We start from the raw sequence: 121,896 nt of genomic DNA, 5'->3' as shown, positions 1-121,896 counted from the left end.
TATAGTGAAATCTATGCACATGATCAGCACAATGTTTTTTTGATATATTAGCCCAATAAAATATCACACAATGAATCTACTGGATCAACTCTCCCACCGCATCTCCCCCCAGTTCCCTCTCTCCTCTCCTCCATTTACCTTCCGAGCTGAAGCGCCCTGACAATGAAAATTAATATGCGCCAAATCCCCCTCCCCCCTTACTGGCTGAGGTATGCCGGGTAGCTTTATCAGCGGTAACATTATCAAGAGCTTTGCCCAGAGCCCCTCTGTCATATTCACATCTGTGTCTGCCCAACACTTGTCACTGTCAATCACACGGCAATAATGCACAGATGATTCTCTCATTTGGTTTAATAAAATCCCGCGGCTTATTTGCACTGCAGTCATTATGGCACATAATTGTCGCATTGAGGTGTAAGGCAGGCTGTAGCCTGAGGGATAAGAGAAGACTATTGCTATATGAAGAATTTGTTTTTTTGTTGTTTTTTTTTCTTTGTTGTTATTTTGCTTTTTTTTCTTGCCCTCTTCTCTCCCCAGTCGCTCATACTCCTAAAATGAATATTGCATTTGAATCTGGCTCTGGCTCTCCTTTTGCAGTCTAACGTGGTTATTACTTATTATCGGGGTGCCGAGTCATTCGTTCTTACTTTTCTATGTCTTCGCTGTCAAGGCAAATTTCATTGGGAGCTGCCACATGCAATTTTTAACTGTCACTTAAACTGAATTCCAGACCTGAATTAGGAGACTCTGGTTTCCTAAGAAATGGACTGACATGAGGCATAAGAGAAGGGCATATTTCTCCCAGAGTTTGAATTTAAGAGCTAGCAGCATTATCATTTGTGTGTGTGTGTGTGTGTGTGTGTGTGTGTGTGTGTGTGTGTTTATGTTTATGTGTGTGTCCTTGTATGTGTATCTACCCATTGTTTTATGACTGAAAGTATGCTTAAATGCCCAGGTAAATGATGGATAAGATTACTGAGACCTGAGGTCTATGTTAGCTGCCACGTCTTGCTTCAGTCACAAACTAGGATAGAAGTTAAAAACATGATCTTTCCATCACTATATATTTATGTAAAGATGAATACATATTCATGTTAAGTACCAGAACTATTGCTTTCCATAAATGAAATTATCATCTGAAAACAAGAAAATGAAATGTGCTGAAAGACATGCTTGACTGTTTTCTGAGAATAAATACATTTCAAACAGAATGTGTTAAGGTGGATGTGTCAAGGGCGCAACAAGTAAATGGCCCATAGAATCTGAATGAATTCTGTGTGCAGCATATCCAACACTTTTACCGGGTACTACTTCTCACAGGCCCTTTAAATGACAATGTAACTGATACCCCTTTTCCACATACCATGCCATAACATGGTATGTGGAAAACATAACATCAAGTACCATAACACTTGAACACTTGAACAAATCTTCAATATTAATATGTCTGCTCTATCGAACGGACCTGTTCTGCATGTGCCGACAGTAACATTTCTGGCCCCGTTAAAGTTTGTGGACAAAGCTGATGAACCTTGACTGTAGGTATGACTTAATATCACTAACCTCACATACAGTACAATGACCAGATGCTCATTGTAGTTATTGTACATTTCTCCTGCTAATATAAAGAAAACAAGCCCTGCATTCAGTGTTATTCTGAATACCATAACTGCTTCTTCCACTTGGTGCCTACACTGTTTTTCTTGACTTTCCACACCACAGCAGCTGGCATGACAAATTTCAGCATACAGCTAAATCTTTTTCTCCGTTCTATGGTATTTCCCTACCTTGACATGTAGAAACAGCAACATTTTTTTCTCCACAAGTCTGACTTCAGGGAAATTCCTTCACATGTACTCTGCTCTCTATAGCATGTCTTCAGTTTTCGGATGCCACAAGGTAGGCAGGCATTTCTGTGTTCCCTAAGTAGTAACGCCTCCTAGATTTTCTCTCACAGATACTATGGTGGAAAGCATGCAGTGCTGAAGGGAGTGTTTTCCCACTCATCACTCAATTTTTAATGGCCTGGTTATGCCACGACAGGCCATTGTGAAAGCAGCATGAGTATATGTCTGGGCTTGGTGATCTCAGAATGAACACAGGCCTCAGTAAATACCTCAGGGCAGGTCAAAATTCATGCCATCCAATGCACACTTGTGCCTGTAGAAAGCAATTCTACCACACTTGTACTTGCAGGAAGCACTTCTCCATCTTGAAATTAAAGGGCTGACGACGCTTGCCAAAGCTTCTTAGTGTATCTACTTCATCATATGTGAAAATTGGAGTGCGTCTTAGGTCAAATGTTTACAATGGAAACAACTATGCTTAAAAAGCTAACCAGGGTGCCACAAGTACAGTGGGCAAAAGTATATGATTATGGTGAAATTAGATCTCTTGAAATCTGGAACTAAACTTGGCAGAAACATTCAGAATTAAACCTTGCGGGGTTATCATAGGACTAGAATGCAAACAATTGGATAGTTGACAATTTTTTGACCATACTGTGAGTTTTGCCAGCCTGAAAACTGAGCCAGAGATCCTAATCCATCACGTATTGGCTATACTCTGCAGACTCAAACTGCTCCGTCTCTCCTCACCACACTCCACTTCTGCTTCAGTAATTGTGTTGGGAATGGGGACCGGCACAGGAAAATTACCGATGAATTTAAAACTTTCATTAGAGAGAAGAATATCAAAAGTTCAGCGCTACTTTATTCTTCCTTTTAAATATGAGGCAGCTATTAAAAGATTAAGCTCTGTCTCCTAAGAATATTCTTTGTGTGCCTCATAAAAGACACAGCTGTTAATGGGTTTCTGTGTGGCAGAGGTCAAAATAGGAAGTACTAAACACTGAAAAGGTATAAAAAATATTTCAGTGTTTGAAGTTTATATTTTAGGTCAAATGTCCCAGCAAATGGTACTGAGTAGATGTTTTAACATAGATGAGCAATTATTTATGCCACTGAAAAACAACTTGATTAAAAAAAAAACATTTGAATACTTCTCAACATTGAGACAAAATTTTTTGTTTGTATGTCTCTTGCACATGACCTTGCACTGGATGAGGCCCTAATAAAGAAAGCGGATGCAAATTGCCCTTGTCAATGGAGCAAAATAAAATCAGATAATAGAGCAATAATGAAGTCAATAATTAGTTTTTACATTCAGAGCTGGACAATGTCATTTTCCCAATTAATTTTAGCAGTGAAGCATTAAATTAGATTTTTTACTGAATAATTGCTGAGCTTAGCTGTTTAGAAATCAATCATTCATCATATCACAGGACCATTACTCCAAAACTGGACCTATAGCTCTGAAAAAAGTATTATCATGTTACAAAAATCATATTTTAAACCTGACTGTCAATATTAACCTCTGAGGCATTAGTTACAAAGCCCCAATATCAGCATGATTAATTGTGTATAATCACAATATCTGTGATTATAAACAATTTTATAAATCCAATTCCCTGTTATCAAATTTTGGCACATGATATGGGTGACTAATTAGTTTACAAGTATCATCTACATAAAATTTGCATTTTTAAAATGAGCTTTTCCAATAGAGGTTGGATTTTAAGCTTGCATCAGACACATTTATTTTCAAATAAAAATGGCACAAAATGGGAAGAAAAAGCTTTGGACAAATTGTGTTCCAGTTAACTTTGTCTGAATCCCTTATATGACATTAAGACATCTGCTTGTACAGTATGCAACAGAGAGGCATGGGTAGCCACTGATCTGTGTGGTGACTGGATAATCACCAGACATTGAATTTGGCCAACATTCACTAACGAAAATGTTAGGGATGGACTAACTGATGTTCAGTTTACCAGGAGGTTTTTGCAGAGAGAGCATGAGATCTGTTTAGTACAATCATATGCATGCACGCCTTGCAAAACGTAAACCACTCTTAAATGTTCTTCCCAACTCCCAGCTAAATCATGCTGGAGGAAAACGCTAGAGAGTTATAGTCTCTGCTGCTCAGACACTGTTTAGTGTTTAGCTCACGTTTTTAGATTAAGACAATATTTACAAAAACTGCAAGGCCACCCAGGATTAATCAGGTTATGGATTACAACTCAACCATAGTGACAATGCATTGTCATGACTCGAATGCGCAGCAGCATGAAGTGAGTGCGGAGAGTTAGCGTCGTGCTTTTATAGTTAACTAGCAAACTATCCAAGTTATGTGGTTTCCTCACTGGTTTAACTTCCTTGCTTTAGCTAGTTAGTAATTGCTCTCAAGATGTAATTGAAGTTGAATCGATTGGAATTGAATTGTGTATATTTAAGCATCTAAATTAGAATACTTGTTGATATGTCCACTCTGTTTTTCCTGCATTCATGGATTCATTTAACAATTGATCCACTCATTCCATATATAGATCTATTAAAGTACTAGCACACCTTATTCAACATGTCAACTAATAAGCAAGGCCTTTAATGGGTTAAGTAGGTTTGCTGATGGTGGCGAAATACATCACATACACAGTTGGGAGTCCCTGACCCTAGAATCTGACAGGGTAGTGATGTTTGTCTTATCATGCATATATGATGGAATATTGTCTAAGTGCATTTTGGGTGTGTTGAATGAATGGTTGAGGTTTGTAATTATGTAACGAATAAAACAGAAACAAATAAAACAAGACTAGATATAAAAGATATAACTAAAATACCCAGAGTTTTTGTCAACTAAAACTAAGGGAGAAATGACTAAAATGTGATGAAGACTAGTATGTATGTAACTCTAACTAATACTAACTAAAAGTAAAAAAGCTGCCAAAATTAACACTGCCGATGGGCAGATAAGAATCAGCTGCAGCTGCTGCCCTGCCTGTTAGTAAGGTCCTGCCCTTCATGTTGCAGCACACCTGTGAATATGACTGGCTATGTCCAGCGTCCCATAGCACATTTGTGAGTACGTTCGGCCCTGCCAATCATTGCCCAGCACGCCTGTGTAAGTAGGACCGGCTCAGTCCATCGTCCTGCTGCACATCTGGATCAGCAGCCTCTGCCTCTGTGCCACCCCTACTGGCTTCACACCTGTGGGCTAAATGTTGTTAAAATGATGTTAATATGATTCTTTGATACATTACTAAAATGGAATCACCCCTTAGCTGTTCAGTAACTCAGTTGAGGGTGTGCATTAAAATTGGATACCCATTGGTCCTACACCCATTCAGATTTCAGTCAACCAGGAAATATTGAATACAGCTCGGCATATTCTCCTTATAGATGCTCCAGCAGTGTGTCTTTTGCATATTGTAAAAGGTCATAGGAGCATTGTTGTGGGATATTTGCAATTACAATACTATATTATCATATATATACAACAGTCAAATTCAAACTGAGAGGAAGTGATGGAAATCTAAGAATGCCAGAGACCTGACCAGTCTCTTCTCTATGTCCTGTCATATTCCTGCATTTTTTGCTGAAACATCTTTCTGCTACTAAGCCTCGCAAATGGTTCTCCGCATTCTTCTCCTGTCTCAAACCCCCCTCCTCCCCCTTCTGCCTCTCTCACCGCAGATGACTTTGTTGTGTTCTTCAAGAACAAAGTTGTTGACACCAAACCGCAGAGCCTAATCATTTCATCACACCTCCGTCCTCACCTGGTCCTCCACCCCTCTCCGCCTTCTCTCCGCTCATAAACTCCGATGTCTTACAACCTTATGGTGTATAACAAGCCAATCACTTGCCGTCTGGGTCCTATCCCCTCTTCCCTCTTACAAGCAACATCCTCTCAGGTGCTTTCTTTCATCTACTCCCTCATTAATACCTTGATTATCATTTGCTTTCCTGCTGCCTTCATACAATCATGCATCATCCCTTTTCTCAAAAAAAAAAAACATCTTTTTGTCTCTTCTCCCCAGACTCTCTCCCAAACAGTTCTCCTGCACCTCCTGGACACTCCACAGCTATTTTATCAAAGCCCTCCATTTCATAATGGCAGCATCCCTTTACTCTGTTGCAGTCCCTCTGGACCTTTCTGCAGCATTCAACTCAATAGGCCACCTTCTGCTCCTGGACCTTTCCATCAAAAACACAGAGATAGAATCACTCCAATACTAATGCTGTTTGAAGACTCAACTTGAAAGATTCAAGTGATTGGCTTTAATAGAATCAATTTGGGCTCACTTAAAACATATAAAACAATGGGACATAATGAAAAAGCAGTTAGAATTTGAATTCAGTGTAAATCAGAAGGTATGCTAATTAACAAAGCATCTAAGCTAAAATATTACATGAAAAGGTTATGCACTGCCTGGGTGTTAATTGGCATTGCATGAATAAGAAAGACAATTTCTACTGCTGAAAAATGCTATCTGTGGGTGTTGTGACAGTCACTGATGAAATAAATTTAGCTGAGAAATTGGCCATTGTACAGCCCAAGATTCTGTGAAGAACTATGAGGAGGGGTCACATCATGACAATGAATAAGATCATGGAAATGCTAGAAAAAATTAAAGTGGTTATAATTTGATTTCAAGTTATAGTCTAGTTTAATACATTGACTTAGCAAAGGTATTGTTGCCTGAACATGGCCAGCAATTTGCACCGTGATATAGAAGTAAGGTAGACCATTTTATTTTTAATAATGGGCTGTATAAAGATACTGTACACTTGAGATGTGCTTTATACGTTGTTTGACATTTTTCAGTTATTTAAGAGAAAAGATTGTTTAAACATTAACGTCACTTATACCCAATTATCTGCAAGTCCCCTTTAAAGATAAACCGCTACTAAGAATCGAAATACGTACCTGAACAGATACGACTTTTATAAAGATGCATTTAGCTCATTGTATGTCCCTTTCATCCTTAAAAATTCCACTCAACTTCAACAACCCCTCCCAGTGCCTTTTGATTGACATAGATCACACAAATGAAAAAGCCTCTTAAATGAGAACCCACCTCTGAAAAAAGAGTAGCCTATCAGATGGCTGTTTGAATGGTTTTACAGTGATTGATGGGGAAGTGAAACAATCCGTGTGCAACCCAATTACGAGCCAGCAATAGCATACTTATGTGACGCCGAGCAGTGTGTGACTTCAATGGGGCTGGTTCTGTTTGAGGTGAGCTGGAATGTGGCTAACACCTAAAAAATATCTGACACTCGACAGGAATTTAGCGAGCTAAATTCTTTGTAAGTACGTACACTTTCGAGCGAAAGGTAATCTATCCAGTCGTAGTTTAATGTTAACGTATGGGCGAAGGCTATTCTTTATCGGCGTGGAGTACCGCTTCCTAGCAAGCTAACCAGCTAGCTAAGAAGTGAGTTTCAAATTATTTTGCTTGCTAGCCGAGTCGACTGTCTGGAACAGCTTGAACCTAACGTTAGCTGTTTGCTAACACTAGCGTTTGGTGACATTTGGTGTTTGGCAGCATTTGTTTGCGTGAATTGAAATGGAAAACCGAATACCAGTAGATAGCTAGTTTAAAATCCCTTTAAAGCAAACAATTGTTGTTTTGGAGTGTTCATTATTGAGGAGGTTTCGGCAAATCATATGCGACGTTTTCATTAATTCGATGAGTATAAACCAATTGTCATGACACCCAGTAATACGACCCGCCTTCCATCAAGTATGGTTGAGGTTAGCTATCTAGATCGCAGCTGTTTTGACTGTGAGATTACCTAGCCAGTTGTTTGGCTAGCAATCCTCGGGTAACCCTGTCTTTTGGGTGATTTGACGGAAAATGGCTATAACAGGCTAACTAAACAGACAGGTTGTAAGTAGGTAAATGACCAGGCGTCGTGTTTACTTATCTTCGTAAGCAGAAGCAATGCGACTTTGTGTGGATCCACTTGATTGTTTTCAAGGGGAGCTAGCTATGCCCTCATCAGGTTTTAGCTAGCTAGACCAGCTAAGTAGCTAGTTGAACAACAATGTAACGTTGAAGCAGCTGTCTATGTGGATCGATAGTATATGGCTGCTAGCTTGACAAGTTGTAGTGACCTTATCTATAAATGTTAGCATGTTGATGGCGGTCTAGCGGAGGCGTGTCTGATATTCTAGTACAGGGCTGTCATTTGAAGTCACTCAGTTTGCTAGGTGGCTAAGGTTACCGTGTTGTAAATTTTTAATATTTAGCTACTAGCTGGGTTAGCTGGCTGCTTAGCAGTCAGTTTAGCTTTCCAGGTAATGATCACGAATGATCTATTGCTTGCTAACTTGCTAGCTCTGTCAGCAGATCCGATTGCCAACAGCTGTCATTCCGCATGGGGTGGTCCATTGTGTTATTACGTGAACTGTTGTGTGTGTGAGTGGTGTTTCATCTGCTGTTTGTCGTGTCCTCTCTATCCCCAGTGGCGTCGGCGGATGCCATAGGCAGCTGGGCTGGCAGCGACGCAGTTTACCTCTGTTGTCTCAATGAGTAATGAACCCTTTCTGGAGCATGTCTGCAAACGCCAGCCGCAAGGTATGCTGGAGTCCCACACCTCCCCCATACTGCGACAGTCCACACAGTGCCAAAAGAATCTACCTATTCTTTTATCCAGGCCAGACAGGCTTAAAAAAAGCCAAGGATTGGGGTATTTGGCCACTCATCCTCATCAAAAACTGCATGTTAATTACAACAAATCGTTAATTCGTTTATATTGTTGAGGTAACGGTTGATCTTATATATGTCGTACAATAGCCCATACTCAAGCACAGTTGCGTAACAGCTTGGGTTTCTTCGATTATATGAAAGTAACAGTTCCGAGGCGTTCTGTGTGTATGGTTTGGAGTCCAGAGTAATTTTTCTAGCGCAGCTGTTTTTAAAGGCTAATCGATATGCAGGAGACGTCATGAAAATGCCATGGTGTTGGTGTCTGTCCTTATGTTTGTACTGATGTGGAGGAATTCATTCTCTTAAGAGAAGTTATTATCTTTATGTCAGCTTTATGATGATACCTGTCCATACATGCCACTTTGACCCTTGTTGGAATCTAGGTGGACTGGAACTGTGAGTATTACTTTTCAGTTTAGAATGTGACCCTGAGGGGTGCCACACCTGTCAGATTAGCATTGTTCCTGTGTAGGTGCATCATTTACCATTTAGTTTAGTCTGACAGCTGCTGTGTGTAGTTGTCATTGAAAAAGAAGACACAAACAGTAGACATAACTTCACCAAATAGGTGTCTAAAACTAGAGGATTTAAAGTGTACTGTACCATAAAACTGAGCTGACGTATTATGATTACAATATTATCCATATCGGGCATGCTTTTGTCTGTTCCTTCGGGATAGTGTTCTATGATCCTGGAAGCAAAGATCTCTTGAGACAGGGACTCGGACTCTTGCACAAAGTGAATTGGCTGAGGGCATGGGGAAAACGTCTGTATAATGCTAACCTGTTCAGTTTTTAAAACTGTCTGAACTTTGGAAAATTGGAAGAAAAAAATCTCTTGCTGTTTTCCAGTTTAAGTTCTTTGGTGAATCCCAGGGCCAGTTGAGATCACTTGCTGTCTGCCTGAAATGGCGGTGGTCATCATTGATCCACACAAAATAGACAGATGGACAATATAAAATTGTGCTGTATTTTCCTACACTCATTAGTATTTGATGAAAAAGGGCCATACCACACCGTTTCCCAGTTGCTTTTTATTTTTCATTTTAGAGGAAACTAAAATGATATGTTTTATGAATTTTTGTTTCTGGAAGAAAAATTGAATTGGAAAAGTTTTTTCCAGTCTCAGTGCTGGAAGCAAATTTTGTACTTGGAAGTGGTATTCAGACTCTGCCACTGAGACAGGATTTAGAGACTGTAATAGTTGTTTCCACTATTGAAAGGAAGGGCGGTTTCCAACACATCAGCAGGACATCAGGAGGCATATTCCCACCCTGAGGATGGTGTGAATAGCACATGGCTACTGTGTTCCATCAGAATTCAATCATCCATAGCCAACACCCATCACCAAATCCCTGCCATAATGTCACTGCTTTCATTTCTTTGTTGAACTGGATTCCATGTACATTCCTCTCGTTTTTGCAGGAGCCAAGGGGAAGCACATTGATGAGATTTAGTGGTATTGCTTTCTCATGCATGGTTGGAGGGGAGGGGTTCAGACACTGAAGTATTTTAGGACGTCCCTTGGTTACCTCCATTTCCTGTGTATAGAGGAAACAGATGTTAGACTGAAAGTCTAACACCTAGTCAGAGTGCCTTGTTCACTCTTACTTTTATCTGCAAATGCCTTACAATGGGAATTCGTTGACCTGCAAGTTTTTTGGAGATGTAAATAAAAATGTTTTTCCTCTCGGGGGGAAAAAAAAAGATGAGTTAAGTGAATACTACTTATAAATGCCATGTGCCTCTTTTAAATTCACTAAATCCTGAGCCATGCAACTATTTTTATTCAGTTAAAAAAAAGACTGTAAATACACAAACTCAAACAAACTGGTGAAACCTGCAGTCATTCCTGTCTGTAATTTGATTGACAGAGATCTGACAGTGAGGATAAAGGTGGACAGGGGGAGCAGAGAACAAGTCCCCCACGAGCTCCTTTTGGCAAGAAGCAGCTCCCCTCCATCCCCAAGAACGCCGTCCCGGTGACCAAGCATGTCTCGCCCGCTGCCTCGGTGCAGTCCACCAATGGGACGCACGCCTCCTATGGACCATTCTACCTGGAGTACTCTCTGCTCGCAGAGTTGTGAGTTAAGACCACATGTTAATTTTGAGGTCCTGTCAGGACACAGGCCTAAAATCGACCTCTGCTGTACTATTACAATAATCTGATGCCGTGTCCCAAAAACCTTAGCCAGAATGAATGCATTTGAAAAGAAATGCCGTAAATGAAGTCATTAATGTCTAATGTCCCAGTGGATTTGCCATAGTTCCTGTGTGCATTATTTAGGTGCATTGGTCAGTCATGTAAATGCCACAGAAAATGTGTACTGTTTTGATGATCCTATAAGATGATGTAATGTGTAAGCCCTGCAGCCCACCCCTAACCAAACGCATGGTTCATCACTGCTTGTTTCACCTGCAGCACTTTGGTGATAAAGCAGAAATTGCCTGGGATATATGTCCAGCCCTCCTACAGATCAGCACTGAGTAAGAGCTGTTTTTTTCTCTTTTTAATCTTTTCCTTAAAGTAAATATGAAAAGGAACTATGGTGTAATTCTAACTTCGATCTTTATTTCAGTGTGGTTTGGGGTCATTTTTATAAGACACGGTTTGTACCAGGATGGAGTTTTCAAGTTCACGGTCTACATCCCAGATAACTACCCTGATGGAGATTGCCCGGTAAGTGCCATGTGGCCTGCAGTTTTTAGCCATGTTTTTGTGTTAGCTGGAGTCAGTCATATTTATGTGGCTTTAGAAAAGTTCATACTAGGTGAGCAACGTGAATTTGACTGCAGCTTGCCTGCAGGAATTTGTTAGTTTTAAATGACTGCTACTGGCCACTACATTAGCAGGTCTTTGTTCCATTTTTCTACTGTAGAGTGACTTTACAGTTTGATACATTTTGCAGTGTTTTGTAGTACCCGCATCTTACCATTTTGAACAGTGAAAATTTGGTAATGCATTTTTATGGTACCTTTTTATGGTATAGTCATTTGGCTAGTAACTTTGTGTGGTGCATGTACAGTTTTATGCACTGTGGGTGCTGACTGATGGCTGTGTGAAACTGGCTTTTCAGATGTGCTGTACATTTATCTGCATATATATGAGCAATTGTATGATGTGGGGAGAACATATCCTTCAGCTGAGAATGATTACAGTTTTATTTGTGCATTTCATATAATTAATCAAGGATTAAAATGAATTTAGTTAAATTAAATTGGCAATAACTTCTAATCAATTTTGGAAAAAATGTCGGTGAATAAAATATCTTATCAGCTCACAGAAGGGTAGCTTATTTGCCTTCTCCTGCATTTTTTAGAAAACCCGTCTCATGGGTATTAGTTCTTGCTCCTTTATTAAGCATAGGACACCATTTGATGTTATTTTGAGTGGCTCAATCTGCAAGGAGTTCACTTTCAGCAGAGGTTCCAAACCTACTGTGTCATTTGCTGACAATGACTGGGAGTTCACATTGGTGAAACAAACTGCCTTCATACCGTTGAGGATAGGGGTGGGTAGTTTGGCCAGGGCATGTTTGTCTCACTACTCACAGGCACACTGCAACTCGCCAGGCAAATGAGTGCCCACTCTGTTTTAGTGAGCTGTGGGACTTGCAGTGTGAAAAATAACCATTGGCTACTAAATGCCGGTGTATTAAAGGTCTGTGTTAGTCTTAGGTCAGCGCTTTTGCATAAGCACAGAGGTTGTCGCATTGAGATATTCTTCGATTGGTAACTGATGGCATTGCATAAAGAAGAAGAAAACAATAAATCAAAAAACTAAATATTCAGATGGGAAAATTGCTTCAGTGAATTGTTCTGCTCCTGCCTATTCTTACTATAATATTTCCTATGTGTATGTTGTCTGTGCTGTAGAGAGTGGTGTTTGATATCCCAGTTTTCCATCCTTTGGTGGACCCGGTGTCAGGAGAACTTGATGTCAGGAGGGCCTTTGCCAAGTGGAGGTGAGTCCTGTCAGAAGCTGTACGCTTTTCTTTCCTGAGTCTGGCAGATTCTTATTCTTAAAAGAAATGTTTTCAATCACTGTTTGTCCAGAGGCTGTTAAGCTATTATGGGACATATGGTAGCCCTGTCATTTGTAAGTCCACTAAAGTATAATCAGTGTGACTAGTGGGCCCATAACAGATGTAGATTTACAGTTATTATATGGTTATTGCCTCATTGCCACATGCCTCTGACTGCTGTTTTCCAGTGTCTGTCCTTTACACCACAGGTAACTGTTGTGGGACTGTTTCAGTCCTAAAGGAAAAGATTTTGAAGTGATGTTGTGTGGACTTTGAAGAGAGATGTCATATGCTGCCACATGTGTAACAGAGTAGTGTTCTTTGTTCTGCAGTGGGTGTGATTTGTATGTTCCCAGGATTTTCACTAGCAGTGGCGGCCTTGTTTACTCAGCTGGAGGAGGTCGTTACAGTATCCGGTGCTCATGTCTCATTTAGCAGCATCAGAATTGGCAGGTTTTACAGGCTCCACACTTCATGAGAATAAGCAAAGCAAAGAAGCAAAGAATCACAGCTTAAATGGGCCACCCTATAAAGCTTACCCAGTGGACAGTCTACATAACCTGTAAATGGCCTGTGTCTGACCCGACAGCAGTACTTGCTGCTTTTCAGGTTATCGCAGTACCATTTGTTGCTTTACCAATGATCTCAGACCAGTATTTTGTAGATTGTGCCATGGGAAATGGGACATCAGTGTGAAGGTATGCGTCCTTTATTCTGTGCTCAGCTCTGACATTGTCAGGCCTGTTGTAACCTCCTCTTTTCCCCTTGCTGGCCCACAGGCGGAATCACAATCACATCTGGCAGGTTCTAATGTATGCCCGCACCATATTCTACAAGATCAGCACCGTGGAGCCGCTCAACCCTGAGGCTGCTGTGCTGTGAGTCTCCACCCCCACAAACTTTTCTTCCTTTCAAACAGACTTCCTGCTCCAGGCAGTAGATAAGCAGGATGCAGTAGTGGCATACCCTCCACACAGAGTCTCTGAACACCCGTCACGGCACAGCTTACCCCTGCGCTGACTTGGGGCTCCGGTACCTCCTTACTGAGGTATGGAGGTATGCCCAGGGCTGCTGTGGGTTGCGCATCCGGCCACAGTGGCCTGATGATGGTGTGACTGTCCGTCAGCAGTTGGCTCCCAGCCCTGCCTTCTCTGCTGTGTTTGAAGAGGGCTTAAGCAACTAGCGCCATGGTGACACGGTCAGACGCCCAATCAGCCGCACCCACCACTCTCGCCCATTACGGGCGTGCTTTGGGCAGCGCATGTTTAGAATATAAGCTATTCTATGCTGACAAACAGTGGGCTGGTTTTGCGGTCAGCAGAAACGCATCACATGGAGTGGGCATGTGTGTTTCACTCAATTTGATATTCAGGCATTCTGTGCATCCCAAGATCAAATATTCAAATGTATAACCCTTGCACACCAAAAAAAGTTTACAAAAGTACAAAAGTCCAGTTCTCTTCGTGTAAACAGTGCCTGAGTGCAAAAAATCTGCACCAAGAGATTAAGTATTTATTTTGTGAATGTTCTTGGTCTATGAATGAATATTGATGGGGAAAAATGGATTTTTGATAACATCTGTAAATTTACAGGGCTTTGGATACTGATAGTCTCATCCTTAGCATGGACTGTGTTCCTGTTGTGTTCTCAGGTACGACAAAGATGTTCAGCTTTTCAAAAGCAAGGTGGTGGACAGTGTGAAACTATGCAACAGCCACCTCTTTGACCAGCCGAAGATAGACGATCCTTATGCAATAAGGCAAGTGTTTCATTGTTCCACTGTTCCAAGCGCTGTGTGCTGCTATTTGTTACCAAACACAAACAAACCCAAAGAGAACTTGGTTCATGTTAGGCTTGACATTACTCTGCAATTTGATGTAAATGTGAAGTTGAAGATGGAGGTGTTCTGAGTCCACTGCCCTGAACAACTGATACATGGCCAGCTTACCTAACTCTAATCTAAGCTTCAGCCATTATGTGAAAAAGTAAAGGGGCAGCAGTGTAGTATAGTGATGAGGAGCAGGGCTCATAATTGAAAGGTTGCTGGCCTGATGACCCACTGGAGCACTGCTGCTGTACCCTTGGGCAAGGTACTCAACCCAGAATTGCCTCAGTAAATATCCAGTGGTATAAATGGGTAACATGTCAAAACTAACCTATGTAAGCTGCTCTGGATAACAGCATCTGAAAATTGACAATGTAATATAAAGTACAAGCTGATAGTGGTCAGATTGGGGCAGAATCTGTCTAATGGAGACATAAGTTCTAGAATTAATCAAATCAGTGAAGGTGCTACAGCAGTTTGAGTTGTATTGTTTGGCTGTCTGAGAGAATCTTCTATCATCTTCTAGTTTCTCTCCATGGAACCCAGCTATCCATGATGAGGCAAAGGAGAAGATGTTCACATATAAAGTGAGTACTACCAGTCCCCTTGCAGCTATAAATGTACCTTTCTAAAGTTCTTATGTTGTATTTGACCACTGTGCGTTATTTTGGTCACCATTAATGAAAACGGTTCATGAAACAAGAATAGAGTGAAACAAAGAGTAGAGTTAAGTGCTTGTCTAGGAGGCAAGTTCCCATGGAAAGACAGTCAGCAGTTTTTTGCTTAGTCAGCCATTTCCTTGCTGTGTGTCTTGGTTGTAACGTGCTGCTGTTGCCTAGAGACGGCCTGAGGATCACCACAAGGGGCTGCAGGTGTCAGGACTGTCCTGGGTGAAGCCTGGATCTACACAGCCCTTCAGCAAAGAGGACAGCACTCTCCAGACATGAGCCGGCAGCCCTGCCTGTTCACCACTAGAGGTCACTGCCAGCGCAGGAGACCTGCCACAGGCTTGCTCTCGCTGTCCAGAAATAACACGCAAAACAGAATCAGAATCGGTTGTTTGGACTTCATTGTAATTTGCACCTCTATTGCTCAGCTTTAACTGAACTGTAGGTTACTGCTCAAGAAAGTAGAATTAAAGGCTTTAGTGTTTTCTGTGTAACTCAAAAGCGACAAGTGGATGTCATAGCTAGGTCTAGAGTAATTCAAGCATTTTTTTCAGGTTGACTCAGGATTGAGGAATGTGTTTTTTTTCAGGTTGTGGTGGCTTTTGAGTTGCTCAGGTTGTGACATTCTACACAACCTTTTACATGGATTTTTGTTTGAGTTATGATGAGTCTGAACATCAAGTGAAACCACAAATCAGACAATAACACTACATGTTTTGTTTTTTTGGTAGATTTCTAAATAAAGGTTAGAAGTGTTCTTAATTCAGTCACATGGTGTATTACATGTCTTAAATAAGTTTAATATATGATGGAAAGGCAAGGCAAATACAACTTTAATATAAGTTATATATAATCTTCTGTTTCCATGTTTTAATATTTTAATTCAGCAGAAATGTGTCTGTGATTTAATCCTTAATGAATCAATGGTTCTGACGTCTAAATGTAACTAAATGGTTAAGTGTAAATGCTTGACTTACCAGCTCAATATGAAGGTGGTGGTTTTGCTGCAGCCTTTTTTTGGCTACATTTGTCTTTATAGACAGCTGAAAGTTAGAGGGACATTGACATTTCGTTCTCTCATTCATAGTGCACATAATGCCATTCAGTTCTGGACTGGTAAATGAACCGAGCAATTATTTTGTTTTTCCATTCTTATTTTTTTTTTTAATTGAATGACTTCCGACAACACTGTTAGAGATGCCATGCTGCATAGGTGATATCTTTTTGAAAATCAATAAATGATTTGTCAAGTTGACTTGATGGTGTGTTTTGATATTTGTAACCTGCCAGTGAGATATAATAAAATATCGTTATGGAGACAAGGCACTGCTGCTGCTGTGCATCATATATTGAAAAAATTACGATTACATATGAAATGATAGTACACTACACGCTGACATTGATACCTGGAGTTCTTTCCTCCAGAGTGAAAGGTTATCTGGTATGACCATCTCCAGCCACAACAATGGCAATCAATGTTCAAATGAGATTTGATGGTTACATATGTATTCTGATGTAGCTGTGGGTATCAACCAGCCTATAAGCCCATAAACATGCCTATTTGTTTTTTTCACAGGTACCTTTGATTTCACCAAGGATATTTTGTCAGTCATTAGTCACTGTTCATTTAAAATGGACTCCTTTATGTATTTGAATTTCTTTGAATGACTGGAGAACACTTTTTGTCCTTTGATGACCTCTACTCAAAGACCCCAATCATAAACAGCTCTTGAGGGAAATTAATGTACAACCCAGTTATTCAATACATGAATCTCTAAAAGACTGTCTGACCACTATGTCATTTCCATGGAAACATGTTCATCATTTGAAAGCTAATGCACTCTGGTTTTGCTATGGAAAGTACACAGGCAGGTGGTTTGCACACACATCAAAGGCTTGTACAGTGATAAATGGGCTATTAATCACCTACTGTCTACGAATTTCTAAATGGGCTAGTTGTAGCCCTCACAGGTATCTACAGCTTGTTCAGGAGTGCTTGAACCTAGAACTGCTGTATTGACAACTGTTGCTCATCTTGGTGCAGTTGTGATTCACAACTTGTGAAAATTACATTTCTGTCTCAGTTATTCTGAGTACGCTTGCTTACATACCCAACGGGATTTTGAAAAATTGAAAATTTGCAGAAAACGAATACCCCCGATGCTGCCAAAGTAGTTCATTTTTCTGCTTCCTATATATTGAAAATATACGGATGACTTCGTCGTGGTTGGCTGTTATCTTGCTTCTGAAACTTGCACTGTGCAAAATAAATTATGGTAAACGTTCACAAAAATGAAAGTGAACAGTGATAAAAGTTGCAAGACAGCTATACCAGTATTATTTTCAGTGCCTCTCCCAATCATGGTCCTTGTCTGTCACATAACAAACGCCTTAAAAATCTAGAGAACGTGAATATGCCAAGAAACATTTTCCAGATCTAGCACATCTTTCTTGACGATATGCATAATTTAATAGTTCGAATTTGCAGACTCGAATGATACTTTCACAAAGTAGAATGCAATTTATGATACTTAATGTACTCTGTTCTTTCATATGTGCTTTGTTTCGGCACATTTTCAAGCATGTGTTATTATTTTAAATGGTTTAACCCACTTTCCTTCTCTGACATTAACTGATGCAAGACAATTCCTTGGATAAATAACAAATGGTCACAGTAATGGACCGACCTGGCCAGGATGTTGTATGTCCATAATGGAACGTTGGATTAATTTTGTCTTGAGCATATAAAACGATGACACTTTCAGAGAGAACAGGGCGGTGAAACTACAGTAATGTAAGCCCTACACGACACACCTAGCTAGTTCAGGACCTCTTAAATGAGTCCGGTGACAAAATTCATCGAGCTTCGACCGCAGTTCAGATGGTGGGTATTCCTTGACGAGTTAATGTACACTCATTTTGCACAAGGATAGGGCTCGTTTGTCGCGACAGCTTGGTCACTTAAACGTCTACGCAGGGCTAACCTGGCCCAATGGAGATGAGTAAATTTAGCGCTGTTCCGGGAGCAACCACCTGAGGACGCCGCACGCTGACGGCTGGTTGCCAGTACTGCACTTTCTCTCGCTATCTCTTTCCCGACAGCTTAACATTAGTATCCGGGAGACTACAGTTTATGCGAAAACAAAGTAAAACCTCCGCCGATTGGCTTCAGCCCCGGCGCGGCCATCTTGTGTGCCCTCCTATTATAACCACTTGTCTCCTGGATCCCCCCTCTGACCCGAGTCTGGAGCAGGTGCTTTCGGGGCAGGAGTGGTATTGGAATCTACATCTATCTAAACGGAGTCCAAATCTCGGCTGCCGGTGGTCCAAACTGGACAAACTCCTGGCTGTCCAATCAGAGAGCAACTAACTGATATGCAAATGACATGTATCATCACGTTGGCGGCGGTGGAACCTCTGAGGACGCCAGCTGCGGAGCAACTAAAACTTCGCAAATACGCCAGCGATAATCATAATTATTCATAAATCGGCGCTTTGTTACAAGGGAAGATTGCTTCACCGTGGTAAGTGCACATCGCGATATCTATAGTCACACTAACGTTTGGTCTCTTCGTTGCGCTCAAGACGTTTTTGGCTGTCATTTCGTGCGGAGAGTGTCGCTCAGTTAGACTCAGGGAATCCCTTTCTGAGATGCAGAACTTATTTGACCATAACGCTACTCCTCCCATGGGTCCAATATGTCAGATGGGTCACCGCTGTCAGCCTCCTGCTTAATGGTGAGAGACATGCAGGCAGAGAGCGACTGTGTTGAGACCAGTCAGGGCTACAGCAGGTGCCCTTTTTCTTGGGGGTATTGGGGGAGGGGTGTTGTAGGCTTAGGAGATTCCCGTGTACACACGGCAGCGACTCAAATGGGGGCTAGCCTGGTGCGAATAGTGTGAATGACGATGGAACCCCTCCTTGCGTATCGCGTTCTGTTGGTAGCATGAGGACGCCACACAGAGAGACTGGCTGGGGTTGAGAAGTGGCGATGTGGAAACACGTGTGAGATGCTCCCCCCGATAAAAAATGAGCGGTGTAACGTTCGCCCAGCTGCATGAGTTTTTCGGAGGATAACTATATCCAGTCTCTTTGTGAATGTACATATTTTGTGTTTCGTAAGGAAACGTATCCCAACGTGTGCTGTATATGTATTCCGACCACTTGTGTGACCGGGCTGCTTCCTGGCTGACTAAGCTGCGAAGTTCGTTTGCTTCTAAGGAGCATAGCTAGCTCGCTAGCTAAGCCACAGAGGGCACGATATTCGCACAGGATGCGAAGGTAAGTGATGTTAAAAATAGCTGTCTGAAATATTAGTGCCCAGCCCCCCTCCCAACCGGCAATATAGTCACTGGTTCGTTGCGTCATGATGTTGCGTTTGCTGGTTTGCTAGCAAGCTAGCCATCTAAGGACCTTTGTGACACGCAAATGCCGAGGTGGTTATCGTCAGCCAGCTGGGCATGCATCAATGTATTTTTGGAGGGATGATTAAAAGCTTGAGGAGCAACGAGTTTCCAAAACCCAAGTCACACTCACTACTTCGCATCTAGACGGAATCGTGGTAGCGAGAGCTAGCTATCCAATGAGGTCGTGCCGTACCGAATCCCCGGGGGCAGTTTAGCCGATGTGACCCAGCTAGCTAACCTAGGGGACACGTTTGAACTTATCGTGACATTGCCACCACAGTACTCTGTTTGCTAGTGCAGGCTTCGCTGACGGGTAAATGTCTCAGTCTTTGAGGTAAAATACGAAGATAAGACTTCGTCGAGTTCAGTTTGTGAACGCATATTGGGATGCCTGTGGAGAGGGGCAGGAAAACAAGTAACGTTAACTATAGCATGGCGGTGTGCCACTTCAGGCAGCGCCAGACACATCAGAGGCATATGAACAAAGAAGCAACTTTGCTAAATTGAAGCAGGAAGTACGTCCATGCAAACATGAACGTATACGTTATATGTTTAACTTATTTATAATCAATCGCATCATACGCATCAAAAATATATACATAAATCACATTTCTGGGAGTAGTAGTTGTTGTTGGGTTGTGTCGTGCATTTGTTATCGATGCTTTACAAATGTGAGTATTCTGTTAGAGTGTTAGCAGTAACGACTGGAGTTAACACGGTTAACGAGTGCACTTGTCCATCAGCTGTTAGTCACAGCAACATTTCTCGCCCTGTCATCGGTATTACGCGTTTTAAACCTGATCAGACTTAGTTACACCATAGAAAAGTGTAACAGTAACCATTGGAGCGAATTACCTCATGCGTTGCATGGCTTTAGATAACGTCGTCAGTCCAATGGAAACACAAAAGTTGTTGTTGTTAATATTATTATTATTATTACTGCTACTACTACAACTAGAGGCAGGCTTTGTGTCAAGATTACACAGGCTGTAGATACATTATATTTGTAAAATGTGGCACAAACCAGTTGAAAGAGTTAATGCTGACGCAGTTTACAAAATCAGCTTGTGTAGAAGTTGTGCTTCTACAAACAACAGTAATATGCGTCATATTGAGCATGGTTGAGTGTGACCTGGGACCAAGAGTTATGACAGCCAGGATGTACAGCTCTAGAGATTATGCTTGTGCCACATGTGCCAAACGCTAGATGAATGAGTGAGTGATTTCAAAAGTGTTTAACATGTGTAAATCTAGTGAAAAGGCTACCATAATGCGCATATTGTGCAAAGAAGGAACCTCATGTACATCTAGACATCATGAATGATAAGTTTGTAAAATTTGAACTTATCACTTTTATGTGACAAGTTAGGCAAAATTCATACTTTGCAATCATCATGAGCCGTGACTAGCGGTTTGTGCCTTGTGAAACTCTAAGGTTATTGCCAGAAATGAGGTTAAATAATAAATGATGCTTTTAACAGGCAAAACCAAAGATCTTTGAGACAGAAGTGGCAGGATACCGAAGGAGTAAATATATGAATATTTCAACTTGAGAATTTGTGTGTTAGTGTCTGTGTTGTTTTAGATCCAGGCATGACCACTGACAGCCTCCAGCCTGCGATTGATGTAAAAGTGTTCCTTATAACATTTCAAATTGACATGCTGTTTTATATGATTTGTTTAGCGATGAACATGGAAGTTAATTGTAAGTGAAACACAGCAATCACAAAGTGAGACAGCAGTGATTTAATTGCAAAGCCATTTTCACAAGTGGTAATATCTTGGGAGCAACACTTGTCCATGCCACGTTTCACTGTCAATGAGATGACTGTCACCATGTAGAAGAAGCAGAAAATTAGTAACAGGGAAGTCATTTCCACAGTTTTTGAAGTGATTTATGTGGATGGTGCAGAGTGACAGTAGATTATCAATGGCTATAGCACAAGGTAATGTCCACACGTCCGTTTGAGGTGGTACAGTGGTGTCAGTTCTCTGCCAATAGCTGGACATTACTGTCAGGGGAATTTGCTTGACTCTGCAGTCTCCAGCTGTAAGCCCTTGTGCCCAAAGATTACAGCTGATTGTTGGAGTCACAGGTTCAATGACATGATTGCAGCTGTAGCACTAAACCAGAATGATATCGACCCTTGCTATCCAAATACAGCCACTTAATAGAAACATCCACAAAAGCACGTAATGGAAAAGTCCGGTCTGGTGGCTCCTGATACAACTTGTAGCTCTTATGTAAAATGCAGCATGAAAGTCTTGAATATGTAGGTGCAGTAACTATCACATGCTATGTGGCCGAGGGCACGGAAATGCAATGCCATGCACATCTAACTGAAGGCTCGTCTGTTAATGAAGGAATTCATGTCCCCTGCATCATGTGAACACGGAAATGTTATGCCTTTTTGTGTGCAGTTCTGGGTCTCCGCGCCGGACAGTCATCAATTTGAAGTGAAGGAGACGAGAATCAATGAATAATGAATCCAGTCTGAGTGGAGCTGTTGGCCAGACCGACCCTGTCAGATGCTTCACCGGCACTGCGTCGCGCAAAGCGAGTCGGCAGGCTGCGACTGACCTCAGTCTTTCGTCATATGAGGTCACTGCGTGGCCAAGACGAGCGGCAGCCAGACATGTGAAATCTTATCAGCTGTCTGTACCTCCCCCACACTCGGCAGCAGCCGATAGAGTGCTGCCATTTGATGCTGCAGGCGGCTCTGCGTTGATCTCTGAGCCGTTTGAAGGGACTAAAAGGCACAGCAGTGCAGGCTGGCATTTGGCTCATGCCAGCCTCCGCACCTGTGATGTACCTGTTTTTGGCGTCGTACTGAATAGCATGCCGTACTGAATAGCGAATGTCATTAGTAAACCAGATCTAATGGGTTTTGTGAAAAACCTTTGAGTATCAGCATATGAGTCTGCCGGCTTGATGGTCAATGGCTGTTTTTGTTAAAGTTACAAATGCCAATGTGAATGAAAGGAGTGCTCATTTGAAATCTTGGACCTCTATTATCAATATGTGGGAAAACTGATCTTAAAAATCATTCATATGCACAGAGGTCAGAATTTGTGTATGAAAAACAAAACCCTATTGTCATTTTTGTGTATGCCTTGGTTACACAGGTTTTTGGTATGAAAGTTAACAAATCTCAGACTGTCCCTTAATTGTACTTAGATGTACATTTCATACCACACCAACCACCATAATAATGTTTTTGTTTATTAAAATGGCTGGAAGCCCTGTTTGCTTGTAGGAAAATGATGACAATAACAAAGGAAAACTTTGGTGCAGCAAAGTAACAGATATACTATATGGACAAAAGTATTCTGACGCCTGACCATTACATCGTAATGACATTGTATTCAAATACATATACTTTAATATGGAGTTGGTCCCCCTTTTGCAGCTATAACAGCTTCCACTCTTCTTGGAAGGCTTTCCACAAGATTTTGGAATGTTTCTGTAGGAATTTGTGCCCATTCATTCTGTAGAGCATTTATGAGGTCAGGCAGTGATTGGACGAGAAGGCCTGGCTCGCAATCTCCGTTCCAGTTCATCCCAAAGGTGCTCGATGGAGTTGAGGTCAGGGCTCTGTGTGGGCCAGTCAAGTTCTTCCACATCAAACTCATCAAACCATGTCTTTATAGTCCTTGCTTTGTGCACTGGGGCACAGTCATGTTTGAATAGAAAAGGGCCTTCCCCAAACTGTTGCCACATGGTTGGAAGCATAGCATTGTCCAAAATGTCTTGGTATGCTGAAGCATTAAGGTTGCCCTTCACTGGAGATAAGGGGCCTAGCCCAAACCCTGAAAAACGGATGTGGCCAAATACCTTTGTCCATATAGTGTAGTAATCTATACAAATAGAATACACCCTGCCTTGGAAGTGGCTTATACATTACATACTGTATATGTTCCATTACATGCACCACTGCAAAATTCAAGGAAAATACCTCGTACTATTTTGGGGAAATTGTTATTATTATTAGTTGTCCGAATTGATTTTTGCTGTGTATGAAAATTATTTTGATTAGTAAAGTCACAGACACACAAAGCCTATGCTAGTTCATGATGAGCTGGATTTTCCTTTTCTTGCTGTACCTGTCTCTCACCACACATTACTGAGTGTATGCAAAGTCAGAGGGCACATGTAAGAACCTCCATAAGGCAATGCAACATATTCTATATGACAATAAATATGCAAACAAATCCACAAACACCTTGTGTACCAGAACGTTTGATATAAATTTATGAGACCTGTGGAATGGTAGCATGTCTTAGAATTAGTTTGTGTTATCAGAAACTTTTTGGTTGCCTTTGAGCCCTCTTTTAAGAAAGTCTGCTTTAAAGTTGAAGCACAGGGAACCATGTTAAACTTGGTCTGGAAAATGTACTCCAGCATCAAATTGTCAGAACCGCTCAAAGCAGAGCACAGTGTGCCTTTTCTTTCAGAAAAGCATAAATGGTTTTCCTCTACCCTTGTCTGTGTAGCTCAAATACTGGTTGTTGGCCATCTCGAATGTGCTTGAGAACTGATGCAGTCTCACCGAATCCTCTTATCTGTCATTCACAGGGCTTTGTGATGCATCAGAGGGCTATCTCATCGCTCTGCGTAGATGGGCAGCCTGTGGTACTGTAGCCACTGAGCCTCTCGGACTACACCAGCTAGAAGCCACCGCGCCCGAGTCAGCGACATGACCGACCCCATGATGGACTTCTTTGACGACCCAAACTTGTTTGTGGGAGGGCTGGAGGGGCTGTCGGACGAGGGCTTTGCGACGGGGCCCGTGTCTTTGGTGGACGAGCTGAACCTCAGTGCTGGGTTTGAGCCCCTGCAGGTGGATCCGTTGGGCGCTGGGAAGCACCCTGGCCTGGGGCCGCCCTCTTCCTCGTCCTCCTCACATCAGGGCTTGACCTTCGATCAGCAAGTCGGCCATTTCGATGCCATGAAGGCCTCGCATTCTATCGGGCAGCCTTTCTCAAGCTCTGGCAGAAATGACGGCGGTGCGATGGGCCAGCACTCCCAGTTTCACAGCTCTTCAGTGCAGCAAATGCATCAACCCAATGGGCTGTACCCAGACAGCAGTCCCATGTGGGGCAACCAGGACCAGAACGGGAATTCATTCCACCAGCTGCAGCAGCAGCAGCAGCAGAGTCACCACCAACACCTTAACCAGCATCATCACCTCCAGAACCCCCAACAACCAACCACTGCCCAGTCTCTGCACCAGCACGGCGAGGCCTTCGCAGAGCACCAACACCACCACCTTGCCTTTTTCCAGGGTAGCCTGACGCAGAAACAGCAACAGCAGCAGCAACAGATCCACCAGAACCTGGCCCACGTCCCACGGCTTAACACTGAGCAGAATGGAAGCCCCTTCCACCAGGGGGGCGTCCCCAATGCCTTGAACCACCCGAAGGCCTACCAGGAGATGCGCAACGCCTCCTTCGGGGGTGTTCCCGAGCATCAGCAGACCAGACTCCGGAGCTGTCAGGGCGGCCCGCAGTACCCCGGATCGACAATGGATGTGGCACTGCCGTACTCTGGCTCGTCTCCTTCTGTGTCACACACCCTCCCCTCCTGCTCAGTTGGCTCCGGCGTCACCTACTCCCCCTCACCGTATTCGTTCCCTGGACAGTCGGTGTCCGGCGGGCCTCTGTTGTCGACCTCGGCGCCGGTGTCCACCGCTGCCCCCGTCAGGGCTGCAGCTCTGCACTCATCCGTGACAGAATTTTCGGGGCCTCGGGACACCTGTCCATTGCTCTCTGGGATGGATCAGCACCAGCAGCAGCAGCTTGCCATGAACCTCGGGGGGAAATGCCCCTTCCAGTCTGTGCAGGCTCAGGGAGGTTACAACAGCTCAGAGATGTTTACGGAAAGCATGGAGTGCTACCCTGCTGCCGAGAGCCACCTTCACTCGGACCAGCAGGGAAATTGTGAGTCGGACTTACCATCAGCAGCCAGCAGCAATGGCTACCACGGCCTGGACGAGAACCTGCTGCAGCAGGTAGGGGCTCAGAGTGGGGGTTTTGAGGGACTGGAGGCCCCAGACCTCCTTGGAGACGATCTTTTGCCCCAGCTGGAAGCTGCCCTGAGTCAGGATGCTCCTTTGGATCAGCAGGGCAAAACAAATTGCCCCTGGGCAAATGGCAGCGAGGAGAAAGAGAAGTTCAACACCTTCTCCCTGGATTATGTGCCACAGGTAAGGTTTAAAGCCGTACGTGCACATGCACATTAGGCGAGACATTGACAAACCTACATAGTGATTAGCCTGCAGCCTTAACCAGCACAGTGATATTTAGAAATGAGTGTGAAAGTTACTGACTCAAGAGACTTAGTAAAACCATGAAGGCAAGTAGGAGGTTTGAAGACATGTGCTGGTGTGAATAAATGGAGAAGGAGAGATGCAGCTGTCTGTTTCTTATGATGGTCAGTGGCTTTTCAGAATCAGTCTCTGGGGAAAGAACAGCAGGGGCACTTTTCCAGCGATGCAGAGAAAACACTGACACAGTTTCTCGGGCATGGGAGGGCAAACGCAAGCCACCCGTGTAATGTTTAACCAGCTCTGAAAGAGCCTGTGAATGTTTGCTGGAAACCTGCAATTGTGGGGGAGTGAGTGTCTCCTTTAAATGATGATTCACTGCTGCCGCCCAGACCTTAGGCAGGAGGTATCAGCTAATTAAGAGCGGCAGCAGTGTCTTCAGGACTTATTGTAAGCATGCTTAAGGCTATAATGAGATGTGGGTCAGTGCAGGCTGGAGTTGCTGTGAGGTTGTGAGCCGGAGTCCAGATTCTCTTCAGCTGCTCTAATGTGTGTGGGTGGTGACAGTGTGTGTGTGTTTGTTGCACTGGTGTTTATCTCTTCTCAGGGAGACCCACAGAGTGCACTGACCTCAGATACAAGGCTAAGCAAGCAGCAGGGCCTGTAAGCGAGCAGCAGCCCCACGCCCATCTGACCAATACCAAAGCTGTGTTTCACCAGACAGCCAATCAGCATCCAGTGGGCTGAACCGGCTTCATGTAATCGTCTTGTAAGAGTCTAGTTTACAGAGATACGTGACCAGTGGCTCTAGAGACATCTACTGGCCCCTATAAACAGGAACACCAGGGAAGCTATGGGGAATCTGGGCCGCATCATTTCAACAGTAGCACTTGTCTGTTTGCCGCTTGGATCCTTGTTCAAGCAAGATATTTATAACGGCTGTATTGCCTGATGTAACCATGCCCATGTCTGCCATTTGCACTAGTTCCAGTATGGCACTCAGGCTCAAGGGGTGAATGGTTGCACAGCTCTGCTTAAAAGAATTAGAATCAGGACAGATGAGTTTATTGCAAAAAGTTCCAGGAGAAGGGAGTAAAATGTAAAAGAACATTTTTCTATTAATTACTTGAGGAATGTTCTTGGCTACATTCTCCAAACATGAACTAAAATGTGTTTGAAGTGTTCAGTGTTTTTATACCATCAGTTTAATCATGTGAATGTCACTGTGTTAATTTGAGTTTGAGCTGCAGTGCCACCCAGACAGTGTCATTAAGTAAATTAAAACACAGAATCAAAATTGTAGTTTGACTCGTGTTAATTATCTTTATCTCCATGATAATTGGCGCTGTGGTGCCTTGCCTGTTTGCATTTGTTTTCATGATGGCACATACTTAGTTCTTAATAAAACCTTAGACAGCGCGCTGGAAAATACCCAATTTCACAGACGCATTTCTTTCAGTGGTCTTATTTTGGGCTGTTGTGAGACTCTAGGACCGTAGTTTTCATCTTATGTCTTTAATAATCCTTGTCTATGTTGACTGGCATCCAGGCACTATGTATCTTTTTCTCAAAGTATTTTACACACTAAGTGCTTTGGTGGTTAGCACAGGATCAGAGATACCCTATATCCTAATTCTTAAGGCTTTTTTCATTAATTATTTGAATGTATGTTGCAAGTGAATTCCCATTGATTCTTATAAGTGGGTTGTTATGAGGTGATTTTTAAAGAGTGATAATTTCTATGCCGGTGTTTCTTGGGAGTGGAGTGGGCTGCATTTGGATTTGTATGTGTGAGGTGTACAAGGACTATGCTGAACAAGCTTGGAAATTGGGAAAGGTGATCATCTTTGCTTTCTGTTGTACAGTGCCTCTGCCTAAATGAGGATGGTATTTTAATTAGCTATGTGGTACTTTCGTTATCTGTAGCAACTCATTTCATTTGTGCTGTTGTCTTCATTGCAATATCATTTGAAAAAAGAGGATACTTTGCTGAAGGTTTTTGTTGAAAGTGATAGGCCTCATACTACCACTTCAGGACTGTCAGCAGAGAGAGGGAGAGAAAGAAACATACACATGGTGTTTTCTGGAATAAGATTCATTATTGGTGTGAAATGAGGTCTATAAAAAATTTCTATAAAAGGTATATGTACACATCCACACTTTTAATAGTCAGGATTTCTCATGGTAAATATTTTGCTGTAAATGAAATGTTTGCACGGATAGGGAAGACATTTTATTGTAATTATTTAGACTATTTCTATTAGTACAGTAGAAATCACAACTGTAACATTAATTGTTAACTGTTAATTGATAATAGTGAATCATTACTTTCAGTGGTAGTGAGTCATTTTTATTTAATATTGCTAAATGCAAAATGTATCTGCATACTTGTTTAATATAAGAACTATAGCTCAGAATAATTTTGTATTTATTCCGTGCTGAGTATCTGAATACAAAATTTTCTCCATCCATAACAAAACATAGACATTTTTCCCTCATCCACATTATTTGCATCATTGTTATTGACAGCAGGTGAATATTGGTTGTAAATGCTGTCATTGTGTCAGCAGTGTTGTAGTTCCACGGTTCAGTAAGTGCTGGTTTACCAGCTGACTGCAGTGGAATGTAACAGCCAGAGAGACTAGCCAGACTCAAAACTGCACAGAAGCTGCTGTCTCCTGAACCGACATTTAATGTTCTGACGGCACACATTCCGAAACCCACGTTTTTGCGGCAGTTTGTTACTGTAGCACAATGTTAGGAATTAAAATAGTAACTAGTAAAATCAATCTGTGTTGCCACAGTCTGATTATGGCTGCTATAAGACAGTGGAATAATCTGACAGTCCTTCCCTGTCTGAATTTTTAGGGTTTGGGGATGACCTGCTAGACAGCTGAGTATAATTATCAGCATTTCTTATATCAGTAGAAAATTTGGATATCAGCATGAATATCGTTTGCTGTCTGTGGGATAATGCAGAGGGACTTCTGTGAGCATAGTGCGAATAGATCCCTCTCAGCACAGGTAAAATACACCTATATAGCTAGCCAAAATTGAACCACATGAAAACAATCTTTTACTTTTAGCTCTTTTAGTCAGAGAATAGCAAGCAAATAATATTCAAATACTCCCAAAAAACACAAGATATAGGAGAGTCTTTGATGGGAGCTCTGTTGACTACGTCATTAACATTAGCCTAGTTTGTGTTGTGGATGGTTGTGTAGTGATGATTTTTTTCCGTACAAGAATGTGTTTGTTCAAGGTAGTAGAGCCCTTACCTGCTTTCAGTGGTTTTCCAGCCCATGAAACTTTGCAGTGTGTGCATGCATATGTGGTACACACCTACGTATACGCACACGCAAACACAACTCATGGACTGAGTTCAGTTAATAAACGCTAATGAAAACCTCATTGATGCAGCATTGTATTACATTATTGAGTTTTTCCAGTGTTTGCACTATAATGTAACATGTAATGTACAGTATTACATTATTATTATTAACACAGTAACAATACGTTATTATTACATTAAATGTTTTAACCATATTTTTTCTTTCTAACTTATGAAAAGAACACTAAGTGGATCCCAAGTGGTTTAGCTGCAGTACTTACTCTGAAAGTGCTTGTGTTACATGACCTTGGCACATAGACACACGATGCCAACATTGCCGCTATCATGAACTTCAGCTGAGGTGCCTGGCTAGCAGCTGAGCAAAAACTCACTCCTTGTCTTGTGAGCAACTCCCACAGTAATGACGTTTTACCACTAGGGGCACCAGAGGACGAAAAGGCCAGCAAAGTAGTTGCAGCCAGTAGGAGCGCAATTAGCTGTACTTATCGTTTGTTCAGAGAGCTAAAGGTCTCCCAGCTGTCTGTCAGTGTTCAGCCATGTTTGTCTCAGTTACAGAGTGATCTGAGTGATCTGCTCTCTGGATGACAAGTGGGGAAGCCCCTAACAGGCATCGCTTGGCTGAGAAGGGTGCACCACTAATAGTGTGACTCTAACAAATACTCACAGGGACACTACAACCTCAGTCACATGCTAGTAAATATAGGGCATATTTTTGGAACGTTCTTCAGATTAAAGTAGTCAGAAGACAGAAGAGCAAAAGCTTACACAAGCTTAGACCTTGAGGATGTGCTCTGTGGAACAGCAGTTTAGAAGAGCCACCAAGTTGATGCATGCTGATGCAGAAAAACTAAGTATTGCTGTTTTAAATTTAGTTTGTGGCCCCCACCAGTCTGGCATGGACAGAGAAGGTGGGAGAGGCCCGTGTGAGAAGATGGCTGGGGGCCCCTGCCGAATCGCTGGCTTCCTCACTTCCTGACACCGCTGAAAAAAGGGTTTATGTAATTCTGAGCCAGGCGCAGCTGCAGCCAGGCCTGAAACCCGACACCGCGTCACTCACTCTGGGGAAGGAGGGGCCGTCCGCAGCTGGGAACCTGCCCTCGGTGCCTGTCATAGGCTGTCACCGACTTGCTCACCCAGACTGCTGCCCTCCCACGCTTTCAGCCCTGTCTGCTTTGGGAGAGAAAGAGGAGGGCTTAGGGCTGGGGTCAGAGGTGAATAGGAAGTAGACTTCACACAAATGAGGCGGTCCTGGCAAATGGGGAAGCGGGGGCGTGGAGGAAGGGGGGGGAGCAGGAGGGAAAGTTTTTCCTTCATTTAGACAGTGAAGAGCATGCGGGATTCCGGCCAGCCTGAACTGCACAGTAGGTCTGACGAATGTCCTTTCTCTCCTTTCTCTTCTTTTTTTTTTTTGCGAGTGGGGGTTTTGAACACTGTTGGGTTTTTTCAGCCGGCGGGTTGGGGCGTCCGGTGGCCGGCGTGCTCCGCGCGCGGCTGGAATTTCAGGCTCACGGACGATGACGCAATATGAACTCCCGGAGCCCCAGACCCGCCGCCTGTTAACCTCTCAGTGACGGGAGAGAACTCCAGCGGCCTGACAGTGCCACTGCTGCCCTGTGGGCCAGGATGAGGAAAGAGAGGGGGCCTCCGCAACAGGTGCCGACAAGAGAAATTGTGGGCAAATACTTGCTGTTACTTTTTATTTCTCACTCGTAAAGGGCTGCCTTAAAGGTATTCTGCTTGCGTTTGTTCAACTTTGTCGGTTTTTGGGTTTAAAGTCGTACCGGTTTTGCCCATGGCGGTTGGCGTGCGAGTTAGATATTGTTGGTGAGTTTAAGGAATCATTGCACGAACAGGTTTCTCAGGTAGCTAGGAGATGTAGAAAGGTCGTTGGTTACCATGGATCAAGGGTAGCGAGTCAGGGGTTTGTTTACCTAAAGCTACTTCTCAAAAACATTCCATTGCTCACAAATGGCTGTATTTACTGCATTAAAGAAAGGATAAGGGGTGGAGTTCAGTTTAGTACTGTATTTACTCAACACCTCAAGGTGTCTGTACTCCATTTTAAGATGGCTGAACGAGGAGGAAAAAAATATACGTTTCTCTGTTTTCTTGATCGAAGTTCCCTAAAGTTAATGTTTCACTAAACGTTGTAAAGTATAAAAAGAAAGTCCCATCCATGTTATGTAGCTTTTCCTTCAGCTGGCTGTGAAACCTGTGTGAACGTGGAAAATAATGATTGTTTTTAACTACACATACGGTCCCATACATGCACATGGAGGCCTATGCAAGACAGCCTTGAAATGGTTGTAATACTGTTACATCCTTTGAGTGGAACCTCAGTCACATTTCTGTGGAATTGGATGCACGTGGTGTTTACTATACCTTACAAAGGCACTGTTATTGCACTCTTTTTGCTCAACAGTCAAGGTTTCATAAAAAAAAAAAAAACAGTCAAAAAGCTCAGTTCTGGCCAGGCCATGTGGTTCATTTCACTTATGGTAGATTTATTTCTGGGGCTTATTCAGTTCAGTTTTGTAAATATGACAGCGTTTTATGGACAAAGTGCTGTATCTGGATAGCACTAGCTGCAGTATTTGAAAATAGCTGTTCTGCAAATACCTGGGCGAATGTGCCACTATTTGAGAACCACCTCTGTACCTCCTCTTCATGAGCTTATTTTCAATATTCTTCCATCACAACGTAATTGAGAAGATATATTTCACCTCAGTTGTATGTGGGTGGGTTCTTGCAGTAACTTGTCTCACCGACGTAACTTTGAGATTTGATTCAGGTTTGCTTCAGCTGTGCATCTGAACTGTTAGATCATTTTCTGGTCTCATGGCAACAGGATTGACCTTGAGCGTCTGTGTCTGTCGCTATTTGTTCGTAACCCTTGATCTGTGGCTGGTAGACACAATCAGGCAATCCTAGTGTGTACGCTTTGTACGGACTTGAACATAGCATCTTAGGAAGAAGCCTTGGCCAATATTTCCCATCCTGCCTATTCCCATCCTTAGTTCACCTCCATTTCAGGAGCACTATACAACATTGAGACTTTTAGAAGTCAGAGGCAGAGGCCACACAGTAAACATTTTACACAGGAATAGTACAACAATTCATGCATTTCTCGGTTGTGTCCTTACAACACTACATTTCATGAGTCGCTTGAATTTCAGAGTTACAGCCCAGTGGAAGAGCTTATCCTTGAGCCTCACCTTTGCTGTAATGCCAGGATGTGATTTTCCAAAGTGCAGTGGAGTTGTTGGAAATCGGAAGTGAGCCTGATCCAGCTCTGCCTCGTGCTTGACTTGTTTTTTCAGCGCATGTCACCCTCTGGGTATGAACACTCTTATTTCATCTGCTCGGTCCCGCAAGGCCAGGGGATTGGGCCCAGTGGGATTTGGAACTCAGACAGCGCTCAGACACCGACCTCTCAATCGCGCAGAAGTGGAAATGGGCACAGAAAAGGAAAGATTGGCCTCTCAGGTCCCCTAAGGCAGGCCCGGAGCGTCGCTCCGCCTCCCCCCTGCTCCCCCCACATGAGAGAACGCGTGTTTAATAATGCAGGAGAGAGCTCCCGGCCCATGGCCTCCTGAACCGCCGTTCCCCCCCTGCCACCGGCGGGATTCATGGAGCGTTAGCGTCCATGGTCAGTCAGGTCCCGCTACCGGAGGCCTGCAGTGAGCGCCCACGCGCCGTCTCTGACACGCCTCTGAGCTCATCCAAAATCCCTCCGTCAGGGGGAGGGAAGGCAGCTGGCCAGCACCCCTGGCGGAATTGCGGGGTCTGTTTAAGGGACGCTGTCCACCGGCGTTGCTTCCTCTCCCTTCCACAAGCCGGCGATTCAGCAACCCCTCCTAAATCTGCTGGATTACTGCTTCAGATGGACGGCGCCGGCAGGCTCTTTAAAAACTGATTTGTAGGGGGGAGCATTGTAGGGAGTCATTTGTTTTTCTTACCACCCAGGTCCCCCCCCCCCCCCCGTTCCCATGCACTCCGGGGTTTGGCGTACTCTCACTGTCCGAATTGGCTCAGAGCTGTGTCCTGTGACATCAGCGGTCCCCCAGGACTTTCCACAAGCTGCAGTGCCCTGAGGGAAGATTGTACACTGCCTCACTGCAAGCCCTGCCTCTACATCCTACAGGAGGTGGCTACATCCTCCTTGGTCTCAAAATCTTTTCTCCTGACTAGGTTTGCATGAGAGTTTGTATATAATGTATTAAAGCACTGGCTACAAATGAGCTGCAAAAACTTCCCTCATCTGTGTCATTTTCATAAAAGGCCCTGTCTGCTCATGACAGTTGAAAATTTTGTGAAGCTTGTGGACAGGTTGCAATGAAGGCACCCAGCACATTTTAACATCAGAATGTCCTTCTCATTCTTATTAAGCTACTTCATGGCTGGACCTCCCACCCCCCTCCACCCCCCCCACCAGCTGTTTGTCTATATCAACCTGTAGCTATACAAATATACTTGGAGCCCCCACAGCACTGATCATCTTCATGAGTCCACCAAACAAGTCACGTCAACCCCTTTCCAAAGTGTCAGTTGCTCAAGATGCCCCTTATGATTAAATAAGAGAATTCGTTTAATCACAGATGCTGAGCTAATATGCTGCCTTCATTAACCTTCAATCGCTGGAAGCTATTTAAAGGTGGGTCCGGGGCAAATGGTGATCCCCGTCTGAAAACTGAGCCTGCTCGTGGTATTCTTGCATGAAATACTAATTACTGCATTTAAAAAGGCTTAACATACTGTGCTGTGCTCTTTGGCCTGCACTAAAATGCTGATTGCTATAAATATCCATCCAGTTTGGGTGGAGAAGTGCCCTCTGAGAGCCACTTGAGTAGAATGTTTGTTTGCTTCCCAGGTTATGTGTAAAGGTTTTTATAGAATCAGATACCAGCAGATGAAACTGAAGGTGTGTCTCCCTGGCCTGATGGCAGCTCCTGAAGGTATAACATGAGGGTGTTTCAGACCTCAGGATCAGCTGCTGCACGGTGGCTCACTCTGCAGACTACACATTTCAGGGGGATAAGATGGTGGCATGTTTTTTAAAAAAGCACTCTGAGGCTCCCACACTGTTTTTTCATAGTACAGCTGATCCAGAATATCCTTTAAAGTGAGTGTAGAACATAAACGTAAACCCAGAACCCACCCAATGTGATTAAAGCTTCCGGGCAATCATAAGTGATACTAGCAGGCCTCACAGGTGAAACCAGCTCTGACTTATACTGTGCATTCATATATACCCACAGTAATCGACTGCACCTCTGTATGTACTCAGTATATGAACATAGGGGCTAACGTAATGTCTGAGGCATGTGATCAGAGGCCCTCGGTTGAACTGTCCACTCCTGAGGATGTTTATATACAGATGATTTCTGTAAAAAGCTCAGTATTAGCAGGAAGTAGCCCACACTCCTTATAATGATGTTGAGGTTACCCTTCAGTCGATCCATGGGAGAGGATGCAACCACTTGGCGACCATTCTAACCAATGAGAAACCAATTCACTTTCTTCCACCTGGTTTCACACCTGGGCGATACAAGGGAAGGTGACAGGATAGCAGTGGCAAGGCTGTGAAATGTGAAAGCTCCCGCGGTCGTGTCTGCGTGGGCGGGGAGCGGGGAGGCTGCCGGGCCGGCGCGTAGCGGGCCCATGCCACTTCCTCGCACATCAAGGATCATTTTAATGGGTTCAGGAAGCATCGCTGCAGATCCTGTCCCGTTTCATTTATCAGCCGCGTATCTCTCGCCCCATAGTAACTTCTAATTGGCTGAGACACCCGACCCTCATTAAAGGATCTAATCTTTTCCCCTGGCTTGGCGGCCGCTAATCTACATTTCATTCAGCAGAACATGAGTCGAGGGTCTAGCTTGGAGTAGGGGAGATGAGTACTACAGGGCTATATGATCTGCAGCATTAGGCTATCCGACTGCAGTGCAGAGAAAGCAACAGCTGCCTTTGCAAAACAAAATATGCTTTTGCAACTGAGACTCTGTGTTAGGCGGAAGGTTGTATTGACTGGTATACATTTCACAACGGCTACATAATGCTCTCAAGTTGAAGCAATAAAAATGGTTATATGGGAATTCTTAAAGTGCTTGTTTGATGAATATGAAAGTGTGGGATCAGGTATAGGCTAGATGTGGACATTCAATGAAAGCACAAGCCACAATGCAGAACAGCTCTGAGTCAGCACGGTAAGCTCCACACCTAAGCGTTGCCAGGGAGAAGGAGGCGTATGTCTCTGCCTTATTGGAGAGGCAGGACTGTAGCTGTACTGCTGGGTGGACCGGACTGTAGGTAGCTCTGCTTTTGAGGAGGCGGGACTGTAATGCAGGGGAGGTGGGACTTTCAGTGCCTGTATTGTTGGGGAAGCTAAACTGTAAGTTACTGTACTGTACTTTGGGAGAGGTAGGACTCTAAGTGGCTGTAGTGTGGAGGAGACAGGACAATGGGCACAGATCCATCTTTCTAATCTGTAAACTATCTTGAGGTGCATTTAGCAAAGGACATGAGATGTCTAGGCCTTTTCCACTCTCTTGTGGTTGCCTCTCTGTTGTTATGGTACCTAGCAATCTGAGAAACTGTTAGCTATCTAAATAAAAAGCTAGCTTACTCACTAGGAGTTTGGCTTGCTAAGGGTGAAGATGGTCCACATCAATAGATTTTAGGTCTGTAACATCCTCTGCTGTGCCATTCTCATTCACCAGCATGTAACCAGCACAGAAAAAACTCCAGTATGAGTACAATAAAAGCAAAATTTCTCCTTTCTTCTCCCATGCGGCAACTGACGTTTTAGTGTGGACATATTCAGTGTTTACTTTTGAAACCATTTGTAATTACGGGAGATTGCTTGGCGTGTTTGGTTTTATTGCCAGGCTGCTTCCTTGTTCCTTGGTTCTGTAAACAAGCCTGCTTTTGCCAAGCGTAGTACAACCACACCCTGGTCACATCAAGTATTAGGTGGCCAACTGTAGCTCCGGTGACCTGCTTTCAACCCTGCTTTGCCTACATCTGGCTGTAAGCTGATAGGGCAGTTTGTGTTTTTTTCAGTAAGTTGTCAGGGTTGATAGGGCAGTCTGGGAATGTCAGCAGTGTAACTGTCTGATTCGTGGTCATCATTTCACAGCACCGAAGCGCAGCCCAGCCAGAGATCTGTCCTTCACAGGGCACCGTCACTTCAGTCAGCAGAGGAAAAAATATAATTCACACCTCCACGCTGGAGATGGAAGCCGGCTATCTTTGATGGGTCAGTAATGAGTAGGGCTGAAATAGCCACCTGTGTGTGTGCCGGTGCAGACAGGAAGGAAGCCGCTCCCAGCAGTGGAGCGTAGCGCATTTACATTTTAACTGTTGGGGTTTGAAGCACTACAGTCGCAGCCGCAGGGTTGGTGGTGTCACTTGTGGTGTCTGTCCCCTCTGGTTTTCCTATACTGACTGTCAGAGTGGCTTCCTACTGTGCTGTGTAGCAGTATGCTGCTCACAGTGCAATGTACTTCATGACAAGGGTGTAGGCCTACATATTGCTTCAAAATAATTTACAATAACGTTTCAGGACTCCGAGCCACCTTTTGTTTGCTTAGATTGGTGTAATTGGGTAAAATGCTCCGTATAGTGTGCATATGCTTTTTACCTTTGTTACAGGCTTAATGAGTTTCTCCCAGAAACCGTTCAAATTTATTTCCAACATGTTGCCTGCTCAAGGCTTACTGTCAAGGCTTAATTCTTTTTCAGCAGTTCAGAGTCAAAGGACTGGTCTGTCAGGGACATTCGAGGCATGGACAGTGGAACAGACTTGCATGCTGTCTAGGGCTGCCTGTAGAGCCTACTTCCCTCAGTTCCCTGTTAAACAGGTTTTTTCAGGCAGATTTACATGGAAGGTAAAATTATGCAGATATGCACCCAATTCCCCAAACTGCAAATGATGAGTCTGTCAGTCTCTCAGATTAGCCATTCTAGTATTTGCTAACCTTGACTGACCTAGATGTGAATTTACCCCGCACTGTTCTAGGGCCTGTGCACCCGTAATGTTCTGCATAGCAAATATAAAGGGCATTTGAAGCAATATTTACGTGGGATGATCAAGGGGCTCGGTCTCATTTTCTTATCACCACAGTAATTAACATGCAGTGTGTGTCACCCACTCTGAAGTCCCAGCTGAAAGTGGTTGGGAATATTACAGAATGTCTGGCACTTAGGGGGCAGTAGCTTTATCTAAGCTAAGGAGCATCACAGTCTCTCTGGAGGTGTTAATAGTCTCCTTAATTAAGCATGCTACAAAATACTGCTGTATTGGATAAACACATTGTTACGGCAAGAATGAAGCATACAAGTACATTGACCTTAAGTTATTTCTTACCAGATGCCATTTAATGGAATAAACAGGTAGCCATTTATTCTGTGCATATCTGAATATATAAAAAACCTTTTTTTTCCTTTAACTTCAAAAAGAAGTACTGATCCATCCTGTTAGGTATAAGTATGTTGTTGTGAACAATAGTCACATACTTATACCTCGCTAATAACTGATCCAGGATCAGTTTTTCCCTGACACCATTCCTCAAACTGGTCCAGAATTAGTCTGCCTGACCCTATTCCCGAAGCTGATCCAGGGTGGGACATGTGAGGAGCACGGCGATGCAGACTGTCCCGCTGTTTCACGCTAGCAGGCTAGCCATATGCTGTGGAGTCTCGCTTCAGTGAGCTCGTCTCCCACAGGCTCCCAGGAGAGGGCCCGCCAAAGGCACGTTCCAGAGCCCTCCACAACATGAAGAATATCATCTATTGCGTGCTGGTTAAAGTAGCAGTCGGCTAGCATGTCACCTGTTCGGCATTATTATTTAATCGCGGCTGTGGTTTGTGTAAGGCACATCAGCGTGCCATTCCTGTTTGTCATAGAAGGGACCTTTGGGATGAAATGAATGGATGAAATGCCCCCGAAACATCCCTCCAGTACAGTCATGTTAATGAACCCAGTTGGCTAAACTGTCATGTACCTTCTTTTAGCTTCTTGTAGCTCAAACCAGTAACTGTCACTCCCTATGCCAGGAACTGGCTCATCACTGTGTAGCACTGCAGTGTAGCAATGACAAAGCATGGCTAACAGTGCACGAGGAGATATGATCTAACAAGCTTTATAGCTCCCCACGGAATTTGAAGAGTCTGAGAACAATTTTCTGCTTTGAGCAGCCAAACAGGTTTTCTGTTGAGCAGTCCTTCAGAGCCCAAACACCCCACCTCAAACATCTTTATTACTTGCTAAAATAAGCTTGGTGACGTAGGTTAAAAAAAAAAAAAGAGAGAGAGAAAATCAGTCAAATTTGCAATGTGTGCTGTAGGCCGAGTTGAGGCGAGTTAAGTGCCACAGAGGCCTGACTGTGTGTTCCTGCCCCCATCTGTCCGTAGGCACTCATAGCTGCCATCACATGTTTGAAGGAGACCATTGACACTATCAAAACATGCCCTAAGAGGGCCCGGGAGACTTGCACCATATGTCATTCATCCAGAGGATTGATACAACCAGTAGCCTCCTTTCCCCCGTCATTTTGTGGAGAATTTAGCCGCGGTGTTGTCCTTTGCTGCGATTTCAGTGTTTGATAATAGCCATTATATTTGTTATTTGTACTTCAGTGACATAATAAATGTGTCGTCTAAACCAGTTTTCTGCATTTTAAAATCAGTGTGATTCATAGCAGTTTCCTTCATTTTAAAGAGATATTTACAGTGCGCTTATCTTCTTCAGTAGGGGCAGAGACGAAGCACCATGGCATACAGATGTATATTGCATCCAGAATAATTTATTGTCAAATGCATTTCACATATTACATGCATCTGTTTAATCCGCGCAGAACTGGTGAAATCCAGTACATATGGGGTTAAATTGTGAAAGTTGTAATAACTGCTAGCACCATCTGCCGGCCTACTTCCTGACAAAGAGCACGAGCGAGAGAGAAAAACGAGTCTGGATTTTAATGACATCTCTAATATTCATGCTGATGCATTTTGCTGCTTTGTGCTTTCATTTTCCACCGCTCTGCCGGAGACTCGCCGCTCGCTCCTCCGCCAGGGAGAGGGGAGGGGAAAGAGGGAAGAGCAGGAAAAAAAGAGGTGGAAAAAAGAAAAACGGAGCGACCAACCAACCGAGCCAGCACAAAACCCTTTTGTGTACAAAGTAGGAGCAGCCTACCTTAGCCCGGGACGAGAGAAGGGGGAAGAAACGAGGAAAGAGAACGAAGGGAGTGCGCGCACGAGGGAGAGAGAGAGAGAGAGCGAGAGAGAGAGAGCGAGCGCGAGAGAGAGAGAGAGAGAAAGCGCGAGCGAGACGGAGCGGCGCGGCGAGGAGGGAATCGATGAGAAGCGGGGAGAGGGGGAGGCAGGGAGAGCGTTGGAGCGCCTGAGCCCGCGAGCAGCAGAATGCCACGCACCTCCGCGCCGGCGCCGCGCCGCCACTGAACCCAGGATCAGCTGTCGCCTCGCAATGCTTTCCTCCTGAGCCCAGCCCGGCCAGGGGAGGAGGAGGGAGCTGGAAGCCGCGGTAGTGCTGCTGCTGCTGCTGCTGCTGCTGCTGCTGCTGCTGCTGCTGCTGCTGGTGGTGGTGGTGGTGGTGGTGGTGGTAGTAACTGCGCTGGGTCGGGGGGGTGGGGGGGGGGTGGGGAGAAGCGGGTTCCGAAGAAGCAGCTGAAGGAAGAGAGACGGCGGGAGTGAGAGAGGGAGACAGAGCGAGCGCGAGAGAGAGAGAGCGAGCGAGGGAGAGAGGGGAGAGAGAGAGAAAAAAATCCCGGCGAAAGGGCAAGGCTTTTGTTTGGCAGCTGGGGAGAGAGAGAGAGAGAGAGAAAAAAAACATGTCTTCAGTGAAGAGGCCAAGAGGAAGGGTAAGTGAGACGCACGGAGAGCCAGGGGGGAGGGAGGAGGGGTGATTGGGCTGAAAGGCTGACAGGAACTGAACAACCTTCCCCGCTACTGGCTCACGCTGCAGCCTCCGCCATCGCCATCTTGTTACTGCTTTTTTTCACTCCCCCCCCACTCGCGTTTGTTTAGCTGCAGTAGGCCTTAAGGTGGCATGCTTTACTAGTTTGCTTTTTTTTCCTCCGCACTTTCTCGTTCCCTTCTCCTCCTGTCTCTCCTCTCTCTCTCTCTCTCTCTCTCCCTCTCTCCCTCTCTCTCCCTCTCTCTCTCTCTCCCCCTGCCTCCTCCAGTGCCGCAGTCGATCTGTGCCTGTGTTGTCAGGATGTCACATGTGCTCGAAACATCAGTCACAGAGGGGTCCTCTGCGTGAGGGGGCGACCGGGTTACTCCACATGGGCTTACAGTACCTTTGGGCTTCATTACCAGCGAACATATTCACGGGAGGTTGTAGAGGCTGAGAGATTCTGATCGCTGCAGTGCTGGCAGCCTGTAATATTAGTTATTTATAGACATATTACACAGCTGCAGCTCTTTTCATTTGGTGCATTTTTTCTTCTCTCCCTCTCTCTCTCTCTCGCTCTCTCCCTCTTGTTTTCCGGCTTGTTGTTGGCTGTTTTTTTTTTTTTTCCCTCTACTCATACTGGATTAATGAGAACATTCCAGTGCGGGGCAATAATTTTCCCTAATAGCCTTGGTACAGCACACGTGAAAAACGTAATACAGCTCTTGTCTATCTGCCAAATGAATTGCTTTTTATCCCTCCTCCCCCCTCCTTTTTGTTTTCATGGTTCTAGTTAATTCTCATTATTTAGTCCACATTTAAATTGCAACTGGCCTTATTGTGGCTGCGTATTTGTAACATGTAGAGATTGGGTCAAACGTTGGGAGGCAGATGGGCACAGCGCACGCCGCGCGGCACGGAGCGCTCGCAGTCAGATGGATGTTTACATCTCTCATATTGTTCTCTGCGCCTCCATCCATTTTGTTTTCTTGCACTGTTGCGGAGCTCTCTGTGTTATGGATGTTAATTTTTGCTGATGTGTCAGCCCCGCTCTGTGCAGGCTGCTGTAAAAAGGGGGCCTGTGCTAGCGGTGTGATGGAGAGCAGAGAGCAGCCCGTGACTCCCAACGTGTCGGTCAGGTGTGGAGAGCCCCACCGTGCGCGTGTGTGTGTGTGTGTGTGTGTGTGTGTGTGTGTTTAAAATAAGCCCGTTAGTACCTCACATAGGTCTTCCTCTAAAGCTACAGGAGAAAATAGACTGGTGGCCAGCTGTTCGTGCGACTGCCACTTTTTTATTTTTAGGTGACGCTCACATTAGTCTCCCTGTGTTCTAAGAGGAGTTCTGCTCTGCTGCTTATCGTGGCTCAGTCCTTTATGGTATACAAGAAGACATTATGCTTTCCATTGATCATCATAGCTGATAAAGGGAGAAAATCAAATGAAAATGAGACATGCATGTGATTTGTGATTTGCTTGTGATATTGGTTGTGTACATGGTGTACCCTGGGAATCCCAGTTTGTTCTCCGTTGACAGATGTTATATCCTTAATTGACAGACATTATATCCGCCTCTAGACTGATATATCCATTATTTAATTGTTGTTGTTGATTATGTTGATTATGATCCAGAGATTTGTAGGTGTTCAGTGTGTAGAAAATGTGTGTATACATGTATGTACTGTCCAGCTTTACTGTCCAAAAAAACCCCATATGAGTTTAGGAATTAAAATTTTGAATAAACAATTTATAGCTAGCAAACTCTTTTCCGGTAAATGTGCTTACTCTCATAACAGAAAGAAATGGCTGCCTAGGGTTAGTGTAGAGTTAAACTCAGAAAGCCTGTAGAGCGTTCACTTACATTCCTGAGCTGTACCGAGGTAAAGAAACATAAATGAAACTCATTGTCTGCCACTGTAATTGATTTCAGATGGAATTTTGGTTTTGGAAGTATGCTGAAGGAATTGAGTATCTTGGTAAGCACAGTGCAGGTGATGGCGATGACTCTGTCGATTAAAAAAAAGGAGTGGTGTAGCCCTTAAAACGGACTTGTATAAGTTTTAGGACAGTATGCTGCACGTCAGTCAGGACCATGATGCTGTGAATGGAGCCTCACCAAAGAACCTTTGAGACCAGGGGGGAGGCATAGAACGTGCTATAATGAAGGACTTGCCGTGTGCTACATGGCATGTAAACATTCAGTACATTTTCTGCGCCCTACTTGTCAGTATTTCATTGAAAGTGCACGAATGGTCAGAAAACCAACAAGTGACTATATCCTGGAGCCGATCTCGTTCATATTTCACAGTGTGCAACGGTGGTCATTTGCATTGAACAAACTACGAAAGAGAAAGAAGAAGTAGGCCTTAATCCTCTTACTGTTCACTGAAGTTGAATAAATGAACGTGGTCTGCTTGCAGTGTAGCTTTTCGAGCATATGGGGCTTTGGTTCAGAGAAACTACTGTTGTATCCTTGAATAAGGTACTCTGCATCCATTAAAAATCCAACTATAAATATAGGGTGCTATATTAAGTGTAACATTAGAAGCAGTCTAATTTGTTGCAGGGAATAAGTGAAGGATAAAATAGCTGTAATATTGAATTAGGGTTGTGTGGGTAGTTGATGATACTTGAAATTCTGCTATTTGTAAATGCCACCTGTATAATTTTCAGACTGACAGTATTTGCTTTAATATGTGCCTACATATAAAGGGAACCACAGCCAAAATCTATGACTTTATGTAATGTGTGTTACATGTGAGTGTGTATGTGGATGTTCGTCACATGCTGGGAAACCACTGGGTGTGCTGCAGCTTGAGCACCCTTTCTCTGGATCATTAGTACTCTGCACATTGCTGAAAGTCATCCACTCCGTCTGCTTGAAATGGCTCTAAATGATTACAATGTAATGGATAGCTAATGTAAGAGATAGCTGATATATTCTGCATGAATTTACCTGATTAGAGGCATTCACGCTGAGAATGAATTGTTTGTGTGGTTTATGACGGTTTATTTACGCCGTGTTTTGACATTTTGTTTTCTGTAAGGTAAACAGTTAAAGAGGAGATACCGTTGTTTATATGTGGTGCGCAAAAAATAATTAGATCTCACTGAAGAAATGAATTAAGAACAACACTGCCAGACTGATTTTTTTCAGTGCTGAAATGACAGCTAGCTTTTTAATGTCAGTTTGAATAAAATAAAATATGACAGTTGTTATTAAGGCCAAATGATAAACAAAAGGATTGAAATAAGGGGAGTATGCTAGTTAGGTGTTTATTATCATTTGTAGGTCATACGGTAGGTAGATGTGTAGGGTTGGAATCTGAAATGTATCAAGATATAGCATATAATCAGCTTTGAGTGCATTTTGAAAGAATTGAAAAATCCAAAAAAATGAAAATAATTAATACTGATTTCCTTGTAGCTTTTACTCATTCTAATCTGTTGAATTCCATCGGACAGGTAGTGATACCTGCAAGATTGCTTTTTACTGAGCAGAACGTGATCAGCAATACCTCTGAAGAATTCTTTATCAAATATTGCGTCTGAAATGTGGAGGCTGTCAGGGAAATATTTATCATAAATGTACGCCTAAGAAACCTTTTAAAAAATACAGCCTAGGTTACCATGAACCGCTACCTGTAGGCCTACATGTTTTTATTTGTGTGAGACCTAGAAACCCTACGATTTGCTGGTACATCATTCGCTGTGTCAGTGCCTTGGGCATGGTCTGTGTACGCTGATACTGGACCTGTTTCTCTGCTTTTTAGCTTGCCATAAAATGTGAAATCACCACATTTCTAATACACCACATTCAACATGGAAGCTGTTTAAGACCCACAAAATATTCATTCAGCCACCAAAAACATCAGGTTGGGACACATTTTCACATGCTGATTACAGAAACATGCATGAGTCCAAGACAGGGATGTTCAGGGTAGGTTAGCTTTCTGGCTAGTAAATGTAGCGTATCTCATAATCTGAATTTTGGTCATGTTAGCTGCTATTCAGTACAGTTCGTAATTGTTCTGTAAAGGTCTTCTTATAGACCATGAAATTACAAAACATGTAATTGAGACAGGATTTCACATTAGCTGCTAAAATGTAACATTAAATGCAGATTAGTTTTATTTTACATTTGATTTGATTGCATTGGTCATGCGTTCAGTGAGGCATGTATTAGCCAGGTATTTAGGTAATGTCATATAGACATGCATCTTCACGCCACTACATACTTAAAAATTAAGAAGCTGGTATACCAGTAAAACACCAAAAAATCTGAGGATTTCTAGATTCATACGTTGTTTTTTATTCGCTTTTTCTACACAAACAGTGGGGGGAAAAATGCTAGTTAGCAACATGACAGTTTTATGAATTCCCGCACTTGGCCCACACGGTCAGCTTGTGCAGGCATTTTCCTCCCTTAGTAGCTAATCCTGGATCAGAAACAAGATTTTACACTAAACGGTTGAGGCTGAGATTGCGGGTGGGAAAGCTGATCTTAGATCTGTTGTCAAGGGCAGAGAGAGTACCTAACGTCAGTCAGCTCTCCCTCAGCAGCTCTGGCATTAGCTGTACTGGAACAGGTTTTTATATGGCAATTGTAAACATGAAACTGATGGGTAATTTAATGTTTTTCATATGCGGGTGTAATGGATATTGCAGTGCTTCTGGACCTGTTGGTTTCTGTCCTGCGTCTGTCTGCCTATATGATTGTTTAGCACTAATAGAGTATGTGTACCCACAGTTCAGCTTTCGAATGCAGCTGCACTCCTGACAGCATAATAGGAACAACGTTAAATCTAAGTGGTGGAAAAAAAACACTTTTTTTTCACCAAAAATGATGAATGCAGTCATCGGTGTGTGCGTGGGAGTATAAAAAAATTTGCTGGAGTGGTAGGATCGAAGGTCAGGTTCGATATTTTTCATCTCTTTCTATATTCAATAAAGATTCTGCTGTTGGTGGCCTATTCAGTTGACAGCTAGTAGCAGGCAGCTCACTGAATGTGTTATTTGGCCTGATGTAAGGAATAGCCTGTGGTTTGGATTTAATCCTCATTATCTGAGGTTAGCATTTACCCAACGGCTCAGTTTGCAAAGGACAGCATATGTATGTAAAATGCAGCGGTTTGTCTGTGGCAGCAGCAGAGTACAGACATGCTATAGCTAATCATATCAATAGGTGTGGGGTATATTTTCCCCAGTGGCAATAACGCTGTGAATGACTGCATTTTTCTGTAGACAATATGACCGTAGGAAATTTAAGATACTTGCCCAACCCTGTATGAAATTTCTTTTTGTGATTGCCTGTCATGTAAGAAAAAGAGTGGGCAAACTTGGAGAAAATTCAATAGTGGTTTGATATAATCTTACATGTCTATGCAGAACCATATCTAACCACTGTATCGTATCTCAGCAGTGGTACTCATTGAAAGTGATTTGCGTTTTCTCCCTCTCCCGCAGCCCCCAAAGAACACTAATGGTTCCAGTAACCACCCGCGGGTCGTCAGCCCTCCGATGAAGAGCAGCTCGTCGTCGTCCTCCTCATATTCGTCTTTCTCCTCCTCCTCCTCCTCCTCGGAGAAGCGGGGGAAGAAGCAGCAGCTGATGGAGGCGGTGCTGGAGGACAAGCAGCAGAAGGCAGACCGGATCATCTCGGAGGCCATCGCCAAGGCCCGCGAGCGGGGCGAGAAGAACATCCCGCGGGTCATGAGCCCCGAGAGCTTCCCCTGCTCCTCGGAGCACCGGTCGCACCGCGGCGGCAAGGCGCGGCCCAGGGAGAAGGCCTCGAAAAAGGCCCGGATCGTACCCTCCTCCAGCCCCAAGCAGAAGGCCAAGATCGGGTGAGTGGCGGGCTGTGAAAATGAGCAGCACGCTCCTATAAGCTCTGCATTCAGCTGGGTTGCTATCCTTTTCTGTTAGCAGCATTGCACATCAGACTGAAGTGTAGGCATGCTCATTCTTAAGATTGCACTGCTAACTGCAGCGGTTCAGCGTGCACAATGTTAGGCTTGGAGTTAGACTGAAAATTGCGTGCGGAAAGATTGAAGACTTTAATCTTGACCTCTGGCAGTTAAAATGACACCCTTAGTGTAGGTATTGAGATTTTTGTCCCATTTGTATTGTTTTGGTTTTAATTAGTTTTTAATATCAACACTCACAGTAATATACCCAGCAATCTCTGAGAAAGAAGTTTGGCTTCCTTCTGTCTGCACAGTATGTGATCCATACAAATCTTATCTCAGATTAAGATCTTGCTAACCTGTTTGCTTAGAGCTGAATTGCTACAGTTAAAGGAATGTTTGAAGTGGTGTAGCCCGTTTAATGTGTTGGAAATGATTTTTTTGGTTTTCTTTTTTGAATCGTGTTTTCACAGTTTGTTTAAAGCTGTGTAGCTTTCTGTTTGGGTTTTGGTCTGTGTAAAGGTCACAGTGGTTGGGTATAATTGGAGAGATAGGAATGTGAAGCTCTGTACCATCAGATTGTGCTAGATTTGCCACCTGTAGAGTACATCTCTACTTCCAGCCTGGTATCCTGTCCCTCCCTCTGTTTACTTGTAGAGTACAGCTCCTCCAGCCTGGTACCCTGTGCCCCTCTCATTTACTTGTACAGCTCCTCCAACCTGGTTCCCTGTCCCCCTCAGTTTACCTGTTCGCTATCTGCAGGGTGGAGAGAGCTGCAGGGCTGCTTCTGTTAGCTGTGACTGATGTTCCTGCCACACCGCATGCGGAGGGTCTTGGTGACACAGCTAGTAAAATGTTCGGTGTCACAAAACCAAGGTGGTGTGGCGAGCTGTGGGGTTTTGGGCTCAAAGTTACTGCCAGAGAAAGTCACAGCCACTGGTGAAGCCGACAGGAGGAAAACGTCTGCTGCTGATTTACTGGAAAAGGCGCGCACAATGGCGGGCAATATTGTCTCCCTGCCTTATGATTAATGATTTTTTTCTAGGTCTGCGCCTCGGAAATGGCTCAGACCAGAGGGACCGTTAATTACTTTTACTCAGAGAGATGAAAGATGGTGTCAGCGTTGCAGTATTGCAGCTGCGTGTAAAAGATGCAAACCAGGCATAGGTAAAGCAGGCCGCTCCACCACACTGGGTGGGGTCAGGCTGAGCGTCATCAGACACAGGAAATCGAGGACAAAAATAAAAACCTCATCCATGATTTAAAAAAAAAAAAACATGTTTGGCCAGAACATTCGATGTTTCTGGGGTATGTTGTGTATGCTGTTTCTTGCAGATGATAAATATCAACAGAGGGAGTCTTAGGCAGAGGTCATGGCCAGGCCGTGACACGTGTCTGTTTATCAGGCTAATGGGAGATCAGCTTTTCCATGTTCTCTGTGTTTTTGAAAAGTTCAGTAAAATTCAGGACTGCATAAATGTAATGTATTGCTGTCTCCTCTTGTTTTGTATTTAGTATGCTATCTGGCCTAGGGCTTTGCTGCGCAAACGCAATGTTTCAGTGGGTGGTTTCAGACTTACGGTCAGGTTCTTCGGCTCCTCATTGGATCCCTGCTGTGGTCCTGCAGGAAAACCACAGATTCGAGAAGCGAGCTTAAGATGAACCGCTAAGACGAGCAACTGTGAGTAAGCCATGTGAACTGACGGCGACCCATAACCCTCAGCGGCAGTCCGGCAATGACAGGAGCAGAACGTGGTGTCGGCGCTCAGTGTGGGCGTGCCACAGGCGGTGGCCCGCTTGCCGCTTTAATAACTCCTGGAAGCAGTCAGGCTTATCCGCTGCCTCCACGTGAGCGCCGTTCATGCAGTGTCGAGACCTGTGCGTGACCTACGGGGCCCGAGGCTACGCTGCGCTGTACCCCTCGCTAACACTGAGGGGACTGTCCGCTCACAGCATCACCGGCAAACATGGCCAACAAAGATGCTTATGTCTCCTCGCTGCCTCGCTCCATGTGTCCCCTGGAAGACTATAAATAAAGGTCTGAAAATTCTCCGGTGAGACATCTGGGTAATTTTAGCTGCTGTGTTGGAATTTGGCAATATTTCAAAAATGGCCCAAACTGAAGGTCTGCCTATTTTTTTTATATTACACAACCATTCACAGCAGCAGGACTTGGCACCTCATCACAGATTCTGTATCAGAGATTATAGGATCCCAGGTCTTTGTTAGGGCAAGTACGTTTTGGCCCTTTCATCTGTGTACTGTATACTGTACACTCCATCCTGCTGTGGTGTAATTTAGCGTGTGCTGTACATTCTCCATCCTTGCATGCTGTAATGTACTGGATTTTGTACACTCTGTCCTGTTATGGTGTAGTCTTTACAATGCTCTCTCTACTCTGTAGTATGGAGTGTATTTTATGGTGTTCCCTCTGCTGGGTCGTGTAGTGTATAATTTATGGTGTTCCCTCTGTTCTGTTGTGTAGTGTATACTTAATAGTGCTCACTCTGCTCTGTAGTGTGTAGTATATATTATATGGTGTTCCCGCTGTTTAATGTAATTTTATGTATTTAATGTAATGTTTATGTTATGGCACTCTCTCTGCTGTGTAGTGTAGTGTATACTCTACAGTTCTCCCTCTGCTGTGTAGTGTAGTGTAGTGTAGTGTATACTCTACAGTTCTCCCTCTGCTGTATAGTGTAGTGTAGTGTATACTCTACAGTTCTCCCTCTGCTGTGTGGTGTAGTGTAGTGTATACTCTACAGTTCTCCCTCTGCTGTGTGGTGTAGTGTAGTGTAGTGTATACTCTACAGTTCTCCCTCTGCTGTGTAGTGTAGTGTAGTGTAGTGTATACTCTACAGTTCTCCCTCTGCTGTGTAGTGTAGTGTAGTGTAGTGTATACTCTACAGTTCTCCCTCTGCTGTGTGGTGTAGTGTAGTGTATACTCTACAGTTCTCCCTCTGCTGTGTGGTGTAGTGTATGCTCTACAGTTCTCCCTCTGCTGTGTGGTGTAGTGTAGTGTATACTCTACAGTTCTCCCTCTGCTGTATAGTGTAGTGTAGTGTATACTCTACAGTTCTCCCTCTGCTGTATAGTGTAGTGTAGTGTATACTCTACAGTTCTCCCTCTGCTGTGTGGTGTAGTGTAGTGTATACTCTACAGTTCTCCCTCTGCTGTGTGGTGTAGTGTATCTTTTATCCTCTGTTCTGTAATGTAGTTTGTGTTTTATGCTGCTCCCTCTGATCTGCAGTGTATTGCGTACTCTACAAAGCTCCCTCCGCTCTGTAGTGTGGCGTACAGCGTGTGGGGGCGGCTCAGCGTGTCAGAGTAACACGGAGGTGGGTACAGCAGCATGGGACTCGGCGTTTGTCCCAGATAATGGAGACTGCAGGAGTAAATGCCGCTCTGTGGAGGCTCGGTGGCAGCGCGCACCGCCCAGGTTTTCCTTCATGAAACATTAATGCGTGCCTCCTACCGCAGAGGCACTAACCTTCCCGAGGAGTCATCACTCCAGAGTGCGCCGTGCGCTCCCTGCATGCTGATGCCGCGGCGGCCGCCCCGTGGGGGTGGGGGTGGGGGGGGGGTTTAGGAGGCAAGGAGGCGTTAACACCGCTGCCGCGCCGAGGGGACCCACGTGAAGGATGAGAGCGGCGGGATCGGGCTGCGCGCAGGAACTGAAAGAGGCTGCAGCGGGCAAGACCGATCCCCCCCTTTAAACTTTAAACTGCCCTCAATGCAACAGTGCAGCATAGCAGTAAGGAGCAGGACTTGTAACCGAAAGGTTGCCGGTTCGATTCCCTGCTAGGGCACTGCTGCTGTACCCTTGGGCAAGGTGCCTAACCCAGAATTGCCCAGTAAATATCCAGCTGTATAAGTAGGTAACATGAAAAATAACTGTAACCTATGTAAGTCACTCAGGATAAGAGCGGCTGCTCAGTGCCCATAATGTAATGTAATGCTCTTTCCATATTTGTCATAATATACAAGCCTTTCCATCTTAAGTAAAGATGTGTAAGGTGATTTTGTTTCAACCTAATTTTGTCTTGAAGCTGGGCAGCGTCTTTGTGAGGTTGACATTAAGCAGTGTTAAAGCAAGTTAATGATAACTTTAAGAAGACCTAACATCGATTTAAAACCTAAAAAACCTTTTTTTCATCCAGATGAATTCATGTAAAGTTATGTCATCCAGAGTTCACCAAAGTAACGCAATCGCCGCCGTGTTGTCAAGCTGGCAGGAGTCAGCTGCTATTTAGGGATCCTTATTTCAGTAGTAAGCGTGATAATGGTGCACCACAATCAAGACCAAGTTGAGGATAATTATCAAATGGAGGTTCTCTTGCTCCCTTCCTTGTAGTTCACTGGCCAACACTGAGCCCGAGAGAATCAGAAATGGTCATTTAGTTCAGTTTTGTGAATTTGTGTTATTCAGTGGGTAGGAGAAGAAATCCTCAGTATGGGGCTGCCATCTCTTCATTTTGATCCTTCCATTTTTCTTATCATGAGCAGGGACGTTAACGGGTAGCTGGGTTTTCAGATACTCATTAACCACTGTCTTAATTAGTAACTCCCGAAGATAAGAAAGCAATACACATTTTAAAAGAAGCATCGAAAAGCTTCACAGGGTAAAACTCAGATCAGTCCCTGGGGGAAACGCATAACACGTTCCCCTTGAAGGGTCAGTGTTTTGTTTTCAAATGATGCCTCTAGAACTTTCCACACCAGCAGAACAGCATCCCTGTGTGGAGCTGTGCACCTGTGCGAGCCGGTGGGCCTGCCCCTCCCTCCTGTGAGAGGCCGTATGTAGCTCATTTGCATCAAATTATGCCTTTCTGATCTGATTTGTGAGACTGGTCATGCCACTAGCCACTTATTTGGGGGTATTGGTTTCAGGGGGCGGGGTTACATGTTCTGGGGAACGAGCCTGCACTTAGTTGAGAGCCACGCTAGAATCTAGACTAAAGCAGAATGATCAGAGATAACGGAGCTTTTTTTGCCTTTATTTTTGAAGTGAGTTGTGATGTGGCACAGGTTGTCAGGGACCTTTTAGAGTATCAGCAAAGGCACACACAAACACCTCATAACTCAAAAGCAATAAACCTTCTATTCCTCTGGTGAGCCCACAAAACTATAATATTTGCAGTGTCATGTTTCTGATGATAAAGTTAACCATGGCTATATTGACAAAGACCACAAGAAATTGTATGACATTTTAAGTGAACGTCAGATGTAGTGAACTCAATTTCTGTTGTTGAAGTGTAAGTACTTTTTAATATTTAAAATGGGTTAATTGAATGCTAAGTGTACATCCATAATCCTGAAAAAATATGATGGCCCCTTGATGCCATTCGCCTTGTCTTTTGGTTGGTTTTTGAGATTTTTGAGATTTTGAGACTGAATGGTAATTTGTATGTACTGCAGAGTAATGTCCATTTCTTGGGTGAGGCTGTCAGGAAAATGGCCTAAGGTTGCACTGTTGCTGAAATATTTTCTTAATTGGACAAGAGGCTTGCAAGATCCCCTTTTATAAAATAGGAAATATGCTAGTAAATGTGTGTGCATTTGGGCATATACTTTTTGTGGCTGTCTGCTGTGCTCTGTAACATAGCCTACAGCGCAGAGCACTGGGATGGGTCCAGCTGGTAATACTCTTTGTTGTTCCTGCTGCACTGTTTTTATTTCCTGAAGGAGGAAGACCGTACAGTATACAAAATCCCTCCCAAATCCCAGATGCAGGGTGCTGGATTATGCTGACTATAGCAGCTGTTGACAAAACAGGATGAAGAGGTGTGGATCAGGATGTAGCAGACTGCCTGACTCCTCTGTCCTGTTCAGGCTGAGTCACTAGCCCACTCAGTACAGGGTCTCTGTCTCACCCAGTACAGAGTCTCTACCCTACTCAGTACAGGGTCTCTGTCTCACCGAGTACAGAGTCTCTACCCTACTTAGTACAGGGTCTCTGTCTCACTCAGTACCGAGTCTTTCCCCCACTCAGTACCATGTCTCAGTGTTAATTGGTATGGTGTCCCCTCTGATTCAGAGGTACAGGTCAAAATGTCACGCCTCATCTTTTATTGTGTTCCATTCAAAGTGTCCTCTACATGATCCTGAAGGCTTCCTATATGCTGAGTATATACCAGAGCTAACCGTCACCTACAGCTTACAGTAGTATAATGGATTAATTTGACACATTTTGCAAAACAATGAGTATGCAGGGAATATTCTGCAGCACTGATGTATCTGAGGGCCTGCACCTAGAAGATCCAACTACTGTGGCAGTGGGGAATTTCAAGTGCTCTTCTTCAGATCAGAATTCTTCTGTTACCTGTTAAATGCTGTCTGGTGGTGAGCTTCCATAGCATTTACAGGTCAGTGGCACATCATGGAAGGAATGAGTAAAGTTCATTCATCTGGCAATGAGAATAAAGTAGAGCAGTTTCAGCTCGACTCATGCTCCCGTGTCAAGGCCTGTCACCGGACACACGAGACGGCCCCTCCTCTGGTTACACCCAGTCAGTCCGCACGTTACGGGACAGAGAGCGCACAGTCATCCCTGTGCAAAAACAATGGGCCAGCAGCCAGGGAGGGCAGGCGAGACCAGAAGGATCCGGCCAGGGGATCAGGCAGGATCTCCTCAAGGACGGCAGAGTGCTCCTCTCAAGCCGAACAGGGAGTCGGGGGCATTTGTGTGAGGGAGAACCCAATCCCTGTCTGATTGTTTTGGTTACCCCCGCTGGTGGGTCAGTTTAATGTGCACAGCTCCGTGGGGCATGTGCAGCTGAAAAAGATCCGCTGGGGGTCTGCTTGAAGCTTACTTGTCTCTCTGGAGCTGGGGCTTATCTCTCTTTCAACCGCAGTGCGAGAGCATGGACCGCTGGATCTCCTGGAGGATTAGATGCCTTTAGCAGATATATCTGTCGGAAGATAGATGCAGTCTGCTTTCAAACACTGACCCTGGGTCGGTGTTATTCATTTTCATTTAATAGTTTGAGTCCGTATGGGTGTCAGGCAAGCTGTCCCTGGACTGGCCTGTGGGTTGTTTAGACTCCGCATTGTTGCAGAGTCGCACAGATGCTGTGCAGCTGAAGGAGTTTCCCACCTCGTCTGAATGCCGAGAGCAGCGGCTAATTGTTGTGCAGTAAAACGATGTGGAAAGCCGGTAAACTGAAACAGATGTGGGACCGTGCCCCTGTTGCAGCGGGGGTAATGGGGTCACGGCCGCGGCGGTGCGATGTTGGCGGGAGGGAGCGCGACGCCCCGCGGAGATCGACAGAGCCGCTGGGGCGACCGGCGGCGCTCGGCGCCCCGCAAACATCACAGCCTCCGCGCCGGTGGTCCCGCTAACACCACGCCCCCCGCCGCCAACCCTGCAGTTCTGGGCGTGCTGCAGGCTGTAAAATCCCGTCTGATGTGGGTTGAGAACTGCGTCTGCATCAGCCCGCCCCCCTCCCCCGCCTCAGCCCCGCCCCCTCCCTCTCTCGCCTCGCTCGCCCGCCACACACCTCCCGCAGTTTCACCCTGTCAGTCTAACGTGGTGCTGGAGCACACCCAGCCTGAGCCAGACACGTCTCGGCGCCAAGTCCTTTTATCTGAAATCCCACATTAGCACCAGATGCGCTGCTCGATGATGTCACCGATTGCGTGGTGCAAGCGCTTATCGTCATCCTGTAGCAGACGCGATCGAGGCTGCCCTTCCGCACTCTAAGGAGAAGGGCCTCGAGCTCGTGGTTCACGAGCTGATGCTCCCTTCATGTTTTCGGTCTGTTTCTGTTGATACTTCCTTTGTAGTCTGATTGAGCTGTATTTTGAGGACAGTCCATCTGCCTCCCAGACTGTAGATCATATTGCTATTAGGTAAAACACAGGTTACTGCAGCATTTTCATATCAATGAGGCGTATTAATAGTGGTCAAGGGCATTGTGCATAAGAATGATGAAAAACAATCAAGATCCCTGTGGGTGAGTGTTTATTTACCTGTGTCAGACAGACAGCGTCGTTTTTAAATTCACGTTGCACAACATCGGCCTGTTTGTTCCTCTGGTTCATGTTCAGATACACTGTTCATTATACTTTAATCCTTCAACTCTGACGCTGTGCCTGACCAGATCTACTCAAATCCATTTTAGCTCCCTGGTCACATTCACTGATTTCTGCTTGAACCATTCCTGACACAGTCTTTAAGCGCTCAGACCGCTGGACACACCTGAGTAAGATAGTGGGACACATGCATTCAAAGACAATGTAAAGACTTATGCTCAAATGCTTGATTTGAATTTGTTTCTTAAACAAATATAAATAATGTTGATGCATATGTATGAATTTCTATCCAAAAAGACTTTTAATTTAAAAAAATATTGTTTGGCTACTTTGAAGAATCTAAAATCTAAGATAGTTTTGATTTGTGTAACACATTTTTCACTGTCACTGCATAATTCCATTTTTTTTAATTTCATAGTTGTGATATCTTCACTCTAAAATGTGGAAAATAATAAAAATAAAGAAAAAACTTTCTGTGACTGGGTGTGTCCAAACGTTTGACTGGTACTTTAATGTCATAAGTATATTGGACGAGAAAAAAATGGGACCACTATATTAAGACATGCAGTTTTGTAAAACGGGGTTGTGATTGAAACTGGCCCAGTCTGCCAGCACATAGGAGCTGGCCTGGGCCTTAAAAGCCCACACTCACATCCGTCGCTACCGGGCCAACACGTGAACCGCTGAGTCATGGTGTCACTTGCAGGATGTGGTGCAATCAACCTCTTCACACTGTGACCTCACTCCCAGCAGCCCCAGGTCACATGGTCAAGTGGAAGCGTGGAGAGAGCTGTCCTCTGAATGAGTTACAGCGAGGCGAAGGGCACCCAGCGAGTCGAAGACCTTCGCCTGGTACAATGCGTCTCTCATTTGCTAAAGAATCATCCTGCTATAACTATCATTTTAAATGCTGAGACAGAGTAGAGCTGAGCAGATTGCTTATTCAGCTGGTGAATTAAGCATATACTACAGTACCATAAATGTAACAGGTTGTGGCTTGTGTTGCTTTCGGGGGGCCCCTGAGTAGGGCTGTGCTGTGCATTGGCTCCCAGAATGCACGGGGACAGTAAAGATGAATGGTGGAATGGTGACAGTTGAGATTGAGTGGCCCCCACTCTGTTTTTAAGATGCTACAATAAAGGCAGGATGGCTTGTCACTTCAGTCACCCCTGCTATGTCTTTATCAGTGTGGGAATCTCCGCTCTGAAACAGTCAGCGCGCGCGTGTGTGTGTGTGTGTGTTTGTTTTCGCACATGTGTGTGGGTGTATCGCTGTGTGTGGGGATGGGTGTGTCACTGTGGGTGTGAGAGTTACTGGTTGATTTAGCCTTGTAGTGGGTCTTGGGTGGTTAAGCGTTGCTTTTGGGGTTTGATGTGTGGATATGTAGGTTGTTAGATCATTTATGCAGTAAAAGTTCAGAACCTGCTTGAATATTAATGCCTTTACACTAAACAGGTCTCCACATGAGCTGTGGAATGGTGAGTCTGAGTCAACAAAGTTGTTCTTTTAAAGGACAGGAATATCATGAAATGAATGAGTGCACTGTTTCACAGTCTTAGTGTTCTTTAGTTTGGTTACACATTGATTATGGTATGTCATTTTGTTTTGAAGTGTGAACATTGGACGTCTGCTGTGTAATGTCCTTAAAATGCTTGCATTTATAAATATTGAAATAAATATTGAATGTATTGAATTTCTATTGCGTTGTATGTAATAATGTACTAATAATATACGTGCATACTCATGTGGACATGTGCATGTTTGTGTGACTATATATTTTCTTGTATTGGAAGCATTGTCAGTGTGGATAATCTGTTTTTAGCTCCTTTGATTTCTATCTCTGATGGATGTGATACTGCAGGGTTAGGCTTTGGTTTATGGTTTGTAACTAGTGGGTGTGGATCTGGAGGGTTAGGAGGAGGGTTTTGATTTTTAGATCTAGTGGTAGTGGATGTGGACAATTAGGGGTAGAGTTTTGATTTGTAGATCTGCTGGGTGTGGATGTGGAGGAGGGAGGGAGTGAGAAGTAGAATGTAAGATGTGAAGGCTTTGGCAGTGTGCCAGGCTGTTGGCTGGTCTCTCTAGATCTACAAAAGAGCAGGATTCCTGGGGCAGGGGAAGCCCACTACCTCTCATACATACCCACAACTGCATACATACATACACCTGTACACACACGCAGGCATATCTACACATACACACCCAGGCATACTTACAAATGCATGCGCAAGCACACACAAAAACATGGATAACCATGCACACGTACAGAAAAGCACGCAAACACATAGGTGTATGTACTCTCATACGTACACGCATGCATTCACACGGACATATGGACATGCATACACTCCTACGTACCTACCCACCAGCATACCAAACGCACACACACACACACACACACACACACACACACACACACACACACACGTACATGGAAACACCTCTGTGCTCACACCGCCCGTTCTCCTTTGACGCCGAACACGCTCACAGTTCCCTCTCATGCACTCTCCTCCCTCGCAGCCTGCAGCTGCCAACTGTGTCACTGGATCCAGAATGGGAATCTATTGCATCAGCTAAACGCGTTCTCTGTGCGCGCTGACGAAGGGGAGGGCAGGGGCGGGGGCGGGGTGGGGGGGTAATTAAGAGGGGCTGCTGCGGGGGTTCACACGCGATGCGATGCGTGCCGAGGACCGTCTGCGCAGAACTACGGCACGGGAAGAAGAGCCTCTCTGTTTGTCTGTTTGATCTTTCCTAGCGTGGCCCTCCGTGTTTCTGCCGTAGAGAAGGAAGCGGTTGCATTACGAAAAGCTCCCATTGTCCCACTGCAGTCATTTACAGCGCTCTGTTCTGTTATTCTCGGTGGCTTATGCCTCCTCTCCCGGATCTGCAGGAGCGCATAATGATACGCTCTGCCGTTCCTATCTCTGCAGGTCGGGATTCTCATAGTGAGGGTTATGAAATTCTGTTATTGTTGCAGAGAGAGTTGTGTGGAAACACGTAGCTGTAAGAGATCAATACGTGCCAGTGTTATGGGATTTTGACAGAGGTCTTTATGCTATTTTCTGTGTCTGATAGCGTTATTTGTATGTTTTTTCCAATCTGTCAATATCTCTCTTCTGAAAATGCGATGTCATGCATTGTGTCCCTATTGACAGATTTTGACATTAATAGTCAAGGTACAACAGTCATAAGTTTTCTTCCGATTTATCAAGCTGTTTTGATTTGTACTTGTAAATGTTAAATATTGCAGCTTGTGTGTCATGCTGGTTTATAATAACGTCAGTCTCAGGATGAAATTAGTGCATTTGCTTTATTCATGTAATGTTTATTAAACATTTCACTTTGATTTGAATGTACAGGCCAACCAGGAGAGGCGTAATTAAGATTACGATGATTAAGAGCAGGCGTAACGCAGTATAGACTCTGCGAGGGTAAAGGCTGTTCACAGCATGTAGCTATTAATTTTGTTGACTTTACTGTAGTTTGCAGGTGGCTGCAGAAGGAACAGGTTAGTGGCAGTGTGTCTATAGTTTCTCTTCTCTCTCAGTGAAAATGATATGAGCAAATCACTCAGTAGGAGGATGTGCTCAGACTGGCCTTATCTTCTGCCATACCTTCTCTCTGTGTCTTTGTGTCTCTGTGTTTGTGGCTTTAGCTTACCCTTTCCTCCTTATAAGCGTTCAGTTTCTGAAAGTATGCGATCCTGAGTATGGAACAGATGACCAGAACATTGCATTGCCTTGTGTGAGAGGACAGCTCTATCACTGTCTACCTTTGAGCTGAAAGGGACTGCAGCTCACTCTAGAGACGTCTTAGACTGCACTGCAGTGAAGGGCCACAGGGGGCAGCAGAGAGAGGGAGAAGAAAAGACAACATTGCAGAGAATGTCGAGAGACCGATCCACTTTGCAAGACAATGATGTGGATAAAGAGTATATCTGCATTTGCACAACTGTAAGATACACCATTCATCAATGCGATTAGGAGAAAGTAGCAGCTGAATTTCAATAGCCTGCCACCCTTCCGTTGAGGAGAAGAGGATAAGGATGCTAATAGGTTATGCTGGTGGGATCAACTGCCGCAGGTGTATGCAGGCCTGTACTTGCGGTGCAAAACACAGTCTGCAAAATACGTAAGAACCATTTTTAGCTTTGAGTGTAGGAACTGAAAATGACAGCAGTCTTATTAAATCAGGCCTCCTGCTATAATGGCAAAGACAGAAGTAGCCGTTTGCGCTTAAAAAAAAAGAAGCGAAGCTAACACACTGTGTGGGATCGCTGCCAGACCCCCACCGGGTCCTCTGGGTCCAGAGAATATTCCACTCCATTTAAACTTGTTTTTCCACCCATAACTGCACCTCATTCCCTGTGGAACAGAAGCTAATTGTTTGTCATCCCCTTCTCAACCCCTTCAGGAAAATAGTCATCAAATTCGGCAAGAAGAAGAAGAGGAAGAACGAGTCCTCAGACGAGCCGTCCGATGACGAGACGCCCGCTCGCCGCTCCTCCAAGGACGACGACTCGGTGAGGCCGTCTGCCGTGCTCCCGGGGAGAGCCTGAGCGGGGGCACACGCGTGTGCCTGATAGCGGGAGAGGCCGGGAGAGGGCCGCTCGGAGGGGGCGCACACGCACGCACGCCGGCGCGCCCTGCAGACGGAGCAGGGACGGCCGCCCTCTCCCGCTCATTCCCGCGCTCCATCTGCCCGTGAAGACCTAATTATCCCCGTTAGATCACATCCCAGGCTTAATTAAATCTCTCTGATGATGACTCATTTAGGTTGATTCGCTGGAAACGAACGCGCCGAGTACAGAGCTACGAGGCGAAGCGCGGAGGAAAAAAGCACTCGAGCTCTAGCAGAGCCAGGCTTTCGCTGTCCCCCTTCACAGACCGAATCCCCACTTCATCACTGTTAGCACGCTGACGCTGAGTGCATCTGTTTATCTATAAATTAATGCCATCAATCCCTTGACGCAAAGGGTCTCCCGAATGTGTTAGTGTATAAGAGCTGGTAATTGTATTGATAATAATTATGATGAAGATGGCGTTAGTGGTGATTATGCTGATGATGATGATGGTTGTGATGATTGAGGATGTGTCAGCCCTGTGCATCCTCCTCGCATAGTAAGAGACTGTGCATAGCCGCATTTCTTTCTCTCGTTACCTGCAGCGCGGGGAAGCCTGAAGAGGTTCTGACACAGCAGCTAAAGCACTATCAGCAAAATGTGGGCAGGCTGATGTTCTGTGAAAGATTCTGCCAGTTACAGTAGGCATCAAATGATTGCTGCCTCTCAAACCATCACATCAGCTGACACCCACGCTCCAAAGCAGGGAATGGCCACTTAAACTAACACCTTGTCTCCTCTTCTTCTTCAGTGAAGGTGGAGTAAGGAGCAGGTATATGAAGGAGAGAGTAGCTGTAGCAGGAGGGGAGGGTGTTGATCTTTTGCTGCTGTTACCTGAGGCTAGCTTGATCAGGGCTAGGGCGTGCTAGTGCCATGCGGTCCCCACACTGCCAGTCCATGTGTGAGCGTCCGCTTTGTGTCCCCTCAGAAGAGAAGATCTAGCCGGCAGGTAAAGCGAAAGAAATACGCCGAGGACGGGGAGTGCAAGGTCTCCGACGAGGAGGTCAAAGTGATCGTCAAGGCCAAGAAGACGACCACAGCCGCCCGCAAAGAGCCGGCGGTACAGCTGTTTGTGGTGAGTGCGGGTCTCTCTCGCTGACTGACCACGCTTTCATCACAGAACTGCCTGTTCTCTGTTTGACCCCGTGTTCATGGTCTGATATTACGGTCGCTGTTTGACCTTGCACTAATTGTTTCACTGTACAGTCAATGTTTGACTGCAGACTCACTCTCTGACCACATGTTCGCTGTCTGACTGCACACTCTCTTATCTGACCACCCACTCGCTGTCTGACCACATTTTTACCGCGACTGGACGCTCTCTATCTGACCGCACACTCACTGTCTGACTGAACTCTCTGAGCACATGCTCCTTACCTGACTACATGCTAACCGCCAAACTGCACGTTCACCAGTCAACCACATGATCACCACCTATGTGTACATTTACCGCCAAGTAGAACTCTCAGCTCTGGACAGCAGTCACCACCAGAACTAAAATTGCACAAAGGCACAAGACCCCACAGTTCCAGTGTGCTGTAGGTATATTTGGTCGGCTTTGAAGTGGCGCTGTTGGGAAATGGAACATACACCTAATGTGTCACGCAAAAGATGAATGAAAAACATGTATTCACTTTTTGGTTGTTTTGATTACTTAATGAGGGGACATTTAAAAAAAAAAATCTGTCATGGTAGTGCATTATTAAGATGGAAATGTAAATCCTTCCCTTTATGTCACAGGAAAACCCGAGTGAAGAGGATGCTGCTGTCGTCGACAAAATCATGTCCTCGCGAGTGGTAAAGACAGAGGTAACAGCCTTCTGCCCCTCTCAGTGCTTATCTAGAGAGAACATTCACTCTGCTCCACTGTAAAATGGTTCAGACACTTATGTGCACAGATGGTTTTTGGTTGCATTTTGTTGTATTTCCTTGTTTTAAAATACTGGTTTTCTCTCGTAGGTCTCTCCTGGGGTCGAGGTCGAAGTTGAGGAGTTCTTTGTCAAATACAAAAACTAGTAAGGCTTCTTTTGTGACGCAGGGACGCAGTGGAATTTCTGTGTTGAATGGCTTAAGCTGCATGTGTTGTATAAAGTTCTGAAGTCATTAGTCTGTAAGTGCTTGCTCCTGCATAAGCAGATTGTTAAGAGGCCTCTGATTAAGGTCCTAACATTCTATGTAGTGTTTGCAGGCCTGTCTTTCTTACAGGGCTGAAATCAGAGGCATGAAGGGAAACATCCCCTTTGATCCTTAATGTAGAATCTGTGATAAGCTTGCTGTGAATGCCGTTTATCCGCTGCTACCTATATATAGTAAATACCATTTTCCATTGCCATAATGAGTATGTTCTCTGGTGATTTATGTGCACCACAGACTAGTATGTGGCTCCCCTATCAGAGCGCTCAAAGTGCTCATTAAAGAACCTCTCATTTCTGTGAAACTGTTGAAACATTTGGTTTACTTTGTGTGCTGTTCCCCTCCCTGTCTCTCTCTGCCTGCGTTCCCCTCTGTGTTCCTCTGTTCCTATTCTCCATTCCGTGTCCCCTTGTCCCCTTGTCCCTGTGCCCCCATCCCTGTCCCTGTGTTCCCTTCCCTGTTTCCCTGTCCCTGTTCTGCCTCCCTGTCCTAGCTCCTATTTGCATTGTGAGTGGGCCACAGAACAGCAGCTGGAGAAGGACAAGAGGATCCAGCAGAAGATCAAACGCTTCAAGATTAAACAAGCACAGAGGGCGCACTTTTTCGCAGACGTAAGGCAGTCTACTGTGTGTGCGTGTGTGTGTGTGTGTGTGTGTGTGTGTGTGTGTGTACCTTTGAGAAAACAGCAGTGAGTTCTGTTCTTGGTTTTAAACAGAGGCAGGGTCAGATTAATCTTTGCCCTGTGACTTTCAGATGGAGGAGGAACCCTTCAACTCTGACTACGTGGAGGTGGACCGAGTGCTGGAAGTGTCCTACTGCGAGGATAAGGACACTGGAGAGGTAATGGAGATACGCTTCCATTGAAACTGTTAATCTCAGTGCGTTTCAGAAACCACGGAAATGTGGCCTCTCCCATTTTGGAAAGCATAGTAACACAAGACAGCCAGTCGTCTCAGTCATTAAGTCCCTGCTACACTGAAAGGAAGGAGGCAGAGGTAGGACTGTGGTAGGCGCTACCTGTGCTGCTGTGTCATAACGGGGAACAATGGTGGCAGAGCTTCCCTTCATTCCTCACGGGAGGAGAAGCAGAGGAAGCAGTTGGAGTAGGGTGGAAGGGGTCATTGACTGCGTGTGTGTGTGTGTGTGTGTGTGTGTGTCGGCAGCCGGTGGTGTACTACCTGGTGAAGTGGTGCTCCCTGCCCTATGAGGACAGCACGTGGGAGCTGAAGGAGGATGTGGACCAGAGCAAGATCGAGGAGTTTGACCAGCTGCAGGCAGCCCAGCCAGACTCCCGCAGGGTGGTAAGGCCCCCCTCCCTCCTCACACTCCACTGAGGCTCTCAGGACAGGGTGCCCGTACCCCTCTCCTCAGGATACTCTAGATGCACACAGAGGATATTTGGGATAAACAGTCCAGTAGAACATTTCACTGAATGTACTATTCATCCATCAGTCTGTTTTTTCAATTATGTCCTATTAAATTCCATACCTCTGCATTCTCCTGAGACTAAATTGAAAAGAACAAAGCCAAAAAAAGAGCTGCGTATGTGTACTGTGAAGTGCGACTTCAAATTGTTAATGAATTAAATTGAGGTGAGTGAGCAGTGTTGGATTTTCAATGCAGTTGATGTACGCAGTGTGTTTCAGCATTTGGTTCGGGGACCATTTTCTTAACAGTTTGGGAACCACTTTGCTAGCTGTAGCAATTCAGAACCTAAGGCTTGAATAATAACATAACATAATAAAATGTTTCCTTAATTTCTAAACCGCTCATCTTGCCCATATGTGTATATTTTTACTTAGCAGCAGCAAATTGCCTGTCTTGCACACAGATTCCCTGTCTGGGTCTGGGTCCTCCCGCCCAGATAATTCAGACAGTGCGCTGACGCTGTAGCATCTCTCCCTGTTCCTCTCTGTCACACAGGAGCGGCCGCCCGCGTCTCACTGGAAGAAGAGAGAGCAGTCACGGGAATACCGCAATGGAAACAGCCTCAGGGACTACCAGCTGGAGGGAGTGAACTGGCTCCTCTTCAACTGGTACAACAGGTCAGTGGTGTTTGGGTGGGGGTGGGGGCTTTGGGGGGCGGGCCTGCCCCGGAGCACCACGTCACGTGCGGCCGGCAACCAGTGAGCGGCACAGAGAAGGGCCCGCTGAAGCGTTTGCCTGAAAAACGTGTCTCTGCAGACAGAAGTTTAGAACAAGCCCACTGTCTGAACCAAGGCAACGGTCATTCTCAATTCTCACGCATTATACACGGTACATGCTAGTGCTTTTTTCCCAAGGTTTTTTTTTTTTTTTGTTCTGAGTTTTGCTTGAGTCTCGGGGTCATTTTTTTCCCCTAATATTCTGTTGACTGCAAAAGACCTTTGTGTAAAAAAATACCCAACAAATTTCATCAGTTTAAAGTTTTAAGTTTTAACAAAGCTGGCGTTTGCTTGCTGAATAATCCCAGCTGTGTTGAAAGTGAGAAAATATGCATGTGTTTTTTTTTCCTTTTTTTCCCTCTGAAGCAGCGAGATTCCTGGGATGCTATTCTAATCACCGTTAGACATGCAGGCTCTCTGTGTGGCGTTAACTCGTGTTGTGCAACACAGCATACCTGCAACCGTAACCAGTCATGACAGCCAGGAAAACTGCCCGCAGTGACATTAACTGCTGCTAAATGTTTTTGGAAAAGCGGGAGTGGAACTCCCAGCCACTGTGGGCAGTTTAGTAGTCTGGAAAACAACATTCCTTACGACAGTCACAATGTGAGTTTGTCTGCACGTGCGTCTGTGTACGGCTGATTACAGTGTGGCTTAAACAGGGCGTGTCTTAAAACGGAAAACATGTCGCAGCGCGTGAACTGGAAACCCCCAAAGGAAAATGAGGAGACTAAGGAAAGGACAGGAATATAGACATAGATGCAGACAAAGCTTTGCTTCAAGTCTGGTTACGTGAATTGTGTAGGTAAAGGCAAAGATCTTGTATGAGTTCTGACTCCATGGGTCACTCATTGAATGTCTTTCCACATGGTGCAGGTGCCAATTAGTGTCAGCTGCTCTTAGTTAAGTTTATGTTAAATGAAGAGCCCCTGTGCAAGGCAGGCTCTGTGTGATCCTTACCACACTAGTGGCACCTGGCCTCTCCACCATGTCTGTCCCTTACTGCTGGCAGGAGGAGAAGAGAGGAGAAGGAAGAGTCCAATAAAGCCTCTTCATCTTCACTTAGACAGGAAACACTTGTGATGTGGGAGGCTTAACACTCAATGACATCAAAGTGTTTACCCATATGAGCTCTGTAAAAGGACTGGTCCCCCCTGACCCATGGGTGCAGTCTGGTGTCAAAGCTGTCAAATCAGAAGGACCCCCCCTCACACACATATGGGAAGGAGGGGGGAGGTGATGGACCCCGACGGGCTGGGTCATCTTTTTCCATCGGAACCCGTGGGACATTTCGGCTAGACCGCTTCTCTCTCTGTCCCCCCCCATCCTGCAGGCGCAACTGCATCCTGGCTGACGAAATGGGTCTGGGAAAAACCATCCAGTCCATCACATTCCTGGAGGAGATCCACCGCACGGGGATCCGGGGCCCCTTCCTCATCATCGCCCCGCTCTCCACCATCGCCAACTGGGAGCGCGAGTTCCGCACCTGGACCCACCTGAACGTCATCGTGTACCACGGCAGCGGGGTCAGCCGGCAGATGCTGCAGCAGTACGAGATGTACTTCAGAGACGCGCAGGTAGGGGGCTCGAGGTGGCACACATGTGCAAAGGCGAACCGGCATGCGCACAGGAGCGAGCGGTCACTCACATACGGGAATGAAGCGGCACTCGCCCACAGGCCCAAACCCTCAGTCACACACAAGCCCAGTCAGTCACACACAAGCCCAGTCAGTCTCACACAAGCCCAGTCAGTCACACACAAGCCCAGTCAGTCTCACACAAGCCCAGTCAGTCACACACAAGCCCAGTCAGTCTCACACAAGCCCAGTCAGTCACACACAAACCCAGTCACTCACACACAAACCCACTCACACACAGGCACACACCCAGTAACTCACACACAGGAGCGAACCCTCACTCACACACAAACCCAGTCACTCACTCACAGGTGCAAACTATCACTCACACACAAGCCCAAACCCAGCCACACATACAGACACAAACAATCACTCACCCACGGTCATGATCTCAATCATTCACACACCATTATTAAGGTGATTTTTCTGTGTGGGCGATAGCAGAAATGTATCCTTAAGTCCCGAGGAAGAGAAGAAGCAGCAGTGTCAGGAGATTGCAGTGTGCATTAGAGATGTACCATCAATACTGGCTTTGCTTTACCAATTTCAATCGGTATGATGAGTCTCAACTGATCTGCTCAATTACAGTTGAATCCAGTTGATTGCATTGATTCAAAATTAATTAACTCTGATCTCATATCAATTGAAATGTGACTGTTTCTTGTTCTTTTGCCTTACAAATAGGATTAGAAACATTCATTTGCTTTGACTCATCTTTGAAAGGAAGGTTTATTTCAGTAGCCAAATGATAACAGTGCTGATAGAGAGTAATTTTCACATGAAGCTGCAGTGTTGGCACGTTATCTCTGCCTTATTGTGTGGTATTAGTTGTATTGAATTTTCTGGATCACAGTAAATGGAACCGGCACATTTCAGAGATAACCCCTGTACAATATTGTGCTATATTACACATATAATGCATGGCTGTTAATCCAGAGGAGCTTGCAGGGAGGAAGTGAGAGAGAGAGGGAGAGAGAGAGAGACAGAGAGAAAGGGAGAGAGGGAGAGGAAGAGACAGAGAGGGAGAGAGAGAGAGAGATACAGAGAGTGGAAGTCAGTCAGACAGGCGCTGGAGCCATAGGCTTCCAGGCCAGGGCACTCTCGCATGCTGCCTTCTCCCTGCGTCAGCAGCTTTGAACCTTCACAGATGAAGCGGCAGGACAGCAGAGCGAGCCACCAGGCTGGCTCAGAGGCAGATTACACTGTCCCTGTGTCCCCTTACTGCATCGCACGCCACAGAAAGAGCAACAGGAGTTAGGGGACCCCTGGAGAGACCCAGTCTGCTCTCAGTGTAGGACAGCAAACTGAAGAGTAGACTTTGCTATCCGTTCCCTAGAATTGGTTTCCTTTGTTTGAAAAGGAGCCAGTTAAAATCCAAACGCTGACTCACCCCCATTGTACTTATAAATATCCCAATCAGATATGATATCTATTTGAGGAAGAAAAAGAGTGGAGAATAAAAATACACTCTTGTGTTTCCCAGGTATTGTGCGATTCCAGGAGCCCCAAAGTCCTTCCAATTCTTTGGATTGGTCGCCTGGTTCATGACTAAGGATTACAGAACAGCATTCACATTAAATAAAGCTAGATCTCTGCAGGGTGCATATGCGAGTCCATACCATGTGGATTTATGTGCATTTATGAACACATCCATGTTCCCCTCGCAGGGTCGCGTGATCCGGGGGGCCTACAGGTTCCAGGCCATCATCACCACCTTCGAGATGATCCTGGGCGGCTGCCCTGAGCTCAATGCCATCGAGTGGCGCTGCGTCATCATTGACGAGGCCCACCGCCTCAAGAACAAGAACTGCAAGCTGCTGGAGGGCTTCAAGCTCATGAACCTGGTACTGCGTGCGCTCTACAGCACACCAATTTTCTCACTGCAGAATTAGCACTGATCTCCAGATAGTGAACCCCTGTTAAACCTGACTTTCTGGACTTTTGAGCCAATGCTGCTCTCATTTGCATAATAACACTTGGAGGCATAATCATCGTGATCTCTTTTATCACCTGCCATTTTCCAAAGCAAAATGTAAGGTCTTACTAAGGTCTGTTTTCAGATAGTGCCCACCGGTAGCATAGTCATAATAGTAGTCTCTAATAGTATGTTGTGTTGCTCTGGTTTCGAGGGGCGTGAGGTTGCCTGTCAGATGAAGCGCCAGAACCGAGTGCCACTTGGGTTAATTCCTCCGCCTCATCTCTCTTGTCCTGCTCCAGGAGCACAAGGTCCTCCTGACGGGCACTCCTCTGCAGAACACGGTGGAGGAGCTCTTCAGCCTGCTGCACTTCCTGGAACCCACACGCTTCCCCTCAGAGACCACCTTCCTGCAGGAGTTCGGAGACCTCAAGACCGAGGAGCAGGTGGGAGCTCCAGAACTCCATGGTCTAATTGGCCTTCTACAGTAATATCCTGACTTATAGGTTGGAGGTGGGAGACGGGCCACATGAGGAGCACCACCACGCATAGCTGAACACCAGTCACATTGTGCTGTTGGAGAGCTGCAATTTATATTAACATTAGATTATTTACATTATTGACAGTTAGCAGACGCTCTTATCCAGAGCGACTTACAGTTTTTATCCATTCATACAGCTGTATATTTACTGATGCAATTGCGGGTTAAGTACCTTGCCCAAGGGCAGCAGTGCCCTTGCGGGGGAATGGAGCCAGTAACTTTTTGGTTACAAGCCCTGCTCCTTATCGCTGTGAACTACTATCCCCTTCTTTGTCCGTTTCTTTGCAGGTCCAGAAACTGCAGGCCATCTTGAAGCCCATGATGCTGAGGAGGCTCAAGGAGGATGTGGAGAAGAAGCTGGCACCCAAGGAGGAGACCATCATCGAGGTGGAGCTCACCAACATCCAGAAGAAGTACTACCGCGCCATCCTGGAGAAGAACTTCGCCTTCCTGGCCAAGGGCGCTGGCCAAGCCAACGTGCCCAACCTGGTCAACACCATGATGGAGCTGCGCAAGTGCTGTAACCACCCCTACCTCATCAAAGGTACAGTGTCACACCAGTACCCATACCACATCCAGTGTTCAGTATACACACCGTCACCACCCCTACCTCATCAAAGGTGCAGTGTTTACACTGTACCACCTTTACCACAAGCACCCCCTGACAGAGAGACCACACTTACCTTCCTGCCTCTACCCCATCCAGAGTTTGCTGCTTCGCTACTACTTCACCCCAGAAACCATTGTCTCCTCACAGTTTATCTAACCTTAATGAGTTCCATCTGAGGGGAAGAAATCTACTCATCCCGCATGCCCGTTAGTCTGACACTAAAAATGACTGTGGCTTAGATGGTATCCAGTTACAGCCATGTTATCTGTAAACCTTGCTAAAGGTGTCAAAGGAATTCATAGACAATGGTTAAAGCAACATTGTTGGAATTACAGCCAAGTGGAAGTTTGCTTAGCTTTAAACCTGAATCAGTACTCACATGGAGTTTGACATGCATCAGTCAGAAAAATTGACTTATCAATATAAGGTTTCAGGGTTGTTACCCGAGGGGAATACTCTTATTGTACCCTTGAGGAAAGTATATACTAAATCGCCTCTGTAAATATCCAAGAGGGGTCACATGTAAAATGCAAGCTTTGTTAGGGCCTCTCTAAATAACTCTGAGAGCCTAACAACCAATAAATAATGCAAACGCACGTGTGGCACTGGGGCCTAGCTCTCTCATCGCTGAGTCAGAGTGTCCACCATCCGGGTGACTCAGACTGTGTGGGTCTGCGGGCTGCAGTCCTACCTCTGCCTCCTTGCCTCCTCCACTGTATGCCCCCCCCCCCCCCCCCCCCCCCACCCCTTCCCCTGCTGGCTGAGTCAGCCATGTCTGCCTGAATCTCAGAGCCATCCCGGGGAGAGCAGGCCCAGGTCAGCGGCAGCCGCCAGACAAACTCTGTCTGACGCTGTCCTCCACGAGGGACGCGCCGCCCTGCTCTCAGCCACCGGCCTTAAAGGTCACCGATCTGACTGCGCTGTGTGTGCTTTTAGCCACCCTCCTGGTATCCACGGAGATAGAGGTGCCTGTTTATTCCGATGAGCGTGGGCGTCGTGTTGTAAGCTCTCTTCGCATGATAGCAGCGTCTCTTTGGATTTGGATCTGGCTGATTTTTTCCCCGCGCCATTAGAGCAAGGGGGTGGGTCAGCTGCAGTTACACCACCTCGTGCTCCAGTGTTGAAGAACTAAAAAGACATTTTGTCTAGTGATTTCTGCTGCTCTTGCATTGTGGTGCCACAGTGCACTGTGGCTCCTGAGATCCTTAGGGAAGCAGATGCCAGTGGTCTGTCTCAGTTTAGTAGTGGGATAATGCAAGGCCATGTGCTTGCAGTGCTAAGTGATGGATTGGGATCAGGATGAGTTTAGTTACGGAATCTGGAAGCTGTGATCTGTGTCGATGCGGAGTGTAAGTGGTGAGATGCTGTTCTAACAGTGTCCCATTCTGTTTTCTCGCAGGGGCCGAGGAGAAGATCTTGGAGGACTTCCGGGAGGTGTACAACCCAGCCGCTCCGGACTTCCACCTACAGGCCATGGTGCAGTCGGCAGGCAAGCTGGTCCTCATAGACAAGCTGCTGCCCAAGATGAAGGCGGGAGGCCACAAGGTGCTCATCTTCTCCCAGATGGTGCGTTGTCTGGACATCCTGGAGGACTTCCTTATCCAGCGGAGGTAATGTTCCTCAGAGCGCACTGATCGGGAGCCCAGTGTTTTCTCACCTTACATATCTGACCACAGGAGCTCTATTCAAGAAGCAGACATAGGGGGCAGCAGAGGGCCTTTTGGAACCGTGCGGATATCACCTGAAGACTGACATGTGATCAGTTCTTCCTGTTTGTTTCATGATTCAAGGTTGCAACAGGTTAAAGTGCTGAAATTGTGCACATCTGTTGAAGCGCCAATTAAATTGTGTGTGTGAGTTCTTGGACAAAACTAGTTTTTGAGAATGTGCATGGTGACCAGTTTTGAGAATGGTGTTAAATTTAACATTGTAATCTGTGATTCCGCTATATACTGTCTTAATTTGACCTCCTTTTAAGCACTGAAAACCTGTTTGATTTTCCGAGCAGTGAGCGTAAATTAGCATTAGAGTAATTTAAATTCACTTCTCATTGCTTACCATTTTGTAGTCTTTATTTGGGAGGCCAGTGTCCACTGTATGCCAAAGCTGAAAATTATCTCTCATTGTAACCAGTCCAGTGAAATAGTATGAAGGATAATAATGAAAACGTGTATCATTTAGTGGGAATGTACTGGAATGAGAGGGTTAGTAATAATATGCTGTCACCGAGGGCTTCCTTCTCCCTCTACTTCATCTATTCCCTGCCTTTTCTTACAGCTTTGGCAGGTAGTAAGAAAAGAAATGAACTGGGTATAAACAGAGAGAGAAAGAGGTGGCGCAGAGCCTAGCTGGGGTTCATCAGGAGGTCACAGGCCCTTGGGGGGCCTCCCCATCACTCATGGAGAGGGCAGGAAGTTGCTGGAAGTGGGACATGCTGAGGCTCCTGGGATAGATGCAGCCAGGCGCTAGTAGCTCCTCTGCCTGGCGGTCTGGCGGAGGGAGACATACAGGCAGCACATATGAGGGATCTGCCCCACGTAACGACCCGATGACGGAGTGCACTGTTTTCAGTATTTCAAAACCTATTGACCGAGTCCAAAAAGGAAACACTTTGGGGAAGATTTAGACGTTGAGTTCCACACGGTTGGCAGGTTACGGGACTGCCGTGGAGATTGATTGCCGAGGAAATTGTTATTACAGGAGAGGTTTGGCCAAAATCTCTAATGTGATGTTATGTGATATGTATCAAACACTTCCATCCGTTATTGATGGAGCGGTTTCAGAGGGTCATAAACGCTCCAGAGCAGAGCTTTCCCCTCTCGCTGATGACGTGTGTACCTTATCTGCAGCTCCCATTGACAGTATGTAACCCAGTGGTAGAAAGTTCACCGGTCTCACAATGACTGCATTTTTCTGCTGAACGGTCTCTGGTGGCAGAAAAGCAAAAACCAGGATGTAGATATACATCTCGAGATTATTAACTGCAGCTTGTCCACAGGAGCAATTTTCCATGCCATGCTGTTCCCCTGATCCCTTCCTGGCTCACTGGGAGAGTCATCTACACCTTATAAATTGCAGACATGCAGTATTCTTATTATTATATACTTTTCTTCAATTTCTTTATTTGTCCTTGTTCTTGCCTAGTGTACATTACAGAGCAAATGTTAAAGTGCAGAATGGAAATACAATAGTAAGTAAGCTACAGTATAGCCCATAGCATACAGTGAACTAAAGGGCAACAGGCGGCTATCCTATCTAATAACAACATAAATCCCTAAATCTAATAGAAATTATGATTGCAATGTAATGTAATTCTCGTGGTTATGATTTGATGACTTTTTATAATATAAATCATGTTTAATATAAACTAGACTTGACCGTTCAGTTACCTCTTTGAACAATTTGCCAAAATAAAGATGATTGAATGTATATTTTGATATGACACTTCTCATACCAGTGTGTCATATGATGTGGTTGGTGCTGCCGCTGCCTGTGTCTGTGCTCATGACCGCGTTGCCGTGCGGTACAGGTACCTCTACGAGAGGATCGACGGCCGCGTCCGGGGAAACCTGCGGCAGGCCGCCATCGACCGCTTCAGCAAGCCCGACTCGGACCGCTTCGTCTTCCTGCTGTGCACCCGGGCGGGGGGCCTGGGCATCAACCTGACCGCCGCCGACACCTGCATCATCTTCGACTCAGACTGGAACCCCCAGAATGACCTGCAGGTGCGGCTCCTTCTCACTTCTCGTGGCGATTAGCCAGAAGATCTCATGTGTGGTCAGGGAAGCGGTTTATGAGTGATGCGGTCCTTCCGGTGCCTCTTGAATCAACTATCTCATTAATATTGACAATGTGGGGCATGTGTGTTCTGAAGTGTCTTGTCCTTGGTTGCAAAATGGAAATGGCAGTGCATTGTCAGATACTTCTGTAGAAGTATTGAGCACTTTGAACACTTTGGTGCAAATCCACTGTGATGTCATTTCTCCCTGAAGGTCTCATCACCTCCTTTCATATACATTGTTCTTTTACCTCTTCTCTTGTTTTAGAATGTTGATGGTTAAACAAAGGATAGCTTCACAATGACAAAAAACATGATAGAGAACATTACAAGTTCTCCTTTCATTCTTTGCTAGGCAGACTCCCTTAATGGTATTACTTGAATACCATCTGTGTTTACATGCTTAGTATTTAAAGATGCAGTGCAGGTTCAGTACCTTGCTCAAGGGTACAGCAGTGTCTGACCCGGGAATCAAACCCAGCAACCTCTGAGCTACAAGCCCTGCTCTTTTCCATGCGTCACCACCACCACCACACTGCTATGGAGATCAGCTGCTGTGGAAATTGTTATTGTAAGCGGAATTAGCCAAAAACGTTAATGTGATGATCAAATACTTCCATCTGTTATCGAGAGACCGGGTTTAGAGGGCTGTAAAAGCTCCAGAAGAGTGCTTTCCCATGCTCCTCATGGAGCGTGCGGCTGATCTTAACGCAGACAGTGTGGAGTGTACGAACCGAGTCACTGCAGACTGAACGCTGATTAGACATGATCTCTGTGCCGGCAGCCATGTGTGTAATACCTGTTTGCTAATTGTCTGCCTGCCTGCCCATAGCTGTCACTGATTTTGCCGTTATTAGCGAGCTTAACGGTGTTACTCGTGGCGGCCGTCAAGAAGGTGTCAGCGCTGTCAGATGAGCTTAGGCTTACAGTTTGCGAATAGGATACTGTTTTAACTACCCACGCTCACACCTTCATGAAGGTACACACACGCACAGTACTGTTTCTGATATTGAAAACCATGAGGTACCACTGCAGTGGATGCACTTGGTTAATGGATTTAAAAACTTAACTATATTAGTGAGGGTGTGTTAGTCTTGTTCTAATCAGGAGTGACTTAGTCTGGGTCTGATACAGTAAGGACTGTGCTGTATTAATGACTTAAAAAGCTGAATTTGAAATTGTCCTATTTTGAAGGTTCCGCATGTATATGTAAGAATCATTGTCTGTCAGTCTTTTGTGTCATCAGGACAGTGGTGTATTCTGCATTCGTAATGACAGTTTTCTAATGTATGCAGCTTAACCGTTCCTACTTCTAGTACATCAAACTTCTACTACTGCTCCTACTACTGCTAATAAGAATAATAATAATTTGTGTCTTTTTGTGTGTGCGTGGGTGCAGGCCCAAGCTCGCTGCCACAGGATTGGGCAGAACAAGGCGGTGAAGGTGTACCGGCTGATCACGCGGAACTCGTACGAGAGGGAGATGTTCGACCGCGCCAGCCTGAAGCTGGGCCTGGACAAGGCTGTGCTGCAAAGCATGAGCGGACGGGAGAACAGCATGGGCGTAAGGAACCTAACCCGTCGCCCAGGGTCACCTTCTCTGACCTGAGCCAGACCCCAACCTTAATATGAACCAGCTGGGGACTAACCTGGGGTCAGGCTTGGGTGGGAGTCACTGTGTGCATAGTTCCCTGCTTGCATTGTCTGGAATGTCCTATTTCCAGACACCCATACTGGACATATTTAGCCAAAGTCATGCGTGATCATAGAGGGCAGGCCTTAATATGGCTGTAAGTTCACCTATGTAGATATTTACTGACAAAAAAAACACTAAGATACAGTGGAGGTTAAATTTTGTTTAAATGTAATTTCCCCTACAGAGACAGAATGTATACATTGCTAAATGATCTGGTCAGAGTGCGTCAGTTTCGAGGCACAGGGCAGCACTGGATCAGGGGCTGCAGTGCTTTACTCTCTGTATGTGCAGCACTCATTACTGCTGAAGCCCCTCTGGCTGTAAGCGTGCAGCGAGGAGGCTTTTCGGGTTTGCTGAGCCGGTTGCTCTCCACTGCAGCAGGCCCAGCAGCAGCTCTCCAAGAAGGAGATCGAGGACCTGCTCCGCCGCGGGGCGTACGGCGCCATCATGGACGAGGAGGACGAGGGCTCCAAGTTCTGCGAGGAGGACATCGACCAGATCCTCCAGCGCCGCACGCAGACCATCACCATTGAGTCCGAGGGCCGCGGCTCCACCTTCGCCAAGGTGAGGAGCGTCACTCGCATAATCTGCCATCACTTCACCAGGTGTCCATGTGGTGTGTCAGTGCAGCTGACTCCTGATAATTGCATATTCCTGGGATAATTGTGTCTTAGTGCACTTAGCCAGAGTTTGCTCATTACAGGAATAAGTCCCACTTCCAATAACAAGAATAAGTAAAGCCAATGTTGCAGCTGTGAGGAGTTAATTGTGTTCTCTACTGTGTACTGTAACTTTCTTATTTACTCGAAGTACACAAACCTGTGTGTCATAGATGTTCTTAAACCCTTTTGGTTTCTGTTTCAGGCTAGTTTTGTGGCCTCTGGGAACAGGACAGACATCTCTCTGGATGACCCCAACTTCTGGGACAAGTGGGCCAAGAAGGCAGAGATTGACGTGGACACAGTCAATGGCAGAGTAAGTGCGGGACCCGTGCCCCGGTACAGTCACCGTGACAGCTCTGTGCCCCGTGTGTGGCTGTTATCTGTTTCACTGCTCTCTGCTCTCCCCGCTGTGTGACATCCTCTCGATCTGCCGCTTTCCCCTCCCACAGAACAGCCTGGTGATTGACACCCCGCGGGTGCGGAAGCAGACCCGTCCTTTCAGCGCCACCAAGGACGAGCTGGCCGAGCTGTCGGAAGGCGAGAGCGACAACGATGACAAGCCCAAGCTCCGCCGGCCCTACGACCGCCTCAACAGCTACGGCCGCACCGAGTGTTTCCGCGTGGAGAAGAACCTGCTGGTGTATGGGTGCGTTACCCCGGCAACAGGACACCCACTCTCATTCAGTCTTTAAGATCAAGGCTTGCGAGATAAAACATCTAGATAAGTGAAGATGACTTTGCGTAAGCCTCTCACATGAGAAAATTGAAGCTTTTGAACTTGAAGGTTACGAGGATGTTTCCAGGGCCAGGGAGATGAATGCACACTATTCTCTTCTTTTTTTTTGATTTTGTGTTCTCTCAGTTCCTGTGAAAAGAAAATATCAATAGCCAGGATGGTTAAAAGTACAGGTGATCTGCTTTAATGCTCATTTCTCCAGGGTCGTGGGTGCACCGATGTACTGATACGCAGTGCCATCTAATGGCAGTGGACACAAACCATTAACCTTAGGAATTGCTGAGATTTATAGTGGCACATAAAATTTAGAGGGTATTGATTGTTTTAATCACTAGCCTATTATATACTCAGGGTTTGTTTAAGTAGGGGTGGTGACCACAGAAAAGTGCCCCACAGTAGGACTGCTTAATGTCGCGTTGCCGCGTGAGCACAGTATTGCGTTTCGGCTGGGTTGGTCTCGTTGCGGTCAAGGTCGGTCAGCAGTGCTGTGCTCAGGCTCTGCCGTGCGGTTCATTTCAGATGGGGCCGCTGGAAGGACATCCTCCTTCACGGTCGCTTCAAGCGGCAGCTGAGCGAGAGGGACGTGGAGATGATCTGCAGGGCGCTGCTGGCCTACTGCCTGGTGCATTACCGTGGCGACGACAAGATCAAGAGCTTCATGTGGGACCTGATCGCCCCCACGGAGGACGGCCGCACCAAGGAGCTGCAGAACCACCTGGGTGAGGCCCTCTGTCCTGACCTCTCCAGAAGACTGAACCCAGATCAGTTTTGTTGATTTATTTTTTGCCCATAACAGATTTGGTTAGGATTAGGGTTCAGTAAGATGATCCTGGGTTGTTTGTCGATAGTGTAAGGTATTGAGACACAGGAAAGGAGAAGCAAGGATATGCTCTGTCTGACCACAGTTTCTCCAAAGTGAAATGACAGCCCAGAAAATGACCTGTTAAAACCATGTGTACAGTCTTTGACCCTTTGTCGTCTAGAAACATGAGTGTGGGTAGGGGGGTAACAGTGAGCATATAAAGTGCCCATATAACATCTGAACATTCCTCTCTTCTCTCCAGGTCTGTCAACACCGGTGCCAAGAGGGAGGAAGGGCAAGAAGATGAAGACTCAGTCCAGCGCCTTCGACATCCAGAAGGCCGAATGGATCAGGAAGCACAACCCAGAGCACCTCCTGCAGGACGACGGCTACAAGAAGCACCTGAAACACCACTGCAACAAGTGAGAAAAAAAAACCCTCTGTCCTTGTCCTCTGTCACCACTTATTAATGTTACAAGGGTTTTAATTCCCTGAACACCACTGTAACAAATGAGGGGAAAAAAACCATATTATCCTATATCACCATTTATTAATGTTAGATAGGCTTTTAACTCCCCAAACACATCTGTAAAAAGTGAAGAAAACCTCATATTATCCCATATCATCTCTTTATTAATAATAAAGCACAGTTTAAATTCCCCAGACTCAGCTTTAACAAGTGAGATAGAGCCCACTGTATTCCTCATTGCTGCTTCATTTATTTTCATGAACACAGTTTAAACTCTTCCATGTATTAGTAATAGCAATTGTAATGGATAAATACAGTTGCCTTGGAGAAGATAGGCACAGTTTCGTATGTGGTGCGAATCGCCTTAACAAGGAGGCTGTAGTGATGGTAAAGACAGCGTGCAGTTATGGGCTTTTCCTTTATGGAAGGTTTAAGCGAAGGTTGTTTGGAGAGAAAGCGCAGAGCGAAATAGCAGCTGAGGGGGAGTGCATGTTTGTGCAGAGGCCTGGTTCAGTGTAGCGGCAGGCGCACAGAGCAGAGCTGCCACAGAAAGTTCCTCATTGTCAGCCAGGGCGCTCTGCTGACCGGCACACTTTTTTTCCCAGCGGTGGAATGTGTCCCACGTGGGGAGCGCAGATTGGGCTTTCCTGAGGCTCCAGAAGGCGCTGAAGCGATAAGGCAGCGCAGGGCCACGCGTAAAAAGCCACCGTCTGCTTAGTCACGGGCATCGGTTCAGAGCAGGTGCCATGAAGATGCACAGATCTCCTCCTCACCTGGATGGGCTGAGTGGACAGTGATGATTAGAATGACACATCCATGTAATGTAAAGATTAGAGGGTCTGCACAGTGGCTGCTCTGAAGCAATGCCTGTGCATTGGAAGGAAATATATCTTTATAGCTTTGCTCAAAGCTGTCAGTGGAGGTGTGTGTGGTTTGCATCCACTTGGAGCTGTTGTCTGTTCATCTCTCTGTGAGTGAAGGCAAGGGTGACACATGAGCTGTCTATCTGGCTGTGGGAAGCGGTGTTCACTCCCCTCCCCACTCCCCCCCTTCCCGAACTGCCACAGTGACATTGACAGGACTCAGCAGCTGTCCTGATGTAGCACTGGCCCCAGTGGAGAGGGGGGGTTTGTCATCAAGGTCTGTGACATCACACGGTGTCAGCGAGGTGAAGGCTCAGGCCACTCGGACGAGCGCATGACACGGGACGGGGATTAGGCAGGGGTTCTGCTTGCATGCTCACGTCACCCCCCCCCCCCCCGAGTCACGGCACTGGAGCTGGCATCTCGGCTGCGAATACCAGACTGTCCCAAGCCCTGATCTCCACACCTGCTCTCAAAGCAAACCAAGCAGTCTCGCCATTACATTCCTCCTGCATCATATCGAAGTCGTCCCATTAATGTGGGCACATTGTACGTCCCTCATAGCACACAACCCAAAGCCACACTAAAAGTATCAAAAACCTCTCATAGCTAACGGCTCCTAGCTTCCAGACGCTGGTACATTCTCCCTCGCCGGATGGATGACCTACATATGTAGGGTGCCAGTGAGGAATTACAGGCTGCTGAGTAGTCTTGAGCCTCCGCCAGAGTCACTTAGACCCAGGAATCCGGGGCAGTGGCAGGGAGTGTGAACGCCTTTCTGCTCAGTCAGCGCTTGCAGGCCGCCGCCACGGTGTAACCGCTCCCCCGTCTGTCTGCACAGGGTCCTGCTGCGTGTCAGAATGCTCTACTACCTGAAGCAGGAGGTGATAGGAGACCAGTCCCGGAATGTTCTAGACGGCGTGGACTCCAGGTGAGAACAATAACCAGAGACTTTTTCAGAGCTCCTCTCTTACAGGGATCACAGTTTTAGATAACGAGAGGGAAACGCACAGTCCAGAGAAGCTACTGGGGACCCCTTGGAGCCAATGTGAACTTTAACTTCTTGACTAGTCATAAATCTAGGCTATAAAAATACTTCGTTAACCTGAAGGCTTACAGTGTTGTGGGTTGCAGCACAACGATTGTATAACACGAATGATGAATGTTTTTTTTTCTGTGAATTTTGGGTTTTATGAGAAATGACTTTTGAATAGCATTTGTGTGTGTTTTTTTTTTAAATAGCAACAATTTTTATAAAGTCATTCATAATTGAATATACAAAAGCTGTAATGTGGTCTGCTCTGTAATATTAGAGTGTTTACTCATAAATGCAGGTGATTTTTAAAAAAATCAGACAAAACAAGTAAGCAGTTCTGTAAAGGCAGTATTGTTAGTGTGTCTGTATTGTTATAAATTCTTTGACGAATCTGGCATCAGATTGAAAATGCTGTAGCCCATCACCTGGATTTTAGCAGAAATATCTGCTAAAATATCTGCTTAATATCTGCAATATTCATGGGTCAAAGGGAACAAATGTATTCAGCCAAATGGGTGTCTGAAATACTCTGAAATGACCTATTATAGTTATCCAGCCCTGGTCAGCTGCTTGCTATGGCAAAATTGATAGAAATGGGACTGATAACTGGATTATTGGGTTAACTGCAATTAATCCAGGATAACCTCATTAACACAGTTGTGGTCCCAGTGTGAAAATGCCCTGAAGACCATACTCACAGATTACATCTTACTGTTTCTGTTATAAACCTCCTCCTCTCACCCCAATTCGCAAACTGGAGTTCAGCTCTTTCACAAGCTGTTGAATGGTTTAATGGTGTTGGACTAATGCAGCTTTGCCTGGGAAAAGTGTTAAATCTGTGTCCAAAGGGGAAGTGATGCACAGTACCAGTCAAATGTTTGGACACGCCTGCTCATAGAAGGGTTTTTCTTTATTTTCACTATTTTCCACATTTTCGAATAATGGTAAAGACACCAAAACTATGAAATAACAGAAATGGAATTATGCAGTAACCAAAAAAATCAACAAATCAAAACTATCTTATATTTTAGACTCTTCAAAGTAGCCAAAAAACATTTTTAAAATTAATTTTTTTTGGAATGAAAGTCATACATAGGCATCAACTTCACTAGTTATGTTTCTCTAAGAAAATTCAACCTTTTAAGCGCAAGTCTTTCGATCAATATGTCTTTGAATGCGTGTTTCCCATTATCTTAATCCTGTGTGTCCAAACTTTTGACTTGTGCTGTAGTTGAAAGCTATCTGAAGTCTTAAGATGGTGCTCTCTGGGCAAGGTGGTCATGAGGGCTTGCGGTAAGGCTTTTTACTGGGCTGGCCTGTCTAACTCTCACTTCTCCCTTCTCAGCGAGATCAAGATCTGGGTTCCAGAGCTGGACCATTCAGAGCTGCCTGCTCTCTGGTGGGACACAGAAGCTGACAAGTGTCTACTCATGGGGGTTTACAAGCACGGTGAGTGAGAGAGACCAAGAGACAGGAGAGAGTGAGAAAGACAGTTGGACAGGGTGAGACTGAGACAGATACAGACGGAGCAAGAGAGACAGACAGACGCTGAGAGAGGTTTTGAGTGAGGAAGACAATCTCACTCACAGAGAGACAGTGTGAGAGGGAGACACAGGGGTGGAGACAGACAGGCAGAGTGAGAGGAGGAAAGAGACAGAGGGTTACTGCCCCAGACAGACACAGAGAGACAGCCAAGTGTGAGACGGGGTGAGGGCATGGGACAGACACAGAGAGAGACAGCAACTCCACATTCCAATTCCCACTAGAGGATGAGTCAGAGGAGCTTAACCACAGAAGCAAGGTAGCAAGGTGGCATTGGCAGAAAGGGGGACAAGAGAACCAGGACAAATCTTACTCACAATGTGGCAGTGTGTGTGTTAGGCCTTCACCATAGAGCAGTTACTGACATATCTACAAGTGCCTCTGTCTCGCCAAATTGAGATAAAGTTGAATTTTTTTCTTCTGGTAATTTAAGAGATGGGTCCTTTACAGACGTTTCCGTAATAAGTTTGGGAGCCCATTTTCACAGCAGTTTGACTGTAGCGTTTAAACTGTGTGTCCGTTTTCTGTTGCACGCGCAGGCTATGAGAAATACAACACCATCCGCGCAGATCCTGCCCTCATCTTCCTAGAGCGAGTGGGCCGGCCGGATGAGAAGGCCATCGCTGCTGAGCAGAGAGGCAACGACTTCATGGATGGGTACGTGGCCGCCTGTCCCACGGAACACTGATCAGTGGGTGAAAGTCTAAGCAAACCTGCGAGCTGTCGGACCCCTGCAGTAAAGTGCCCAAAAGGGAGAGCTGTTTGATGCAAAAAGTGACTGCATAGATATTCTGTTACCGAATCTTCTCAAACTGAACTAGAGTGGCACACAGCTGTCTTGGTAAGCCATATACCTCAGGCTCCATTAGGTGGGCTGGTTTAATGCCCATGTCAAAAGAAAGGACTCCTTTTTTGTCATCAGACAAGATCCCCCGTTTGTGAATACTGCATGTGCAAGGTATAGCAGCCCGAAAATCAAATAAAACAATTTTGTTAACTGTTTCAAAGCCAGTAACAACAGAACGAATTGGAAATAATCCCAACGGTTGTCTCCTACCACTTCCTTAGTTATCCTGATCCCAGGCACACAAACCCACAGGTCTGATCATGTAACCTGTACTCCACCTACTGGTGGCGGAGGTAATCATGTTTACTTCTGGCTGAACGGCAGGGCAAGTCAATGTTAGCGAGCCAGGCCCACCTTTATCTGCTGCAGACATTCTTTTACCTCTCCTCGCTCCTAACGGCCGTTATCTCGCCTCACAGGGATGTGGATGACCCAGAATACAAGCCTGCCCCGGCTTTGCTGAAGGACGATATGGAGGTAAGGCCCAGGGTGCATGGGAGGAGTAGATAAGAGCATTCAAACTAAACAGGCGAGCACTGACTTCAGTGCAGTTCATCTCTGTCAAAACATTTAAAAGGATCCATTAGAAGCGCACAGTGAAAAGCAGGGGAGCCTGGCATGACTAACTGTCTCTGAAGCCGCTGCTGTGCTGTGTATGCGGGGAAGTGTCAGTTTATGTGATGTAAACATGTCCGTCTGTGTTCCCAGGATGACGTGTCCTCCCCTGGAGACCTGGTCATCACCGATGCTGCCGGAGGTCAGTCATACTTAGTCCTTCATTTAGATGGGAAGTAAAAAGATGTATGTATTTATCTGGATGTTTGAAATCCAGTTACAACAGAAGAGCTTGTACCTTTAAAGTCGTAGCTAAAATAGCTCGAGAGCGTGGATTCTGTATTGAGTCGTGTTGTGTTTGGTCCCAGAAGGTAGTGTGGAGTTGGAGGGGGGTAAAGCGTACTGGCCGACCCCCTCTGTCCTGACCGCCCGGCTACGTCGTCTGATCACTGCCTCCCAGCGCTACACCAAGAGTCGGCAGATCCAGTACATCCACCAGGCCCAGCAGGCCTTCCTCAGCCCGCCCTGCGGCCTGCCGCCCACCCTCAATGACACCCTCAACCCCAAGATGGCTGCCAAGATCGAGCGGCAGCAGAGGTGAGAGGCCCGCAGACGTGTATCGTTTCAAGTTGAATGAGCGACAGTGTCAGACCGGTTAATTTAAAGCTACAAGTTTACACACACAAACTCACACAGAGACACAAATGCACACACGCGGATACGGACAGACACACACAAATATACATACAAACAAATGCACATGCGCACACAGGCACAGATACATAAAGATACAGACACATAAACATACAGACAAATGCACATCTACATGCACACGTACACATACACAAAAGTACAGAGTGGCCTTTGGGGGCCAGCTGCACGCTCACTCCCACCTGCCTCTCTTCCAGGTGGACCCGGCGAGAGGAAGCCGATTTCTACCGTGTGGTGTCCACGTTCGGCGTGGTGTTCGACCCCGACCTGGGCCGCTTCGACTGGACCAAGTTCCGGGCCATGGCGCGGCTGCACAAGAAGACCGATGAGAGCCTGCAGAAGTACCTGTGGGCCTTCACGGCCATGTGCCGCCGGGTCTGCCGCCTGCCGCCCAGGGACGGCGGTGAGTGACACCCTCGATCACGTTGATTGGCAGGCTGTTAGTGACAGGCGCTGATCCAGACTGTTACTGTCACAGCTGCACTGCGGCTGCCACCGCAGGCATGTCTACGCCATGTTTCGCTCACCCCAGCTTTCAAACGACCCGTCGCCCAGGAGAGGGAGTGTGTAGGAAGCCCATGTGAATCTGTTATTAAGGGAAGGGAGTCCTATTCCAGGCCTGGATTAGCAAATCACTGAGGCCGGTATTTGGTGTAGGCTTTGGTCAGTCAGCGTTTGAAAGGGAACTCACATGGACTAGAATTGTGCTCATATGACTAGGATTAATCATGTGATAGAGGTGCTCAGTTGATTGATTGTGGGTTGCTTGAGATGAGTGATTCTGCATATGGAGCAGAGTTTGACTGGAGCTCTCTCCACAGACTCGGTGGACCCCTCCCTCTCCATCCAGCCAATCACGGAGGAGCGGGCGTCGCGGACGCTGTACCGCATTGAGCTGCTGCGGAAGATCCGCGAGCAGGTGCTGCGGCACCCGCAGCTGTACGAGCGGCTGGCGCTGTGCCAGCCGGGGCCCGACCTGCCCGTGTGGTGGGAGCCGGGCCCGCACGACCGCGACCTGCTGATCGGGGCCGCCAAGCACGGCGTCAGCCGCACCGACTACCACATCCTGCGGGACCCTGAGCTCTGCTTCATGAGGGCGCAGAGCAGCTACAGCCAGAACAAGGGGGCACCGCCGCGGCCCCTGCCCCAGCACCAGGCCCCACCCCGGCCGGCCGACGCCCGCGGGCCCCGGGACGACGACCCCAGGGCCCAGCCGAAGGAGGAGCCCACCTCTGAGGAGGAGTCCGCCGAGGCCGGGGGGCGGCCCGAGGTGTGGAACCCCCAGCCGGGCCCGCCCACCTCGTGCGGCCCAGACGAGCGGGCGGGCCCCGTAAGGGGGGAGAATGAGAGGCGCATGGTGGCGGCACGGACCAAGCCCCTCACGCCCAACCCCGCCTCCAAGAAACAGAGGAAACCAGGAAAGAGCCGCCGGGCGGCCAGGGGCAGAGGATCCGGCACGGACTCCGACTCGGAGGGCTCTTCGTCCTGCTCCTCCTCGCGCTCCTCATCCTCTTCCTCATCCTCATCTTCCTCCTGCTCACGCTCGCGCTCACGCTCGGGCTCCAGCTCTTCATCCTCGTCCTCCTCCTGCTCGTCAGGCTCCTCGTCCTCCTCTTCATCATCCTCTTCCTCCTCTGCGGGAAGCGACAGCGAGGGAGAGGAAGGCGAGAACAGCAGTAAGCACGTCACTCAGCCCCATCAGCGAACAGAAGTGCTATGTTACATCACGTTGTGGCCGGAAAGATGCTCTTATCTACAGCCACTTGCTCAGCTTTTATGTATTTATTTATACAGCAAGATATTTACTGTGCCAAGTACTTTGCCCATGGGTACCTTTTCCAGCGGTACTACAGCCATTGTATTTGTCACTGGTCAATTGTCATTCCTTCAGAAACATTAATGTGACATTTCTTCTGCATGTCAGTTCATTTACTTCACCTACAGATTAATAACAGGCAGTCTCAACCAGGTATTATGCTGGACCGGTCCCTTCTAGACCAGGTGGCTTCACATACCACAGTAACACGCTGACAAAATTGCCACATGGGAATAATGCAGGGTTGTGACAGTGTCTGCCATTTGTGACGCGTGTGGCCTTGTCCCCTCAGCGCCAGCAGTCCCCACGGTGAAGGCCTTTGACGAGGACAGCGTGGCATCCCTCAGCACCACGCAGGACGAGACGCAGGACAGCTACCTCGCCGAGACCAGCCTGCCCAACTCCTCCCACCCCTTCCAGGGAGGCTACATGCTGGCTGCCTCCTACTGGCCAAAGGTGAGAATACACTCTTTTCTTTTCCTCCCTCCCTCATCAACGACACCTGTCCAAGTCTGAGTCTGTTGTCCACTTAACTTGAATGGATACACTTATGTTCTGTTGTGCTGGAAGTCGCTCTGGATAACAGTGTCTGCTAAACGCATGTAATGTAATGTAATGTACTGGGATTTCCATTACTGTGTCTGTCTCTCCTCCGCTGACATGACATCCCTGTCTGTCTCAATCCCCCCCCGTAGGATCGGGTCATGATAAACCGGCTGGACAGCATCTGCCAGGCGGTGCTGAAGGGAAAGTGGCCCGGAGCGAGACGCGCCTACGAGGGGAACGTGGTGTCCTCCTTCTACACCACCAAGCTGCTGGACAGCCCCAGCGGGCTCCGAGAGGACCCCTCCGCCTCTCCGCAGGTGTCAAAGGTGAAGACGCATGTCCCAGAAAAGGAGTTTACAGTCAAACTCAATGACGTATGTTCATTCATTTATTCCCGCTAGGAGCTGAATGCAAACCGCAGCATACGGCATGTGTCTTTCCCCCCCCATGCAAATGGCTGCCCGTGGCTATTTTGTCTCCCCCTCTTAATTATGATACTATTCTGGCTGCTGGGGCATTACAGCAGATAATCTCAAGGGCATGAAGGTGATTTGTATTACCTTCAACGTCATCTAAAAGCATTTGTGCTGTATCTATTGAATCTGGGCTGATGGGTAGGTTGCTTTCTGGACTCCTGCGTGTCTTGTCTAACCTGCTATAGAAGCTCTGGGCTTTTGATCCTGCCTGCTTTGTGATCTATGAAATACAGCATGCCTTTTTGCTTTTGCAAGAGAAGCAATCCTTTACAATAAACCCTCATATCTGCATTGTTCAAATGTGGTGAAATACAAGCCAAGCCCCATTCTGGGGCGATTGAAACATTGTTCTCATTGAATGCGGTGTGCTAAGTTGGGCATCAGTGACAGATACCTCTGTTCTGAAATAGGTGCAGCGAATGTTGTACAGTAGCAGATGGTGAACTTCACAGAGGAAGGCAGTGCTGTGACTGACCTGTTTCACATTTGCACACGTAGTTGTGCTCATTTGTAGTTTTTATATGCTATTTGTAATCCCAGGAAGTCCTTCCTTCCTCTCCTAATCTCAGTAAAAACATTACAGTAGTACAGGAAATGAATAGTAAGGTTACCAGAGATGCCCTGTTTGAATGAATGCATTCAGAATGAAGACCTTCAGTAGAAGTGTCCCTTTTTAAAGATTAGTTCTTTTAAAAGATCAGAAATGCTGACTCAAAAAGTAATGAATACAACTGGCTTTTTATTTTTGCCTGAAAGTCATCTGCACACTCACATTCTAACATTGTCAGAAGTGATAGACGTGCTCTATCCAGATATGCTAGATCTTCACATCAGTTGTAATAAAAACCTTGAATAACCAGTGCAAAAACAGAAACAGAAATATGGACCCTTTTATACCATCAGCAACAGTTTAACAGTATGGGTACCATAGTCATAGGAGAAATGAAATGAAAGCTACTTCAGCAGTGGTTATTGTTATAATCCACAGAAAGGTCATACATTAACCCTTGTCATAGATGCCTAACACGTCTCACCCCTGGTGTTGAGGTGTGTGTGTCTGTTCTGAGGCTGTGCATCGGCAGGGCCGCACTCTGACCTGTGCTCTTACCACAGCAGGAAGGTGGCTTGAAGCTGACCTTCCAGAAGCAGGGGTTCCCCCAGAAGAGGCCTCTGGAGGGCGAGGAGGGGCCCCTGGGCCAGCAGCAGTACCTGGCCCGCCTGCAGGAGCTGCAGAACGCCTCCGACACCAGCCTGGCCGACTTCACCAAGCCCCAGCCCAGCATTTCCCATGGTACGTCACGGAGGGGAGAGTGGCTTTGCTTAAATTACCAAGAGAGGCAGATGTGGAATGCAGGTATCCAGGTATCATAAGCAGCTAATGCAGCTGATTTGTCTGTAGTAATAGTACGCTACTAGTCATGCACTTATGATGTTGGGTAATTTGTCTATAATCCCAATGCATTGTAGACAGTTTGTACAGGGAATTTCTGTACACCCAGAAATGAATTTAAATGTATTTGTACTATTGGTCAAAACATTTATGTTTTTGTTATTGTACTAAATAGAGTCTGCATTGGCTCAGGGATTCTTCTAACACAAACAGTTGGCTCAGGGATATGTCCAAAGTTGCCAATGTTTGGGACAGGGATTGATGCAACACTACTAGAATTTTGTGCAGGGATCGATGCAGTACTGTTAACCCTCATGCTCAATATCCCCAGGGCTCCAAGGACAGATGAGGGTGAACGGGGTGATGGACGGCCAGCCGGTTGTGAAGAAGAGACGAGGGAGGCGGAAGAATGTGGAGGGAATGGACTTGCTGTTCATGAACCGGAACAGAGCCACTGCAGTCTCAGACCAAGTAAAAGCAGACTCCTCTGAGCCTCTCTCTCTCCTTGTGCCCTCTCCTCTCCCTCTGTCTTGCCCTCTCTGTCTGTTACCAGCCCAAGGCAGCACTGCAAAGCAGTGCATTAACAGGAAGTTCCTACAGAGTTTGTGTCTGCTTCCATGCTCCTCTCTCCCTGTCTTTCCCTCTATGATCTCACAGTATAATCTCTCTCACAGTCCACACTTGAATTGATGCAGGGTGTCCAGGGAAGAAAACACACAGGTTTTGAATAGGTGTATGATTTAAAAATAGTGTTGAAGTTGTATTTAGCTTGCAGTCAGCGCCTCGAGTCGGACAAGGCCATAAATGTAGCCGTAAATGGTTCTTAAAGCAGGCCTGACACATTCACATCCAGTCTGCATGGTAAAGAACAGACCCTGGAGCAGGTCAAAAGTGCACGATGGTGTTGTGCGTTAGCCCGGACTCTGTCAGTAACAGCTGCCATGCTGTTTGCCCAGGTGACCCAGGCGTGGTGCAGTGGTGCCCAGTCTGGCCCGGCTGTGGGCCCAGGGATGGCGTACGGCCAAAACCAGGGGCTGCTTGATACCGAGAGCCGGGTGCCCGTCATCAACCTCAAAGACGGGACCCGGCTCGCCGGGGACGACGCCCCCATGAAGAAGGACCTGGAGCAGTGGCTGAGCGAGCACCCGGGATTCGTGGCCGACGTGGGGGCCTTCATCCCCGTGAGTCTTCCTCTCTTTACCCCAGCCTCTCTTTGGGGTTCAACTCTGAGCTCTGTGCCAGAAACCTGTGTCTGTCGGCAGGGCGTACCTCTGTGGCGCTGATTGAGTTATCGATGTTCTGTGTGTCTGCCTTCCTCCTCAGGGCCTCAACAAGATGCAGTTCCAGGACGGGAGGCCGAAGCAGAAGAGGCACCGCTGCCGGAACCCCAACAAGATTGACGTGAACAGCCTGACGGGGGAGGAAAGGGTGCAGATCATCAACAGGCGAAACGCCAGGAAGGTGAGGCGCTCTATGCACCGTGGAAACGGCGAACTGGTACGTCCCTCCCCCCACTCGGCCCCGGCTGAGCCTCTCTTTGTGCTCCTCCCACAGGTGGGCGGTGCCTTTGCTCCTCCCCTGAAGGATCTGTGCCGCTTCCTGCAGGAGAACCCTGAGTATGGAGTTCCCCCAGAGTGGGCCGACGTGGTCAAGCAGTCGGTGAGTATGGCCACTTCTCATTTATCAGTGCCACTGATAACTACGGGGCTTTAAAGCTAGAAACTGTAATTGTTAATTAAACTGGGGCAGTCTAGGCTTAACTGGTTATACTGGAGTTAGTCCTGAAACCGGGATGAAGCAACTGACAGAACTATGAAATGTTCCTATTGATGATTCTGCAGGATGCTATTCTCCAGCAGTGTACAGCAATGCGCAAAAGTGCTGACACTGTTAGACAGGACAGGGTGGTGAAGTCTGTTCTCTCCCCCTCCTCCAGGGTTACCTCCCAGAGAGCATGTTTGACCGGATCCTGACTGGGCCCATCGTGCCGGAGGAGGTTAGCCGGCGAGGGAGGCGGCCCAAGAGTGCGCTGGCTAAGGCGGCTGCCGCCAACAACGCCAGCACCAATCCTCTGGCCCTCAACCCCCTGCTGACCAACGGGCTGCTCCCGGGCATGGACCTGCCCAGCCTGCAGGCCCTGCAGCAGAACCTCCAGAGCTTGCAGTCCCTGCAGCTCACCGCTGGCCTCATGGGCCTCCCAGGCAGCCTCTCCGCTGCCGACGCCAACAACCTGGCCGCCATGTTTCCCATGATGCTGTCGGGCATGGCCGGGCTGCCGAACCTCCTGGGCATGAGCGGCCTCCTGGGCAAGGCCCAAGAGGGCGCGGCAGGGGCCGAGGACAGCGCGAAAAAGGGAAGCACCAGCGGCGGCGGGGACCCCTCTACCCCCAAAGGCCCCACGCAGGCCGCCGACTCCGCGGGCGAAAGGACAGAAGGCCAGACCCCCGGCCCCCGCTCGGACGACCCCTCCACCTCCACCTCCAGCGCCGCCGCTGCCCCACCAAGTGCTTCTACTACGACCACCGCCGCAGCCTCCAAGCACCCGTTAGCTCTTAACCCCTTACTGCTCTCCAGTATGCTTTACCCAGGGATGCTCCTCACCCCAGGCCTTAATCTGCCCATCTCCACACTGTCTCAGTCCAACGTGTTCGACACACAGCAGCAGCAACAGAGCGCTAACAAAGACCCGGCTACGCTCCCTGCCCCCTCTGAGGACACGCCCGAGGAGGCGGGAGAGCAGGGGGAGGCGGGGGAGGAGGATGAGGAGGAGGAGGAGTCAAGAGAGGAGCCCTCCGAACAGAAGGACAACAGCAGCTCGGAGAAAGGCGAGTCGTCCTCGTCCGAGTCGGACAGCTCCTCCTCCTCGTCTGAGGATTCTGACTCCAGCGGGGAAGACTGAGCCCCACATGTTACCCTTATAAATATATACATACATATAAGAATTACCCTGCACTTACATTGTGATTTTTTTCCTCTTTGTAAATATCAAGGCTAAAAAAGTGTTGTAATAAAGACAAAAAAAGAAAAAAAAGAACCGTATCTAGAGAAACTGAAATGAAATTTCAATGTTTGTTCAAAGGTACAATGTTGTTTTGAGAGACATTTGGCATGTCAAACTTTATTAGATTTCTGAAATTTCCAAACTTGTATCACACAGTGATGTACAATTGCAACAAACAAAAAAGCAAAAAAAAAAGCATTATTATAATTATGTTGGGATTTAATTTTATAAACAAAAAAAAGAAAAGAAAGCTCAAGGCGAGCTGTACGTTTAATATATTTGGAGTGGCGGGGAAAGAAAACTTTATAAATATTTTGGTTTAATTTGTAAATAGTTTGACAGGTTCCTTGACACTTATAATTTGCAGATGAAACTTTAGGAAAAGTCAGCAATAACTTGGGCAGCTGATGAATGTCACAGAAGCTGTAGATTTTCCGCGGCGGCCCGTTCTCTTCAGATCCTCGTGTGGGTGCTCCCATTGATAAAACAGCGCTCTGGCCACCGTTCTGCTCCGACAGTCTCTTGTTGTGCAGCTCCTCTGCCCCCCCCCCCTCCCCAGGTATATAAGAAGCACCAAGGGCAGTGCTGTGGAGATTCACTGGCTTCTGGTCTTCATTCCTACTCTAATTTCAGTTCATTTAAGATGAGCCATCGATTCGAATGGGAGGCAGAATTCACCTGTTTGTTTCAGGTATCGGTCAGCTGCTGGTTTGAGAGGCACTGCTGCGACTCTCAGGACAGTGAATCTCCAGGACCAGGAGTTGACAGCAATGATCTTGGAAAATAGTGTCTATGGATCTCACTCTTATTAACACACACACATACAGCACACACTGACTTTGTATACGTATTGAGTTGCACTTTAGTCTCAGACAGTCCATGCTCTTGCTGGAATATCCAAGTCCCATAGGGTTTATGGTGAAAATCCCACTGAAATTTGAGGAGGCTGATCAACAAGTGGCTACAGAATGTGTGCTAGCACTCCTTTCAATGGAAGCAAGGCTAAAAGGAAGGCTATCGCTATCTGGTTGTTTGTAGTGCACTGGTGATTGCTTTTAAAATTCAGGTACAATACAATTACGAGTCATTTAGTGGAAAAAACTCCCATCGGGCGCTTTAACTGGCCCCTTACCTCAGCCGAATTCAAGTTCAAATCTTACCGCATTAAGCATCAGTTTGCAGTTCAGAGGACGAAAACAGTTGTATCATGTTGTATGTTCTTTTTTGCAGACCTTCAGAAGCATCTGCTGACTGTCCATATGTGTACCTCTTGTTTTTTGTTTGAGTATATTTCCTTGGTCTCTTAATATAATTTCTTAAAATTATTCTGAATGGGGGTCTATGAAATGGCACCACCTAGTGCCACTGTACTGTTGTACCATCTTGAATTATTCCCTTACAGACTAGGGGTGTGCATTTTGATGTGTTTGATATTCAAATATTGTATGGTTCCCAAAATATTTGAATAATCAAGCCCTGTTTCTGCTCCCAGGTTTCTCAACGATACTCTGGGTCTTTGTGAATAATGACACACTGCAAATAGATGAATTTTCGCACACTTTCAGGCAGGAAGTTTAAATATCACTGATTTGTGTTATTTTCTGCAGGGCTCTTAAACTCTCCTCCAGGAGTATTGATGAGAAAAAATAAAGCTCTGGACATTTTTTTGGTGTTGTTGTTAATTAACAAGCATTTGAATATTGGTCCAAGTTGAGAATGGGTCAGTGATTATAGTGAAATGATGGAATATTTAGTCTTATCCCTATTACAGACAGCATGTAGAGTTAACCAGTGTACTGCAGTCTAGGGCAGTGCTTCTCAAGGGAAGAAGCATCATTCAATGAGATCTCTGATGGTACTGTCATGAAGGAATCGTACAGAGATCCAAATTACACCACAAAACATACCGCGCCACTTCAGGGACTGATCTTTGCAAATCATGCGGCTACACTTAACTGTTTTGACATTGGGAATCATTAAAGTCCCCTTTCTGTTGACCCCTTTGAAACCTTTCATTGTGATGTTTCATTGATTTCACGGGTACTGTGTGACTGGCTGTTTGCAGGAGTTTGTGGTACAGACCAAAGTGAGGAATGGGTGTTTGTATTCATTGTTTCTTACATATGGCTATGCAGACTCTGAGGTGAAATTAGAAGTTGTGGTGTGTTGATCCTTCTTCAGAAATATTTCCAAATACATAATGCCATATATATTTATCTTACCAGGCTTTGCTGGATTAGTCCATTGTACAGTTCTGAATTCCAAAGCTGTCATTAGTATACTCTACCTACAGAACCTCTTCCCAGGTTTCCTTGCTCTGAGTTGGAATCATATCGTCATAGCTACATTGGTTGGTAAGGAGTGATTACATTTGATGTTTAATCAGCCATGATCAGTATTGTGGAATACTTTCCCTCTGTGTCATTACATTATTGTTAGTATGCAGGCCTGCATATTTGTGGACATGTTGAAATCCACCAGTCCTCCCAGTAACTCAGTTCGATCTGTGCTAAATGGTCACGTGATCAAATCTGTGTTCAGCACCCTGTTTTTTGAACCTGTCGAGACAGCACTCACAGTCTGTAGTAGTATCATTGACGTTGCTCTCACATTTTTGTGTAATCATTATAAAATTCAAATATGAAATTAGTAGTAAGTTACAGTCCAGGACACATAATGTGAGCTGTGGACAGTGTTCTCTATTGGGAGGAATCCATTCTTGATAATGATTCTTATCATCTGCCAGACTTTGGAAAGGGCAGTTGTTGTGTAACACATTTGCCTGTCCGTTTCCACGTCTGTCTACACCTCAGTGTGGGAAGTTTAAATGGCTTCGGACTGCTGTGACTCAGACTGCCTTAGCTGCTGGGGCTACAGCTGCATGCGTTTTCTGGACTCCTGGCCCAAGGGAGTGTTTTTTTTTTTTTTTAATTTCTTGACAGAATAGCAACTGGACCCCAAGCTATTGCAGTGATCAGGTCAAGCTCCAAGAGGGGAGTTCAGATCTCCAGAAATGCATTGTTATATAGTGCACATCAGCCAGTGTCATTTTTTTTCTCATGAATTGAGCTGCAGATCTAAAAGTTGCCTTGCGCTGTAAATTGGGATCTCAAACACATGCTGAACCAGGTCTGAAAACAGACTGGCTTAGTGCTCGTTCTTACTGTGTGCAGTTGCCCATTATCAGGGAATGACCACAGGCCATCTGTGTTCATATTAATGTCTGGTGATGGAAACATGCCCGAATTCAGTAGTAGAGATACCTTTTGCATTTTCTTGAGTATGAGTTATTACTATATCTAAATGCCACCATGCTGTGTACTAAACTACTGCCCTCAACAGTGCAGAGAGCTACTACAGTACAACCAGGAGATCTGGCACATACAGAGGTGGGAAGTGTATCAAACAAAAGAGAACTATTTCTAGGGAGTAGTCGGTTGTGACTTTAAGAAGAACAACAGATAGTGATGTTAATATGTCAGTATTGAAGGACTAATTTTGTTTTATTTAAGTTTATTTTGACCGCATTATACCTATCAAGTTGTAATGTTAGCTACAGTATGGCTCCAACAGAGTGTCGTAAACCACCACTGATACTGACAAAGACAAGGGCAGAGCAGACTAGGCTGACTGTGGGAATACATGCCGTAGGCCTCAAGAATCTGCCCAGGGTGGAGTGTGATTCAGTGGAGGATGGGCACGGTCTGGGCCAGTCTCCCTTGATGCTACATGTAGAACGTTGGTTGGCCTTTGACAAGCAGCCTGTGCGCTCCGAGAATTTTGTTCAGTTTCGGCGTGAAACAGATTCCATTTGTCATTATTCTAGTGTGACTGAAGTGAGAGGAAAAGGATTATTTAAAAGTGACTACCCTTCAGATACTGGCTCTAAGACAAACGCCTCACAAGGGCAACTGCATGTATTACATAGGGGTGGTTTGATCAGAGGAGAACCTCTCTGTTACTGATAACCGCATAATCCCAAGCGGTGCCCTAAGGTGGTAAACCGGCCCTCGCTGCTTCCAGGTTACAAATTCGTCATGTTATGGTTTTTACATGAACCTCCACAGGCAAACCTGTAGTGACAGTGGTATAGAGGGTTTTAAATGCTGTGTACCTTGACTGAGGATTTTGGATGGCGCTTACAGTATGATACTAGAGTGCATCAGTGAAGGGTTGGAAATTATAGCTTCCTTTTGAATGAAATATTTTGGCTATGAAAGTATTGTCATTATACATTTGAATATTTCGATAGTAAGTCTCTCTGTGACAGTAATAAGTGCAACTGCTTGACAGACTCAAGGCATACAGACATAACGGATATGACAACCAATATGCAAACAAATCACAAGGAAACAAGACACTAATAAATGAGAATTAAAAATATTTATGTGAAGTAGTGGGTGGAAAATGCTATTATTGCCTTGTATTTGTACTTTTGTTCTAAGCTTGATAATATCTTAAGTCATTTTTGAGGTCCATTTTTTTTTCTTTTTGTTCTTTTTTTTGGACATTTGCAAAACTTGCAAGTTGTGGTCTGTGTAGTCAAATAATGCTTTATGTAGTGGAGGAAAAGCGTCTTAAAAAGTCATTTATAATTTATTGAATTACTTTCTATGAAGTTCTATAGAGGAAATGGAAGTTTAATTATTTTTATTAAACATATTCTTTGACTATCCATGAGGTCTGTCTGTGTCCGTTAACTTTTTTCCTTCAAAAATGGGAATGTCCACTACTTGTCAGCACTTGAATATAGTAAGTTTTCATAGTTCTCCATAGTTCTCAACCAGGTTTTCATATTTCTCCATCTCAACTATCACAAAACATGGGGCTTGGGCCTCTGTGGGTCCACAAAGTGCTTTGTAAAATTTCATAATTATTTTTATTAATTGTGTTCACAACACATACATCGCAAGATGTACATAGTAATGATACTACTGTGGTGTTATTATTATTGTTGCTATAACTACCGTGTTTGTAATAATTGGCCAAACCACATGAACTAGTCTCAATTAAGTGTTCCACATCATGAAAGAGACCATTAGTGCTATATATAGAGCTGCTTAGCCAGAAAGGTTTCATTTTAGGGTTTTTTTGGCTTTGAGTTAAGAATTTCTTTTTTAAAAGTTCTATAGTTAAGGGCCTGGACACCAGTCAGCATTGCTGGAATGAAAAAAAGCTTTCTAATGAAAAAGGCTACTTTCTTCAATCTTAGTCTTTTTATGACCAATCAAAGAGATTGGCCATGGACACTATGCATTTACATCGCAGCAGTTATCAAGAATACAGAAAATATTTGACGTGAATCAAATTATTGTTTTATGAGAACTTCTTGAACTTCTTTAAGGATTTCGACTGTATCTCAGCATTGTAGCCAACAAATTTGCCGACAGATTACACAGTGCCAACAAATATGCCTAGCAACACTCCAAAATAATCAATGCAAGTTGTATGAGTCATTTTATTTTATGTAGTAGGATACATGCAGCTGAGTCTTGGTTTTCATCAAGCTGATGTGTGATCCGCACAATGGTCTGGTACTGGAGCGAAGGAGCACTTGTTGAAAACCTTAAACAAGAGATTCTTCCAGAGTGGGTGTGTCAGGACTGACCTGGGATCTGTCTGCACTCTGCTCTGACACGGTGCAGCATGTGAGCCTGGTATTTGTCTGAGAAGTCTGTTTGACAAGCGAATCTGAGTACACCTCATCCACACGCTGTAACAGTCTGCTTTAGGACAAAAGGGAGTTTTCCCTTTCTCAGAGGCAACAGGACATCTATAGCAGATGTGCTTAATGTGTAAAGTAATGGGCTGTGTAAAATGCCATTGCATGGAAAAAGAAAAGTTTGTTTTCCTGAATTCCCAAAGACACCAATTAAGCCAAATGTAAAAGTGTGACTTTGTGAAGCAGATGGAAGACTGGAATGGAAGATTCTGACAATATTCATTAAAAACAAGTACATGGTTTTAAGTAATTCCTGCACTGATAATGGAGTTTGTATTATTAGTCATTACACGAAGCCTCATTTTATTTTTTGGCAAAAAGTTGCATTTTTTTCACTGTATGACATGAGAGAGAGTAGCAGCGTCTCTAGATGACATATATTTACACCACTGGCACTGAAACGTGAAAATAACAGACCATAAAAGCATTCACAATCACCTGAAATTAAGATCTCTGGGGAAAAAAAAATATATTACACCCTATATCACCACAACATACTACCGGTGTATGACTACATTTCCAATAATTACGGTCACTGTGGCTAAAGAACAGTCATACCTCTGTTATAATAGCACTGTCATTGAAACCATTTACATTGACACTTAGCTACTTCAGAGTGTGGCATTAGTTAATTGTGCTGGTTCTTCTTGCAATAATATGTTACAGATAGACCAGGTATCTGTGCTTAAAAACTCAAGATGTCCTAAGAGTGACTTTTGTTTACTGGGAACCGCAATTAACTTGTTGACCAGCTGTGCATTTGAAAAGCATTTTATCGAAAATACTATTTTTGTGTCAATTTCATATTTATCTTCATAATTCCATTGCATGTATCATTTTTTTTTTCATTTCATTGTAACACCTTGTTTTCAGTGTTTTATTTTATTCTTGATATAAATAATATAGACGGACTTAAACGGTTAACAGCTCTTGTCTACAAATGACTTTGCTTGTGTAACTGCTGGTCTTTGGTGTATCTGACGTACGTGGAGCAGACTTACCATCTTTTCCATAAGGGATGTGTACTTAGTATTGTGCAATGGAATTCTTTGTGATCAACTCTTTGTCTCCCTCTAGTGGTTACAGGCAGCTCTGTGCTGCTTTGCTCTCACACAATCACACAGTGTGCAGCAGTTCAGAAGTTACATTACATATTACATTATCAGCATTTAGCAACCTCTCTTATCCAGAGCAACTTACATCATTTTTTTTTTTTTTTTTTTAACAATGTTATCCATTTATGCAGCTGGATATTTACTGTGGGTAAACTGTTGGTTAAGTACCTTACCCAAGGGTACACCAGCAAGTGCCCCAGCGAGGAATCGAACCGGCAACCTTTTGGTTACGCGTCCTGCTCCTTAACCACTATGCTACACTGCTGCAGAATAATAATCATTTCATTAATGTACTCAGATAAGAGACAACTGTTGACTGAGCTCCTTTTTTCCTGCCAGAGGAAATCCATTTAAAAAGACTCCGTCCCTGGGTGGGCTCGAACCACCAACCTTTCGGTTAACAGCCGAACGCGCTAACCGATTGCGCCACAGAGACTGACGGTGTCCTATAAAAAGCCTTTGGAATTTGTACGGGGAACGTGCACCAGGAAGGACATTAGGAGCTCAGGTTCTGAAATCTGTGCCAGGGGAACAGAGCATAGATCAATGTGCAGACTAATTGTATAGCTCCCAGTTGACTGCGAGAATGTGCGAGCCACACACGCACAGAAACATAAAAAGAACTGTTAAGTCATCATACATAAAGATCATCTACATCAATTCATAAATATCTTTGTGTTTAGATGTAGACAGATTTTCCAATATGTCATTCAGTACAGTATTGTGATCTATGTACATATTGTAATTAATAATGATTTTTTTCCCCAAAAAAACAACAAAATAATAATTTTGAAAATTTTGATCATGGTTTCCCAAGGTATTTCAAAATTCTACATATCAATACATGTGCCCTATCTGTACCAGGTTGGGGATAAACCAGCCAAAAACCAAGTATAAAAGGTGTAAAATTGAACAAATGGGTTCCAAGTCACGCATACACACACATACATACAACACTCCCAACACACACACACACATACACTGTGCATTTCACTGAACTTGGCGTTAGCGGTTTCATAGCCATGGCATGTTGTTTGTCTTGCTGTTTATGCACTTGCAGAGAGGCCAGTGGCCATAAATTATGCTCTGTAGTAATTAGATCTGGTGCTTGTGATCTTCCCTTAGCCACTCTCCATACCACAGGCTCCTTCCCTGCAAGCACTCACTCCCCAGAAAGGCTATGCATATGTGCGCATATGCAGTGTGAGTACGCCGGTAACCATGGTGATGCTTAGCACTGAGGCCGGTACACAGCCAGGACCTCTGGCCTGTTTCATTTTGCTAGATGTGCACCAATAGTGCAATCCCCTGGATGTGATAGCATCACAGATCCCAGACCACTGACAGCTAGACACTGCAGCATATTCGCTGTGACAATATATAATTGTTTCATCAGCCAGATCAATACCATCATATATTTTTATTCTGTAAATAATGACTAAAAAGGTGCATTGCAAGCACAATAAATGTTCAATGTCGCAAGTACCTTCTGCAAACTATCTAGAGCAGCTGAGAAGGATGTTCTCCACAGAATAATGGCTTTGAGGACATGCTGAAGTATCATATTTGGTTGAGCTGCAGATTGAGGGCCAATGCCAGATGCCCTGGTGAGGTCACGTCCAGAACCCTCGAGGAGTGGCTGCAGCTCTCTGCAGCAATTTTTACTCCACTTCCCTTTGTACTACACAGACGCGCGCCTCTTTGCGGGTAAGCCACCAATCAAATGCTGTCTTTGACATGATTATTTGATGGTCATTTCCCTGGGGAGTGTGGGTAGAAACTGGGGTAAAGTAGTGCTGGCTGCTACAACAGAAGGCTTGTTGACTGGAGGTCATAATCTCATAATGTCTACTGTAGGTCTTAGGTTTCCCCCAGAGTCCAAGATCTTCAACCTCCCACCTTGCCCTGTCTATCAGATAAACCCCTGAGATAAAGTAACAAGAAGAAGTGGGCTATTCAGACACTGACTGAGGTTTAAAGAGACAAACTGACAAACTGTGGTGTAGCAGTAAGCATTAGAGCTTATTACTAGTTTGAAGGTTGGACACAGTTTAACCTAAATTTGACCAGTAACATATCCACCTGTCTAAATGGATGATTTCTAATCTGTAGATAACAGCAAGTTGTATTTTCCTAAGTAAAATGTAAAAAAAAAAAAAAGTGGTGTAATGATAATCTATGTCTCTGTGGTGAAACACACCCCATTCTACATGGCTGTCTTAAAAATTTTGGAAAGCTATGCTTACATACATTCGCCTCCTTGTTTGGAGAGACTGCAATTTCAAATACAACCTGGGCTGAGTTCAGCTGGCAGCTGCTAAGCAAAGTGCTAATGGGAGGTGAAGTTCCTGGTTAGAAAGCAATTTTATTGGGATAAAAAATAAACTGTATCCAAAAATAAACATCAATTGCAAATTGTAAAAGACTACTTAAACCTACGTAACCTTACATGCACCCAGCACATAATGTACACAAGTACAAATAATATTTGATGTGCTTGAGTCTGTAGAGAAATATACATAATGTTTGAAGAAATAGCCAAAATGACAGGGGCTTTACAAGAAGTCAAATCTTTTTCCATCCTCAAACAGTGCCGAATTTTTAAAATGTTACATCATCAACTCCCCATCTGAAACATTTTTGAGTTCACAAAACTGCTTATAGGCTGAGAAGGAGCAGATGAGGAGGTCCTACAATAACTATGTTGAAAAGGGAGGCAAACAAAGTCATTAGCTGTAGAGATACGCTGCTGCCTCCTCTTTCATGGGCCAACAGAACACTGTAGTTGGAATACTTTCACACTTGCTATTGACTTCATCTCCCATCAGGCCCTCTGTGGAATGGTAGCTTTGCCTGTTGAACCTATCCCTGGATCACTGACCTCTTCACCCAATGCAAAACCTCATCCTCTGGTTTCTTATTCCTTGGTATCCCCCATTTCTATTGTCGCTTGTCTGGAGGGGATCACAGGAGAACTGGAGGGCCAATGAAGCTCTCAGACTGGGGGCCACATTATATACAGCAGGCAGAGGGGTGCTGTTCTGGAAAGTAGGGAAGTGCTTGAACTGTGTGAAGCAGCATGTGCTGGAATTAAGCCTGGTGCTAAATCATTTCTATCAGTGAGAGCAGTAAAATATCAACACAATCACCCCAGGGCATCTTACTGAGCTGCACAACACCTTGCCTCAAGCTCTTAAACAATACATATATGTTCTGCCATCCTCATTCTGTCATTCTTCCTGAACTTACAAATGTTTATGTATGACACTCACTTAAAGGTACTACCTCTTGAGTTCAAAAGCAACGCTGAATGCAACTTCAAATTGTGTATGTGACCATGTTTGAACATATTTGAAACTGGGATTTAGAGGGACTGATCTTTTAGAGACAAATTTCATTTATTTTAATTATTCAATTTAATTCCTACAGGGTAATGTGCAAATTAAGGCTGAAGAAAAAAAATGGCTAATGGCATAGTCATGTACTGAAGAGTACAAAGAGCAGAAATCACATGATGGTATACTCAACATTTCCATGTTCAACAAACTTGCAGTGGCTTCAAGAGATAAAGTGTGATTAGGATGACAGAGTCGTCCAGCAGGACAGGCCATCTCCCCAAACAGGTTGTGACAGTTTAACCAGTGGGCAATGCTATGCTGAATGCAGGCTGTGGCCAGTAGCTGCATATCCTACTGAGGCTGAATAGGCACTGACACCAGCAGCTGACAGATACTCCAATCTAGTGATCTTACGTTTGCGACTGATCCAAGTCTTCTGAATGGCTCTTTGGTACAAACAACGGGATCCGAGTCGTACTTGAGAGCCTTTCTTCTTATCGTTGTGCCCAAATTTCACTATCTGCTCTAAACCCATTCAGTGTAGCATTGTGGTTAAGGAGCAGGAGTTATAAACAAAAGGTTGCTGGTTTGATCCTCACACATAGAGAGAGAAAAGAAAGAAAAAGAATTTTTTTCCCCTGATTGTTTCATGGCAGTTCCATTGTAAAGCAGAAATATACAATGACATTGGGTCTGGCAATACAAGTTCTGGTCCAAATCTTACCCTATTACATAATGATATGATTATTTCACAGATAAACCTAGTAAATGCCCCCTAGGAAAAAAAACAAAACAAAGAGCCATTCTTTTGAACAGCTCTCGGAAAGGAACGGAGCAAACTGTGTTGGTTCTGAGAGAGGCACAGTGCAACACAGAGTCTAAGGAAGCCCTCCATGGCATTATGGGATAGCAGAGGTTGTGCTGAAACACTGCTGACAAGGCATAGCTTTATGAGTCTCATGCTGGATATCTTTTGTTCCTAACCATTCCAGGATGGTCTTATCCAACCCCAATCCTAGCTTCACGGATTGTGTTAAAATAAAAAAAATAAATACAATGATCCAGGGTCAGGAGTGGTGAGGAGACAATCCAGTTTATATCTTCTACCAAAGAAAGTGATTCATGAATGTCCAAATAACATCAGCTAATTTCTATTTCAAACTATAACTGTGCTGGAGACCAATAACGATTACTTATTAACTGTACCTATACAATAGGACCAGTAAACCAGGAGATGCTTCAAGGTTATGACTTACCCTGATTGGTTACATATTGCAGCAATATAGGAACAGAGATAAACATTAATATAGGCAAGTGGTTTTGCACTAGTATTGCTTCTTTATTCCCCATACATTACAATTAATTCTATGATTACTGTTTCCTTAGGTTGTGGAAACCTTTCTGAGCGACAAATCTACAAATACTTCTGTCATGAGAAAAAGAGCAGTGATGGGATCAAACACTGTCAGTTATTCTAATGATTATTAGTTAGAACCTGAGAACTGTTTTAAGAGGGCAGTGACTGTTCTGCAAATATATGTACATACCATAACAGGCCTTTATGATGGCATATTTAATTTGTATTTGTTGAGTACCTCTTTTTATTTTTGAATGTCTTGTGGTGATTTTCTCCTTGCATTGTGCCTTGCTGAGTAATGAAAGGGGTGTTCATCAACATCAACCATTTCGATCTAAGCATACGTATAATCCAAACAATCTTCCTCCATGAATAATAATAAAAAAGAAAAAATACATGTAAGAAAATATGTAAATATGCTGGTGTGACAGTAACACAAACACATATGCCTTTGGTGAGGGTAAACGAGGAAAAAGAGGAAATACTAGTACTAATAATTACATTTAGTCATTTAGCAGATAATACTAACACTAATATCTAAGCAGTGCAGCCTCAGTGAAGTCAGACGGCAAAATTGATGGTGCTCTTTCTCCAAAGTTCACATTATTATCAGTAAATGTGTATGGCAAGATAGATCTCATGCAATTTATAACAAAATCTGGTGATTTAATCTCGTGGTTTGCCATTAGGAAAATAATAATAATAATAATAATAATAATAAATAATAATAATCAAGATGTTGAGCTGAACGGTTCAAAACGAATAGTAAAGAACAACGTAAATAAAGCAAATAAGTAAATAACGTGATAAGCAGTTAAAGAATATGGTGGGTATATGTCCGCTTACTGGATTGTAGGTAAACTCGATTTTAAAACCGCACAAGGACAAGTCGGGGGCTCTACCTGTTCGTTACATTCACACACCGAAATTTTGTTCTGACAAGCAAAGCATGAACTTAAAGCAAACAACAGCTCCCAACACCGGGGGAACAACCCGGAAGATCATGTAACTCCTTTTTCGCCATTTTCCAGCAGACGGCGCTCCTGCAGCATGGGTGAGAGAAAGGCGAGCTTGCAAGAGCCCATATGATTTCAGGTTGGAAAACGAACCGTTGTATGTTTACGTGGTGTAAATGTTTTCTTAAACAGATTCTCAAATATCAGCACACTTAAATGCATGTCATATCACTTACATACCAATTTCCATTAAGGCGTTTTGATAGTTAATCCGTTGATCCGTCTAACCGTCTCAGCGGCTCTATTTTTTGAGGGGCGCCAATTAGCACACAAATATCCTTAGTCTTATGTGGATTTTCCTATGTGATCTGTGAATTATATGTCAAATTCTACACCCATTGAGATAGCTCAATACATAATAACCAGCATTAAGGTTGAACATTCTGTCATTGTCAATTAATTACAAGATTTTCCTCATCTGTGGAGTCATTCGACACAACACACAAAATCCAGCACAATGCTTTTGCCACGTCAGCAGCTTCATTCAATGGTGGGAACAAGCTTCATATGACCTCATTAGGAATGTTTTAAGATTTGTTTCCTGGTTGATGTTTTTTAGGCTCAAATTGTTTAAAATAATCAAAAGAAGTGAAAAAATTACAAATATTTTCATTGGGCAAAAGACAGCATATTAGATGGTGTTTGATGGAGTGCTCCTTTAAATGGGGGGGGGGACCATCAACATTCACAATTCACAGAGTCACAAATCATAGGAGAGTGTCTCTACATTCCTTTGGGGGGCTCATCATGGTATTGCAAGACGTTCATTACATTTATTGAAGAAAACTCATCTGAGGTATATGTTTTAAGTTTATTACCACCAAATTAATATAGCTGGAAGTGACAAGCTATCCCAGCGAGCCTTATTGCTTATCAGACAGGCTGTTGGAAATTACATGCAAGTATTACCATTATATAAATGGAAAGGGTTTTTAAATGGCAAAATGGAATAATGCATTTCAGAAGATAAATTAAAAGCACTTTGTTGGAAAATGTAGTGCAAAATGGCTTTTTAATTTCAGATGCTTGATAAAAAAAGAACTCCATTTTTACCCTGTTTCACTTGCAATTGATTAGGGCCTACACCTGCCGAGAAAATGTTTTATCATCTCATTATCAGTTAATTAATATGCATGCACGAATGCAAATGATCTTTCAGCTACATTCAGGTGAAATGGAACATTGATGTTTTAATGGCACTGGAAGATCTTATTTTCACAGTTCCTTTAAAATTAGCAGGACACAATGATTACCATTATCGAGAATATGAGACAATTCAGGAGGCAATCACTGACGCAAAGGCAGAGCCCATTATTTCTCGAAGACGTAACGTCACACACAGAGTTAGCCAGCATCCATTTGGCAGAGGGCTCAGCCAGTGTGCTCTCTCCTAATCTTGTCATCTGATTACGTCATGGTTTCACCAGCAAAAAATGTGCTACAGTGCAGTAGTGTTGTAACACGATTACATGTTTAGTCTGGACCTTTGTCTCTGTCTATCTACTCTGCTTAGCAGAGGGTCCCTGAGGGCCACCATATTCAACCATATTCAACCCTAGCCATGAACCATATTCAACCCAGATTTGCTGGTTTATTGTACATCAGGTTTAGAATCTGAACTGAACTGGACTTGTGATTTTTCCTGTCTGTAAACAGACAATTGTTTTAGCCCTCAGGAAAGTTTGCACAAAGCAAATTTGGCAAGACAATACAGCAACCAAAGTGACCAAACAGATGATGTAACAATTTGTGGTCAGGCAAATAGGTCATGGAAAATTACACATTGCTCTTGCAATTCACACATAATAGAAGCAACTCTGATCATTACTCACTGCTTATTAGATACGTTTAACCTTTGTGTGAAATAACATGTTTTGTGGCCTTTGTTTTATTTTCTTAACAACCCTTAAAATAGCAAACTTCTTTTGTCTAGGAATGAAAAGAATCAGCTGTGCCAGTACTGGCAGCAAAGGTGTTAACAGATTCCTTCAGAATGTGTTTTTAAGACACTGAAGCCTACAGGGAGGTAAGTGGTGATATCTATATGTCTTTTGCTTTGAGCACAAATCTGTCGATCGTGGGTGTCAAGAAAATGGAGAAATATTTCACATTACTATTCAGTACACTAACTTTCTAATTACTGTGTGCTACATTCAGTGCACATTCAATTTGAATCAATGATTTGTAATGAATATGCTCACACCAACTCAACAGTACAAAAGAGATGAGAAAGAAACTGTAGACCGTAAAACAAAGCATATTGAATAGCTTTTAAAATGGCTTTTATCACACAGTGTCACACTGAATAAGTAAATTACTTACATGTCTCTTTTAAGAATACATGAAGAGAAATGCAATTTGCCATTGTCTTTCATCTCAGCTGGCCATGAAACGTGGTGCGAAGCTTCATACAATTGGTCAAAACTGTAATGCTGCTTATAAATCCTTGGTATTTGGGGCGGATTTGATATTATTCTCATTAATTCCAAGTCCATAATTGATTGCCATGCCTCTTGGCCTCAACCCTCAGAAAGGCCTTTGATGTGCTGGTTCATATCCAGATGATTGAGCACAAATAGAAAAGGCTTTATTGCTGTATCATTACACAACTCAATTCACAGTGAAAGATTAGCCATGCCAAAGAGGTCTAGTTCTGTCCACAAAGTCAGTATCCTGTTTTGTATTCATTCATTTATTTATTTTTTGTGGCCATACTAAGTTGGAACTGCTCAGTCATGCACTCCCGGTTATGTAAGTAGGAGCTGATGAAACAAGGGGTCTAAACAGAACATTATGTTTGCCTCAGCTACAGATAGGGCTGGCACCATATATTGTCTGAAAGTCTTCTATATAGTGTTATATTTGCTTGATGATTCCAGCAATACGAATCACTATATCATCTCCAATACAACTACTAGTGCTACAGCTACTACTGCAACCATTAATAAAAACAATACATTGTGATTATTGTTATGATTAATATTATTATTATGAATTAAGAATAGAAAAGGAAACAATAGCAACAATAATTCTCCACAGACAATGTAAATTTATCTTAATTGTCATCCCATGCAGTACGTGCTGGCAAAGCACATGGTTTGTGTTCTTCAAACAGATCTTTGCCCCTTCCTTGTTTCTCAGCTCTCAGGGTGGAGATTGGTGCTTTATTAAATTCTAGTAGTTCTAAGAGACACGGGTACGGAAAGCATTAGAACAGTGACCGATGTGGCATGGTGGTGGATGTCACCAACCTTGTCAAGAAATGTTCAAACAATAATAGAAGAAGGCATGTGTTTTCACTGTCTAATCAAAAATGTGTTCTCTCATTACCAACTAAAGTTGGGCCTTTTGATGCAGCGGGCTATTTAAACACCATAGACCTTGTGGCCATGTTTCATTACCGGTTTGTTAGTTGTTTTGACTGCAGTCCATATTTGTGGAGTTTAAATCATCACTGAAATTAAATACAGACAATGTCATGTCTGAAACAAAGCTCAATGAATTAAACAACATTCAAAGTTTCATTAGTAGTACTGTAAATCATAGTACTGTTTATGTCACCACCTCAGAGCTCTGCCATGATTAGTATCATAACATAACTCCAAGACATTAATGGTGTTTCTGTCAGGCTATGAAGCACTTCCCATGCTTTCATTCTTTTCCAGAGGTGTCAGTAGATGGATATGGTTCAGATATAACCAACTACTTTCTCAACAGTTCTATACATTTTACATATTTAGACCCTACATAATCCAGTTTTATTGGTAGCATTAGCACCATTCACGTGAATGATAAGTGATGTCCTCCAGGTGTGTTTGTCTAGCAGTGGAGTCTTCTAGTTGGCAACCCTACTCGGCTGTACAACTAAAAAACCATGTAGTGTAAATCTGTGCAAATCTGTCCTCAGGTTTGCTTGTAGGATATGCTTTTGATGACTCTCATGGAATTGTAAAACAGGTATATGAATTTCTAACCTCCACTGCTGAAATAAACATTTATGAATCCAAATTTTCTTGTGAGAAAAGACGTCAGATACCATGATCAAGAAATTGAGACAATCCTAAATAAAATATCTTGAGCTTGTAGAACAGTATGGAAATGCAGGTCAAGCAAGAAATCCTTCTTTCAAACCTCACCGAGTGTTCAGACGGCTTGCTTGGTAGCTGATGTTCTGCTGGGGACTCTGCCAGCTGTAGTTTCAGTACAGTGTCTGGGGACATGTGAGTGAGAACACCATGTTTCTGATGATTGTTTGTATTCTCGAGCCCTGATGTGGTCAAAGTGAGGGATTGTCAATGAAGGCATTGTGGCAGCTGGAAAGTAATTATTTCAAACCCACCATAGTAAAATAAACAAGCTGTCGAGCCAGGTGCACTTTCTCGTCGCAAATTAGTTTTGGCTGTGCCGAGCGAGGGAAAAGTCTTTTCAAAGGAGAGAGAATGAAGGGGTGAATGTATTCCAAATGTCATTCATTCAGCGACCATTTCAGGGTGACCTTAAAATATCATCTACCTCCATTGTGAATGTGGCCAAGTGGATTCTGCAAAATACCACGTTTGACATGAAAGGATAATATATATATTAAAAGTGTTGGCATTGGATTGCTGCGCTAAACTGTGGTGAAGTGTTCCTTTAAATGAACTCTATAAATGGTCTGCAGAAAGATGTATTGTGTGGCATTATCTGCAGTTGTGCCCACTAAGACAGGATGTACAGAAGGATTCACCAAGCCTTTCATACACTTCTATTTACTTACTTATTTATTTATTTATTTATTTATTTATTGCATTCTCAGGTCTGCGTGTCTTGGTTGGCAAAATACTGCTTGGTTACATTACAACCCCTAGCAGCCAAAGCTAAATGATGTCCTTTACTTTTTATTGAATGTCTTAAAAAATAATAAAAATAAATAAATAAAATAATTTAAAAAATGTTCAACAGTATATTAATATTTATCACACAAACTGTATTTTTCAGTAACAGTATTTGGGAAATTAATGTAGAAAGTAAGGGGCTCTGGGCTATGTCCTGGCCACAGTGCAGTAAGCAGGATTTGGGAAATAATGATATGTAAAACAGGAAACGTGGTTTTCACCATGAGGACAATGTAATGGGCTCAAAAGTGGATCAGGATCTGTTGAAGAGGAGAGTTTTTTGTACTTTGGGTATAAAACTTTTACAGAGAAAAGATTTTTTTTCATATGGAATGCCATTTTTATCTCTCTTTTCACCTGAGTATTTCACACCTTATACCTAACATTTAGTGTGGCTGGAGGCTGGTAAGAACTGTGGCCTAGAGGTGGGTGGGTGGATTTTATTCTTTGCAAAATATTGCATAGAGTAATGCTCAATGCAATGAATGCACCATATCAAGACTATATTCTTAAGTCACATCTGATGCACATTGTTCATCTTAGATTAATACAAATGCAGAAGATCAACATGATTGTAACTGTATTGGCCTGCATGGCCTGTTTAATTATATATATATCAACATTTTACATTTATTCATTTTGCAGATGCCAAGCGCCTTATTCTTTCTGTCCTCAAAGAGTAAAGAAGGTCATAAACAAGTTAACTTACCAGCTCTGGTCTCACCAAAAACGTGTGGGGGGTGGGGGAAGGGGGGCAGTGAGTCTGACTAATCCACAAACCCTGATGTTGCTTATTTTCTTAAAAAATACAGGATGTAATTTCTGCTCCTTCTGAACCAGTAGGCACAGGTTTTAGAGATGACTTTAAAAGGTTTTCACCATTCTTTCAGCACATCTGGCTTTTTCACCTTAGGGACCCTCTTAAGCAACAGAGAACATGTAAGTGTGTGACAAGCCAGGACCAGGCCTTATGTGAACGTACAATGGACCCCAAGAGACATGTTCTCCATCCAGCAGAAAAAATATACACACCATTTTAACAATTTAGTAAGCTAGGAAGGGAGAGGACTGGATCCTTTACTCCGAATGTTAGCATTTCCTCAATACACATTTACATTTAGCAGACACTTACAAAATGCCCCTTACACATTTTACGTACTGTACATACACAACCAGCAAGATAATTTTTAAGATTGTAGATAACAAGATAGCTATTTTATATTCCCTTGATACAAAAAGGAGCAATGTCATTTGCTAATGCAATACAGATTCAAGGTGTACCCAAAGTTTTGCAAATCTGCAGAACCTAGTTAGGGTATATACTGTACTGACATTTTATTAAGTTTCAAAGCAGCAACAAATGCAAACATACAGTAGTCAGTGGGGTACATAGACACATAATAAACAGAAAAAATGCACTGGCTTTTGAATACAGTGCATCTCTTACCTTCAACCTAACTAAGGCATCAGACACATGAAATATTTTGTGAAAAAAGGTGCAATTTAGGTGGAATTTAGCTAAAAGACTTGATGCCAGTCAAAATGGCAGGAGTAAGAAAGACATACTTACTACAGATCAAAATACTACCTCATTTAATCATTTAATCATAGTGACTGTTAGCCTTGCAATACTTGACTACTAAGGCAGGGGAACAGAGCTTGTCATGTATTATGTCTATACTAATATAATTTGCTTTTTTTGGATAATGACAAAAGAAAGGTGCTTACTTGAGACACACTAACTTGGTAACAGCAAAATAATCCTGCTCTGAGAAGGTGGAGTTAAACTGCTTGGACTGCTGATGAAATATGCAGAGTCCCTACAGGTTTTCTGTGCATGATGGCATACTGAAGGTGAAACAGTCAGCACCATCAACTAGCAGAGACTAGAGTCATCAAATAAATGACTCTGATGTTGTGCTTTAGCCTTGATCATATTAAGATCCACATTCCTGCCTGACATTCCTGCTGCAGGCCACCTGGTAATCTCATGTGGCATCACTTTTAGATGTTTTCAGGGCTCGGTAAGACATTTTACACATGCCAGGTGAAGGATAAACCCAATCGTGTTACATTTCCTACTCCTTTAATTGCCCTGTCACATTTCTAGTGAATTTTGTTGAGCCTCTGGCTAAAACCAAATGAGAAAATCAATATATTGATGGATAATTCCTACTGATTTCATACATGAACCCTGATCAAGTCCATCAAATGCACTGTGTTTAATGCATTGCTTCAATATTTCACCAAGCATGGGTCTTCGGGACAGATGTGGTTTGAACAAGGCTACAAATATGGCTCATTTTCCAAGAGGTAATACACACACATGTGAGTACACACACATACACACACTCAAGTGTTATATGAGAATGAGTAAGAACACATGTTTAGCTCAAGTGACATTTGGCCAATTGTCATTACTTATGCAGTGTCAAACTCAGAAAAAGCAAATAAAACTTCATGGATCAATGAACTCTTAGAGTTCCACTGAAACAAATTTAAAAAAACAAAAAAAAAACAAATATACATTCTGTGCTTAGATGACAGTGTCTTTGGAGATTTTGATGAATACTTTCAGTCATTTTCTGCTGTCCATTTCCAACCAAGTTTGAACTTCTGAGCAGTGGGACCTAGGTTTTTGGCCAAAGTGACCTGTGAGTTCATATCTCATTCTGTCTTCAGAAAGGCCCCAGGACCTTTTAGATGCAAAAGGACATCAAACCATAATTAACCCCACCATATTTCATCGTAGGCATGGATTCTTTCTCATTATGAGGCTTTACCTTTTAATTCCAAACACAAAGCTGATGAGCATGTCATTACAGTAATAGTATAGTAAGTAATTTTGCTTTTCATCTGACCATGAGACATGCTTGTAATTACCATTTAGATGTAGTCTGGCATATTCAGATTTTTTGTGGCTTGCCTTCACAAGAAGCTTCTTCTTTCCATCCCAGCGATATTGACATTCCATTAATTTATCGTAAATTTAGAGCTCAAGATTCATATGCAGTTGTAACCATAGGATTATTTATCAATACTTCTTTTAAGCAATAAACAAACAGCACCCCACACATTCCATAATGCTGCAATGATACAGTATTCACCTCCATAAACAAGTAAAACAAGAAAACAACACACTAGGGTAGAAACGTAAAGGTTATCATCACTAGATTCAGGCCATGTCTTGTTGCTAGGCATAAATTATTTGAAATTTTGCCATACAAAAATTGTTATTTTATTTAACACTTTCCTATCCTCTTTGTCACTGTTTGAATGGGTGTGTATTTTTAATTTTTCAAAGCAGTTTAGTCATCAAAGACTGTTGCAAGATGAAGGTGAAAACAGGGTCAACATGTTCATTATGTTATTCTTATGCTATAAGAAAGCCCCTCTAATCCTGTGCAAATCCTGTTGTTAGCAGCATGCTAAGACTGTTGCAATTGCCCCAGTGTATCTGACAGTTATCCTTAAGAGCCATATACCAGCATTATTATACTAATGTGATTGTTGAGCCTAATAGTGACGCCCATCAGTGCTGTCGTAAATTGCTGTGCTTTTTAAATTGTGCTTTTAAATTTTGTCTCTTGTTGCCGCCTTTACCCTGACGCTCATTGTGCCGTTTGAAGTTGTTGAAGTTTGCCGTTCGAAAGTATATCGTACTAGTTGCCCTTTAGGCTGTAATTGTAAAAATCTGATAGTACTGCGTCCTCAAACAGACCTTGCTCTCAGCTGAGAACTGTCTCATTGTGGAACTGTACACATCCTGTCCCCGTACTGTCGCTGTACCTACTGTATGCACTTTTGTTAGTCGCTTTGGATAAAAGCGTCTGCTAAATAAATAAATGTAAATGTAAATGTGAGCAACAAAGGTCCATAAGACCAAAATTATGCTATGTTAGATTTTGATCCAGAGGTATTGACAAGTCCTGGAAAGGTAAGACCTGTTAAGTGGAAACAAGTATACACAGATACCAATTGGTTAACTAGGGTGACAAGACATATCAGTGTCTGATGAATCATTGATGCTAAGATGTATAAAGACATCAGGATACGTGTTGTGGCCAGGATAGAGTATTAATCTTTAGTTGTAGCCTACAGGGCAGCAAGAAGAACTGCACCCTCTTACCTTCAATTCATTATCAAACCATACACTCCAGTCAGAGCACTCCTCTCTGCAACCTCTGGTTGTCTTGCCATCCTTTTCTGAAATAGTCCAGCTTCTTGGTCACGTCTGTTCTCTGCTTTGGTCCCCCAGTGGTGGAATGCGCTCCCCACAACAATCAGATCTGCTAAATCTCTGGTAATTTTGCACTACAGATTGAAAAGTCATCTGTTCAAACTGCATCTTGGCTCAACTAACCCCAAAGTCTGAACACTCCTGCTATATCCTCAAATACATTTGCTGTATCCACAGACATACTCGTGCACCTACTATGGCACCTAACAGAATATTATGTTATGTAATGTCTCCTACCATCAGATTTTGACACTTATGATTTAGTATTTTCTCTGCTCTTAGCCTAACCTTTTTGTATGCACTGTTTTAAGTAAATCTGGATGAGTGTCTGCTAAATGACAAAATGTAATGTAAATGTAAATGTAACTGCAGGTACACTGAAACACAGCTACACTCCTGATTTTTACTACAATCTATAGCCAGCTTGGTAATCGCAGCTGTACAAGATTCAGCATGCAAGTCATTGTATTGCCAAAGTTAAAAGGAAGGTAAGTTAATTACAGTGGGAGTTTGCATTATTTTTGTGTGCAAGACAATGCTATAAACAGTTTGTTTCAATCACAAGCATATTTTAACAGAGCTCTTACTGTTTGTCATTAGGACAATTTGGTATTGATGTCTTGGGTTTAGGGAAATCATACTGAAGGAAAACCTACATAAAACTGCCTGATTCATAAATCAGGAGCTATAATTGCATAATCTACAAAGAGCGTTTCTACAAATTACACACCAGGTGCCCAGTTTTCATCATGGCATAAGTACAGGAAAGGATGTGGGTTTCACCTTTTGAGGTTTGTAATATGCCAGTAGAAAGCTGGTCTATTTCTCATAGTAAAATCATGCAAGTATTTCCAGAATTGTCCAATTAGAAAATATGAAATCTGCTCTTTTCTCAACACATCACATTGTCAATTTATCTCTAGCTGTTGCCGAAGTATGATGATGATGATGGTGATGACATTTTCAATTTTATACAGCAACGAAAGAAAAGCGTCATATATAGGTGATGCCAGTATTTTTAGGTGGTGAATTTAAGGCTGTGCAATACTATTTTGATTTGTTTTCGCCTGTAATGAATTCCTCGATTGTCCATGTGCTGTGCCAAGCAATATGGTCGACATTGTAATGTTTCTCCTCATACAGCAAACTATTGTGATAGAAATTTTGGAACATTCATAACACTCATAATATTGAGCGGTCCTTATTATTTCAGCTGCTGTATAAGATCGTATTACCACAGTATCATAGAAATACATATGAGTTTGTTTCATTTAGAGTGAGTGCTGAATGAAAGTGTCCATTCCCACAGTGATCCCTGATGGATTTTATCTACATTTGGATTTTGTAATATATATTCCTCCTTTGTTTTTGTCTGCGACTTTTACCTAATTTAACCAATCCTCAAATGATAAATCAATGAAAATGTATTTCTCTGTATTTCATGTGTAAACATTTGTATTTTTGACATTATGATTACTTCATTACTTCAAGTGTGGATGGAAAGTTCAGTTCTGGCTGTCACTTTTCTACCTTTTAGATACTGTGCGATTTGCTTATGGCGGGACTTTTGTCACTGACATTGGAATTATAACTAATGTTTGACTGGCAGAATGGTTCTGTTTATAGAACTTCAGTTACCTTCGATACTATATTGAATTGGTGGCAGTTGGGGAGCAGGGTTGCCAGTCCAATTAAAACATATGACATTGGTCCTGATTTTTTTTCAAATAAGCCATCAGCTGGCTACACAGGTTTGATAATGAAGGAAGTCATGTTGTAACTGTATCTGGCTAGCTGGCTAGCTAGTTACTTTAGGAGAGCACTATGTGCATCTGGCCACTCAACTGAGTCTTTCTAATCTTTCCTTCTGCTCTGATACTAAAGTAAAGAAACAAGACAATCTGCATTGATTGTTTTGTTTATTGTATTTATAAATTAATAACATTAGATAGCTGGAGAGTAACATTGAAGGAATAATGCAAACTGCAAAATTCATATAAAAATGAATGTAGCAATAAACTAAGAAAAACTTTATTGAAGAAAGCTCTCAGTACTGTAAAACAATTATTGTGCCCTACCCAGAACATTACAATTGTGAGTGCTGTCATAACCTTTTAAACAAAGAGGGACCATCTTTTGTAATGTCTGAATATGCTAATGTAGCTAAAACCTGTAAACCTAACCTTACAATCAATGAACTGAAGTATATATATATATAAATATAATATATAATATAATATAATATAAATATAAATCATGGATCTTTGAGGAAATAGTTATGCATGTCAATGTTTATATTTTAAAAAATAAGGGTGCTTATATTTGCATGTTCTGTGTTTTGTAATTCTCTTTGGAGTTTCTTGAAAATGACAGGGATACTGATGCTCACAGCTATTCACAAGGCCTGCTTTTTTAATCGTCTGTTTAACAACATTTCTGGACGTTTTACAAATGGAAGGCAGATGATTACTAATGGGGTTTTTAAAGCTCTTTTGCTGGTTTAATTAGGTTGAAAGCCTTTAGACAAAACATCATCAGCCACTGCTTTATGTCAGTTCTGATATAATGAGTAGTTAATATAAATTGCATAATCTCCAGAATCCTAAAAGCTTTTTGAGAGCTCTAGTGCTGTTTTAGCAGCTGGTACACAGACACCGCTGTGCCTTTTTGAATGCTTAATGGATAATACAAAATTCAAAAAATTTTATTATATGGTGTCCTAAAAATGAAAGGTAAAGATGACTCTCAGTCTTGCTGTCTTCATCTTGATGATGCTGATGATGATAATGATGATGATGATGATAATGCTGATGATTATGATGATTGGAATGTGTTTCCAAAAAGGGAGAGACATGTCCTGAGAATGTGTACATATATTGTTCTCTTATATTTATTGCATGAACTGTTCTATTTGACAAAAAGAACATATTTAAAATGTGATTTCAAATAATCATGCACAAATACATGCATACACTCATATTTAGCACATAGATCTATTTAATTTAGCATAAATAAAATTTTACCCTTCCTCATGCATAATTTTTAAGAGAAATTATGGTTATAATGGAGGCTGTGTTCTTTTGATCAAAGAGATTGTAAAGCGATTAATCACAGTTTGCAAATCTCTTATCCTCCAGCACATAAACACATAAACTGTAATTAAAATGGTAATGAAAATGCTTTGTACCGCTAATGAACTCATACATCTAGCATGGTTACAGCGTCCATTTTGATTTATTTATATTTTGTCCAATTATTTCAGCATTGCTCAGCAGGTAATCAAACTTTACAGGAATAGGCATGTGTTTCTTTGTATATTACAAAATCAATTTACTACCAAAACAGTGCATTTTATACACCATTTTTTATTGTGAATGTTTCACTATAACAGAGCAGAATAAAGTCTAATGTCAAAGAAAAAACATTGATATAATGCATTGCTTCATGGTGTAAATAAAAACCAAACGTGTTATACATTAATCTGAAATTTCTTCTCTGAATAAACTTGGTTGCCTCGGTTGTATGTTCCCTGTATCATATGTATGTGATGGGTCATATGTGTGCGGATAGAAATCGGAGATGATGAATTAATTCCTGCTCTTGGCCATTGGCCCATTTCCTTTCAGGACTGGTGAGAACTCAGTAGTTTAATATTATAGTTTGCAGTTGTCAGTGATTTCCCTCTTGAATTGAGCACAGGAGGATGTGAAACATCTGCCGTCACTCAGATAGATGCAGATAAGACCTGTCTTTTTTATCTACTGCAGTGTCAAGAAATGCATTTTTTATATACAGCAGGTATATTAAAACAGTCTATTTCTCTGTTAGGTTGACTCTTTCTCTAGCACCTGCAAGACTCTTGTGGATTGACTGTTTCAAACCCATTAAATTGCCCACCGCTGTCATTGCAGAACTGTGGGAAAAATCTGAAGGCAATATTGGGTAAGGCCTGGCCACCTGCAGTGTTTGAGAAATGCGGCCAGAACGATGTGTTGAGTAGGTCGATAAAATATTCTCCCCACTTCAGTCCAGGCCATAGGATTTCTCAAGTGTTTACATCCATCCCAGCTTGAAATCCAAGAAATGGGATTTAATGAAGTAGCTAGCTGGTTACACGATATTACACAGGTGGCAGAAGAACTCAAGTTAGAAATGCAGCGTGATATTTAGTGTCATTGTAAGGGGCAAAATGTAGATGAATGTTTAAACAATGCATTTAACACGTTTCAAGACACTTTTGATACTCAGTTTTAAAAGCAAAGTCAATTGTAGATTAATGGACAAGAATGCAGTAATGTGAGGAGAAATGTATATACATACAGTATGTGCTTTTCCACCTTTATGCAATCCCATTTTGGAATCATTATCTATGCAGGTGTGCTGAGGAGAGATGAATGCAATCCTCCAATACTCACGTAGTAAATGCCTATTTATCCTACTGCATAGTGTACTACATGATGTTGATGATGATGATACTTTATTGTCAGACGAGTCTGAAATTTTCCTTGCAGCACAGCAGCTCCATATGCAACATCACTACAGTAGAGTGGGGGTTCACTGGAGGATAGGTGCTACTTTGCATCGTCCGAGCAACTCACATGGTTCTGATGAGTCGAAGACTGTCTGAGAGAGGTAAGAAGAGAAAATCCCGTGTGACCTACCCACCCCCAGTGGAACAAAGGCAATTTGTTCAGCCACTATGGGCTCCTAGTTGTTGTCAGCAAATGACACAGCTGGGATCAAACCCAGGCCTTACAACTCAGCTTGCATTCAAGGCAAGCACCTTAACCACTGAGCTACTCAAGACCCCATTAGGCAAGATTTGAAGATGAAGTTTGAAATGGGAATGCAGATTAATTTATGCAGACCATTCATACAAACAATGCTTAGAACATTGTTTCTCTCTTCATTTTGAAATGCATTTTCTAACAGGCTCTTTTTGGGTCTTTTTTCAGTTTTGAAAGCACACTTACACGTTTGTTTGATGGCAAAGAATGTAATGTATTTTGTATTCTAGTTTTAAATAGAAACCATTTGGTCCATCATGTCAGCTCTCATTTCTTTCAGATGAGTTGGGTGCATCTGTGAGTCATAAAATGAGAATGAAGCAATAGACTGTGAAATGTAAGAGAGGAGACAGAAAAAGAAACATCAGAGGACAATTTTGTTAAAAAATATAGTGAACACACTCCTGTTGAAGTCGCTTGTAGGATTTTGAGAGTAGAACTGAGTTTGACACTATTCTTGAAGATTCATCTTGCTCTGCGTCCATCTGCCTCATAAGGATGGGAACACGCGCAGTGCAGCATGCTGTTTTACTGCATTGGTAAAATACAGTATGATACATTTTTAAAGGTTGTGCTGGGAGCTCTCCAGCTCTCCAGAGCTCCCAGCACAACCTTTCTCTTTCAAGAAGTACCTCCTTCCGAGGCCCTGTGTTAACTGACAGACAAGCATTAAGAACAGAAAGTAAAAGATGAATGTGGGCATGACTGGGGTAATCTTTGACATATGAGGTCATACCACAGTTACAGGGCCACTTTGGGGGCAGTTATGAGGACATAAAAAGTACAGTTATACAATTTCATAATCCAATATAGGTATATAAGTGTTGAAAAGTGAGTTAATTACCACCATTTTAATTGTCTGGCATTGTGAAATGCAACAATTGATTGAAAATTTTAAACAATACTGTTTTTTAAAGCGAATGAAACTGGTTTTGTCAATATTTTTTGCTAATTTCCATCCATATTTCATTATGATTGAATGCACTACTGTTGAAGTCATTTTAAGTTTTAGCTTCCTGTTGTTCTGTTGCAGTGTGATCGTTGTTTTGGCCTTAACAGCACACAGCTTCCATATTGACCCATTTGACTGTGTACATTGAATAACTGTGGCAACTTCCAGCTACCAAAACCACACATCAATGATACTTTTACACAGATACAGTGCTGGCCAAAAGTATTGGCACCCCTGCAATTCTGTCAGATAATGCTCAATTTCTCCCAGAAAATGATTGCAATTACAAATGTTTTGGTAGTAATATCTTCATTTATTTTGCTTGCAATGAAAAAACACAAAAGACAATGAAAAAAAAATTAAATCAATTATCATTTTACACAAAACTCCAAAAATGGACCGGACAAAAGTATTGGCACCCTCAGCCTAATACTTGGTAGCACAACCTTTGGACAAAATAACTGCGAACAACCGCTTCCGGTATCCATCAATGAGTTTCTTACAATGCTCTGCTGGAATTTTAGACCATTCTTCTTTGGCAAACTGCTCCAGCTCCCTGAGATTTGAAGGGTGCCTTCTCCAAACTGCCATTTTCAGATCTCTCCACAAGTGTTCTATGGGATTCAGGTCTGGACTCATTGCTGGCCACTTTAGAAGTCTCCAGTGCTTTCCCTCAAACCATTTTCTAGTGCTTTTTGAAGTGTGCTTTGGGTCATTGTCCTGCTGGAAGACCCATGACCTCTGAGGGAGACCCAGCTTTCTCACACTGGGCCCTACATTACGCTGCAAAATTTGTTGGTAGTCTTCAGACTTCATAATGCCATGCACACGGTCAAGCAGTCCAGTGCCAGAGGCAGCAAAGCAACCCCAAAACATCAGGGAACCTCCGCCATGTTTGACTGTGGGGACCGTGTTCTTTTCTTTGAAGGCCTCGTTTTTTTTCCTGTAAACTCTATGTTGATGCCTTTTCCCAAAAAGCTCTACTTTTGTCTCATCTGACCAGAGAACATTCTTCCAAAATGTTTTTGGCTTTCTCAGGTAAGTTTTAGCAAACTCCAGCCTGGCTTTTTTATGTCTCTGGGTCAGAAGTGGAGTCTTCCTGGGTATCCTACCATAGAGTCCCTTTTCATTCAGACACCGACGGATAGTACGGGTTGACACTGTTGTACCCTCGGACTGCAGGACAGCTTGAACTTGTCTGGATGTTAGTCGAGGTTCTTTATCCACCATCCGCACAATCTTTCGTTGAAATCTCTCGTCAATTTTTCTTTTCCGTCCACATCTAGGGAGGTTAGCCACAGTGCCATGGGCTTTAAACCTATTGATGACACTGCGCACGGTAGACACAGGAACATTCAGGTCTTTGGAGATGGACTTGTAGCCTTGAGATTGCCCATGCTTCCTCACAATTTTGCTTCTCAAGTCCTCAGACAGTTCTTTGGTCTTCTTTCTTTTCTCCATACTCAATGTGGTACACACAAGGACACAGGACAGAGGTTGAGTCAACTTTAATCCATTTTAACTGGCTGCAAGTGTGATTTAGTGATTGCCACCACCTGTTATGTGTCACAGGTAAGTAACAGGTGCTGTTAATTACACAAATTAGAGAAGCATCACATGATTTTTCAAAGGGTGCCAATACTTTTGTCCGGCCCATTTTTGGAGTTTTGTGTAAATTGATACTTGATTTGACTTTTTTTTCTTTCTCTTTTGTGTTTTTTTATTGCAAGCAAAATAAATGAAGATATTACTACCAAAACATTTGTAATTGCAGTCATTTTCTGGGAGAAATTGAGCATTATCTGACAGAATTGCAGGGGTGCCAATACTTTTGGCCAGCACTGTATAAACAAAAATATATAGGAACAAAAAAATCCATGCTCATATGTGTAATATGATATCAGGCCTGAGTCTGAGGAAACGAGGTGTGATCCCAGTATGTGACTTTCATACCCTTAATGCATGTTAGTGGCATTGAATTTAAATTGATGAATAAGTGTGTGTTTTGCCTGGAAGGTAAAAATTAGCCAGCAGAATGACACTTAAGCTAGTTGAACAAAACAAAGGGGGTAGATAAAAAAAATACGATCTTAAAGAGACACATGTACGTGGTACATTTTGGGAGTAGCACAGGTAGCGCTATAGCATGATGCATGTACACTGAGGCTGAACCCCTTGTCTCACACTTTTGGCCCAAGCCTGCCCTTTGGAATTATGGGATATATATTTTTTTAACCTGCTGCTACACACAGGGCCCAAGAGCCAGCTCTCTCCTTTGCCAGAGTGTAATTTGAATCAGATCATTTTCAGACATTTTATTTGTGACCTACAGATCCATTAGTAAATGTGAAATTTGTTATGCCACGGGTTTTGAAAGGATGTGGAAAAACAAACAGACAGCTGTTTCCCATTAGGGTTTTACAAGGCGTTGATGGGCCAGTAATTACAGGATTATGTGTAACTGCATGTAGGTTTTGGGCTTGCTCTGTGAGGCCTTATGAAGAAAAATGGTTCATTAAAACAAGCAGCTTCATCAGTGATGTTTCTGATAGCATTGTGTTTGCTAACATCATTAGTGTTCATTGACAGCTGAACCTCTTAGGAAACAGTACTGACATTAGACTACATCATACCTTTAAATGGCATAAAGGTCACACATACACCATCCTATTGCTCTTTGTAAGGTCTCTAAACATCAGCTGATAGCACTCGATAAGCCAGAGCTGGCCAGTTACTATAGCCATGACAAGAAATGCCAGGCCAGATGAGACCAGCACACTTTCTTCTGCAGTGAGAGATAAACGAACCCTGCTGAAGGCAGTAAATTATCTCGTTTTGCTCTAATCTTCACAAATAAAGGAAATTAAAACAGGTTTAAGTCAGGGCTCCAGAACTGCTCAGTCAACAGGGCACATATCTTGAGTGCAGGCTGAGCCCGACCAAGCCGAGCCACGTCATCAGATAACAATGACCAGGAGTCCACAGCACTGAAACAAGGTTAATTCTATCTGGGTAAGGGTGGGGTTTTTTGACAGGGTGTCCTCATCTCTGTTTTCAGACACCTGCAGCTTGTCAGGCTTGTATGAGCCATTCAAATGATGTCAGTGGAGCCATGCCTCTCCTCCAATCAGCGCTTATTGTAGTACACTGTGGGAAATGTAGTGTAAAAATGTGCCCTGGGCTGCGTGCGAGCATATCTGAGGATTGCATTTGTCTTACTCCTTTGCACCTGTGTTAATGCGTAGGTTGTCAAAGTGAGAGGAGCCTAATGTGTGGTTGCCTATTCCAGAAAGGGATACCTAAAGAGGACAAAAGTGTAGGTCAGGCTTCATTCATGCTTTAAAAGTCACAGATATAATGGCAATAGAAGGTCATGAGGTGGCCTTAAAGACTTTTATAGGTTGGGTTGAATACAGGCCTGTAGAAAGTATGAGTATCATGGACAATACCATGTGCTCCTATCTGTACATCCTTGTATGAGCCCTGGAAATGTACCATGATTTTCTACACATAGATTGATCTTAACAAATTTATTGCTGTAAAGGTCTTTTTCATGTTTAAAGCTATTAGAAAGACTACTCTTGATTTAAAAACATCATGCACACCAGTCTTGCTGAGAGATAATCAAGACCTGGAAAGCCCCAGGGATTTGGTGGTTAGTACGCTTGATAAGTACTTGGCCTCTCTTGACAACAAGAACAAGTTGTAGACCACAAATGCATGGCTAAATCTATCATAACCGTTCTCGCTACCCTTAAAGTTTAGAATGGCTTGTACCCTTTCCCCTAGGCCCTGATGTTAATGAGAATTTGACTGTCAGTCTCTTCTACTTTCTGCAGTGGAGGATTTAATTGATTCCAGCTTGCTGGCTCTCCTGCCTGGAGATATCTGGGGGGGTTTGTGTGCGGATGTGTGTGGAAGGCGGGGTAGTGCTTCTGTCAGCCACACTATCAGTCAAGGTACCACTGAGCTGGGTGGAGGTAACAGAGTTGGGCTCATCAAGAGAGACATGGCTCCTTTTTAGGTACTGGTGATGATTGGTGCCACTCTACCCCTCACTCTAATAACCCTGTGCCCCATCCCTCCCCACCCCCCGCCCCCCATCAAGCCCAAACACAAAGCTGCCAAATAAAATCATATCAATTGGAAGTGTGTTGTCACTATCAACTTTGCTGAGGGGAAGAGGGAGGAATGGGCGAGACACCACCCCCAACCTTGCTGTTGTCATTGTAAATGAGGTCAGAGGCCAGCCATGTGGCTGCTTTCAGCTGCATTAACTGCAGAAAGGTGGGAGAGGCAGAGCTGGTGTAAAGCATATGTTAGCAGTGATGCTAGAGGTAAAACAGAGACCCTGCCAAGTCCAGAGAGAGATCTTGTCTGACCGAATTTGCCTGCTTCTTTAGCCAGGCACATTGCTGCATCCCTGCTGTGGTGCATTCACACACACACACACACACACACACACACACACACACTCTCACACTCACACATACACACACACTCTCACACTCACACACTCACAAATCTAATGTGATCATACCATCAGGATTGATTTAATTAAACATCATATAGTATGCAAGTATTACTGTTCTGCATCAGTGATTGTAATTTCCATCAGCTGGAAGAAGATAATGTTAGTATGATGAAGGTGGTATTTTGACTTCAGTAGCTCCTTGTAATTGGGAGCAATGAGTAAGCTCTGTGCGACGGGGATGCTTTTAGTAAAACAAGACAGATCAATGTCTCTGGCAGGTCAATGCACTCCATGTGGTGAGTAAATATTTCTCTTTATCAGTCACTCAATAAATCCTCCCTGCTTGAATCCAACAGCTCCGTAGGCTGAGAACCTGCTGTTTGAAAGCGGTTCATTTCAGAAATGAAGTTGTATTAACATTCTCTCCTCTCATCCTTGAAGCAAAGGCAGCTGGTTTACCGGGTGGTTGCAACCTTGTCAACAGATAGTTCAGCACCATGTTACATATAAAATACAGTTTACAAACTTGGTATTGCCACGGGGTTATTCTTTTGTTTATTTGCCAGCCGAAGTGAATGGAAATATTTTCTGTTCAATCTGAGGCTTTGAGACAAGCTTGATTATTACACAGGATACTATGTGTGTGATGAGAATACTAAACTGGGACAAAGGGAGGTAGGAACGAGCTCCAGTGCTTTTGTTGTAGACTAAGAAGAGACCTCTGCAGACTTATTGGGAAAGCAGATGAGACAGTATAATAGCAGGCCCTGTTACTATTATTATTATTATTATTATTTTTTGTTCCCACCCACCTGACATTCCCTCCCTCAAGCAAAACCCTCCCATATACTCACATACAACCAAAGGCTTTGTTTTACATTGCAAGTCCCACAGTGCCTCACAGTAGAACAAGCATCTACAGGAAGATAGGTGTGTTTAAACTGATGTCATCAAAGTAACCTACAGGGCCCTCAGGAGGTACTGGAGGGATAAAGGGACCCTGATTTACAAAACTCACCTTACAGAAGGAAAATGAAACAAATAGTGTTCCGCTGCTATGGCTTCTGGTTATTTTCAGCTGAAACATCAGTCAGTACTGCTCAGTCTGTGCTTGAAACAAGTGTGCTAACTGACTAAGCCACTTGGGTGCCACAGGGGGTCCTATTAACACTGTTTAGACTTAAAATATACAACTAGATTGAGTTCACACTTACAACATCAAGATGCCTAAAATACTTAGCGGAGCAAATGCACTGTAAAACCCTTGGGAGGTGGACCTTGGGAAAGTGGGGCTGAGAACTAGGAGTTTAACACTCTGCCACATTGTAGAGTCTCACACTGTCCTCACACTAGCACTCATGCGGAAATTTCGGAGACATGACCCGACAGCATTCCACACATGGATATATTCATTATGATAAGCACGATTTAAAAAGCAATTCACAATCAAGTGAACCTCCACTCTGTTACAATGGAACACTGTTCATGTCCTCCTTGTTAATAACAGCTGGAATTAGAGTGCGTGGCGGTGTTCCTGGGGGTATTGTT

The 121,896-nt window shown here is 44.1% G+C and overlaps 2 protein-coding genes and 1 non-coding gene across 17 annotated transcripts; 2 read left to right on the top strand and 1 right to left on the bottom strand.

The window, feature by feature from the left end:
- Positions 1–7,000: 7,000 nt before the first annotated feature.
- Positions 7,001–16,223, top strand: LOC118788019 (akt interacting protein). Of its 4 annotated transcripts, none has more exons than XM_036543837.1 (10): positions 7,001–7,077; positions 8,311–8,422; positions 10,428–10,636; positions 10,976–11,040; positions 11,133–11,233; positions 12,430–12,518; positions 13,358–13,456; positions 14,230–14,337; positions 14,930–14,990; positions 15,243–16,223. In XM_036543837.1, exons 2-10 carry the CDS (start codon positions 8,381–8,383, stop codon positions 15,348–15,350), a joined length of 882 nt encoding a protein of 293 aa, XP_036399730.1. In that variant the 5' UTR covers positions 7,001–7,077; positions 8,311–8,380; the 3' UTR covers positions 15,351–16,223. The 4 variants fall into 4 exon arrangements, with proteins under 4 accessions (XP_036399730.1, XP_036399731.1, XP_036399733.1 ...); XM_036543838.1 differs by having other exon boundaries at positions 7,071–7,148; XM_036543840.1 differs by lacking the exon at positions 7,001–7,077 and adding an exon at positions 7,132–7,152.
- A 2,262-nt stretch (positions 16,224–18,485) lies between these two features.
- On the top strand, positions 18,486–91,410 carry chd9 (chromodomain helicase DNA binding protein 9). Of its 12 annotated transcripts, none has more exons than XM_036544102.1 (39): positions 18,486–18,595; positions 24,054–25,683; positions 45,473–45,852; positions 58,360–58,468; positions 59,496–59,642; positions 60,308–60,376; positions 60,527–60,582; positions 61,194–61,311; positions 61,454–61,540; positions 61,864–62,001; positions 62,624–62,745; positions 64,178–64,421; positions 66,149–66,325; positions 66,699–66,842; positions 67,226–67,481; positions 68,947–69,157; positions 71,077–71,272; positions 72,725–72,889; positions 73,403–73,585; positions 73,886–73,996; positions 74,133–74,329; positions 74,939–75,138; positions 75,484–75,643; positions 77,395–77,484; positions 78,935–79,038; positions 79,671–79,788; positions 80,398–80,455; positions 80,687–80,735; positions 80,902–81,130; positions 81,442–81,647; positions 82,066–82,920; positions 83,353–83,516; positions 83,756–83,932; positions 85,199–85,373; positions 85,804–85,943; positions 86,429–86,653; positions 86,796–86,933; positions 87,027–87,131; positions 87,409–91,410. In XM_036544102.1, exons 2-39 carry the CDS (start codon positions 24,175–24,177, stop codon positions 88,369–88,371), a joined length of 8,775 nt encoding a protein of 2,924 aa, XP_036399995.1. In that variant the 5' UTR covers positions 18,486–18,595; positions 24,054–24,174; the 3' UTR covers positions 88,372–91,410. The 12 variants fall into 12 exon arrangements, with proteins under 12 accessions (XP_036399995.1, XP_036399993.1, XP_036399985.1 ...); XM_036544100.1 differs by having other exon boundaries at positions 83,756–83,980; XM_036544092.1 differs by having other exon boundaries at positions 83,756–83,980; positions 85,196–85,373.
- Positions 91,411–95,672: 4,262 nt separating this feature from the next.
- On the bottom strand, positions 95,673–95,746 carry trnan-guu. The gene has a single exon. It is a non-coding gene; the product is annotated as a tRNA-Asn (tRNA).
- Between the last annotated feature and the right edge of the window lie 26,150 nt (positions 95,747–121,896).

This window comes from Megalops cyprinoides, chromosome 13 (genome assembly GCF_013368585.1).
Source record: "Megalops cyprinoides isolate fMegCyp1 chromosome 13, fMegCyp1.pri, whole genome shotgun sequence".
Taxonomy (NCBI): Eukaryota; Metazoa; Chordata; class Actinopteri; order Elopiformes; family Megalopidae; genus Megalops; species Megalops cyprinoides.
This window is presented reverse-complemented; position numbering and strand designations above follow the sequence as displayed.

Bases quoted from the DNA above. Each gene is read 5' to 3' on its own strand.
- chd9 (XM_036544090.1), top strand. From the start codon at position 24,175: ATGACCGACCCCATGATGGACTTCTTTGACGACCCAAACTTGTTTGTG. The intron at 73,997-74,132 runs GTAAGTGCGGGA...CCCCTCCCACAG, and splicing joins TGGACACAGTCAATGGCAGA to AACAGCCTGGTGATTGACAC. The intron at 80,456-80,686 runs GTAAGGCCCAGG...CTGTGTTCCCAG, and splicing joins TGCTGAAGGACGATATGGAG to GATGACGTGTCCTCCCCTGG.
- LOC118788019 (XM_036543837.1), top strand. From the start codon at position 8,381: ATGAACCCTTTCTGGAGCATGTCTGCAAACGCCAGCCGCAAG. The intron at 10,637-10,975 runs GTGAGTTAAGAC...TTTCACCTGCAG, and splicing joins TACTCTCTGCTCGCAGAGTT to CACTTTGGTGATAAAGCAGA. The intron at 12,519-13,357 runs GTGAGTCCTGTC...GCTGGCCCACAG, and splicing joins AGGGCCTTTGCCAAGTGGAG to GCGGAATCACAATCACATCT.